Raw genomic sequence first — 107,493 nt, 5'->3', positions numbered from 1 at the left:
ACAATTTTTGTTTAGACCCCCTTTTCCTTGTTGCCTTCAAAGTCCTTATCACTTACCTGGGGGATATTTGCTCCTTTACATATTGAATTTGGGATTGGCAACCTCCAGCCCCCTTTTTTGGTGGATCTATATAGCAACCCAACATCCCTTCCCTTGCATCCTTTCTTTGACCCTTCCTTTCACTTCAGTCCCTTTCTTCATTTTTCCCTTTCCTACTTGCCTTCCTTCTTTCTGCCATCCCTTCTCCTGCTTCCTTTCTTTGAAACTTTTTGCAACTTCAATTCTTTTCTTCCTTTTTCTTTATCTTCCCCTCCCTTCTCTTCATTTCCTGACCCCCTTCCTAAAGGGGAACATTATATTGTCTCTTAGTTAACAACTCTGAATCAGCTCGGCTTACTGACACCTCATCCAAGATAGCGGTTCCCAGCAGCAGCCTCAGAACTTTTGAATGCCTACACGCAGGGCTTTTTTTCTCAAACAATAGGTGCTGGAACTTAACCACGGCCCTACAAAACCCCTCCCCCTACACACACCCTCCGAATCACATCAAATAGTGAGTGTGTTCAAATTTCACAAAAACAGAAGGAGGGTCTTAAAGGGGCATTAAGTACCAGGATTGCATTACATACAGAGTGCAGAGCTGTCACTTGTAAACACAGAAACCCGACTTCTGTGTTTACAAGTGATTGTGGTGAGCAGGCACCAAAGGGTCTAAACCAGAGGTGGTGGAACTGAGTTCCACCAAGTTCCCCCTGAAAAAAAGCCCTGCCTACACTAATAAACAGCATAAACAGCATACATAAAATATGCTAAATGCACATATAATCTTATAGAAAGATGGTTGCTGAAATGAATGGTCTGTTGACAGGGTCTCTTTCAGCAAATCACGATTGCATACAAAGACAATTTGCTAGTTGTACAAACTTCAAGGGTGAAAGGTAATGGTCTCTAGGGAATAAATTGGCACATGGCCTGGTAAAGAAATTGCTGATATTAAAGGAAATAGTGCAAAAATACAAATGAGAAAGAGCATGTGATAAAGATCAGTGATGGGACGATGTAGCACGGTACGGTGGTGTTAAAGGAAGTTACTGAGAAGTAGCATAGAGGTGGGAGCTGTAGAGAAGATATGTGCTGATATATATGTTTAGATTATAGGAGGAGGAGAGCTCTGAGTGTGGTTTACACTGAACACCATGCTGCTGTTTCTTCTACCTCTGATGCTTTTCTATACTCATTCCCTAAATCTGGATATACACAACCCACAGATCTTTTATGGACCTAAAGGAAGCTACTTTGGATTTTCCATTGACTTCTACCAAACTGCAGATAAACGGTATGTATATCAAATGAGAATAGCTCTACATGCTTTACAATAGAGAGTGGTGGCTTTCCTTTAGCAGTCATTCCATCCAACATATATATTTCAGGTAAACGATAAGCTGCCATTGAGCGATATAAGGGTCCAGCTCCACCCAGCTACCAAGGTTATTTCAATTAGTGTCATATTAGGTTTTTCATTTATGTTTTAGTTACTAAGACTGCATCAGAAGAACTACTCCCATCATCGCTAACATCCCCCTTATAACCCTAGACAATCAATCTCAAACCCCTCCATCACTAACACCCTCTTGTAACTCAGGACTACTCCCTCCATCACTAACATTGCCCTTTAAAACCCTGGTCATTCGCTGTCAGTTCCTGTCATCACTAACCCCCGTCATATCCAGGATCAATCCTTATAATCACTTACATAATCCCCCTATAATCTGGTACAACCCTTGTCATACCCCCCCCCCCCCCCACCACCACCACCATCACTGACACATAACCCCTTTTAGCTCAGGACAACCCCCATCATCATCACTAATAGCTCCGTCACTTATAACCTGGTCAGGACAACTCCTCCATCACTAACACCCCCTTGTAACTCAAGACTGCTCCCTTCATCACTAACACCCCCTTGTAACTCAGGACTACTCCCTCCATCACTAACATTGCCCCTTCAAACCCAAGTCATCACTAAGCTCCCCCCCATATCTAGGAGCAAACCCCCTATAACCTGGTACAACCCTTGTCACCCCCTTCTATCACTAACACATAACCCCTCTTAATTTGGGACAACACTCGTCATCACTAATACCTCCGTCACTTATAACCAGGCCAGGACAACCCCCTCCATCATTAACACCCCCTTGTAACTACTCCCTCCATCACTAACATTTCCCCTTAAAACCCTAGTCATCACTAATCCCCCCCCCTCCCATATCCAGAAGGAACAAACTCCCTTATAAGCTGGTAAAACCCTTGTCAACCCTCTCTATCACTAACCCCCTTTAACTCAGGACAACCCCTGTCAGTAATACCTCTGCCCAGTGGTGTATTTTGGTTTTGTGCTGCCCTAGGCAAGACTAAGATCGGACGCCCCCCCCTCTTCCATCAGACGCCCCCCTCATCTACATTTGTCCCACTACTTCCTATCACATGAGCAGTCCAATTTGATCTGCCTGTCTGTTTTTCAGGCAAACCCAATTGGACGCCACGTTCCTTTCCTGTCCCATTTGAATGACGTCACCTCAGAGGCCGGGACTAGAAGTCACCTGTCAGGTGGGATCTCACTCCGCCTGATAGAGAATGCAAAGTAGTTTAGACTGGTGCGAGGTGCAGGAGCGCACTCGGCACCCCGCTGCAGTACTGCTTTCTGTATCATGTATCGTCAGCTGGGAGACTTTAACCCAGGGCTGCCTGCGCACTGAACCGTACCTGCGTCCTCCTCCTCTTCCAGTTGTTACACCCAGAGCTTCTGCCCCTTCCGCACCCTATAGTCCCGGCCCTGCTGCCTGTCACCACTGTGCTGGATAAATGTGCGATCAGGCTGGGGGCAGCACCACCCCCCTGCCAAGTGCCGCCCTAGGCCTGGGCCTTGTCGGCCTAGGCCAAAATACAGCACTGTCTCTGCCCAGTTATAACCTGGTCAGGTCAACCCCCTTCATTATTATTATTATTATTATTATTATACGAGATTTATATAGCTCCAACAGTTTACGCAGCACTTTACAATGTATAAGGGGGACAACACAATTACAGTACAGTTCAATACAAAAGGTACAGGAGGGCCCTGCTCGTAGAGCTTACATTCTAAAGGGAGGGGGTGGTGGTACAAAAGGTAATAGCTGCAAAGAATGATTTGATGGGGGTGGCTCAGGGATAGTTATGTGGGTGTGGGATAGGCTTCCCTGAATAAATGAGTTTTCAGGGATCTCCTAAAGATGGACAGGGTAGGGGCTGATCGGACATACTGGGGCAGGGAATTCCAGAGGATGGGAGAGGCTCTGGAGAAGTCCTGAAGGCGAGCATGGGAGGAGGTAACAAGGAAGCTAGAGAGCAGGAGGTCCTGGGAGGAGCGGAGGGGGCGATTTGGGCGATATCTGCAGATGAGGTTGGTGATGTAGATGGGGGCGATGTTGTGAATGGCCTTGTATGTTATGGTTAGCATTTTGAATTTTACACGGTGGGGTAGGGGAAGCCAGTGAAGGGATTGGCAGAGAGGAGCAGCAGTCACAGATCGATTAGTGAGGTGTATTAGTCTAGCAGCAGCATTCATAATAGACTGAAGGGGGGATAGCCTGCTTAAGGGTAGGCCATTAAGGAGAAAGTTGCAGTAGTCGAGGCGGGAAATAATCAAGGAGTGAATAAGTTGCTTTGTGGTGTCATTAGCCAGGAAGGGTCGAATTCTGGAGATGTTGCGGAGGTTAAGGCGGCAGGATTTAGCCAGTGATTGGATATGGGGGCTGAAGGAGAGGTCAGAGTCAAGGATTACACCCAGGACCCTGGCATGTGTGGAGGGACCAATGGTTGTGTTGTTGATATTAATGGTGAAGTCACAGGAGGGGGACCGTGAAGGAGGAAATATAACAAGCTCAGTTTTAGAAAGATTACGTTTGAGGAAGTGGTGTGACATCCATACCGATATGTCATTCAGCAAGTTTGAGATCTGTGAGGAGATAGTGGGGGTGAGTTGAGGGGCGGAGAGATAGATCTGTGTGTCATTGGCATAGAGGTGGTATTGGAAGCCATGGGAGGTTATCAACTGGCCCAGGGAAGAGGTATAGAGTGAGAAAAGGAGAGGCCCAAGGACGGAGCCTTGGGGTACCCCAACAGAAAGAGGGAGGGGAGCGGAGGAGATGGAGTTGTAAGTGACACTGAAAGTGCGCTGAGATAGGTAGGAGGAGAACCAGGATAATGCAGACTCACGGAGGCCAAGGGAGTGTAATTTGCTGAGGAGCAGCAGGTGGTCAACTGTGTCAAAGGCAGCAGAGAGGTCTAAAAATATGAGTATGGAGTAGTGGCCATTGGTTTTGGCAGTTATTAGGTCATTGGTGAGTTTTAGTAGGGCAGTTTCAGTAGAATGTTGTAGGCGGAAGCCAGACTGTAGGGGGTCGAGAAGGTTGTTGTCCGTGAGGTAGCGACTCATTTGGTCATGAACAAGGCGTTCGATGAGCTTGGAGGCAAACGGGAGAAGGGAGATAGGTCTTAAGTTATTCAAACAGGTGGGGTCTAGTGAGGGATTTTTGAGTATGGGGGTAACCAGTGCATGTTTGAGCGGGGAAGGAAATGTGCCGGAGAAGAGGGAGAGGTTGAAGATGTGGGTTAGGGAGTTGAGGATAGAGTGGGAAGGTGGTCGCAGTAATTGAGAGGGGACAGGGTCCAGGGGACATGTAGTGAGGTGGGCCATGGAGAGGAGTTTATCAACTTCTTCTGTGGTAACTGGGCAAAAGGAGGAGAGTATTGAGTGTGGTGTTGGACCTGATATGTTGGGTAGGGGAGGATTTTGAATGCTGGATATCTCCTTGTGAATTGTGTTGATTTTGCTATTGAAGTGGTTGGCAATATGTTGAGCGGTAAGCAAGTTGGTGGGTGGGGGGCAGTGGGGGGTAAAGTAAGGAATTAATGGTAGAAAAGAGTTGACGAGGTTTGGATGAGAGGGTTTTGATGAGAGTGTTGTAATAGGTTTGTTTAGCAGTGTGGAGGCAGGAGTTGTATTTGAGAAGGACAGATTTGTAGAGGGTAAAATCTTGCAGGGATTTAGATTTACGCCATGCTCGGTCAAGAGCACAGCTGTGTCTCTTGAGACTTCTGGTGTCGTCTGTTTGCCAGGGTTGTGGCAGATGGGGCCTGGTTCTGCGTGCAGAAAGAGGAGCAAGTACGTCTAGGGAAGATGACAACGTGGTGTTGTAGATGGAAGTGGTTAGGTCTGGGCAGGCAAGGGGTGCGATTTTGTCATAAAGGCCATCAGTAGCAGAGTGAAGAAGGGAAGGTTTGAGGCTGCGAAGGTTCCTGCGGGTAGTGGTTTGTGGGTTGACAGCATGGGATATAGGAGACAAGGAGAGTGTGAAACGGATAAGGTTGTGATCAGAGAGAGGAAAGGGTGCGTTGGAGAGATTGCAGGGAGTGCAGCGATGGGAGAACACAAGGTTGAGAGTGTTGCCATTGGAGTGAGTGGTGGTTTGTGTCCATTGTGTTAGGTTAAAATAGAAGGTTAGGTTGAGTAGTTTAGAAGTGGTAGCATTATTAACATTGATTGGAATGTTAAAGTTACCTAGGATGATGTCACCTTCATCACTGATACCACCCCCCCCTCCTTATAACTCAGGACAACCCACATCATCACTAACTGCCCAATTCTTACTTGTGTGGTCTGATACGGCATGTTAACCATAGTTATGTTGCATGTTAATGTGCTCTGCACACAATGAGTTTTAATGCATTACTGTGTGTTGTCACGTGTTGCTGGTTTAGTGCATTGGGGTGCCATTCTAAAGGTGTTGCGGTGCATTGCAGTAGTGTGTGCGTTAGAATGTATGCGTTACTACAGTATATCAACAAGCTAATTTAATTTTTTGACCCAGTGATGTCATCACTGAGTCTCAGTGCTTTTCTATGCAATGTAGGTAGATCATGGGTGATGGGAGATGCCAGAAGGTTGCTGTGTTTAGCTTCCTAAAAATATCACAGCACCCTACCTCAGTACTCCTCTCAAGATACCTCAGCCATGATTCATACCTTCCAACTTTCTAAAATATGAAAGAGGGACACTTTATATCAAAAGGTGTGTCACAGTACACAGTACAAATAGAGAGGGTGAATATCCCCAATAGCAATACAAACACCAGTGAAAATTTTACAAAAAGTCTAACCCTTCCCCACTCAAAAACTAGAAATAAAAGTTTTTACCTTACAATACACTTTAATGTCTTTTTTATGTCCCTCAAAACCAGCCTTTCTCAACCATTTTACCCCAGGGGAACCCTTAAAATTATTTTCAGGTGTCGGGAAACCCCTGATAAAACCAATTCATTGGGGGTCAGTGGGAACAATGCCCCTTACTTTGGTGGTCAGTGAGAAGAATGCCATTTTTTACAGTGGTGGTAAGAATGACTCCTCTACAGAGAGCTATAAAGATCATTGGTGTCATACCACTGGCTCCTCCAAGTGGCATTGACTCAGAAGTATGTAGGCACCATTAAACAAGAGGTAAATTAGCCACAGCTCAAGGAACCCCTAGCCATCTCTGGAGGAACCCTGGTTGAGAATGGCTGCTCAAAACACTAGCCCGAGACTGCAGCAAACCAGGTTCTTCCCGCAATGCAATGCCAAGGTATCAGAGGCCTAGTCCTGGGATTATGAAGGGGAAGGTGGCGTGTCCCTCCTACATTTGCTGTAAGGGCACTGTAAAGGGCAGAACAGAAACAGATTTTAGCATTTTTTGAGATCAAGGAATTGATTTTAAGGATCCAGCTTGTGTTCCTGTTTTGTTTGATGAACTTTTTTTTCTATCTATTCTTGCATTTTCAATAGATTTTAAATGTTTAAAGCAGAACTAAACCCATGGACTTAACATTACAATAAGGGCATTCCATGAATGATAACATTCACAGTTGCTTGTGGTCTTAAATGAACTGTCAAGCCATGAAATAGCTGATGTTATACTGATCACATGTCCAGAAAACATCTCCCATGCTATACTGATCACATGTGCGAAAACATCTCCCTCGCTGCTAGAAGCCATTCCACCTAACAGGTACATGCTACAGATAGTCTGCTATTAAACTTCTGCTACTCTTGGTAGCTACATACACCATATTACCAAAAGTATTGGGACACCTGCCTTTACACGCACATGAACTTTAATGGGATCCCAGTCTTAGTCTGTAGGGTTCAATACTGAGTTGGCCCACCCTCTGCAGCTATAACAGCTTCAACTCTTCTGGGAAGGCTTTTCACAGGTTTTAGGAGTGTGTCTATGGGCATGTTTGACCATTCTTCCAGAAGCGCATTTGTGAGGTCAGGCACTGATGTGGACCAGAAGGCCTGGCTCACAATCTCCACCCTAATTCATTCCAAAGGTGTTCTATCGGGTTGAGGTCAGGACTCTGTGCAGGTCAGTCAAGTTCCTCCACCCCAAACCCGCTCATCCATGTCTTTTTGGACCTTGCTTTGTGCACTGGTCCAAATCATTTGGTGGAGGGGGGATTTTGGTGTGGGGTTGTTTCAGGGGTTGGGCTTGGCCCCTTAGTTCCAGTGAAGGGAACTCCTAAGGCGTCAGCATACCAAGACATTTTGGACAATTTCATGCTCCCAAATTTGTGGGAACAGTTTGGAGATGGCCCCTTCCTGTTCCAACATGACTGCGCACCAGTGCACAAATCAAGGTCTATGAAGACATGAATGAGCAAGTTTGGGGTGGAGGAACTTGATTGGCCTGACCTCAACTCAATAGAACACCTTTGCGATGAATTAGAGTGGAGACTGCGAGCCAGGCCTTCTCATCCAACATCAGTGCCTGACCTCACAAATGCACTTCTGGAAGAATGGTCAAACATTCCCATAGACACACTCCTAAACCTTGTGGACAGCCTTCCCAGAAGAGTTGAAGCTGTTATAGCTGTAAAGGGTGGGGCCAACTCAACATTGAACCCTACGGACTAAGACTGGGATGCCATTAAAGTTCATGTGCGTGAAAAGGCACGCATCCCAATACTTTTGACAATATAGAGTACATTTTGGCCTAAATTTATGAAGAAATGTGATTTTATTGGATAATTTTTATAACCGAAAGTAGAAAATATTGGGGTTTTTTCCAAATTTTTGGTTTGCATTTATATAATAAAAAATGAAAAACCTAGTGGTGATCAAATCAAGAGGGAGATTAGGGAAGTAAACAAGTGGCTGAAGAGCTGGTGTAGTAAGGAGGGGTTTGGGTTCCTGGAGGACTGGGCCGACTTCTCAGTTGGTAACCGGTACTATAGAAGGGACGGACTGCACCTAAATGAGGAGGGTGCAGATCTGCTGGGAAGGAAGATGGCCAAAAAGTTAGAGGGGTTTTTAAACTAGGCGATGGGGGGGAGGGTCCAGAGGCAGAGATAGCCAGCGCGGAAGATATTCCAGAGGGTAGTATTGGGGGCATTAGTGGTAGGTTAACCAAAGCACAAAAACACAAGGTGAGTATAGTAGCAAGTCCTAGTTGCAATCTCGAAACACCCAATACGAGGACAATATGCGACCGGTCTAAACTATGTGGCATGTTCACCAATGCCAGGAGCATGGCGGACAAGATGGGTGAACTAGAGATACTGTTGTACGAGGAGGATTTGGATTTTGTGGGAATTTCAGAGACCTGGTTCAACAGCTCTCATGATTGGCTGGCAAACATTCAAGGGTATACCCTATACCGCAAGGATAGAGAGGGTAAAAAAGGGGGAGGGGTATGCCTATATATCAAGAATAATGTACAAGTGAATGTGAGAGATGACATCACTGAGGGAGCTAGAGAGGAGGTGGAATCCTTATGGGTAGAGCTCCAAAGGGATAAAGCTAAGGGGAAAATAATACTGGGAGTATGCTATAGGCCCCCAAACCTGAGGGAGGAAGTGGAGACGGATCTCCTATCACAAATTGGATTAGCAGCAAGGATGGGAAGTGTTATCATAATGGGGGATTTTAATTATCCAGACATAGACTGGGCGGAGGGAACCGCACATTCATTTAAGGCTCGCCAGTTCCTTAATGTCTTGCAGGACAATTTTATGGGTCAGATGGTAGACGCACCAACTAGAAATAAAAAATTACTGGATCTACTGATTACCAACAATACAGACCTGATCACGGATGTGGAAATGCGGGGCAATTTAGGTAACAGTGATCACAGGTCAATTAGTTTCAGTATAAATCACACAAATAGGAAACATAAAGGGAATACAAAGACACTGAATTTCAAAAGAGCCAACTTCCCTAAACTACAAACCTTGCTAAAAGGCATAAACTGGGATAAAATATTAGAAACAAAGAATACGGAGGAGAGATGGGTTTGCTTTAAGAGCATATTAAATAAGGGCATTAGCCAATGTATCCCATTGGGTAATAAATTTAAAAGAGCGAACAAAAGTCCTGGATGGCTTAACTCCAATGTAAAAATGCATATAAAAGCAAAGGAGAAGGCCTTCAAAAAATACAAGGTTGAGGGATCATCCTCAGCATTCAGACTTTATAAAGAATGCAACAGGATATGTAAAGGTGCAATTAGGACAGCTAAGATAGAACATGAAAGACACATAGCAGAGGAGAGCAAAAAAAATCCCAAGAAATTCTTTAAGTATGTAAACAGTAAAAAAGGGAGGACAGACCATATTGGCCCCATAAAGAATGAGGAAGGACATCTGGTTACAAAGGATGGGGAGATGGCGAAGGGAAGGTATTGAATTTATTCTTCTCCTCAGTCTTCACGAGTGAATCGGGGGGCTTCAGTAACCAAAACTGCAGTGTTTATCCTCATGACACAACACAGGAAGCACCTCCATGGTTAACAGAGGACGGAATTAAAATTAGACTTGAGAAACTTAACATTAATAAATCACCGGGACCAGATGGCTTGCATCCGAGGGTACTTAGGGAACTCAGTCAAGTGATTGCCAGACCGTTGTTCCTAATTTTTACAGATAGTCTACTGACTGGAATGGTACCAGCTGATTGGAGAAAAGCCAATGTAGCACCTATATTTAAAAAGGGCCCAAAATACATCCCTGGGAATTACAGACCAGTTAGCCTAACATCGATAGTATGTAAACTCTTGGAGGGGATGATAAGGGACTATATACAGGATTTTAGTAATACGAACAATATCATTAGCAGTAATCAGCATGGATTCATGAAGAATCGTTCTTGCCAAACCAATCTATTAACCTTCTATGAGGAGGTGAGTTGCCATCTAGATAAAGGAAGGCCTGTAGACGTGGTGTATCTGGATTTTGCATAAGCATTTGACACAGTTCCCCATAAACGTTTACTGTACAAAATAAGGTCTGTTGGCATGGACCATAGGGTGAGTACATGGATTGAAAACTGGCTACAAGGGCGAGTTCAGAGGGTGGTGATAAATGGGGAGTACTCAGAATGGTCAGGGGTGGGTAGTGGGGTGCCCCAGGGTTCTGTGCTGGGACCAATCCTATTTAATTTGTTCATAAACGATCTGGAGGATGGGATAAACAGTTCAATCTCTGTATTTGCAGACGATACTAAGCTAAGCAGGGCAATAACTTCTCCGCAGGACGTGGAAACCTTGCAAAAAGACCTGAACAAATTAATGGGGTGGGCGACTACATGGCAAATGAGGTTCAATGTAGAAAAATGTAAAATAATGCATTTGGGTGGCAAAAATATGAATGCAATCTATACACTGGGGGGAGAACCTCTGGGGGAATCTAGGATGGAAAAGGACCTGGGGGTCCTAGTGGATGATAGGCTCAGCAATGGCAGGCAATGCCAAGCTGCTGCTAACAAAGCAAACAGAATATTGGCATGCATTAAAAGGGGGATCAACTCCAGAGATAAAACGATAATTCTCCCGCTCTACAAGACTCTGGTCCGGCCGCACCTAGAGTATGCGGTCCAGTTCTGGGCACCAGTCCTCAGGAAGGATGTACTGGAAATGGAGCGAGTACAAAGAAGGGCAACAAAGCTAATAAAGGGTCTGGAGGATCTTAGTTATGAGGAAAGGTTGCGAGCACTGAACTTATTCTCTCTGGAGAAGAGACGCTTGAGAGGGGATATGATTTCAATTTACAAATACCGGACTGGTGACCCCTCAATAGGGATAAAACTTTTTCGCAGAAGAGAGTTTACCAAGACTCGTGGCCACTCATTAAAATTAGAAGAAAAGAGGTTTAATCTTAAACTACGTAGAGGGTTCTTTACTGTAAGAGCGGCAAGGATGTGGAATTCCCTTCCACAGGCGGTGGTCTCAGCGGGGAGCATTGATAGCTTCAAGAAACTATTAGATGAGCACCTGAATGACCACAACATACAGGGATATACAATGCAATACTGACACATAATCACACACATAGGTTGGACTTGATGGACTTGTGTCTTTTTTCAACCTCACCTACTATGTAACTATATGTAACTATGTAACTAAATACCACCAAAAGAAAGCTCTGTTTGTTTTTGTGTGAAATAAATTATAGAAATTTCATTTGCGTACAGTGTTGCATGACCGAGCAATTGCCAGTTAAAGTAGTACAGTGCTGAATAGCACAAAATGCCCTGGTCATGAAGGGGGTAAAACCTCTGGTGATCAAGTGGTTAACTTGTACCTATATAGTCTAAATAATTACACTGCACAGCATGGACTATACACCCTGGTCATTTTTATTTTAGGATGAACATTATTGTCGGGGCTCCCAGACTGAACTCATCAGAAGAGGATGTCCGTAATACCGGAGGCGTATTCCTGTGTCCATGGGGGTTAGAGGCCACAAATTGCTCCATGATACCATTTATTCAAACAGGTGACAACCCAATATTTCAGATATGTGTGTTTGCTGGCAAGCTGAATCACATGTTAACCTATTCTATTTCTTGAATACACCCCAGTAGCCTTATTTAGCATAATTTAGCCACACCCACGTTTTTCTGATGCCAAAGCCACTACCAGGGAGAGGTCACTCTCTCCTTGGTAGGGTCCCCAGTGCATTATTTTGCCTAAGGGCCCAAGATGGCTCTGCCCAGTTCTGAGATCCCCTGACAACAATTTTCATCTACACCTGCCTTCTGCGGCTATTACAAAGTCAAATGAGGGTGTCATGCAGCCCTGATGGATTCTGTAAATTGTCGAGTAAATTGAGGGACCACCCTTGTAAAAGCCACGGCAGAGCAAAACTGCAGATTCCAGAATGTCTAATGCCCCGTACACACGGTCGGATTTTCCGATGGAAAATGTCCGATCGGAGCGTGTTGTCGGAAATTCCGACCGTGTGTGGGCTCCATCGGACATTTTCCATCGGATATTCCGACACACAAAGTTGGAGAGCAGGAGGTAAAATTTTCCGACAACAAAATCCGTTGTCGGAAATTCCGATCGTGTGTACACAAATCCGACGGACAAAGTGCCACGCATGCTCAGAATAAATAAAGAGATGAAAGCTATTGGCCACTGCCCCGTTTATAGTCCCGACGTACATGTTTTACGTCACCGCGTTTAGAACGATCGGATTTTCCGACAACTTTGTGTGACCGTGTGTATGCAAGACAAGTTTAAGCCAACATCCGTCGGAAAAAATCCTAGGATTTTGTTGTCAGAATGTCTGAACAAAGTCCGACCGTGTGTACGCCCTATAAGTATTATTTAACCCCTCTATGTGTTCCTCCTTCTGTTTAGCTATATATGTCTAAACGGCATATCTTGATATTAAAATTGCCATTTTCATAGTTTGAATACAAATGTGCACAGGCACTGGCAATGAGTTTAACGTGGAACAGTAGGCTGCGTGTAGATGGGTGCAGCATGTTGCCCCGACAATAACACACACAGTCCAAGTGCAATTTGAAGAACTCGTATTGAAGTAAGGCAAAACAGTTCACAATAAACCCAGTTGGAAGACAGCCCAACTGGGGTCACTCAACTCCAACAGGGTATAGAGTGCAGTTTTCATCCGAGCTGACAGCGCCTGTTAAGAGGCGCAGAATGTGGCCTGGCCATATCGTGGCCAAACGGGAAGATGTCCAGAGAAGTTGATCATCAGGAACCTTTCCTGCTACTAGTACTGTCCCTGACATAAGGGGTACCTGTCAAAATGCTACCCACTCGCAAATGCACGTGAAGCCTGGAGGCCAGGGCCATAAATAGGCTCTGCCTCACCCAAGACGGCCATCAGAATAACATGGGGTGGCAGCATCCAATCGGATAGCTTCCCCAGTGATCAAGGAAATCATAGAGGAACCGTGTTCCTCTTAACTTCCTCTCCAACTACAATGCCGCTGCAGACCAGTGCTACCTACAGTGGAGAAAGTAGACCTCATCTGCCTACGTGCGCCACTTAATGCCAAGCAGCAACTACAAAAGCATACAAAATACTGGGGAAATTTGTAAAATTTGTAAAAGGTTTAAAGGTGGTAACTACATGAATAAAAAAAAATGTGAGAGGTTTAATTCATAGAGCAAGTTTGCAAAACTAGATTCTAGCTGTCAATGGCAGCCTGTCATGTCACTAATATGAATTAGCAAATTACTACAAGCATCTCATTGACTACTTTTCTTTTTACTCGGTTTTCATATATATAACCATGGGTTACAAGACTGAAACAAATAATAGTCTATCAAGTGTTTTCTTGTATAGGTGACCAGGCAGAAACTGAAGATGGGAAAATGAGCATTGATAGGTCTGATCAATGGCTTGGAGCAACTGTTAGAGCTTGGAACACCAGCATTGTGGTAGGTGTTATTTTAAGTCTATTAAGCTGGTCAAAGACTTTGAATGGTAAGTGGACGTTGCATTTGGCAAACTGTTGTTCATACAAACAGTTGTTCCATTAACATAGATGCTGGGATTACCTTGTCCTACAGAATACATGTTATGGAAAGAGGATTGTCCAGACACAGGTTTACTCTCATGGGAAGCAATAGCAATAGACCAAACACAAAAACACTGAGGCTGATTAGTTTCCCCAAAGATAGGCAGGGGTTTTGCTGCTAACCAGGCATGACCATCATCACCCTAATCAGCCAGCTATTTCAAATTTTTAAAATTTAGATGGCAACAATGTATTCAGCAGTGTTTTGCAGAGAATATAGATCTTTAACAGAAGCTCTCAAGAGCCATTTTGGTCAGAACCCAATCATTCTACGAACCAGAGGACACCACACAAACACAGAAAATACATACATTGTTGATACAAATAAAACCCTTTGTTGAAGTTGAGGCAAAGACCCCTAGGTGCATAGTAGGGGTAAAATTTAGCCATTGTGCTAACTGGGTCTTTTGTTAATTAAAGTAGAGCTGGCAAAGACTTTGTTTTTCTGGATAGAGTAAGGGAAGGATATAATCCCTGTCACATTTTTTTGCCATCTGTGTTGCATTAGCGGGATTTCCCTTACTGTCTATAAATAACTATAACAGAAAGTGAGAGAAAATCCCACCAATGTATGGGAATCCATGGTAGTCACCAGGGTTGCCATCAACTAGAGTCCCCATTAGAAGATTTCCCCTCTATTCTTGTTCTGATGATTACTCAAAATGTAGGATTTTCTTTCACTTCCCATTATAATGGTCACCAGGACAAATAGGTCCCAGGGCTGTGTCCCAGAAGGCAATACTGTTCCTTCAAGTAAGGTGTGAGAGGGTATGGCCAGAGGCCTCTCACTGGCTCCTAGAGTGTTGACTTGGCTCTTCCTGCTCTCTCTGTCTGAGGCTCAGCGGTGTCAGGTGAAGTGATGTCCTCCTTACGATCAAGCGGTGACACCAGGCTCAACAGTGGCGTTCCCACAAACCAGGAGATGTCCACTACTCAGCCTTTCTGCATCTCCAACACTGACCCAACACCAGCCTTTTACACAATGTGTTTTTTCCACCATATCCTCTCTGCGACTTCCTGAGTTCCAGAACTGTCCTTACTTTTTTCCCCCATAGAGCTGTAATCCCAGAGCCAATCTGTAATGCAGGCTTTATCTCCCTGGGGACCACATTCCCCACAAGTCATAGTTTCTCCCAGCAGGCTCTGTCCTTTCCAGAATCCACAACAGCTCAGTTTTCTCTTCCTCTCTGTGATCCTGGGTTATGGGCAGGGCTTTCCTCCAGCTCTCTCTGTGGCTACATACAGTCTTCCATACATATCAGCCTACTCAAAATGGCTGCCCCCAGGGTTGTAGACACTCCAAAGTCAAGTATCGTTAAAGGTCTTTCCCAAAATGTTCATTATAACTCAGTATTGTAGTTAATTAATCTAACCCCCCCCCCCCATGTCACAGGTAAGAAGCAAAGCTTCCAAACAGGGAACATTTTTGTAACCAATAGCAAACCTGGCTCCATACAAATCAATTTATGATATCAATAAATAGGAAGCATAGTTTTTTTTTTATTATAGTGGAAGAAGGTATCTTACAATACAGCTAAAGTTTTTTTTTTTTTAATTTTAGGTCCAGGTACTCAACCATAACATGAACTGATCAGATACTGTATATACCAAGTTTCGGTGAAACTTTTTTTTTGTAACTAATCCCTGTGTCTTATTTTCTGTGACTACTAATGTCCTAACCTTTGTTATCACCCCCAGGCCTGTGCTCCATTCCAGCGTTATAACTTTGTGAATCGCAATGATAATTCTGATGAATCAGGGAAAACACCCACTGGGGCCTGTTACTTCACTGGCAACCTGAAGAACTTCCGCGAATTTGCTCCTTGCCGTGACACTAAGACAGAAAGATATCACTTCTTTGAGGACTCAGGTCTGTATGTCACTACATGTGGTGTCTTTAGATCACTAATAGCCCAGGAGGCAGGGTCAATGGTACATTTCATGTGATGTTATTAAATCACCAGTAGTCCAGGAGATGGGGACATGGTAAACTCCATGTGATGTTATTAGATCATGTGGGGCAAGAGTACACTCCGTGTAATTTCATCAGATCTCTGGTAGTCCAAAAGGTGGGGCAATGGTATACTCCATGTGATGTCATTAGATCACTATTAGTTCAGGAAGTGGGCCATTGGTACACTTCATGTGATGTTATAAGATCACTAGCATTACAGATGACAGGACGATGGTACCCTCCATGTTATGTCAGATGACTAGCATTATTAGTGGCATGGCAATCGGAATGCTCTATGCCATGTAATTAGATTACTAGTATTCCAAGTAGCAGAGCAATGGCACCCTCCATGTGATGTCATTAGGCCACTAATATTCCATTTGGCAAGGCAATGGTACCTTCCATGTGACGTAATTCGATCACTAGTGTTCTAGGTGGCAGGGCAATGGTACCCCCATGTGATGTCATTAGATCACTAGTATTCCAGATGGCAGAGCAATGGTACTTTCCATGTGATATAATTTGATAACTAGTATTCCAGATGGCAGGGCAATGGTACCTTCCATGTGATGTCATTAGATCGGTAGTATTCCAAGTAGCAGGGCAATGGTTCTCTCCACATGATGTCATTAGATCACTAGTATTCCAGGTGGCAGGGCAATGGTAATTTCCATGTAATGTAATTTGATCGCTAGCAATCCAGGTGGCGCGGCAATGGTACTTTCCATGTGATGTCATTAGACCACTAATATTCCAGCTGGCAGAGCAATTGTACCCTCCATGTGATGTCATTAGACCACTAATATTCCAGGTGGCAGGGCAATGGTAACTTCTATTTGATGTCATTAGATCACTAGTATTCCAGGTGGAAGGGCAATGGTACCTTCCATGTGATGTCATTAGACCACTAATTTTCCAGCTGGCAGGGCAATGGTACCTTCCATGTGATGTCATTAGACCACTAATTTTCCAGCTGGCAGGGCAATGGTACCTTCCATGTGATGTTATTAGATCACTAGCATTCAAGGTGGCAGGAAAATGGTACCCTCTATGTGATGTCATTAGACCACTAATATTCCAGGTGGTAGGGCAATGGTACCTACCATGAAATGTCATTGAATTACTAGTACTCCAGGCAACAGGACAATGGTACACACTTTATTAATCATGCCAAAAAGGGCATAAAAACATAAATCAATGTAAAGTACAGTAACCCATAGCAAACAATTGCCAATCATCTTCCATCAGTTTGACCTGCAAACTCTCACAAAAATAAAGATTGAATGGCTATGCACGGGTATATCAGCAAACTCCCTCTGTACACTATAACATCATAAAAAAAAAACCTAATCATGCAGATACCCCTGATTGCCTCCCCTCCTCTCTTTCCCACCTGTCCCTGCTCTGTCCATTTTCCCTTATCCACTCCTTTTTTTTCTTTCTATCTCCATAAAACATAGTGCTCATTGGCATACTACTACTACTGGTGGCAGGCCTCAACCTTTTGCACAACCATTATAATCTATTACAACACTCAACTTAATTGTCTACAGATGATTTTTGTATGGGTGTTTAAGCTTCTGAGCCACCTTTTGAAATTATACTACCTGTTACAGTACACTTCAGTGACCATGGATGTAATCTTGTATGTTTCCAATGATCCTTCCTGAAGTGCCTTGCTGTACTTGTTTGTTTATGCAAAAAACAATAAAAATATTGAAAAAAACCCCAATGAAATCATCACTGTGCTAATACTAACAATATTGTTCTGCAAACTGCTAGGACAATATGCCTCTATTTTACAACAACTGAAAGCAGTTGAGCTCAGATTTCCCACAAACTTCCTTGTAGGTACATCATAGGAATGTTATTACCGAGCGAGTAACCAGGACCTAAAACAAACATTGTGTAATTGTATCCTATTTATTTTCCAGCGCAAGATAACCGGTTCTGTGAGATTGGATTCAGCACAGATATAAGCAAGGTGATTTTATAACAAGGATCAGATTGGGTTTGGGGGTGGTTGAAGATTTTTGGTCTTCAATCAAAGCTCTCAAGGAAGTCTGACCTTGCTGGTGGAGGATCTGGGTAAATCTGAGTGTAGGAACATCAAATGTACACAATCTGGCCAGAGGCTGTTTATAACTTCTTCCTTTTATTTGTTCTAAAATTTATAAAACATGCCAATGAGTAATGAGAACAGTGTTTCAGTTGGAGTTCTCTATGTCCAACTATGATACTACCAACCATAGGACTGCTCTGATAGATGCTTCATGAGATCTTCATGTAGACATACCAACAAACTGTTTCCACAAAGTAGTTCTTTGGAGCTCTCTAGACTTTTAAACCCTGAAAAAGTGGGCATGCTTGTAGGGAGGTGCAGCATGGTGCGGTGGCAGTAAGCAGTAAGTGCAGCTGCAGAGAACAGAACTTGCATTGATGCAGAATCCAGTAATTCACAACCCCAGCAGGAAGGCACCCGACCGGGAACACTCACGGCATATAACAAAAATGTGCAGTGGAGCAAGTCTCAGATGTGCCCACAAAGTCTGCCTAGATTGCGGCCTGGCCGGTCCACACCCAAATAGGGCAGTCTCCTGGTAGGATGGCATATTCCTATCCTTTCCCTACTCGTCTGGCACCTCCCCCTGCTGCTAATCACTGTCCCTGTCAGATGGGTGGCCTGTCCCTACACTACTCACATGTGAAATGCAGGCCTAGCCTGGAACCAGGGCCTTAAATAGGCTCTGCCTGACCCAAGATGGCTGTTGGATCACATGGGGCGGCAGCATCCAATCAGATAGCTTTCCCAGTAACCTAGGAAACCGTAGAGGAACTGTGTTCCTCTTGACTTCATCTCCCCCAGCAATGCCGCTGCAGTTGAGTGCCACCTGCAGTGGAGAAAGTAAACTGCACCCGCCTACACGCTATGACCCCCAAAAACACATAGGGGAGTTTTATGAATGTTTGAGCAAACAAAAGAAGACAACCTAAATATCTGGAATTCAGATTGTTTTTCTGGGAATCTTAGGTGGCTGTTGGATGTTGGCTGTTGGACGTGTGCCCACAACGTCTGTCTTGATTGTGGCCTGGCCGGTCCACACCCAAATAGGGCAGTCTCCAGGTAGGATGGCATATTCCTATCCTTTCCCTACTTGTCTGGCACCTCCCCCTGCCGCTAATCACTGTCCCTGTCAGATGGGTGACCTGTCCCTACACTACTCACACGTGAAATGCAGGCCTAGAATGGAACCAGGGCCTTAAATAGGCTCTGCCTGACCCAAGATGGCTGTTGGATCACATGGGGCGGCAGCATCCAATCAGATAGCTTTCCCAGTGACCTAGGAAACCGTAGAGGAACTGTGTTCCTCTTGACTTCATCTCCCCAGCAATGCCGCTGCAGTTGAGTGCCACCTGCAGTGGAGAAAGTAAACTGCACCCACCTACACGCTAAGACCCCCAAAAACACATAGGGGAGTTTTATGAATGTTTGAGCAAACAAAAAAAAAAAACCTAAATATCTGGAATTCAGATCTGGGAATCTTAGGTTTATATGCAGCAGGGGGCACCACTTCTTGTTTCCCATATACAGTATAACTTTTATTTCCCCTTTTTGGGACAGTTTAAACTATTGGATCAGTGGGTCTCAGGAGCCACTCAACTGTCAAAACAGTTAGAAAAGTTACAAAAGAAAACAAAATAATGAAGTGGACCAAAAACCATAAAAATGTCACTTGAATATAAGAATCAGTTTGTTTTATACATATATCCATATTTCTTTTACAGAAGGGTGTATTACTAGCAGGAGCACCTGGAGGCTACTATTTCGAAGGTAGGTATTCTGCAAGAGAATATAGCTGACTGAGTTTTATTATTCTTGTTGGTCTCTCTGGTAGTATAGAGGAGAAGTAAAAAGCCAGACCTTTTGTGTTTGCAATATGTATTTGATGTTTGTTAAATTCATATTCTGTGACTTTCCTGGATGTGCAGGATATTTTGCCATTATATAAGTAAGTACTTAGCAGCGTTGTTTTGTTTCAAATGGTGCTTTAGGCATCGACATACTTCCTCAGACCCAGTCTGTCACCTGCTGACTTGGCACTATCCACAGGCAGCTTAACTCTTCAATAAGACACAGAAGTTAAATCAAACACAACTTTTCCTAAGCCCTATCTCTGTGAAGTATGAACATTGTCTGGGAGAACATGGAAGAAACAGGGAAGGTTTCTCTAATCTCTAGGACTGAACTAACTAGCCCTAAACAGGAGGGAAGGGCAGAGGGAGATACCAATTCACATAACTACACAAGCTCTAGTGGCCAAAACCGCCACTAGATGTCAACATACTACAGAACTATAGTAACTTGATGCAGTTCAATACAACACAGAAAAAAAAAATACATTTAAAGAGGAAGTAAATCCCGTAACTTTTTTTCTTTTTTTAAAAAATATATAAATGCTGTAAATGATTGCTAAGCCACACACATTTAAATTTCTCAAAAAGGAGCTTTGCAAATACCTTATTTCTCATTTTTATTATTTAGTGTCTTCCGGGTATTGGCCGTGTCATTCATACTCTTGTATGTTGAATCGTTTGTGGACATCATTTGCACCCTTACTTCGTTTCCCTGTCCAAATCTCGCGCATGCGCCATAGCATCGAAACCAAGCCTCCAGCTCGATTGCCGTTACTACGGCAACAGAGCTAGGACAACGATGGCGGCAAATCACTTGCTAGGCGGTATCGCGAGGTTTCCCTCTGTGCCGTTCTCAGTGTAAGATAATGACCCGGCATGCAGAGGAGACAGAAACGGCACACTAAACGATATACGCAATGCGCAAGCCCAGCTGACGTCATTGCACATTGAAGGACGATTTCTATCGCAGCAAAAACAGTAAGTGAACTTTCACAGGCAGCGATCAGCTACGAAGAGCAAAAGTTGTAGTGGAGGGTTTACAACCACTTTAAGTAGGGCAAAAGGACCATAATACAAGTTTTATTTTTATAGCTGTTTAAATTATGCACTTACTGAAAGTAATGTGGAAATCTAAGAAAACAGTTCTATGCATAGCTGAAACACATATACGTTTGCGGTTTTACTTTCCAAAGGATCTGCAATTCTGTGCAGTCAGTGTTGTAAAACCTCTGCCAGGCAGCACAGCCAGGGAGATCACTCTACTACTTTTTGTTTTAGCTTTACTGCTTCCTGGATCACCTACCAGTTAATTAGACAGAGGTAAGAAAGGCATCTGTATAGCTAAAGCAGGAAATAAGAGTGTCACCTGCCTGGCAAGTGCCTATGTCTATGCCATGTGTGTAAATCACAAAACTTGCTGAACAGAATTATGAATCCTTTGGTGGGTAAACAGCACACATCTACCCTGTTTCCCCGAAAATAAGACCTAGCGTGATTGTCAGAGATGGCTGCAATATAAACCCTACCCCCCCCCAAATAAGTCCTACCCTGTTTCCCAGAAAATAAGCCCTACCCTGGAAACAAGACCTACAAGGACTTTAACTAGGGCTTATTTGGGGGGTAGGGCTTATATTGCAGCCATCTCCGACAATCACGCTAGGTCTTATTTTCGGGGAAACGCGGTATGTGTTCCAGCTATGTTTTTACCAGTTTGCCTGATGTTCAGGTTTAGGTCCCATGACCAGCACTTGCCTCTGGTTCTTTTTTTGTTCTTTCTTATTTTATCCTATCCTCCAGGACTATATGCAGCAATACCTCTCTCAAACATCCCACAAGCATCAGACTCCATAATACAGAAGTATCCCAGCTTGCGTATATCAAGAGAAGTATTTGTGAATGACTCGTATAAAGGTACATAGAGATAACGTCTTCTATGATCAGAAATGTAGGAATCATGTACTAGCCTCAAGAGTGATCTCGATTTTCTTCCTCTTTCAGGTTTCGCAGTAGCTTATGGTGAATTTACAGAGGATGGTATTCCAGGTGCAGTATGGAAACATGATTTTTGCATGCTGAAATCATCCTTTACATTGGACCATGGTCCTGGGACCCATAAATTAGCCCGACAAAGCTTGCATCAAAAGGGAATTCGTTATTCTTTTCACAACAAACATAACCCGACATTTAATTTCTGAATAGGCATTAGTAGGTTCATTCACCCGCTGGCTTGTCACATCTCTTGGAAAGAGAGTAGATTCCTCCAATGAACATGTAGCGGTACCCCCCGTAGGAGCTGTTCGGATATTTGTACCCAGGTCTCTCACTGATTAATCCACAGCCAGTTACACAATTATTTCACACAGCCAGGTGCACACACTCTTCCGCTTGTTGTCTCCAATAACCAGTCCAAGGGATGTATGTTTATGTTTTATTTGGAGAACTTGGATAGCAGAAGGGACTAGTAGGATACTCCAAATTAACTATGCACAAGCGAGGACAACTCTCTCTGTAGAACTGTGGAGCAGATTATTCTGCTGAACTATAAAGCATTTGTATGGAATGAACAAGCCACTTTGTAGCAGAAGGAACTCAGTGGACTTTGTTTCTTTAAGACACTAGCTAGTGTCCCCTTTAGCCCACACACCCAGTATGCTGACTTCTAAGACCAAGAGGGGGATTTCAACAACACACACACACAGTCTCAGGGATCCCTTCAGGGACATCAGATCAGATCCATAGACATCCTCCCTCAGTCAGCTTGCACAGGAACCCTGGGTTGTAGCTTTCAGGCGTCAGGCCCTCGGGTCAACCACCTGAGGCTGCATGGCATGCTGGGCAAAGGCAGCTGCCTCCTCCCCACCTAAACCTCTCTCTTTAGAGGCAGTCTGGACTGGAACCCCAAGCCCATGTGCTCCTCAGACTTAAATACAGGCACCCAACATCCGTTGGGGCACATCCCACTCTAATTGGCCAGGGCTGTATCTACATCCATGCTCTCACCTGCAAGGTTTCCTCCCACTGTCCAATATGCCTTCTTGCTATTGGATCAGTGTGAAACATCAAGACAGCATGAGCAGCACCAGAGCACACCGAGCAGAACTCACTAATCAATCACTGCTCTCTGTTAAGCAGGCAGCACCAAAATTTGCCTGTCTGCCTCTCTGTTAACCGCTTGCGGACCAGCCGCCGCAGTTTTACTGCAGAAGGTTGGCTCTGCTGCGCGAAATCACGTTATTGTACGTGATCTTGCTAGGCTTGCATAGCAGGCGCGCGAGCGTGCCCACCGCGGGCTTCGTGAGTCCGACCGTGGGTCCCGCGGACTTGATGTCCGCAGGGATACCCGCTATCTTCTCATGGAGAGGAAGAACGGGGAAATGCTAATGTAAACAAGCATTTCCCCATTCTGCCTAGTGACACTGTCACTGATCACCGCTCCCTGTAATCGGGAGCGGTGATCAGTTTCGTGTCACACACAGCCCATCCCCCCCACGTTAGAATCACTCCCTAGGACACACTTAACCCCTGCAGCAACCGCTTCACTGCCAGTCACATTTACACAGTAATCAGTGCATTTTTAATTGTGAATGGTCCCAAAATAGTGCCAAAAGTGTCCGATGTGTCCGCCATAATGTTGCAGTCACGATAAAAATCGCTGATCGCCGCCATTACAAGTAAAAAGAAAAAATATTAATACAAATGCCATAAAACTATCCCCTATTTTGTAGACGCTATAACTTTTGCGCAAACCAATCAATAAATGCTTATTGCGATTTTTTTTTACCAAAAATATGTAGAAGAATACGTATTGGCCTAAACTGAGAAAAAAAATGTTTTTTTATATCTTTTTTGGGGATATTTATTATAGTAAAAAGCAAAAAATAATGATTTTTTTTCAAAATTGTCGCTCTTTTTCTGTTTATAGCACAAAAAATTGAAACCGCAGAGGTGATCAAATACCACCAAAAGAAAGCTCTATTTGTGGGGAAAAAAGGACATCAATTTTGTTTGGGAGTCACGTTGCACGACCGTACAATTGTCAGTTAAAGTGACGCAGTGCCGAATCGCAAAAAGTGCTCTGGTCTTTGGCCAGCCAAATGCTCCGGGCTGAAGTGGTTAAGCAGAAAAGCCAAAAACTATATACACTCTCTAGCCCCTACTGTACCTAGGAGGGTGCTACAAACACAAGGCTCTTTTTTGTTCCACAAGCCTTAAATACCTTTATTCCCAAGGCATTGACTGCTCAGTGGTTCCAGGTTTAGTACATAGAGAATGATATCCAACATCTGAGGCCCATTAGAGGCCCAGATGATGAGTTTGTGCACCTGTGGGGAACCTTTCCGATCACCACCTCTGATCGACCCTCCGCCACTAAACCACCACTAACTCCTATCCCAAACAGGCTGCTAAGGTTCCTTCTCCCCATGTATTGGCTGTGCTTTGTGTCTCAGAGAGTCTCACTTCACATGCTATTTGTCTTCCCTAAACACATTTCTGAAACGTATCTTGCTTTTTATGTTTCATTATCGAACGCAAAAAGTTATTTTACAGTTAACCAGTACAATGAATGCCTGAGGTATGGTCCATAAACATGGTAGAAGTACATCCAAAAGTTATGGCAAAGTTTCAAAAGTATGGCTACTAACCCACTTGTCCCATTATTTGGGGATGATATGGTGCTGTACAGTAACAAATGTTGCTACCCTTGAAGAGGAACACCTCCTGGTGTCTTTACTACATGTCTTCTTCACTGGTAAGATCCTCTATTCAGCTCTACCTCCATCTTGAATATCATATGGGTGATCTTTTCATACAAGGCAGAGCCTACAATACATACCCGCTGGGGTGGGACCAACTAACAGGACATTAGCCTCCTGTTAATGGCCAAACCCTTCATTGGGCAGACTGGTAGTGCAAAGGAAGAGAGGGTTGTGTCTGACCAGAAAGAGAGGGGTGTCTGACCCAGGCTGCTAGATTACAGAGTAAAATAGGCAGTGTGGTCAATCTGTGGTGTCTATAAGTCGCTTCCTTCCACCCTAGGCGTTTCAGGACCTATTCTAGTGGAGGCTAAAATATAACAATATGGTTTTTATTTTACAGAAATCATCATCAGTGCTCCAAACTTTGAAAACAAAGGATTGGTTAGTACAGTAAATTATTGCTACTATGACTTCTTACAGGATAAAGCAATGTCGAAGACTTGAATGCTAAATGCAATAGGTCATGTATGAATTAAAGCTCAAACTTTTTTTTAGTTTTGTACCGAGAAGGTAAGGGTTAGAATCTCTCTGTTATTGTGGTGTGTGTCCCCATTGACAGAATTTTATCTCACTTCCTGTCCTTCCTGACAGCGCATGACAAGTACAGGCAACTATGAAATGTCCCTCGCTCTGGAACAGAGACAGCAACACCTTTCTATATTAATGTGGGCAAGGATTGGATTGTCAGGATTTTATTGCTCTCAGAGTCTTTCTGTTCCAATGCCAAATGCACCACAATCAATTTTTCTCATGGGATCACCGGGATAGGGATACAAATTGGGCATGAGTTCTGTCCCTTACTTACTCTGTTGAAAATTAAAGGAAAGGTTTTGACTGGAGTTATGTTTTTCATCTATTCATTTCTTTGCATCAATTTTTTTACTTGTTTTACAAGAACATATGAAACTTCTCTCACAAGATTATTAATGGTTTATCAATTCATCTGTCTGTGTTACTCATTTAGTGTCACCAAAATGATTGCTTTCCTAGCTGCCTTGTCTGTCATTCACTAAAATACTTTTTTTTTTTTTTTACAATTTTTGGCACAAAAGTCTCAAATCTTTTTTCAACTTGTGCACCATGTTGGTTATTTGGTAGACATGTGCGCCGTCAATATTCGTTTAGTTTAGTTCTAGAATTAATTTGTATTTTGTAATTCATTAATTTAAATTCGTACGAAATACGAATTTTCGTTAGGTTCGTTAACTTTTCGGAACAATTACGAATGTTCGTTATGATGAATTTATCATTTTGAGGGGCTCCCACCATCCCTGTGCTGACTTCCTGGGCTTTTAACTTTTAGGTTCGTTAACTTTTCGGAACAATTAAGAATGTTCGTTAGGAATTTGGATCCGAAATTCCTATACGAAATTTCATATTTCGTACAAATTTCGCATAGCAATTCTTATTTTGGATCCTCACGAATTTTCGATTCGTACAAAACTAATCGTACATGTCTATTATTTGGCACATGTCAAGTGTGCCAAAAAAGTGTGAGAAACACAATAGTTTATCGGGCCCTATGTCTTTATGGAGCAAATTAACAAAAGCAGTAAAGAAAAACTTTTTACAACCTGTTCATGCCTAATATTATACTGATGCAAAAAACTGCCTCTTCTCCTTGACACAATTCCTTCAACCTCAACTCAGTTCTTATCTCTTCCAGGTTGAAATATACAGTGGTCCAATTACACTTTTCAGAATCCTAGGAAATCAGGTGGGTTTATCTGTATCATTGTCAGGATAGGAAGTGACAGGAAACCTCTCCAATAGGGACAAGAGGGAAAGCTAAAACATTTTTAGTAGGGTGAGAAGGGTTAGAACTTCTGACAATAATAAATAAAAGGAGTAAATGGCAGGACTTTATATAAGCACACGGGAGCAGTAATAATTGAAGAAAAATGAGCTTTTAATGAATTCAGATTATCATAAAGTTTTTATATTCAAATAATTCAATGCATTTTGCTATATATAACCATTTGTATAACTTTACAATTCATTGAAGCCAGAAAAATATACATAAATACATATTCCATCAAGGAATCAATACATGATATGAAATGTAAAAAACATTTAGAACATGATTAGATTGATAAATATGCAGGATAGAAGATCAAAAATAAAATTTATAAATATATAGCAAAATGCATTGAATTATTTGAATATAAAAACTTTATGATAATCTGAATTCATTAAAAGCTAATTTTTCTTCAATTATTACTGCTCCCGTGTGCTTATATAAAGTCCCGCCGTTTGCTCCTTTTATTTATTATTTAATATTATCTAATTGGGATGGAGGGGGGGGACTTGAGCGGCCCCCCTATACCTCACTCAAAGTCCCACTAATGCTTTCTCCTTATACACAACTTCTGACAATGTTTTTATTGCTGTTCATGTCTTTAAAGCTGAACTGCGGGATTAGCAAATACTGTTGAAATACAAGAGCCATGTGTACTAAAATCTTGGTGTACTTTGTGTATTTCTTCCAGATCTGTGCAGTGACCCAGTGTGAAACTTTGCCTTTGTGTATTAACCACTTCATGCCCACGCTATAGCTGAAAAATGGCTGCAGCGTGGCTCTCTTGTTCTGGGAAGGCGCCCATGGACATCCTCCTAGAACTGCGCTCCCTGGATCACGCATCTGGCATGATATGTGATCAGCTGTGTCCAATCAAAGCTGATCACATGTAACCTTCTTGCCAGATATCGGCATTCCTTTCCTCACACGCTGTCCCAACGTGAGGAGAGGAGAACCGGTAACTGGCAAGTGTGAGAGGGGACATTTACATACCTCCCAATGTTTTCAGATGGGAATGAAGGACACCTATTAGCATTACCCTGCTATGCCCCCTTAAAGGAGAATTATACAAAAAAAAAGATTCATTAAACCCACAAGTGCTTTTTTTTTTATCACGTACCACTCCTTTATAATGGTTTTTGAAATTTACGAATGCAGAAATTTAGAAATCAGATGAAAGGTTTAGCACTGGGAAACACTTTTTGAAAGATAAAAAGTGCATTTTATATACAACTATACAGATCAGAAAAAAATGAGGGACAAATGAGGAGGAAAGAGGGACAGAGGGATTTTGTTCAAAATCAGGGACAGTCCCTCGAAATCAGGGACAATTGGGAGCTATGGACATTTACACACATAATCAAGGCACTGATCATCAGTGCTCTGACTGTCAGTGCAGCCTCATTAATGCCAATCAGTGCCCATCAGTGCTGCCTATTGGTGCCCATCAGTGCAGCCTCATCAGCACACATCAGTAAAGGAGAAAAATTACTTATTTGCAAAATGTTATAACAGAAACTAAGAAAAGCATTTTTTTTTTTTAATTTGCAGTGTTTTTCATTTGTTTAGCAAAAAATGAAAAACAACTAGTGGTGATTAAATGCCACCAAAAGAAATCTCTATCTGTTTAAAAAATTATAAAAATGTCATATATGCACAGTGTTGCATGACCGCTCAATTGTCATTCAAATTGCGACAGCACTGAAAGCTGTATTGAAGTGGTTAAAGAACACTCAGTGCTGCTCTCTCTCCTGGTGCAGGGTGACTGGTCTTGTCTTTGCCCCCTCCTGTAGTTTTCCGCAGGCAGCCTGTAGAAGGTGGGCCTGCTGGGCCCCTGTCACAGCCCTTCTCTTTGTAGGTGATGTACAGTACAATGATGATGTCACCACTACTTTTAAAAGGTAATAGCTGGGTTTTCAAAGGTATTTCAGTTCACACAAAGTGATTTTATATCCCTTTGTGGCTACTGAGGAATGTACTGATATTATATGGTTCAAACAAATATATTGTATTTCTATATTGAGGAATCTATTTGAATGCAAATCTTTGTACCTGGAGTTCAGATTTGCACCCTGCTCTTCTTGCACAGGTGTCACGGGGATAGGAAGTGGGGAAAAGTCTCTCCAATAGGGGTCATAAATAGAAATAAAACGCTGTCAGAAATAGTAATATTATTCTGCAAAAAAAATCAATAAGTAATTTGTGTACAGTAAATTCAGGAGCAGTAATACATAGGGAACTGGGAGAAAAAAAAAAACATTTTAAATTGTAAAAAGAAAAACTGTAAATGGCACATTGTAATGAACATCCTCTATGCATTATGCTTTTTCTGAATAGCATCGAATGTGTGTTTTCCTCTTTTTTTCAGATTGCTGCATATTTTGGTCACTCAGTGGCTGTTGCAGACATCAATGGTGATAAGTGAGTGTTCAAATCAAGAATATGGTTGTACTAATAGATTCTTCAGGTTAAATGAAGAGTCCTCTAGTGCTTGTTTTGGGGTACTGCAGTCATAGTATAATTATCTTTGTATTGTTACTGTATATGGTTGGCAATATTTGTAAAGGAAATCTGTTGGTGCAGTCACTGTTTTAGTTAGGATGGGTTTCACAGTGTATGTTACATGGACACACTGGCAGATTAGCAATGGGCATCTTTTTATAGGTGTTCTCGGCATTGGTATCAATTTTACAAGAGGCTACCTTTAATGTCTATTTCCCCTTAGCAATTCATACATCTGGTAGGCTGAAAGTAGTTAAAGTGCATGTGCAGCCAAAAAAGTATATTGTATGGGGAAAGATTAGACCCCCCTGTCAGGTTTTTACTCCTATCCAGGGCTTCATCATGAGGGATTTATCCTCATTTGCAGTCCTGCTGACAAAGTTTTACCATACAGGAGGAAAGAGAAAATCAGCAACAGCAACGCACACAGAAATAAAATTGGTTTGCTTTAAGAAGAGAAGGGGAGGGCTAGATCCCCTGTCAAATTTTTATTTTTGGGTACATGCATAAGAGGTGCTGGATCTCCTATTGATAATATCCAGATTTAAGAATGACTATTTCATTGATTAGCCACTTTGGTGAGGCTGCTCACATGTACCAGAGCACCCCCAACAAACGACTAGGGGGTTCTGAGGGAAATTTAAAGGTGTAATAAGCAGTAAGGGCATCACAACTGGTCATAGAGTCCAGAATAGGTTTTAATTAAAGAATTGATTAAAACAAAAACAAAAAAAAAGTAACCAATGAATTTCTCAGAATTTATATATGTGACCTCAAAATGTACTGAGCTCAATCGGATATTTATAATACCTTTAAATATAGAACTGGATAATGCCGCTTGCAGGTTGTTCAATACAGAGCTCTCTTTTTCTGCCAATTATTTGGTAAAAAAAAAATTCTGCCAGTAATACCTTATACAGCCCACTTCCTGTTTCTTGTCTGGTAAAAAGCCTAGGCTTACGACATCATGCACAGCTCTCTCTCACTCTCGTGAGAGTTTGCTAAGAAGGGATGGGGGATGAGTCATAAAAGGGCCAATGAGAGCTGCAGAGCTGGAGGTATGCCTCTGTATGTCTGTGTAAATCCAGAAGTGAACAGACAAAAGCTTCTGCTGCCCACAGTTAAAATGATTGCAGCCAAACTCAGTGGAGGGAGATTTCTGCAGCATATTTGGCAAGTACAGAATCACAGTATATGTAAAATAATATGCAAAGTGATTGGAGGGAAGCTTCCGAATGGCAAAAATGTTTTTATTACAAATTATGTGAGCAGACTGCAGTTCCTCTTTAGGGATTTAGATAAGATCTGCAAATAGTGGACCAAAGTCCGTCCTGAGATGTGTGCAAACCTTGTCACCAACTAAAAGAAACATCATACCTCTGTGCTTACCAACAACGTTTTTTCCACCAAGTACTAAGTCAGGTTTTGCTTGGGGATCAAATACTTATTTTACTCACTGAGCTGCAACTCCATTTATAACATTTTTATCATGTTTTTTTTCTAGATTTTTGGTTTATATTCTGTCTCTATCATTTAAAATACACCTATGATAAAAATGATAGACCCTTCATTTCTTTGTAAGTGGGCAAACGTACAAAATCTGCAGGGTATTAAATAATTATTTTCCCCACTGTATATTTACTAAAACTATTGCATTTCCATGTTCTGTGTACTGTGGGAGACCAGATATAATGAATGCAGGGTCCTGGGTTTAGTAAAATGATCAGGCTTCATGTTTGGCGTGCCTTTGCTATTTGTAAGTGAATGCGAACTAGAGACTAATTAGAGCTTAGTGTATCAAGAGATGCATAGTTTATAATTGGATAGTCACATTTGTATTACAGCCTTTATGTATATTTTATTCAGCCTTGATGATTTGCTGGTGGGAGCTCCTCTTTTCATTGAGCGCAAGGCAGGCGGAAAGCTCCTGGAAGTTGGACAAGTCTACGTTTATAAACAGAACGGCCTCACAATTCTTGACAAAGACCCTCAGATCCTTAGCGGGACATATGTATATGGGCAGTTTGGTGCATCCATTGCTCCACTGGGAGACCTGGATCAAGATGGATACAATGGTATGAGAGGAGGCATTTCCATGTGACTACCAAATCATCTAATTGCTATATACAATGTTTAGTAGTGTAACCATAGGAACAAGTCTGTGTAGTACCTTCATGATCTGATGTACTCAAAGAGGTCCCCATATCTTTAGTCCACTTTTCTTATGATAAATGATCTAACGCAATTGTAGCTCCTTTTATAATAATTTATAATAAATTTACCAACCTGGCTAGCCCAATGTAGTAGACTCCTCTACTTAGAAATACAGAAAAGAGTGCCAGATCAAAACCAGATAAAAGAGTTTAAGATAAAGTCAATTGTTGGTTAAAAAAAAAACAAGTTTCAGGTGGCAACACCACTCACCTTTATCAGGGCCCAAGAGTTGGAACCAGCATTGAACTCTGGAGTACATGGAGTAACAACCTGACAGCAGGTGCTGAGCAGCAATGGAGGCCCCATCTGAGTCCATCAAGGTTTTATCCTGCATTGAGCCCTGATGAAAATGGAAGTGATATTGCCCCTGAAACACGTTGACAATTTGTTTTATATAATTTTTTTTACCAACAATTAAAATTATTTTGGACTCTTTTATCTAGTTTTAGCCTGGCATTCCTTTCTGTATTTCTATGGTTTGAGCTACTGGGATCCCATCAAGAGAAGCCTTGCTGTGTGGAAGCCGCCTTGCCAGAGCTATTGAGCTTGTTTGAAGTTTTCCTTCATCTGATTACATGCGTAAATCTAAAAGTTCCCAGCACCTATTCAATTATGTTGTTCTCTAGACTCCTCTCCTGTCAGTCATAAAAATTATCTTATCAGAATCCTTTCTCTTTTCCTCATGAAAAGCCTGAAGCATTCCAGTGTCAAAGCTGAAGTTACAGGTTCTACGTTAATCTGTACATTTATTCTGCTGGTGGGCTACAAGATATTTCATTTTTGATTTCCCGTTTTGTGAAACATGATGTACTCAAATTCACTCACTAACAGATTGTCTTTTTCTAGATGTGGCTGTAGGCTCTCCTTTTGGAGGACAGTCTGGAGCAGGCTGTGTATACATATACAAGGGTGATAGGACCGGTTTGTCAACACAGCCATCGCAGATTCTGGAGGGCCAACCAGAGAACTCATTCAGATTTGGCTTTTCTCTGAGAGGAGGGGAGGACATTGATCAGAATGGATATCCAGGTAATAAGCTGTAGCTAAGCAGAAATACAACCCAATCCTGTCTTCTTTTATTCAAAAGGGTTCAGCTTTGTACTCTTAAATAACTATGTGATTGAAAATATAAAGTCATTTAGAGCCAATGGCTAAAGTTACCAGAGCGTGGGTTTATCTGGTGTTGTATATGTTCCCTGATTTCATTTCTTCTTAGTGGCACTTTCCATAGTCTACAAATGAGATTAGAAAAGGCAGGGTGTATGGTGGGCTAGATTTCATGGAATAATGTCAATCCCGATATGCATTATACCTCCTTGTATACCCACTGCAGATTAGTTGAGTGCATCACTAAGAAAAAAGTGTCATAGAATGCAAATAATGCCAGCTAGACCCTACACGTAAGCCAGTTTCTGCAAAAAAAAATTACTTCAGCTCAGGGGAGGACTGACTTGGGCCGGGGGGACGGGACGGGACAGGAGGACATTTTCAGAGAGCTGCAACCATCTTGTTTGGCTTCTTTTACAATGGACCCCTTACCATCCCCTTTTTTAGCATATATATGTGAAAAAGTGTGTTACAATGAACCATGTTCTCACAGTAAGCTCCCAGCTTTCATCGTGGCCCCAATCATTGTGGCACCATGAAATGTTAAGTTTGACGCACTTTCTTTAGCTCACATGGAAGCTGGACCTGGAGGAAATAAATTAACAGAGGAGCTACATGACTGAGGGAGGAATATTCCCAGGAAAGAGTGAAATGTAACGAGAAGGTGCAAACAAATAGATCATTAATTGGAGTTCCATGGTCACATGGGTAGGAACTGTTGATTGCTGGGATGTCATTGCAAAAAACTGAAAGAGAAGTTGGCGGGTGTTCCATCCTCATTTTCTTGTACTCCCTCATTTTTTTTACTAAAAGGACTAGGGATGCTCTTCTGAACCCATGTGGCTGAGCCCGCCAGGAAGCTGTCATCTGTATACAAGAAAAAGAACCGCTGCTCCAGGTGTATAGAGATATAGCTGATTGGAGTATCTTGCAGAGTGCTAGCCCCGGCCCGTCTCCGTGGGAAACTTGGAAAGAAGAAAGAAATGGCTGCACATCCAGAACTTCCAATTGCCTTTTATTTTGTTTCACAAAGATAACACCAAAGACACCAAACTGTGGTCACGTAGACGCGTTTCACACATACATGTTGTGCTTAATCATTACTCATGATTAAGCACAACATGTATGTGTAAAACGCGTCTACGTGACCACAGTTTGGTGTCTTTGGTGTTATCTTTGTGAAACAAAATAAAATGCAATTGGAAGTTATGGATGTGCAGCCATTTCTTTCTTCTTTCCAAGCTGTCATCTGTAATGGGCCAATCATCTGCATTCCTCGCCCCTCGTTTGCACATGTACAAGGGGTGCACAAACCTCCTCCTGGCAACATGGTATTTTTAAGACACAGTTTAATGCTGTCACTGGTATTTATGGAATTGTTAATTTTAGTAAATAAAAGGACTGTTGTGGTCAGTTAAAATCTATGTTGAACAGACCAAGGGTTTAGGCCTGGTTCACACCTATGCATTTTTTTGTGTGTTTCCAGTTTTGCAGAAACACACTACAGTCCATTTAACATGGTTTCCTATGGATGTAGTTCAGATCTGTGCATTTTATGAAAAGGGCCAGGGACTTTTTTCTGTTTTTTGGTTCCATAGACTTCAATGGATCAAAAGCGTGTATTGAAAAAAGCAAAATGCACCTGTAATATGCAAACTGCAACCTGCATAGGTGTCAATCAGGCCTTATAGGTCACACAAGGTAGGAATAAATTGACAAATCCATCAGGTGAGTATACTTATGATTAAATAGACAGTTGGTGGTATTTTAATTCAAATGTAAAGTTCTCAGTCGTCCTCTGCTTTAGCCCCACAAAGCTGTCTAAAAGTGTATGCATCCTTTTAAAAAAGCAAAAAATATTCCCAGCTCACTTAACAGCCAGCCTGCAACAAACCAAATTGTCCCTGTCTAACAGTTCACGTTAAAAACAAGGGGTTTAATTTGCACACATATGGAAATATATGCGTAAGCTGCAGTGGCCACATCACGGCACCCCAGAGCACTGCAGTCCTAACTGTATCATTTGGAGAGTCTCCAAAGTTGGAGCACTTATATAATAATGGATAGATTAAGTGAAGGTATGCCTGGAGGGAGCCCAGCCCTCCTTAAAGGTATAGGGATGCACTACGATGTATCCGTTCGTCCCTTTACTCTCATCGTGCTATTGCTGGGTGTCCAGTGCGTCCCTATATCTTTAACCGCCTTCCACCTGCCGTATAGACAAATGGCAGGAGGCCCAGTGTCACCACTGCGTGACCATGATCTTGGTAAAGAGGCGATGATGATGACGTCCTGATTATCAGTGCAACCCCAACAGTGCCCAGCAGTGATGCCAATCTGTGCCTATTAGTGACACCAGTCTGTGCCCATCAGTGATGCCAATTTGTGCCCATCAGTGAGGCTATTCTGTGCCCATCAGTGTTGCAAGTCATTGCTGCCTTTCAGTGCCCATCAGTGCCGCCCATCATTGCCCATAAGTGCCGCCTATCGGTGCCCATCAGTGCCACCTATCAGTGCCCATCCGTGCTGTCTATCAGTGCTCATCAGTGCTGCCTATCAGTGCCCATCAGTGCTACATAATAGTGCCTCCTCATCAGTGCCCTTCAGTGTCGCCTCATCAGTTCCCTTCAGTGCCGCCTCATCAGTGCACATCAGTGAAGGATAAAAATTACTAATTTACAAAATTTTCTGACAGAAACTAAGAAAAACGTTTGGTCTTTTTCATTTTTTTAGCAAAAAATAAAAAACCCAGCGGTGATTAAATACCACCAAAAGACAGCTCTATTTGTGGAATTGTCATTCAAAGTGTGAGATCGCTGAAAATTGGTCCGGGCAGGAAGGGGGTGAAAGTGCCCTGTAGGCAAGTGGTTGAGGGGTGGGCTCCCTCCAGGCATACCTGCCCTTAATCTATCCATTATTATATATGTGATCCAACTTGGGAGACTCTCCAAATTATAAAGTTAAGACTGCGGTACACTGGGGTGCTGTGATGTGGCTGCTGCAGCTTATTCATATATTTGCAAATGTGTGCAAACTAAACCCCTTGCTGATAGCCAGGGTCAATTAGATTTGTTGCATGTTGGCTGGTAAGTTGGAATGGAATTTTTGTTTTTTGACATGCGTCACCCTTACATGTGCTCGTTGTTGCAAAGGTCAGTTATAGGTTGGGGTGTACTATGCATCCTTTTCACCCTACAGCAGCACCCAGTCATCTTAACTGCTTTAACCTCAAAATTTGATTGACTTTTATGATGTTTATTATGTTCTATACCAGCCTAGAGGCAGATGAATTCATTAGCTATAATCCTAGCTATCACCAGCAGTCAGAGAGCTTGCAGGTCTTTGTGAGTCCCTCTGCAATGTAGTGCGAAAATAAAGAGTGTAGCTGCTGACTTTTAATAAACACACACTCACCTATCCCACGATCTAGTAATGTGAACCCTCGGTTCTCTCCCTCTCCTTTTCCCGATGCCGGCATTACAAGTGTGGGCACCCGGCTGTGACAGCTTGCGGCTTTACAGCCGGGTGTGCACTGCACATGCACGAGTCACGCTGCGCCTCCTCAATAGTTGGGCAATCTTCTGGGACCTGTGACATGTTCCAGAAGATTGCAGGGAGGGGGAGAGGAGAACTTCCGCTTGGATTGCCCTGGTGGTCCAAGCGGACATGGTAGCGGGTACCTGTCAAAACTAGGTACCTGCCCCCCCCCCCCCCCCCCAAAAAAAAATGACATGCCAAATGTGGCATAGGACGGGGGGGAGGAATGCTTAAAGCGTGACTTCCCCTTTTGGGTGAAGCTCCGCTTTAAGTAGAAAGGAGAGTCTGGTCCACATACCCCAAAATAATATGTGGTGGATCCAGGCAGATGTGGCTGAGATGAGCTCTCCATCTCTCACCCTTTTACTCTAGCCCTGAGCACAACCAAGCTAAGCATAACAAGGACAATAGTACAGCAAACAAGTACAAAAATATATACTTGCCTAAAGCAAGTAGGATATAATGGGTAACTGTACCGTGTACATATCATTGTATTTTACTTTTCCTTATTTCATAAGCTCATTTTGTTATTTATAGATCTAATTGTTGGAGCATTTGAAGCTGACGCAGTCTATGTGTACAGGTATGAGGACATAAATAGAACAGTAATGCATGACTAATGTGTATTCATTGTTTACTTGCCTAAAATAGAAGTATTATCCCCTATTCAATAGAATACACTATCCTTTAAAACTTTGTCCCGTGTTTCACTGTGGATGGCAGTACGTCCTATGTTTTGCTTGAATATGTACTAATTGGCATTGCTAGGTTTCCAAAAAAGCTGAGACTCTTGTAGATACTTTTGTGCTGGTAGAATACCATGATACAAAGTGGATGACATTGTTTCCTGGCAACCATTTTATGTATTCTCTTACTCTTGTCCTTCCTACTTTTCCTGTCTTTGGCCTCTTACTTGCTGCAATTTTCCTCCATTAGTTATCTGTCCCTTTGCTGAAAGTGTCCCCGAGCAAGAGAAGCAGGTCACTCAAAAGGACCGTGGAAAGTACACTTCCTTGTACCGTCACCACTTTCACCAAAGCTCATACTCCATATTCCTACCCTTACTGTAAAAGTAATCTAATGGTTAGAAATGCTTTTCACTGATATTAAAAGGCCATATTTGGGTCTAATTTACTAAATAAATGAATTGGTCTTGAACAATCCTAATAGGGCGTACACACGGTCGGACTTTGTTCGGACATTCCGACAACAAAATCCTAGGATTTTTTCCGACGGATGTTGGCTCAAACTTGTCTTGCATACACACGGTCACACAAAGTTGTTGGAAAATCCAATCATTCTGAACGCGGTGACGTAAAACACGTACGTCAGGACTATAAACGGGGCAGTGGCCAATAGCTTTCATCTCTTTATTTATTCTGAGCATGCGTGGCACTTTGTCCGTCGGATTTGTGTACACACGATCGGAATTTCCGACAATGGATTTTTGTTGTCGGAAAATTTTATCTTCTGCTCTCCAACTTTGTGTGTCGGAAAATCCGATGGAAAATGTCCGATGGAGCCCACACACGGTCGGAATTTCCGACAACACGCTCCGATCGGACATTTTCCATCGGAAAATCCGACCGTGTGTACGGGCCATAACTGTGGTTGCAGTAAACACTCAAGTTGCAGTAACAGAATTGAAGTTAAAGTTCAGTAAAGCACAACTACCCAGTGGGAAGACAATCCGACCTGGCGCACTCACAGAATGATGCAATGAAGAGTATAACAGCAAATCTAGAATGCACCAACATTGTCTGTCTTAAGGGGCTGAATGTGGCCTGGCCATATCCAACTGGGGAGGGTTCCGGGAAGGATAGCATGCCCCTGCTCTTTCCCTACTCATCTGGAACCTCTCTCTACCATTAATCACTGTCCCTGACAGACAGGTGACCTGTCTCTACATTACCCACACATGAAATGCATGCCAAGCCTGGGAGCCAGGGTCTTAAATAGAAACTGCCTGGCCACGAGATGGCCACCAGATTCACATGGGGTGCCAGCATCCAATCGAATAGCTCCCCCAGTAACCCAGGAAACCATAGAGGAACCATGTTCCTCTTGACTTCTTCTCAATGTCTCGGCTTCTATCCCTTCCCATTTTACTAGAAATGCAACTTTGTTTTGTCTGCTTCCCCATTGGTTAGTGTTCTCACCAATAGCTTATTGTATATACAATGTTTCATCTAATTGCTGCTAATCAATCGCCATTGATTTAAAACAGAAAAAGAAATATACATTTTTGCATGTCCTTTTTGTATCCTTGTTTCAGGGCCCAGCCGGTACTCCTTCTCCAAACTTCTATGAGATTTTTACCGGACTCCCTGAACCCAGATCTGACGCTCTGTGAACTGCCTCCTTTGGGTTATGTCACCTGGTGAGTATGTATGTGGCTACTAAATAAAGACCTAAAAAAGTTACATTAAAGTGGATGTAAACCCAAAATTTTTTTTTATATCATACTGTAGACTATAAGATTTCCTATCATTTGAGCCCAGTCTTACCACACAGAGTTAATCCATCTCTGAGCAATCCTCTTTTATTGTTCAGTGAGACAATTCTTGACAAACTGAGAAAAACTTTGTCAAATCCTCCCCCTTGCTGTGAGTGACAGGTGATTTACATCTCGTGCACTAGCCTAAGAGACATGCAGTATTTTTAAATTCCCTCCCACTCCTTTCTTCAGCAGCTCTGCAAGGATTGGCTGTTCCACACCTCAGCATGATTTGGCATGCTGAAGTCATGTGGTTACTTTCCTGTCTTTCACTGGATGTTAGAGAGCATAGCAGAAGTTCAGTGTTAGAAATACACAGAGAAAATGCATATTGACAAGGGGAGTGTAGAGGTGGGCGGGGAGACTACTGACATCACGACTCCACCCACCGAGCTCCAGACAACAGACCCACCCACAGAATATGCAGTTTTTCGGCTCTCGTAACAGACAGAGGGGAGACATTTGACAGGTAAAGATACATGCAGGAGGCATGTATATCCTTATAGATAACCCCTATGGCAGTAGTTTAGAAAGGAGGACATTGGGTTTACATCGACTTTAAAGAAAAGGGAAAATAAAAATGTAACCTTCTCACCCAGGTGTCTACTATCCTTTTTCCTGGTCGCCTCCTCATGCTTTGTTTATAGCCTCATTGCAGAAATCTTGTCTGGCGCTGTCTGTGCCCTCAATGGGGTTGAACTTGAAAGACCATTTGTTTAATTTGTTTGATTTGTATGTGCGCGGCCCAACAAAGTCAATTGCGAATAAAGAAAATTAATTTAGTTTAATAACATAACGCATTTGGATTTATTTGTTTTATTCGGGTGAGAGCGGCACAGTAGTCTTTGATAATCAGCCGAATATTTTTGCATGAACATTTTTCATTATTATAAAAAATGCACTACATATGAAATGGAAACATATTGCAATAAATACAGTAATGTATAAAAGTGAAATAGGATGACCCCTGCTTACTGTGTTTGGGTTGGATGGAGGTGGATCCATTAGAATCTCTGAATCATAACATAACAAATATATCCAAAATTAAGTTTGTTACATTCGTTACTTTCGGATGCACGTGACACCGGTCGATATCGTCCAATCAGCTACTTCCATTTCTCTTTGTGAGTTGGACTAGCAAGGATCATATAACCAACCTTGTGAAATAGTAAAAGAATAACAGAGCTTCTGAAAATATGAATTGATTCTTGACAATGATTTTAAAAAACCAATCCGAATATCCAAACAAATTCCGAAAAACCAATCATTATAACATGATTATGATGAAACAAAATTTATTTACTTAACGAATTAAACCGAATATATGTAAACATGGAGAGGAGGCTAGAGGGATTTTAACGGTGCAATTTTTTCTTTGTTAAAAAGCAGTTTATTGTTTACAAACAATTAAAAAGAGCATAAGTGTATATATTACAACAGACAAAATTTCTTTCTTTCTGTTCAGACAGTATAAAATACAATACACAGTATGGTCACCTTAGTGGCAGTGTTGGGGTGAAGCGGAGGGGCTATATTCGCCGTGGAAGGTGCTGTAGACATGATAGTGTGGGTGGCCGTCGGCTGTGGGCCACGTGAAATTTGTGACAAGGAGTGAAGTGTGCCGGAAGTGCGAGGTGGTGCCGCTTTAGAGTAATTGGGCTGTGATCGACGAGGTGCTGGGGTGTCCGCTTGGTTTTTAAGAGACTCCAAGGATGCAGTATCAGAATTGCTTTTACGTCTTTTTGGCAGTCTGTCTCCAGACAGATCGCGATATACCGTCGATTGGCTAGATGATAGGGAAGAAGAAGATGATAAGTTAGTTTCATTGTCATTTCTCGTATTGCGTTGGCTAGTAGACCTATATGATCTCGTATTAGTATTTCGTGTCCATTTATAGGCTGACCCATTTGAGTAGGCATTACTATCTCGTGCAAACTTGTTTTCCTTTGTACGGATAATGTCTAAAGTATATCTCTCCAAATGGATTTTCAAATCATTTTCTTTTTTCTTAAATTTAGCATTATTAAGTATGGATTTGTGATCAGTATACCATTGTGCAATAGATTCATCTAGGGTGATGAGTTCTTGTTCATATTGGATACACAATAGATTCATCATCCCAAAAGAACAAGTTTGCAAATTATCCTCCCATTTAGATTTTAATAAATCGTCAGCCTTACGTACATTGGGGAAGATTTGGATTCTTAAACCCCAAGGGACAATTTTATTGTCAATGTATTTATTGAAGTATTTCTTATGCCAAAAAATTCTGGCTTTGCGTTCCAAAAGACGTTGGAGTCTTAAAACAACTTGTTCAAGATCTTTCTCACTCATTTCTCCCGAACTGTGGGATTGCTGGATCTTATCCATAAGGCCCAACCAGGCCTCCCCACTGAAAGCTGCCATGGAGAAAGGAAGAGGGGGAAAAAAAAAAAAAAAAAAGTGAAAATTATCTCTCAAAAACAAATATAGATAATGAAGCAAAACATTGTTATGGTATGAATATACAGTAAATTATTTTTGTTGTGTTACCCACATCGGAACCTGACAAAGCTGTGTATTAAAACACTATAATTGGATGGATGTAAGTTTAGATTCCGAAAGTGGGAAAAACACCCTCACGTAAAGGCACCACATCCCTAAATCAAGATATATGTAAACATGGAGAGGAGGCTAGAGGGATTTTAACGGTGCAATTTTTTCTTTGTTAAAAAGCAGTTTATTGTTTACAAACAATTAAAAAGAGCATAAGTGTATATATTACAACAGACAAAATTTTACTGGGTCATTTTGGGGGTAAGCCATCTTTTGACTCTTCAGAGCGACAATGCGTTTTGCATATATCTTTATAGTCATTACAGTGATAACATCAAATATTATGTCTGTATGTATGTAAAAACTTTTTTCTCTTATTTTTGTAGAATTGCTAAAAGCATTGGATGATTCACTCAATAGTTGCATATCCCTTGAAAAAGCGACAATGCGAAACATGTCGGGTTAATATGCAACAACCACCACCTGTGAACTCGTAGTATAAATTCCCTTTATTCTGACCATACTGTGTATTGTATTTTATACTGTCTGAACAGAAAGAAAGAAATTTTGTCTGTTGTAATATATACACTTATGCTCTTTTTAATTGTTTGTAAACAATAAACTGCTTTTTAACAAAGAAAAAATTGCACCGTTAAAATCCCTCTAGCCTCCTCTCCATGTTTACATATATCTTGATTTAGGGATGTGGTGCCTTTACGTGAGGGTGTTTTTCCCACTTTCGGAATCTAAACTTACATCCATCGAATTAAACCGAACTGAAACTAAACACATTTTTCTATCATGCACATTTGTAACTCTATATAATTGTAGTTCAAGGTCACCAAAATTTTTGCTTTTTCTGTTCTCTCTAGTTTCACCGTGAGCATTTGCATCCAGGCCTTGGGGAAAAGTCTTCCTGAGACACTGCGTAAGAACAACTCAATTGTATGCCTGTTGGGTAGAATCACCCGCTGGATTTTTTTTTTACACCTGGAATTAGCAAAATACCTGGGCTTAAGTTCCCAGCTCCTCCCACATTCTGGGCGGATCTCAATCACTATTTATTTTACATTATGGGTGAAGGGACAGGAAACGTAAGAGTCTGAAAGGGTCTGGAAGCATTTTCCAATTCTTCAGAGACATATGAAATCAATGGGTGACTCATCCCATCAACATTTACTTGTAATTAAAATGTTAGTTTTGGATGGGCTAAAGCATTTATGTTGCTCTTATTTTTTTCTTTTTAGCTTTTTCCATGGAAATCCAACTGGACAGTCAGAAAAGCAGATTTCTGCGTAGATCCTTCTTTCCCTCACTCCAACCAAACAGTACAATCACTATGGATGTTAAAAGCAGCTCACAACTGACCTGCACTGACACCAAAGCGTTTCTAAAGGTGTGTGCCCCGCCACTATTGCAGATTCTACTTTATCTCTGTCAGACTGAACCTATTTTGTTATTTCCCATAGGATGACACTGAGTTTAAAGACAAGCTGAGCCCCATAGCTGTAACAGTGAACTTTAGCTTGGAGACTGAACAATCATCAAGTGTTTTACCGCCTCTGATACAAGGGAACACCTTCCTGCAACAACAGGTGAGATCTGATCAGGAGAGAAGCCCGGCTTGGTTAGATATGACCATCTCTAGGAGGACAAAAGGGCATTCTTTATTGGTACACCTTTAAACTGAAAATAAAACATCAGGCTTTAACCAGGAAGCAAAACCTATGTATAAAGTTTTTTGCTTTTCTTTCAAGTCTGCCGTGCGCAAAAACAAAACATCAAAAGTGAACCAAAAAAAGTATGTGAACACACAAAAAAAGTGCATCTAGCGTGTGTCATATGGTCCCCTCCCGAAGCGGAAGGACCCTTTCCTGACTCTCTGGGGTGCAAGATTACTGACAGGGGCAAATCTAGCCAAAAGGCCTGAGGGACCCTGCTCCTTATGATCAGCTGAAGCCAACCAACGAATACTAGGTAAGGGGCTCACCTCGAAGAGAGACCACCCAAGGCAGGAGAGGAAGGAAGCTAAGGGCAACACATCCTCCCCCTAGACTTCATTGTAGGCCTGAAGACCCACATTCTACAATCCAAGTGAAAAAAACACACATATAATTGCAAAGTGATATACATGTGAGGGAAATACTGTACAGATGAGAAAATTAAAAAGGTGCCAGTGCAGGTGTAATGGCTAGACCTTGCAGCCTGGCAACAACCTGAAGGGTCTGCCCTCCCATTCAGAGACCAATCAGAGAGAGGTCAGAGCAAAGAAAGAGAAAAAAGTTCTCTTTTTTTCATGCACATTATGAATCATCGCACCGTTTGATGCGGTTCACCGCAAGTTTTGGAGTTTGTGTCTTGCTACCGGGAACCTTTGGGGTACATGGGATGGGACCTATCCTGCTTACAGTGTCCTCCTGTGGTAGGTTTTGTTGAGGTTCATCCTCACCAATGCCTGTTTGACACACCTGCTATATAGTACGTGTGTCCATCGTCTCTGCTAAACGTGCCAACCTTATCACTTTCTACTGCACTTTTTGGATCAATATTTTATAAATTTCCCTGTACACATCAAGAGAGACTTTCTATGGTCGTTTATTCTTCAGATTAACTGCCTCTTGGTGTCTCCACATGAATTTGGACTTTTGAATGCTTGTTTTTATATAATTCACTCATGGTCACTGTTAAATTGACATTCACCATTTACATTTATTCATTTACTTTTATATTCACTATATTGAGCACTACACTAATTTGTTTACTGGCAACAAAAGTTGCCCCAATCTGGGACAAAAGGCCTAGCCAATGAGGCGTGGTGGAGAAAAAAGCTTGGGTGTCGTGGCCTAGTGCTGTTTCACACAGTGGCACATGATCCCAAACTCCTAGTGCTACTCTGACTCCCCAGGACGCCACTCCCAGCTGGTTTGTCCTGCACTTTTTAGCTTTGCAAATCTATGTACACTAAAAACTGTATGGCTGAATCGCTGTTTTACTAACCTGTCAGCTTATTATTCTAAATAGGAAACCTTAATTTTGTTTGCAAATATTACTGATTCGAACTACCAGCAAGATTAAGTCCTTACATTTAAAGAGCACCTGTCATTTCAGATTCATCATGGCAACGCCTGTTAGGGGGCATCCCCTCCCCTGTTGCCGCCACGTCCCTCACCTTGTTGTGTCACTGCCGCATCACAAGCCATCCCATTAAAGTGAATGAGACTGTCAGTGAGTCACTGCGGGACAGAGATGACGGTTGCTCTTTAAAAATTACCATTTAAATCGAGTTGAATTAAATCAAGCCTTTTTATTAGTGATTTAAATCATGATTTAAATCGTGACTTAAATCGACTTGATTTAAATCAAATCCACCCCTGACACCCTGTCTTGCTTAAAGTTCTGTTGGGTGGGCTGGTCCTATCATTCCACTCATACCTCCTTTTCCTGAGGGGTGAGTGTATTTATACATGGCTCACTAGACTACCAGGAATTTGATTTTGTGGTGGACACTGAGGGATGATATGTCATTCTATACTGTAGCCTGTTCTCTTTGAAGTGTATACTTGCCTTTGTTTATATCCCACCTCCATATAGTCATTAGGTGTTGCGGGCGGCGCTGGAATTTCAGTTGGGTCATCCTGATGTCCCGTTATATATCCTGGGTGACTTTAATTGTTACTTGGACCCCCAATTAGACAAACACCCCCCTGGTAACACCCGGGTAGAGAAGTATGCCGCACAGTCCTGAGAAAACTGGTTGAGGAGGTGCGTTGGACTAATCTGTGGAGAAGTAGGAATCCTGGGGAGAGGCAATTCTCATGCTTTTCAAAATCACATATGTCATTGTCACGCATTGATCTTTGCCTCTGTCCGGATACAGCTGTCCGATCGGTGGTGGAGATAAAATATGCCCTGAGGGGGATATCAGATCACTCTCCACTGGTTCTTAGCCTGAAGGTTTGTCCCCCATCGCCACTACATAGGGCCCTTGGAAGCGAAGCCTTCTGGCTTAATCTCCTCCCCTCCCAGGCCCAGATAGCACAAAAAATAACAGATTTTTGGTCTGTTTAGGGGTGGCACCCAGATGAGGGGGTGGTGTGGGACACATTTAAGGCCTTTCTTCGGGAACTGTTTATTAGAGAAATCAATGCATTCAAAATGGCTTCCAATGCACAGGGGGAGCGAGTGGAGCGATTAATGCATGATCTGGAGGTCGAGTTTGTCTCTAACCCCACGGAGGATCAGAGGGATGCATGGTTGTCTGCTCAGGATGCACGGCTCACCTCCTCGGCAGCAGAGCAGACACGCTTCGTCAGCAAACTTGCATTTTATGAGGAGGGTGAACATACTGGTCGCCTTTTAGCAAAACTTGCCCATTCACAGAAGATATCACCATCCATTGGTGCCTTGCAGGTACCTGATGGCACAGTAACCAATTCCCCAGACACTATTATGACGGCTCTTAGTTCATATTACTCTGACTTGGATAGTTCTCTACACGCATATCTTGGTGGGGTAGAGACACCTACTCTGTCAGACGCAGCTAGGCAATTACTCGATGCTCCTCTGACATTGAAGGAGCTGCAGATGGCGACCGGAATGTTCCCCAACTCAAAAGCGTCGGGAGAGGATGGAATTCCTGCCGAGGTGTATAAGCAGTACGGTAAAAACCCATTACCTAAATTGTTAGGGGTATTTAATGTTGCCAAAACAAACAGGTCTCTTCCTCCCTCTATGACCAAAGCCATTATAGTCTTACTATTGAAACCTGGAAAGGACCCCTTAGAACCTGGCTCTTATAGGCCAATATCCCTTCTGCAATCTGACGTAAAAATACTGGCTAAGGTGCTGGCCCTGAGATTGAACAAGGTAATATCATCCATAATTCACTCGGACCAAGCGGGGTTCATGCCTCAGAAATCTACAGCTATAAATGTATGTAGGCTATTTGTTAATTTACAATCCAAGTCCGATAATATGGGGGACAGATCGCTGCTCTCTCTTGACGCCCACAAGGCCTTCGACAGTATTGAATGTCCTTATCTATGGGCCATCTTGCATACATTTGGGTTTGGAAAAGAATTTATAGCCTGGGTCCAACTATTATATAGCTCCCCGAAGACAGCCATTAGAGAGGCAGGGAGGGTATCCCAGTACTTTAGTTTATTTAGGGGAAATAGACTGGGATGCCCCCTGTCCCCTTTACTATTCGCTCTGACCATAGAGCCGTTGGCAGCCTGTATTCACTCTAATTCTAAAATCAGGGGCTTTCAGTATGGAGAGCTTCATGAAAAATTGATGTTTATGCAGATGACACCATGCTCCTTTTGGGGGACACTTTGGAGGTGGTCCGAACGTTTGACCAACACTCAGGATTAGTGATTAAGTAAAAAAGTAATCTCTCATGCTATTAGATAAGAAGTCTGACCAACAGCTGACAACTCTACTAGATATCCCTGTATCTCTACGGAATTCAGGTACTTGGGAATACAGGTTACACCTAATCCTCTAGAGTATATTACCCCCTTACTTAATCGCTGCAGGGATCGGGTGAAAGTGTGGTCTAGAATGAAACTATCTCAGGTAGGCCAGATAAACTTGATCAAAATAATCTTGATGCCACAGATTTTATGCATACTTCACAACTCCTCTATGGTTGTCCAATTGAAGCAATTTTGAGTGATCAATTCCACTTTCAGGTCCCTTATTTGGCTTAACTCAACAGCCAGGGTAAAATTTGAACAGTTACAGCGCCCCAAGGAAGCAGGCGGGATGGCACTTCCAAACCCATGGTTGTACTATCTGGCCTCCCAGCTCCAGCACATAGCCAGGGTCTTGTGCCCTGCTGGTGTTTCGGTGTTGAACTTGATAGACACATCTTCTCTGGTTTAAGACAGGGGGGAGGGCCTAGAGGCATTACGGTTCTCTAAATCAAAAGCTGTATCTAACTTACAACCTGATGTAAAATGTGTGGAACAAGGCTAGAGCTTTACAACAGGTTGAGGGGTTCACCAGGTTTAGCCCCATATGGGGAAACAAGAGGTACTTGGAGATGGAGGAATTACAATATGGCACAAGATGGCAACAGTACGGGATTACTCATATGACCCAAATATTTAGGGATGGCAAACTACGTCCATTCCATGCTCTACAGATGGATTTTAAACTCCCTGCCTCCATGCTGTTTTATTACTTCCAACTCCAACATGCGGTCAAGGCCCAACCGGAAATGGATGCGTGGACTCAGAGTCCCACACCCTTTTTCAAATATATGAGGGAAGTGACCTGATACAAAGGCTTTATCTCGTGCAGCTACTCTATGCTGCTCAACAAGTTCCTGCCTGACAGCACTACAGGGGTCATTTCCTAATGGGAAGGGGATATTGGAGCTTTCGAGGAGGACCAATGGGAGGAGGCACTTGCAGCAGTTCCCCGATGCTCCTTAAATGTGGTCCAAAGGCTGTCCCAGTTGTATCTCCTCCTGCGTGTCCATTACACGCCAGCCTGACTGGTGAAAATGGGTGTGCGTGATGATCCTTCCTATAAAAGATGCATGAGGAACCATTGTGACCTGATCCATATGCTATGGTGCCCAAAATTGAAAATCTATTGGAAGGATGTGTTGGGAACTATTAACCAAGTATTTCAGGTCCATCTCACTGGACATCCTAAACTGTGTTTGTTGGGAATTATGGATGATATCCCTGAGGAGGAAGCCTCTAGTCTAGCGATCGCTAGGGCCCTTTTCCAAGCCAGGAAATTAATTTTAAGGCACTGGAAATCAACGGAACCCCCCACAGTGAAGGAGTGGCTGAATCAAATGGGCGATACTATCAGGCTGGAAAAATATATTTACCAGCACAGGGGTAGTGTGAAAAAATACAACAAAATCTGGACGCCTTGGCTGTGCGTTCCTGGTCTTGCTCCGGCTGATCTAGTTATGGACCGTCTACTATTGTAGGAGGGATATGATAGTCACTGGAATGCATATATCACCCAGGGTCTCCTTTCTTCACAGAACTCTACTGTTTGATTATTTTTTGTCTGATTTAAGTAGTATGCGGTTGTACTGAGTTTATGTGATTTAGTGTTACATAACAAAGGTTGAAGGCTTATGCCTAATATGTACAAGATCTTGTATACTGTGCTGCTTCTCATTTATTGCTCTTTCAATAAAGTTCTATTTGATTTAAAAAAAATCAAATCCACCCTGGTGATAACCTACAGTATCTCACAAAAGTGAGTGCACCCTTCACATTTTTGTAAATATTATATTATATCTTTTCATGTGACAACACTGAAGAAATGACACTTTGCTACAATGTAAAGTAGTGAGTGTACAGCTTGTAGAACAGTGTAAATTTGTTGCCCCCTCAAAATAACTTCACACACAGCCATTATTGTCTAAACCGCTGGCAACAAAAGTGAATATACACCTAGGTGAAAATGTCCAAATTGGGCCCAAAGTGTCAATATTTTGTGTGGCCACCATTATTTTCCAGCACTGCCCTAACCCTCTTGGGCATGGAGTTCACCAGAGCTTCACAGGTTGTCACTGGAGTCCTCTTCCACTCCTCCATGATGACATCACAGAGCTGGTGGATGTTAGAGACCTTGCGCTCCTCCACCTTCCGTTTGAGGATGCCCCACAGATGCTCAATAGGGTTTAAGTCAGCTTCTCCAGCAAGGCAGTGGTCATCCTGGAGGTGTGTTTGGGGTCGTTATGTTGGAATACTGCTCTGCGGCCCAGTCTCCAAAGGGAGGGGATCATGCTTTGATTTAGTATGTCACAGTACATGTTGGCATTCATGGTTCTCTTAATGAACTGCAGGTCCCCAGTGCCGGTAGCAATCATGCAGCCCCAGACCATGACACTCCCACCACCATGCTTAAATGTAGGCAAGACACACTTGTCTATGTACTCCTCACCTGGTAGCCGCCACACAAGCTTGCCACCATCTGAACCAAATAAGTTTATCTTGGTCTTATTAGATCACAGAACATGGTTCCAGTAATCCATGTCCTTAGTCTGCTTGTCTTCAGCAAACTATTTGTAGGCTTTCTTGAGCATCGTCTTCCGCAGAGGCTTCCTTCTGGGACGACAGCCATGCAGACCAATTTGATGCAGCGTGCAGCGTATGGTCTGAGTACTGACAGGCTGACCCCCCACCCCTTCAACCTCTGCAGCAATGCTGGCAGCACTCATATGTCTATTTCCCAAAGACAACCTCTGGATATGACGCTGAGCATGTGCACTCAACTTCTTTGGTCGACCATGGTGAAGCCTGTTCTGAGTGGAACCTGTCCTGTTAAACTGCTGTATGGTCTTGGCTACCATGCTGCAGCTCAGTTGCAGGGTCTTGGCAATCTTCTTATAGCCTAGGCCAGTGATGGCGAACCTTGGCACCCCAGATGTTTTGGAACTACATTTCCCATGATGCTCATGCACTCTGCAGTGTAGTTGAGCATCATGGGAAATGTAGTTCCAAAACATCTGGGGTGCTAAGGTTCGCCATCACTGGCCTAGGCCATCTTTATGTAGAGCAACAATTCTTTTTTTCAGATCCTCAGAGAGTTCTTTGCCATGAGGTGTCATGTTGAACTTCCAGTGACCAGTATGAGAGAGTGAGATTGATAACACCAAATTTAACACACCTCTTCCCCATTTACACCTGAGACCTTGTAACACTAACACGTCACATGACACCGGGGAGGGAAAACTGCTAATTGGGCCCAATTTGGACATTTTCACTTAGGGGTGTACTCACTTTTGTTGCCAGCGGTTTAGACATTAATGGCTGTGTGTTGAGTTATTTTGAGGGGACAGCAAATATACACTGTTATACAAGCTGTACACTCACTACTTTACATTGTAGCAAAGTGTAATTTCTTCAGTGTTGTCACATGAAAAGATATAATAAAATATTTACAAAAATGTGAGGGGTGTACTCAATTCTGTGAGATACTGTATATACACTATATTGTCAAAAGTATTGGGACACCAGCCTTTACACGCACATGAACTTTAATGGCATCCCAGTCTTTAGTCCGTAGGGTTCAATATTGAGTTGGCCTACCCTTTGCAGCTGTAACAGCTTCATCTCTTCTGGGAAGGCTGTCCACAAGGTTTAGGAATGTTTCTATGGGAATGTTTGACCATTCCTCCGGAAGTGCATTTGTGAAGTCAGACACTGATGTGGACAAGAAGGCCTCGCAGTCTCCGCTCTAATTCATCCCAAAGGTGTTCTATCGGGTTGAGGTCAGGACTCTTTACAGGCCATTCAAGTTCCTCCACCACAAACTCGCTCATCCATGTCTTTATGGACCTTGCTTTGTGCACTAGTGCAAATCATTTGGGGGAGGGGGGATTATGGTGTGGGGTTGTTTTCAGGGGTTGGGCTTAGCTCCTTAGTTCCAGCATACAAAGTCATTTTGGACAATTTCATGCTCCCAACTTTGAGGGAACAGTTTGGGGATGGCCCCCTCCTGTTCTGACATGACTGCGCACCAGTGTACAAAACAAGGTCCATAAAGACATGGATGATTGAGTTTTTGGGTGGAGCTGGGGGAAACCTGCTTCCAATTTGCAATAGTGTGAACCCAGCCTAAAACGACAAGGGGTGTAATTTTTGAAGTGAAGCTGAAGCAAAGCAAAAGCAAGGTGTAAACAGGACTGCAAGCTAACCAATTTATTTAGTGACAGGGGCTTTGATTAGTGTTCAGAGAGCTTTAACAAAGTGCGTTTGAAGCCTTGTTTTGAAGCAAGTGTAGACTAACCTTAAGGCACAGAGAACAATAATAAGGGTCTAACCCTTTCCACTCTATTAAACATTTATTTTTGTGTGTGTCCCCGTTGGGGAGATTCCCATCATTTCCTGCCTGGAAGTCTCCCTAGTATGGATGCAGACGAAAAAATTGTATTTCTGAGCAAAAAACATTTTCAGTACATCTTCGCATTACATTCACATTATTCCATGGGTACAGAAAAATGCCAGTTAATCTGCCAATAAATCAATGTGCTCCTTTTTTCCTAGTCAGCTGACAATACAGTGTTTCTCCTGCACTAAAATCCTAAGCAGTGATGTCAGTGCTGCCCAGTTTTCCCCTGTTGAACTACAGAACCTCTCCCCTTATGTTATGGAGGCGAGTAGAGTGGCTGGTGTTCTGTAATCTAACAAGGCAGAACTGGACAGTGCTTTCCAGCACCATGTCTCTTTTCTTCCAAATACCATAGCAGTTGTGTGCATGAATATAGTAGCACTAGGCCATAACATCCCCAGTATTTTGTATGACAACGTCTCCTTTCTCCTTCTTCTATGAGTTTAGATTCATATTTCGTTGGGTTGTGGAGAGGACAATATCTGTGTTCCTGACCTACAACTGATTGCCAGCTGGTGAGTCTATCTCCATTACCCCAACTGTGGGCCATTAATTCTTTGAGAAGGCATCTTTACCTTGAGCTAGCTAACAGTCTGTTTCCTTCGTAGTGAAGAAACGCTCATCATTGGCATTGATAATTATGTACAAGTTCAATTTAGTGCTATGAATTTTGGAGAACGGGCCTATGAAACCGAGCTGCATGCCTGGCTCCCATCTGGGGCTCATTACATGCACATCTTGGGAGAAAGTAAGGTATGTAGAAGTAGAGAAACTGCATTCACAGCAGGCCTTCAGCCACTCTTTAAAGTGGAAGTAAACCCTCCTATCGTTTTCAGCCAAGGAAGCTGCCATCTTTGCCTCTGTTTAATCTACAACTGCCATGATGCTGCACATGTGATCAGTTATGACACCAGCCATTGGATGGCTTGACAGTTTGGTTGAGAGCACAACCAATGGGAGTGTTACATTTCCGGCACGTGCCGGAAATGAAACAGTTTTATGGATGGGTTTACTTCCGCTTTAACCTATGTCAAGGTGAGCTTCTAAGCTGGTTTCTTCCCTTACCATCACAGTTCTCATTTTGTTACTGTGCTTTGGAGGAAGAGTTTATAATACTGCATGTACTGGCACACTTCCTATCATACTAAAGATTGTACAGAGCTTGGTGTGTTGTGAGGACACCATGAAGATCACTTACTGTCTTTGCTAACATGGTCTTCTCTACCAGGAGAAGATTCTGTGCAGTCCAAGAAAAGAAAACAACAGTGAGCATGTGGTGTGTGAACTTGGGAATCCCATGAAAAATGGAACACAGGTGAGTCTTTAGGTCAACTCCCCCAATTGTGCTTTGATTGAATCTTCCACCAACTTCTTATATCTCTCAGAGACGCTGATGGCTAAATTTCCTTTCAAGCAACCATTGGCTAATACATACAAAGTTGACGCTGGAGAGAAGAACATTGCTGTAATTAAACAGGGAAGGATTAGAACCCCTGTCAGTTTTTACTGCTAAACACAAGTAAACTTGAGGCACTAGATAGAGATTTTTCAATGGATCAATCGAAATATCACTGGACACACTAGCTCCAGTTCGGCAGGGCTCTGCAAAATGAGAACACCCCTTAAAAATGGCAGGAAAAACCAGAGTTGAGGATCTACCTATATACAGCCCAATGAGAGCACCAAACAGTCTAAATGTTCAAAGTTTTTAATGATAAATAGCAGAAGAAATCAAATTAATTTAAATGGCCAAAGAGACTCTTACTGCAACGAGGCTCAGGAACTTTGACTGTGCTTAGACTCAGATAAGCAAATACCATGAAAATCTGTACTGTGTTTTTTTACTTGTAACTGTTTCAGAAGGCAGGTTAACCACTTGCCAACTGCAATACGTATATATATGTTGCAGCTTTCAAGTGGGGTTATGGCTGAAGCATCAGCCATGTCCCTGGTATTTTTTTTTTTTTTCAGCCAGTGTTTCTCTTTCTCATGAAAGCAGTCTGAGCGGCTAATTAGCCATTGGATCGGTTTCAGAAGCAGCGGGAAGCTTTGCCCCCCACCCTTCCCGCCGCTCGCCGGTGTTTCTCAGGCTTACCATTCTTACAGGCGAGCCTGGGAAACGATCCGACAGTTCCCATGGCTGTTCACAGTGGTGAACAGTGACCAGATTGTCTCTGATCACCTCTATGATCTAGGAGCACCAGAGCGAGGTCATGACATCACTTCTGTTCTAGGGTGGAAATAAACAATTTTTCTTTTCTTTTTTTTTTTTTAAAGCAAAAGATACTTTTTTTTTTTCTTTTTTGGATCTTTTGCTTTCAAAGGTAGAGGAGAGATTTAAAATCTTATAGACCCCAGATCTCTCCATAAAGAGAACTTGTCATCCCTTATTTCTATTACAAGGGATGTTTAAATTCCTTGTAATAGGAATAAAAGTGATAAAAAAAAATTAAAGGGGCTCGTAAAAATAAAAAATAGAATAAATAAGAAAAAAAAATTTAAATCGCCCCCATCCCTCCAAGCTCACACGTAGAATCGAATGCATACGTAAGTCATATAGTGTGTTTCTTTGCATTAAAATTCATTAAAGTGTATTTTTTCCCAAAAAATTGCGTTTGAAAAACTGCTGAGCAAATACTGTGTGACAAAAAATTGCAACAAGTGCAGCAAAGAAGCACAGTCAGTATTCCTTTGCCCTGATGAAGTGGGAGTCTGGCTCCCCGAAACGTGTTGTCTTTTTTCTGCTATGAACCAATTTTATCATTGAAAACTCTGGACATTTGTTTTGAACTCTCATTGAACTGTGTATACATGGATTTTTACTGCTCTCTGGAACTCCATTACAGAGATTTCCTGTCAATTACTGTCCTTGTGGCAGCAGTTTCACCAAACAGGAAGTGAGGGACAATATCCAATAGAGAAACAGACAGCTCGACTAAATAAAGCTCACTTATTTCTGCTCGTGTTGCTGTTGGAGATTTTTCATTTTTTCTTGTCTGGTGAAATAGTTGTCACCATGACAACAATGAGAAAGGGAAAATCTCTCTAACATTGCCCCAAATATCAGTAACAACCCAACATGGGTTCTTATTCCTTCCCACTCAACCCAAAGCTAGAAAAGTTTGGCTTTTTATCGCTATGCATTGTAGTACTTTATTCACATAAGTGAATGCAGAGGTGACGTGACTCGGCTCTTTCATACATGAGTGCCATTACATCAATTTAGGGATAAAGTTTAGAGAAGGAAATATATTTTGCCTGCTGACTTCGATCGCTGCATATTGTTCTGTCATTTTCATCTAGATCCATGCAGGGCTACAGCTGAGCATCAGTTACCTGGAGGACAGCGAGGGCAACTTCTCCTTCCCCATGCAGATCCAAAGGTGAGACTGATCTATTCTAAGCCTCTTTGTAGCGCCAGAATTGTTCATTTAAGCACTTCAGCCCTGAAAGGATTTACCCCATTGATGACCAGGCCATTTTTTGCAATACGGCACTGCATCGCTTTAACTGACAATTGTGCGGTCATGCAATGATCTAACCCAAACAAAATGTATGTCCTTTTTTTCCCACAAATAGAGCTTTCTTTTGGTGGTATTTGATCACCTCTGCGGTTTTTATTTTTTGTGCTATAAACAAAAAAATGCGACAATTTTGAAAAAATGTCTCACTTTCTGCTATAAAACAATCCAAAGATAAAAAAGTTAAAACAATTTATTCATCAATTTAGGCCAATATTTATTCTGCTACATATTTTTGGTAAAAAAAACCCCCAATAAGCGTATAGTGATTGGTTTGCGTAAAAGTTATCACGTGTACAAAATAGGGGATAGCTTTATGGTATTTTTATTATTATTATTTTTGTTTTTACTAGTAAAGGTGGTGATCAGTGATTTTTAGCGGGACTGCGACATTGCGGTGGACAGATTGGACACCTAGCGGACATTTTTGGCACTTTTTTGGGAACCAGTGACATTACTACAGTAATCAGTGCTAAAAATATGCACTGACATTGTACTAATGACACTAGAAGGGGGACTGGGTAAGATCAGGGGCGATCAAGGTGTTAACTGTGTTCCCTCACTGTGTGTTCTAACTGTATGGGGGAAGGGCTCACTGGGACAACACACAGATCTGTCTTCCTGCATAGCAGAAAGACAGGATCTGTGTGATCTCCCCTGTCAGAACGGAAATCTGACTTGTTTACACAGGCAAACAGGCAGATCCCCGTTCTGTCACTGCGGGAAACAATCGCGGGTGGCCTGCGAACATCGAGTCCACCAAACCCGCTGATTGGCTCCCCCTGCTGGCCAATGGGAGCGCGGGCGTGCCTCCAGCTGCGCATGCATGGCCACTAAAGCGAGTACACTAATCGACGTACACTTACGGCAATTAGCAGAGCCAAGCCACCCTGCCGCAGTATAACTGCAGCGGGTGGTCGGCAAGTGGTTAAAGTAGAGTTGAACGCAAAACTTTTATTTTTATTTTGGATGATTATAACCCCTATCAGTTTTTTGCCATTTGTGTCCCAGAGAGATTTCGTTTCACTTCCTGTCCCACCATCACAAAAGGAAGTGAGAGGAAGTCACTGGTTACAACCAAAGTCACCATAACTAGTGTCCCTATTGGAAGGGTTTGGCATTGCTCTTGTAACCACTCGAAATTTGGGATTTTCTTTCATTCACAAGGACAAATAGGGTGAATCTCCCTAACAGGGACACATACAACAATACCTCTTCATTCTGTCTAAAACTAAAAAGAAATTTTGCCTAATGGGTCTACTTATAAAAAATAAGCTTTATAAATAATTGCCGTAATGTGCTCATTATGTGTATTTCCTCTGATTGTCAGCTTTATCTAATGGCCATGCTACAGTATCTTCCTGAATTACAGCAATCAGGAAATAACCGCATTATGGCCACTGGGTGAAGCTGATGCTCATAGGAAATTTACATATTGGATACATTTTGGTGATTGAATGCAACACATTCACACAACAAAATTTTATAAACATACAGGTGCATCTCATAAAATTTGAATATCATCAAAAAGTGAATTTATTTTAGTAATTCAATTCAAAAAGTGAAACTGATATATTTTATATAGATGTGTTACACACAGAGTGATATATGTCAAGCATTTCTTTATTTTAATTTTGTTAATTATGGCTTACAGCTAGTGAAAATCCAAACTTCAGTATCTCAGGAAATTAGAATATTACATAAAACCAATAAAAAAACAGGATTTTCAATACAGAAATGTTGGTTTACTGAAAAGTATGTCCATGTACAGTTTAGTATGCACTCAATACTTGGTCGGGGCTCCTTTTGCATGAATTACTGCATCAATTTGGCGAGGCATGGAGGCGATCAGCCTGTGGCACTGCAGAGGTGTTATGGAAGTCCAGGTTGCTTTGATAGCGGCTTTCAGCTCATCTGCATTGTTGGATCTGGTGTCTCTCATTTTCCGCTTGACAATACCCCACAGATTCTCTATGGGGTTTAGGTCATTCGAGTTTGCTGGCCAATCAAGCACAGTGATACCATGATCATTAAACCAGGTGTGTAAATCCAGGAAGTGAACGGCAGCTTCAGCTGCCCACAGTTAAAATGGATGCAGCCAGACTCAGTGGAGGTAGATTTCTGCAGCATATTTGGCAAGTACAGAATCACAGTATGTATAAACTAAATAGGCAAAGTTGTTTGAGGCAAGCTTCCGAATGGCAAAGATGTTTTTATTACAAATTATGTGAGCAGACTGCAGTTCCTCTTTAATGGAATCAGTGACCCAAAACCAGTATGCAGGTAAGAATGTTTCTCTGACTTTCCTGATCGTCATACTTGTTCAAGGTCATTGAAAATATTGAAGCCGTATGATTGAATCAATTGCCAGTTAAAGTAGCGCAATTGCCAGTTAAAGTAGCGCAGTGCTGAATAGTGAAAAATGTCCTGGTCATAAAAGGGATAAAACCTTCCGGTAGTCAAGTGGTTAATATGTATTTCTTTGGTATAGGTTTTCTGTTCAATTTGTGCAATTTGGCAAAATATAGAAAAAATAAATTTGATGAAAATCAAACAAATAGAAAAAGGAAAAAAAGTTATCATTTAATCTGTCAGTCCACCTCAAAATGATATTGGGTGGGCTGATCTGCTGCACCTCTTCCCATAGAGAATTCTGGCTAGCACCAGGCAAATCCCACCCTCCTAATAATGTTATTTTTTGGTAACGTGATCATGGAAAAATCATGTGTTATTTTTTTCTTTTGTTTAAGCCATAGCAGTCATAATTCCAGCAGTCCAATGGTCTGGATAAATTTGAATGTGTCTGTACAAGTGTCAGCAGAGCTCCATGGGTGAGTATATTGGACCTTTGTCTTGTTATATACTCTGCCCCACTTAACAGATTCATCAGAGAAGGATCTGTCTATTCTTAACCTGGCCCATGCAGTTAGAGCTTCACTCCCTTTTTTAAAGTCATGTTTACTATAGGGATGGGTCAATAACATAGACATGGGCATGAATGACAATGGGGCATGTTTATGGGGAAAAAAGGAAAATTGAAGGTGTTTCCAGATGTACAGGCTTAATTGATAACACAGGGCAAACAGCAATGGTGGACATTAATTCTTGGCCTCATATATTAGAGGAATAACTGGACAAACAATAACTGACTTTTTATTGGCTGCCATTTTTCCATTTTTTTTTTTTTTTACACTACTATTTTGTGCTATGGCCTTGCATGAGGCTGATATTGTAGGAAACATGGAAGTTGACATTGCTGGCTTCTTGTGAAAACTCTAATTGTGTGGCTGTCATTCTATTCCCCTAGCTTCAATACTTTGAGGTTATTGTCCCTCAGATAAGGACTTCTGACTTGCATTTGGCTTTCTCCAGCTGGATGTTTTGTGTGAGTAATTCAGAGTAGTATTGAAATCAGTGGGCCACCAAGTCAGTGAAACAGCATTTTCAGAAGGTGATCAGCAATGGTGGCCCCATATTTCTCTCATGACAGGTTTACTTTAAGATGTTACTGCTCTTCTTGCCATTCTCTAGGAGTGCCCAACCAGCTGAGGTCTTTCTTCCATTACCTAAGTGGAAACCACGAGAGGAGTCCAGTAAACCGGAGGACAAGGGGAAGATAGTGACTCATGTCTATGAGGTAATCCTGGTAATTTGCCCCCTATATCACACTTTCCAGAGTATCATTTGATTATATGTAATAAAGACACAAAAAAATATGATAAAATAGATTTAAAGATGATGAAATAAGGTCCATTCCCTGCCAAAGGAAACTATATTATCCAAGACAATGGTAAAATTTTTTCTAAAATAGAAACAAGGTTGTATATCATTAACAAATGATTTCAATATTATTTATAGCAGGATGGTCACATCACCCTTACATGTACTGTACTTCATTTTTGGTAAGAGTATATTTTGACCTTAAATCAAAAGAGTGTGTGCGTCAGCGTGCATTGGTGTGTATCCATGCTGCCTTGTGTACACACAAGTCAAGCAGGATATTTAAACTCCTTCCCTTTTGGTGGCCTATGCTTTGACTTCTTTCTTCCCAGCTACCTTACTCTTGTGATTTCTATTATTCTGCCTTGCTCGTTTCTGACTAGGATTGCCTGACTCTGCCGGTATCTCCTGTCCTTTTTGCCGACCCTGTTTGTTTCTTTTACTCTTGCCTGCCACCTGCCCCTAACTCTGCCTGGACTTTGGTTACTTCTGCCTGTCATCTGTGAGCAGGGCCCTGATTTGCCACCAGTGATGGTCACACTGGCCAAGGACATCAGCCACCATCCTCCTGCAACAGGACTAAGATGGGATACTAGACACCTATATTAATGGAGGAACTCCATCATCTTGGCTACTCACATACTCCCAGCCTGAGTCCCACCTCGTGAAATCAATGATTGCCCACACAATCAGCCATTGTAAATGTTTTATTATGAACATGAATAGGGAGCAAAGTTCTTTCCAGTAAAGATGTACAACACCTCCTTCTTTCCAAGAGACAATTGCAGCACTGTTCATTGCAAGTTCAAATTAAACATGAGGATGACGACCAGCTCTTTCACTAACCCTCTGCTGTAGGTTCCCTGAACTGGGCTCCCTTTATTCGCTTGCCCAGGCCTGCCTCTGAAGGGCACACTCTGACACTAGTCTGCAACCTACATGGTGGCTCGTTGCGGATTACCAATTCCCATCAACCTTCTGCTCCAAGCCACAATGCCACTGATTATTTATAAGGGAACAAGACAACCCAACCTACTTGACGCATCCAGGGGGGTGACCTCCCTTAAAGCGGTACTAACCCTTGCTTACATGTTTGCCCCAACCTCCGTCTGGATTTTGACTACTCTTGCCTACAGCTTGCCTTGACCGCTGCCTGGACACTGACTTCTCTTGCCTGCTGCCTGCTTTAACCTCAGCCTGAGCCTTGATCAGCTATAATGCCATTGCCTTTTACAATTGTAGCCACCCTGTTCATGTGATCCCCTTGGTAGGGCAACTCTGAGGGCTGAGGCCTGGTGACAACAAATTAGCCTCTGGGCCACTAGGGTCGCTAGCCTATCTTTCCTTGCTCTGGTGAAGGCCAAGGTGCCACTTAGATGCCCCATCACCTGCCAGGGATGTCACCTTTAAAGTGATTGTAAAGGCTGGTTTAATAATAAATAAACATGTCATACTTACCTCCTCTGTGCAGTTGGTTTTGCACAGAGCAGCCAAGATCCTCCTCTTCATGGGTCCCTCTTTGCTGCTCCTGGCTCCTCCCTCCTATCAAGTGCCCCCCATAGCCAGCAGCTTCCTCTGGGGGCACTGGAACCGAGTCACAGCTCCGTGTGTCCATTCATACAAGGAGCACCACCCCGGCCCCGCCCCCTCTCTCCCCTGATTGGCTGGCTGACTTTGATTGACAGCCACTGGAGCCAATGGCGCCACTACTGTGTCTCATCCAATCAGGAGGAGTGTCCCGGATGGTTTAGACATTCATGGACATCGCTGGAGAGAGATGGGGCTCAGGTAAGTAATTAGGGGGTTCTGGGGTGGCTGCTACAAACAAAAGGTTTTTGATCTTAATGCATTGAATGCATTAAGATCAAAAACCTTCTGCCTTTACAACTGGCAGATGTGGGCAAAGCACAACTGCTTTAATGGCATAAAATTAATGGTACAAACTATAAAGCAGAACACTAATTCAATTTTTTTTTTCAGCGTTTCTAAGGCCCCTTTCACACTTGTGTGACCTGAAAATCACACGATTTTGCCGCGACTTGAAGCAAGGCCTGTGTAATGTTGAGGTCTAGGCGCCTCAAAGTTGGACCAAAGTAGTGCAGGGAATACTTTGAAGTCGCACAGATTTGAATGGTACTCATTGAAAATCATGGAGTACGACTTGTCATGTGACTTTTCAGTCCCAAGTCGCACAAGTGTGAAAGGGGCCTAACAGCAGATTTGCAGATCTCTAAATATAACGTTCTGGGGATGGAGAGTGGCCACGCACAGCTCTTAATTTTTGTAGTTTTTGCACAAGTGTTCTGCATTGAATACCCCATAAAAACTAAAGTTTTTATATTCATAGAAAGGGTTGTTTTTCCAAAATGGCTTTGGGTCTGTTTTATGTTTCCAATTAGATGTAAATAGTGCTTACCTAAGTTAGTATCCATCTAATTGTGTTACACTAAGGTGGAAAAAATTGATGTAAGTTTGTCATTTAATTTGGTATCAAGAACTCCAGTTATGTTTAGTACGTTTATCTAAAGTTTTCTATTTGTGTTAAATCCCTTTCTGTTTTTTTTTAGCTATACAATGTTGGACCAGGCACACTCAATGCCAAGTTAGTTGTTCAAAGCCCGGAAAATTATGAGGGAGATGTCTTCCTGTACCCATTACGTGTGAAGAATGATAACATGATGCAATGTACTATGGTCTCCGACCTCAATTATTTACAGGTCAGAAGGTTGTCCCGTTTTTTTCTAGTTTAATATGTCCTGACTTATTTCTGCAAATTTGTTAAATGGAGAAAGGGTGAATGGCAGCAAGCATTGCAATAGGTGCTGGACCCTTTTAATGCTCATTATAATAATATAGTGGAGCAATGTAAAATAATGCACTTGGGGCCTAAGAACATTATTATTATTATTATTATAATACAGGATTTATATAGCGCCAACAGTTTACGCAGAGCTTTACAATATAAAAGGGAGACAATACAGTTATAATACAATAAAATACAAGAGGATTAAGAGGGCCCTGCTCAGAAGAGCTTACAATCTAACATAAACGCAAACGACTCACTGGGGGGAGAACTTCTGGGGGAGTCAAGGATGGAGAAAGATCTGGGGGTCCTAGTGGAAGACAGACTGAGCAATAGCATGCAATGTCAAGCTGCTGCTACCAAAGCCTGTAGAATATTAGCATGCATGAAAAAGCAGATATACTCCAGAGATAAAACTATAATCCTGCCACTTTATAAAACTCTGGTCTGGCCACATCTGGAGTATTCTGTCCAGTTCTGGTCACCAGTCCTCAGAATGTATGTTCTGGAACTGGAGAGAGTCCAAAGAAGGACAGCTAAATTACTAAGGGGACTGGTGGACCTCGAATACGAGGAGTGACTACAAGCACTAAGAATGTGGAACTCTCTTCCACAGTTGGTGTTGTCGGCGGGGAGTATTGATATTTTTAAAAGACTCTCTTGGATGTGCATCTTAAAGTACACAACATACAGGAATAAGGGAAATGCTTATCGATACTCACACAGGTACACCTACACAGGTTGAACTGGATGAACTATTGTCTTTATTCAACCTTACCTACTATGTAACTAAAGTTTTATGACTATTTTTAGTTTTCATTCTGTATTCTTGATACCACGAAAATACACAATATTTTGCAGATTTTGTAGAAAAAGGGGCATAAATATTTTTAAATGCCATTCATGTCACTGAATTCTGCACAACTCCAAAGTAATATCTGAAATTGCAGCTTATCAGTTGCTTACTTACTGTACAACACTTACAATCTTGTAATGGAACCTGAGCTATATACATATTCATTTAGTTGCATATTGTCTAGCTTATGCTAATGCTGCCTGGCTAAACCGGCATACAGCCAAGTTGTATATGGTCCCTGAGCTGCTGGACCCTATAACAGCCACCTTATCTGCTGTGGCTATAAATAAATAATATAAATAATTATAAACAATAATACTACTTCTTCTGTTCTGTGTTCCTTAGCTGGACATCATGGAGGCAACTAAACCACCTGTAAGCTTCAGCAAGTCAGATGGCCGTAGACTAAATAAACGGGAGGAACCAAATAAGGACCAGGATGTTGGTAACACCGGAAGTGACAACAGTACCAGCCCAGGAGATGGGTCTCAATACAATCAATCCATTACACTGGTAACACCATGATTCTTTAATCTGACCTTTGAAAATAAAATACTGTAGGTCTATTCAACAGAAAGGTGATACATTACCCTTCCAATATAAGTTATATTTTAGCACGGTGACAGTACTACCACAAATATTGGTAATTACAAGTTTGGCATTACATTAATTAAGGTGCAGAATAGGATGACCTCTCTTGCAATCTCTCTCTCTCTCTCTCTCTACATTGCTGCTAAAGTCCCCAAGCTACACTTCTATAAAGAGTCTTTCCCTTTCTTCTTTGCTGCAAGCAAATTCTTTCTAATGTCTATATTCTGTTCTTTTATGTCCTCTTGAATTCCACCTTCTCACCACAGTATGGGTGTTCCTTTTTGAAATCTCCCTCAAGGTTTAGACAATACAATTTTTTGCCAGTGCAGTTTTCATCCAGTTGTATGTCAAAGCCTGCCCACCTAAACCTACATAGGGGATTCTCTTGTTAAAAAAAACCTACATAAAGGATAAATTGAAACAATGTAATCCTAACGGTCTCCTCTGACTGGCACTATTCCCCCTTGTACTAATTTAGTATCAGTGGGCAACCTTGTTCAGGAGCTTAGGCCTACCCAGAGCCAAAGAAATTCTCTTCTTAGTGAGCAGGTCTTCTTCTTGTAGGATCGTGTGGTTCTGTGCATGCATGGCTCTTCTCCATAGGCCTTAATAAAGATGCTTCTACTTGCAAGCATGCAAGTAACTGTCTTTTGCGTTAGCCTCTGCTGAGAATAGGCCATGCATATATATGCAGTATCACATGGCCCTGCCACCTTCGAACAGGAAGGCCGCTGTCCTTTTGTGTTCATAAATGAGGTCACCCACTAGCCTTTTTTAAATTGTTATTTTTATTTTTAGTGTGACACTGGTGTTCTTCAGTTATTTTATATAGTGTTTTATAGGTGTGAAATACCCTTCAAAAATGTGCCCCATAAGGCATCATTACATTATGCTATAAGTAATTAGGGGCAGTTAAAAATCTCATCACATTTAGAGGCAATGCCATTACTCCTCAAATTTACTAATATACTGTGTATAATTTATTGCAGAACTGTGACAATGCTAACTGCTGGGAAATGGAATGCTGTATTCAGGGCATTGCTAAGGGACAAAGCGCAGTGGTGAAACTTGACTCCATTCTATGGGTGTCCAGCTTCATGAAAGTAAGAACATCCTTAATACTTCCATAACATATTTTTGCACCCTCTACAGGAGACAGAAAATGGAGATGAACTTCAGGACTAAATAGGTGCAGCTTGGTCAAATGTGAGCATGGTGTGGAATGTGGATCGACCTTTAGAGTGACATATAATGTGCCAAAATTTGGGTACCTGATTGTATCCATTATGGCCTTTTGTCTGCTATGTAGAGCAAGCCTTGGGACCTCCAGGCCCTAAGATCAGGCCTTAGTCCAGTGGAAGGTAGATAAAAGATAAAAAAATGTACCTATATTTTCTTGTTTACCCACTTCCAGAATCTCATAAAAAGTCTCACCTCTTGCTCTTTTTCTTTGTTTTGTAATAATGAAATAACTTGACATTCTTAACTGTTGGTTCCTTTACCAACAGGAGGTCTGTCATTGACTGGACAGTGAAGGCTGGATGAGATGAAAAGTACCACCATTACACTACAGAACTACAGTATCTCACAAAAGTCAGTACACCCCTCACATTTTTGTAAATATTTTATTATACCTTTTCATGTGACAACACTGAAGAAATGACACTTTGCTACAATGTAAAGTAGTGAGTGTACAGCTTGTATAACAGTGTAAATTTGCTGTCCCCTCAAAATAACTCAACACACAGCCATTAATGTCTAAACCGCTGGCAACAAAAGTGAGTACACCCCTAAGTGAAAATGTCTAAACTGGGCCCAAAGTGTCAATATTTTGTGTGGCCACCAATATTTTCCAGCACTGCCTTAACCCTCTTGGACATGGAATTCACCAGAGCTTCACAGGTTGCTGCTGGAGTCCTCTTCTACTCCTCCACGATGACATCACGGAGCTGGTGGATAGAGACCTTGCGCTCCTCCACCCTCTGTTTGAGGATGCCCCATAGATGCTCAATAGGGTTTAGGTCTGGAGAGATGCTTGGCCAGTCCATCACCTTTACCCTCAGCTTCTTTAGCAAGGCAGTGGTCATCTTGGAGGTGTGTTTGGGGTTGTTATCATGTTGGAATACTGCCCTGCAGCCCAGTCTCCGAAGGGACGGGATCATGCTCTGCTTCAGTATGTCACAGTATATGTTGGCATTCATGGTTCCCTCAATGAACTCCTCCCACCACCATGCTTGACTGCAGGCAAGACACACTTGTCTTTGTACTTCTCACCTGGTTGCTTCTACACACGCTTGACACCATCTGAACCAAATAAGTTTATCTTGGTCTCATCAGACCACAGGACATGGTCCCAGTCATATGTGTGCTCAGCCTATTGCATTAGGATGTGCACCCTAAAGCTTAAACACACATACTTGTGTGTGTGTGTGTGTGTGTATATATACATATATATATATATATATATATATATATATATAATCAGCTGGAACGCAGTTCCGGCACCTCCAGCACTGAATGTATGTAATAGCAATGGGTGCTGGAGGGTCTATTAATGCTGGGGAATCTACCACTTGCATGTGGGGGACCTATTGTGGCTGGCGGTGGGTCTTATGTTGTTGGGGGGTCATTTGTTGCGGGAAAGGAATCTACTGTTGATGGAGGGGTCTTTGTTGCTGACTGCTTAATGGTATATTGATGCTGGCTGCTGGGAAATCTATTGTGGCTGGTGGGGAACTATTTTTGCAGTGGGGTCTATTTTTGCTGGTGGAGGATCTATTGTTGCTGGGGTGGGTCTTAAGTTGCAGGGGTCAATCAGTGCTGGGAGGGATCTACTGCTGAATTTAGGGTCTAATGTTCCTGGCTGTTGGAGGGTAAATTGATGCTAATTTTTGGGAGCCCATTGTTGATAGGCTGGATCTATTGTCGCTGGGGTGTCCATTGTTGCTAGATTTATTTTACTGCATTTCTGTTTATCATTAACAAATTCCATACAAAATACTTAGCACCCCAAAATGATACTTGGTTCTGTATTCTTTAAAGGGGTAACGGGTGGACAAAGGAATAGCTGCTTGGAGGTGGGTAGGGAGCGGAGTCAATTGGTGACTCGGAAGGGAGGAGTTCCTGCACCTATTCTCTGAGAAAAAAAGGCCTGTGTGTGTATATATATATATATATATATATATATATATACATATACACACACTATATTGTCAAAAATATTGGGGCACCTGCGTTTACATGAACTTTAATGACATCCCAGTCTAATGCCCCGTACACACGGTCGGACATTGATCGGACACTCCGACAAAAAAATCCTAGGATTTTTTCCGACGGATGTTGGCTCAAACTTGTCTTGCATACACACGGTCACACAAAGTTGTCGGAAAATCCGATCATTCTGAACGCGGTGACGTAAAATACGTACGTCGGGACTATAAACGGGGCAGTAGCCAATAGCTTTCATCTCTTTATTTATTCTGAGCATGCGTGGCACTTTGTGCATCGGATTTATGTACACATGATCGGAAATTCCGACAACGGATTTTGTTGTCGGAAAATGTTATAGCCTGCTCTCAAACTTTGTGTGTCGGAAAATCCGATGGAAAATGTGTGATGGAGCCTACACACGGTCAGAATTTCCGACAACAAGGTCCTATCACACATTTTCCGTCGGAAAATCCGACCGTGAGTACGGGGCATTAGTCCATAGGGTTAAATATTAAGTTGGCCCACCCTTTGCAGCTAGAACAGCTTTAACTCTTCTGGGAAGGCTGTCCACATGGTTTATGAGTGTGTCTATTGGAATGTTTGACCATTCTTCCAGAAGCCCATTTGTGAGGTCAGACACTGATATTAGACAAGAAGGCCTGGCTCGCAGTCTCCGCTCTAATTGATCCCAAAGGTGTTCTAACGGGTTGAGGTCAGGACAGTCAAGTTCCTCCACCCCAAACTCGCTCACCCATGTCTTTATGGACCTTGATTTGTGCACTGGTCCATGATGTGGGGTTGTTCTTCAGGGCTTGGGCTTGACCGCTTAGTTTCAGTGAAGGGAACTCTTAAGTTGTCAGCATATCAAGACATTTTGGACAATTTCATGCTCCCAACTTTGTGGGAACAGTTTTTTTCAGATCCTCAGAGTTCTTTGCCATTAGATGCCATGTTGAACTTTCAGTGATCAGTATGAGAGAGTGAGAGCGATAACACCAAATGTGACACACCTGCTCCCCATTCACACCTGAGACCTTGTAACACTAACGAGTCACATGACACCGGGGAGGGAAAATGGCTAAATGGGCCCAATTTGGACATTTTCACTGAGGGGTGTACTCACTTTTGTTGCCAGCGGTTTAGACATTAATGGCTTTGTGTTGAGTTATTTTGAGAGGACAGCAAATTTACACTGTTATACAAGCTATACACTCAATACTTTACATTGTGGCAAAGTGTAATTTGTTTGGTGTTGTCACATGAAAAGATATAATAAATTTACAAAAATGTGAGGGGTGTACTCACCTTTGTGAGATACTGTATATATAGAAACAAAGAGAAAGTTCCATACCTTCCTCCATCTTACTTGAAGAAAACAAAATAAATAGTGCAACCCAGCCTGATGAGAAGCCAACTGGCTTTCGAAACACGTTCCGTGTCTACAATACATTTATCTACAGTGGCGTTGGGGATTCCAGTCCTGGATTGAACACCAATTGCAGTTGCAGTAGCTTCCTGGTGGTTCTCTGGCTGCCCCTCAAACTTTCCTGGGTCCCAAGTCACCTTTATAGCATGCGCACTTTTGTGAGTGCATTTCTATTTTTCAATCAATTGTCATATAGTTTAATTTAATGCTACACTATGGGGTTGCACTGTTGTTTTTTTTTTTTTTTTCCAGTGGTTGGAAAGTGAATGCAAACCTTTTAAGACTGTTGGTATACATCATCAGTATTGTCAGTTACCAATCTTTATGCACAATTTTCATCCCTTATTTTTTATTTGGTACTTTAAGTTTGTTACCCATTTTGAGCCTGGTTTATCAGACCACTCCTGAGCGCTGTAATTGTCTGGGCTTGATAAGCTCATTCATTCACATATTAATTTCTTCTTAACATATTTTGAGGTTAAGGTCAATGCTGTTGTCTGTAAAACTTGTCCTGGAGTGTGAGATGCCTGTGTCCCCTGCCTGCTGAGAAGTACCGTATATACTCGGGTATAAGTCGAATTTTTCAGCCCCTTTTTTGGGGCTGAAAGTGCCCCCTTCGACTTATACACGAGTCACCGCCGTCTGCCTACATGATCAGCGTGTCATGCAGGCAGACGGCCCTCACAGTTTAAAAGCCGCGCCTCCTTGTCTGTGATAGGCAGTCAGTGTACAGCCTATCACGGACATTCTCTCATCCTCGTCCGTGGTATGAGGATGAGAGAATGTCCGTGATTGGCTGACCGCTGACTGCTGGGAAATTGAGCTTTTTGGACGAGGAGGCGGCGCGGCTTTTGAACAGTGAATGGCCACCGAATATTACACGGTGATCGGTGCAGAGCGGCGCATGGAGGATGCACAGGACACAGGTAGGATACACACACACACAGACAGACACATGCACATGCACACAGGTACATATACACATGACAGATACACAGGTACATGCACATATACACAGGACACAGGTACATGACACAGGTACATATACACATGACACATATGCACAGGACACATGACACATATGCACAGGACACATGACACATGACACATATGCACAGGACACAGGGAGGTATACAGCTGCAGATGGACATTGTTGACCCTCTTTTTCCACTTACAGTAGCTGCTACATTTCTCACCCTCGTCTTATACTCGGGTCAATAAGTTTTTCCCATTTTTTTTGTGGTAAATTAGGGTCTCGACTTATACTCGGAAACGACTTATACTCGAGTATATACGGTAGTTGTTGGATAATGAACCCACAGCTTGCCGGTGGGGGCACAAGCATCTAATACCCCAGAAGTATTGAATGTTTAAAATTCTGATGGTAGTTCTAGTGCTTTATCTGAACAACGATAGGTGACTGGGACCATAAGAGATGTAAGTATAATATCTTTTGCATGCAGTTACTTTTTTTTTTACAACAGTATTCTTTAGGTGAGGTTTCAGGAATGAAAACAAAGATGAATTTAAAATTCATCCACATTCTGCTTTCTAAAGATGGCTTCTTGGAATCACGTGGGACAGGGAATATAGGTAGTGCTTAGTGTGGTCTATTTCTTTTGTGACTACACAGATGCAGTGCAGTATAGAAATAATCATTTTTGGTTCCCGGCTTTAGGAACATTGAATAAAACTGACTTCAAATAGGCTGAATGTAAAATAAAGAAAAAGCAATATTTACAATTGACTGGAGTTGTGATAACAGCTCTCAAAGCCAGGGCTGGATTAAAAACATCATGGGCCTGGTGCTGAGGATTTTGGGGGGGGCTTTTAAAAAAAAATAAATAAATAAAAATGCAAACAATTTTTTGTTATAACAAATTGAATTAAATAAAGAGAGGGAGGATGAGAGAGAGAAATGGGATGACAGAGGGGTGAGGGGGAAGGGAGGGAGGATGAAAGAGAGAGAGGATACGCATGAGCATGCGTGGGAGTGACGTCAACGCAGCCCAGCCAAGGCACAGAACCCGGAAGGAAGACCGGGTGAAGATGGAAGCACCCGGGACCCACCGCACTGATCACAGTGCAGCACTGGAGGGCTCAGTCTGACAGGTAAGTATACCCTAATGTGCTAATATGCTGTGCATACTAGTACACTATGGCATAACCAACCTCAGGTCCTCTAAAAAAGTAGTAATGTTAGCAGAGTTTACTACCGCTTTAATATCACATGATCCCAGGAGCCTCTCATGGGGCCCCCTACCGACCCAGTGGCCCTTGGGCAGTGCCCAAGATCATAGTTGCCAATATTTCTAAAATATTTTCAGGGACACTTTTTCACCAGTGATATATTTAGAGTAGCTGAGATCCCCTATGTTCCTCTATACATCACAATAGTAATCACAAAATTAAATGAGTACTAGTAATGGGCAGAACAAATATTAGGACTGAGAAGATTTCCTTTAGTTGAACTGACAAAAGTGTGCTCATTCTAGAGCTGGTAACATTGAGGATATTCAATTTAATTTTAACTGTTTTTGTGGGTAAGAGGCATAGGGGAGGAGTATGGATGGTATAAAAGTGGGAAGTATGTGCAGGTGAGGGAGAGGAATGTGGAGGGTATACCAGCGGGCACTATGTACAGGAGAGGAGTGTGGAGGTTGCCAGTGTGCACTATGTACAGGAAAGAAGTGTGGAGGTTATGCCAGTGGGCAGTATGCACAGAAGAAGAGTGTGGAGGGTATGATTGGGGCAGTATGTACAGGAGAGGAGTGTGGAGGGTTTTATGGAGGCAGTATGTACAGGAGAGGAGTGTGGAGAGAAAGACAGTTGGCAGTATGTACAGGAGAGGAGTGTGGAGGGTATGATGGGGCCGTATGTACAAGAGAGGAGTGTGGACGGTATGATAGTGGGCAGAATGCACAGGAGAGGAGTGTGGAGGGTATGACAGCCGACACTATGTACAGTAGAGGAGTTTATGAGAGTGGGCAGTATGTACAGGAGAGGAGTGTGAAGGATATGACAGTGGGCAGTATGTACAGGAGAGGATTGTGAAGGGTATGACAGTGGGCAGTATGTACCGGAGAGGAACGTGGAGGGTATGACAGTGAGCAGTATGTACAGGAGAGGAATGTGGAGGGTATGACAGTGAGCAGTATGTACAGGAGAAGAGTGTGGAGGGTATGACAGTGGGCAGTATGTACAGGAGGGGAGTGTGGAGGGTATGACAATGGGCAGTATGTACAGGAGAGGAGTGTATGACAGTGAGCAGTATGTACAGGAGAGGAATGTGGAGGGTATGACAGTGGGCAGTATGTACAGGAGAGGAATGTGGAGGGTATGACAGTGAGCAGTATGTACAGCAGAGGAGTGTGGAGGGTATGACAGTGAACAGTATGAACAGGAGAGGAATGTGGAGGGTATGACAGTGGGCACTATGTACAGGAAAGAAGTGTATGACAGTGGGCAGTATATACAGGAGAAGATTGTGGGGGGTATGACAGGGGGCACTAGGTATAGGAGAGAAGTGTGGAGGGTATGACAGTGGGCACTGTGTACAGGTGAGGAGGATGAAGGAATCTGGGAAGGAAAAATTTAAAGGTTTGTGGAAGGATGTTTAGGAACTGCGTAGTGGTTAAGGAGGCCATACATTGATTGAAATTAAGCCATTTAAGCAGAGACCAGCCATAGTCTATGTATGGGCTAGCTGGTTGTACACAAGTCAATTATTTGACTTGAGTAAAACCAGCCTGTCAGGTTTTTCCCAAAACAATCATTTTTTTCAATCAGCTCCCCACTGACAGAACACAATAACACTGTTGGAGTGATTCCCCCATCCACAGGTCAGCAGGTGAGAGGGTGTGTGGGGACAGGCTGGGGAGAGAGGTCTGTCAGCAGGGGTGTGTGAGGTGGTCATGGAGGGATATCAATCAGCTGGTGGGGGGAGTAACTAGGAGTGATATCTTTTGGAGTAGGGTCTGTCATCTGCAGGTTGGGAAATGGTCACCTGTGATTTAACCACTTGCTTACTGGGCACCTAAACCCCCCTCCTGCCCAGACCAACTTTCAGCTTTTAGCACTGTCACTCTTTGAATGACAATTGCGTGGTCGTATAACACTGTACCCAAATAACATTTTTATATTTTTTTCCCCACAGATAGAACTTTCTTTTGGTGGTATTTGATCACCTCTGGGTTTTTTATTTTTTGTTAAAAAAAAAATGTAAAAAGACCAACATTTGAAAAAAAAACAAAAAAACAAAACCGTTTTATATATTGTTAATAAATTTTGCAAACAGGTAATTTTTCTGCTTCATTGATGTACGCTGATGAGGCTATACTGATGGGCACTGATAGGCTGCATTGATGGGCACTGATAAGGTGGCACTGATAGGTTGCATTGGTGGGCAGAGAGGTGGCACTACTGGGCAGCACTGAAGGGCATTGATAGGTGGCACTGAAGGGCACTAATAGGTGGCACTGATGGGTGGCAGTGATGGGCACTGACCGGCACTGGTAGGTGAAACTGATGAGACACTGGTGGGCATTGATAGGTGGCACTGATTGCTGGCACTTTTATGTACTGGTGGGCACTGATTCGTGGCACTGTGGGCACTGGCAGGCGGTACTGGTGGGCACAGAATAGGCAGCTTCACCTCTTCCTCTTCGGGACCGATGTCCCTTCAACAGAAGCCAGTGATCGGCTTTTTTTTCTCCTCACACTGTCACGTGCACCCCCTTGGCCAACTCCCGCTGTGATTATACACACCAGGATTTTATTAACCAGTTTCAGCCAATGATTCATGGCTGAGACTTGCTGATCAGCTGTGTCCAATCACAGTCCAGAGCCCTGTGTTGACAAAACATACAGGGCTGTGTACAGAGGGAATGATCTGTTTGTTTCTTCTCCCTGCAAAGCAGGGAGAAGGAACAAGCAGAGATTTAGTAAAAAGCAGAACATATTACACGCATTAAAACTCCTTTGGCACACACTTAACCCCTTGATTACATTGAGATGTTAACCCCAGTGTCATTAGTACAGTGAGTGTATAATATTATCACTGATCACTGTATTAGTGTCACTGGGGAATTTTTCCTCATAAATGTACACACAGCACCCCATATTGACAGAAAAACACAGAATTGTTGACATTTTTGCAGATTTATTAAAAAAGAAAAACTGAAATATCACATGGTCCTAAGTATTCAGACCCTTTGCTGTGACACTCATATATTTAACTCAGGTACTGTCCATTTCTTCTGATCATCTTTGAGATGGTTCTACACCTTCATTTGAGTTCAGCTGTGTTTGATTATACTTTGGATTGGACTTGATTAGGAAAGCCACACACCTGTCTATACAAGACCTTATAGCTCACAGTGCATGTCTGAGCAAATGAGAATCATGAGGTCAAAGAAACTGCCTGAAGAGCTCAGAGACAGAATTTTGGCAAGGCACAGATCTGGCCAAGGTTACAAAAAAAATTTTGCTGCACTTAAGGTTCCTAGGAGCGCAGTGGCCCCCATAATTCTTAAATGGAAGACGTTTAGGATGACCAGAACCCTTCCTAGAGCTGGCCGTCTGGCCAAACTGAGCTATTGGGGGAGAAGAGCCTTGGTGAGAGGTAAAGAAGAATTCAAAGATCACTGTGGCTGAGCTCCAGAGATGCAGTCGGGAGATGGGAGAAAGTTGTAGGAAGTCAACCATCACTGCAGCCCTCCACCAGTCAGGGCTTTATGGCAGAGTGGCCCGACGGAAGCAAGGCACATGAAAGCCGCATGGAGTTTGCTAAAAAAAACACCTGAAGGACTCCAAGATGGTGAGAAATAAGATTCTTTGGTCTGCTGAGACCAAGATAGAACTTTTTGGCCTTAATTCTAAGTGGTATGTGTGGAGAAAACCAGGCACTGCTCATCACCTGTCCAATACAGTTCCAACAGTGAAGCATGGTGGTGGCAGCATCATGCTGTGGGGGTGTTTTTCAGCTGCAGGGACAGGACGACTGGTTGCAATCGAGGGAAAGATGAATGCGGCCAAGTACAGGGATATCCTGGAAGAAAACCTTCTCCAGAGTGCTCATTTTTATTTAAGCAAATGGTTGCAATATAACAAAAAGTGAAAAATTTAAGGGGGTCTGAATACTTTCCGTCCCCACTGTAAGTCGCTGATCGTCACCATTACTAGTATAAAAGATAAATAAAAATTCCAGTATATACTGTATACCATAGTTTGTAAACACTGTATCTTTCAAAAAAACCAATATACACTTATTGGGATATTTGTTTACCAAAGATATGTAGCATAAAACATTTTGGCCTGAATTTATGAAGAAATTAGATTTTTTTTATTTTATTGGATATGTTTTATAGCAGAAAGTAAAAAAAAAAAGTTTTTTTCCTCAGAATTTTCATAATAATAACATAAAAAAACAGTGGTGATCAAATACCACCAAAATAAGTCTAATTTTGTGTGGGGAAAAAAAAATATTACATTTTATTTGGGTACAGTGTTGCATGACTGCGCAGTTACCAGTTAAAGTAGCACAGTGCTAAATCACAAAAAATGGCCTGGTTATGAAGGGGATAAAACCTTCTTGTGGTTAATTTTTTTTACTATGTCCTCTCCTGACTTTTGTTTTCCCACCAGAGACCCCAGAAGCCGTTCATTTTGCGCTCCCGAGGTTACTTTCTTATGACTGACTCCCCCTACAGGATTCAACCTGCCACTTTGTTGGCTGCAGAAACATATGTAAGTTTCCTAGTAGCAGTTTATCAGTGGACTATTATGTTATGTGTATATAAACATATAGTGCAGCGCTGCTGAATATTTAATACTGTGAACTCCTAATCAATCACAAAAGACAATAATAATATATAAATAAACATAATAAACATATAGATGTGTAAACTAAAAGTCCTTTATAAATATATATTCCACTGCCGTGCTCAAATCTTTTTAAACAAATGAATTAGTGCCACTGCCACCAGGTGAATTGAACGCTCACCTCAATTTTGTAAATAACAGACCTATTTTACAACTCCCGCCAGTCTCTCTGAAGTGGATGGAAAACTTCCTTCCTTAGATCTAGTACTCCCGTCTGGGCCAATACTCCTCACACGGACCACATGTAACACAAAGGCAACTCTATAGTGTTCTCCATTTAAATCATTTAAGATGCCCCAATAAAAATACACTTACAAGAAATCAGATTAAAAATAGCATGTTTAAATCGCCAAACGATTATCACCACACAGGATCCTACTGAAGAAGCCAATCCAATGGCGATATGTTTATAGGAGGGAGGAGTTCAGTACGGGACGTCACACAGCTGCCGAAAACCGAACAGTGTGGTGAGCAGTCTGACGATCGTTTGGTGATTTATACATGCTATTTTTAATCTGATTGTATTTTTATTGGGGCATCTTAATAAATTATTTAAACAAAGAGTGCTATAGAGTTGCCTTTATGTTACATGTGGTCCGTGTGAGGAGTATTGGCCCAGACGGGAGTACTAGATCTAAGTGATGTTGTGAGGACACTACCACGCTACAACCGCGGTTCTTTTGAAAAGTTATCTCTTATACTCGATTTTACAAGTTGTTTGCGAGTACCCCTTTTTTAATAAATGGGCTTCACTATGCGCCTCTTTATTTCCTTCTTGGGGTGCATTCATCTTCCTTATTGAGACTGGAGTTGATGTGACATTCATTACCTGGTAGTGGAGGCTGCAGAGGATCCTTTACCCTGGGAGCTCCTGTACTGATTACGCTGTGTGAGAGTGGCGGACGCTGCGAGTTGGAGATATTGGACGTACCATATGCCTGCTTCATATGGCTGTCTGGTAAGAATAGATGTGAGCACGGTGTTGTGTTTGAATTTAAACCGAAGCTGGTGTGAGGGTCTTACCTCCTTTGTTTCATCTTTGCTCACCATTTCTTTTGGACTTTATTTACTTTCCATTTTTAGTGCTGCATATGGAATTTTGTATTTATTTATATTGCAATCAACAATATTTAAGTCAACTGCTGGTATCTCTTATGTGCCTTACAATCTGAGCATGGATATTACCCAACGTTATTTATTAGCTATCTTACAATTATTATTGTCTTTTGAAATTGACTAGTAGTTGTTCACAGTATTGAATATTCAGCAGCGCTGCACCATATGGTTTATATATTGATAATTCTTTAGTGTGGTGAAATCACTATTAGGTGTTCAGCAGCTACTGAACACAGATTTTATAATATAGTTATTTGTTTGATCACTTAGTGTAGGGGTTACAATAAAAAGTTAGGATTTTCTCTACAGCTTACCTGTAAAATCCTTTTCTTGGAGTACATCATGGGACACAGAGCAGCCATAATAACTAACTGGGTTATACGCCACCTATAGGTGAATGGACACTGGCAAACCAAAAAGACAGGAAGTCCTCCCCTATATAACCCCTTCTACACAGGAAATACCTCAGTTTTGTAGCAAGCAATAAACTTCCCAGACAAGAGGGGAGGGATCTCTGTGTCCCATGATGTACTCCAAGAAAAGGATTTTACAGGTAAGCTGTAGAAAAAATCCTAATTTCTTTATCATACATCACGGGACACAGAGCAGCCATAATAACTAAGCCAAGCAATGCTTTTGAGGGGAGGGAACCCATTATGACCAAAGAAATACCATTAGAACAACAGGATCTATATTGCTGCCTGCAGTACACTGCGTCCAAATGCAACATCCTCCTGAGTCCTAACATTCACTTTATAAAACCTAGTAAATGTATGCACCGAAGACCAAGTAGCAGCCTAGCAAATCTGAGCCATTGATGCTTGATGATGAACTGCCCATGAAGCACTCACTCTTCTGGTAGAGTGTGCCCTTACTGAAAAAGGTAGAGCCTTACCCCTTAATCCATACACCTGAACAATCACTTGGCGGATCCATTGAGAGATTGACTTAGATGTTGCCTGTCCCATCTTGGGACCTTCTGGCAATACAAACAGAACATCAGTCTTCTGCATCTGAGCCGACATTCTCAGATAGACCCTGATAGCCAGTACTACATCAAGAGAATGAAATAATTTCTCCTCTGCAGACCGTGGATTTGGAAAAAAGGAAGGTAGAATGATATCCTGATTTAGATGAAAACTGGACACTACCTTGGGCAAAAATTCTGGTTGTGGCTGCAAAACCAGCCTATCCTGGTGCAAGATCAAATAAGGTTCTTTACAGGACAGAGCCGCCAACTCCGACACCCTCCTGGCTGACGTCACTGCCACCAAGAAAACTAATTTTCTTGTCAAGAGGACCAGAGGAATCTGCGGAATAGGCTCAAAAGGCTGCCTCTGTAAAACCCCCAGGACTAAATTTAAATCCCAAGGGCACAGAGGCATCCTGACCGGTGGAAGCACACAAATCACCCCCTGTACAAACGTTCATACTAAGGAGTGAGAAGCAATAGGCCTCTGAAAAAAGAATGCTAAGGCTGAAATTTGACCCTTAATTGTACTTAAGGCCAGATTCATATCCACCCCTTTTTTGCAGAAAAGCCAAAACTCTCCTGATATCTGCGGGGGTGCCACCTCCTTGCCTCACACCAGACAATATAGGATCTCCAGACTCTATAGTAGGTACTTCTAGAGACTGGCATTCTAGCATTCAACATGGTAGACAATACTGACCCAGAAATGCCCCGGTCCTTTAAAGTGGATGTAAACCCGAAATTTTTTTTTTTTTTTATATCATACTGTAGAGTATAAGATTTTCTATCACTTGAGCCCAGTCTTGCCACAAAGAGTTAATCCATCTCTGAGCAATCCTCTTTTATTGTTCAGTGAGAAAATTCTTGACAAACAGAGAAAAACCTTGTCAAATACTCCCCCTTGCTGTGAGTGACAGCCTAAGACACAGGCATTATTTTTTTATTCCCTCCCCCACTCCTTTCTTCAGCAGCTCTGCAAGGATTGGCTGTTCCACATCTCAGCATGATTTGGCATGCTGAAGTCATGTGGTTACTTTCCTGTCTTTTAACTGGATGTTAGAGATCATAGCAGAAGTTCAGCAGAAGTTCAGTGTTAGAAATAAACAGGAGAAAATGCATATTGACAAGGGGAGTGTAGAGGTGGGCGGGGAGTCTACTGACATCACGACTCCACCCACCGAGCTTCAGACAACAGACCCACCCACAGAATCTACAGTTTTTCGGGTCTAATAATAGACAGAGGGGAGACATTTGACAGGTAAAGATACATGCAGGAGGCATGTATATCCTTATAGATAACCCCTATGGCAGTAGTAGAAAGGATGACATTGGGTACACATCCACTTTAAGATCCTGGTTTCAACAGCCAAACCATTAAATTTAGAGACCGTAAAGCAGGGTGGAATATTGGACCCTGTGAGAGCAGATCCGGACGGAGTGGAAGAACCCAGGGGTTTGCCACCACCAGTCTTACAATCTGTGTGTACCAAGTCCTTCTGGGCCAGGCTGGAGCTACTAGGATCACCGGCTTTCTCTCTTCCCAGATCCTGCGAAGTAGCCTTGGCAACAGCCAGATTGGAGGGAAGGCATATATCAGGGAAAACTGATCCCATGGAATTATCAAGGCATCTGCCCCTAATGAAAGTGGGTGCCTGGTTCTGGACACAAAACTGTCTAGTTTCCTGTTGAACCTGGACACCAGCAGGTCTACATCCGGAACCCCCCTATCAGCTGCAGATCGATGCAAAGATCTCAGAAATTGGGGACCACTCCCCTGGAAACATTTGCTGGTGACTCAAAGTCCGCTTACCAATTTTCCACTCCCGGAATAAACACCGCCGATAGAGATGGAACAAATCTTTCTGCCCAGGTCAGCATGCGATCCACTTCCTTCTGAGCTGTCTGACTCCTGGTGCCTCCCTGGTAATGTATGCCACAGCCGTGGCATTGTCCGACTGGACCCTCACAGGACATCCCTGTAGTCTGTGGAGGCCACAGAGATCATAAAGAAGAAAAGGAAACCTCGGGGACCTCTACAGGCGGAAATTTAAATCCTGATCAGACCATCTCCGTGAGGGACTGGATTAGCAGTCTCTGGGATTGAGAGGCTGAAAATGGTTCTTCAGAACCTGACTCCTCAGAAGTGGAGTCTGTGGCCTGATCTTCTTCCCGGTCATTTACTGCCACCTTCTACCTCTTCTGCCCAATCCTGTTCCAATGCAGGTGGGGGCTCTATCCCGTTTCCTTCCACCTTGGGAAACGGAAGCAATAATACCTGCTATTTTTCCCTCCAGCCCAGCTAAAGCTGATGCTAAGTCGTCCTTTGTAACGTGGGTTGAGGCAGAAGCATTAGCTGTTGCTACAATGCCTGACAACTGTAATGGCTCAGACTGGCCAGTTGCCTCAGGTCTTTCAGGAGAGTTAAACACAGCAGATGTAATAATAGCATCCTCCAATACCGATGGTGGTGCATATGCACCCCTTCCTGCTGTGCCTCCCCCACTCTTCCGGGAAGTCATGCCTGAGACAAAAACTTGAGGTAAATAAAAACCCCACTTTATGCACTTCAACTGCCCTGCAAATACTACACTTAGTCCTTGCAGTACACAGCTCTTACAGGACCTGTGGTGCCCTGGTTCATCCACCCACAGTGACTCACGTGCCCAGCTGACGCTGCTCTATGGGTCCCTTCCAGCCTGCTTACAGAAGCCTAGAGCTAGAACAGCTCCTAATATGGCCACTTCCGCCCCTACTGCGCATGTCATAGCGTCCTGTCCACCTATCACTTCCCTCCTACGTGCACGTCCCTCGTGCACGCTCATTCGTGCCATTCCTGCACATGCCCGCCCCCTACGACCGCATAAATAGCGGTGTGAAAAGGCCACCGAAGGGGCCAGTGTAGAGACTAGGTGTACAGGGGCGGGGGAATCCGAAGAGCGGCCCACCTCCTGTTAGAATCATCCTGGCTGTAAGCCTCCACAGAGAAGCGCCGCCGTACCGCAACACCATTGCCCCCAGTGGACAGAAAAAATGACACCTGGTCCTATAAAAAAGTAAGAGACTGCAAATACATTCTTCGGTTTAAACAAGTGCAAACATTTTTTTGCTTACCAAGGGTCCAGATCCCAGGGTCCAGTGCCCAAAGGGTCACATTATAGGCAATACCTCATAATCTTCTTGTGTAAACAAGGTTCAGGTACCATCCATTTTAGTGCATCACCGTCCGGATGGATCCAATTATATAGCCCTGTTCCAGAATCATTCTCTTAGCTAGATCATGGAGAGCTTCTCCAGCCATGACCATCACCTTACAAGACACTGGCGAAAAAAACGGAGGTACTTCCTGTGTAGGAGGGGTTATATAGGGGAGGACTTCCTGTCTTTTTGGTTTGCCAGTGTCCATTCACCTATAGGTGGCGTAAAACCTAATTAGTTATTATGGCTGCTCTGTGTCCCGTGATGTACGATAAAGAAAAGTAAATATTTATAGGTGGCTCTGATTGCACACATCTGATTTATTGTTATCTGGACATTTAAATTTCCAGCCTCAATACACCTCAAATAACTAGAACATACTAAACATCTCATGACACTAATACAACACGCAGGGAGGGAGCATACTAGGAAAGGTGCTATGGGTTGGATATCCAAATCTTTAATAGTGACTTTCTTAGTAATGTGTCAGCCAAATTTTTATAACTTTATTCTACATTCCACCACACTATCTTACCACCGGTCTAAATCCACCCATGACTTGTTTTTGTAATGGGCTGAGTTAGCTGGAGTCAGTTTCAGGTTTTGTACAGCTCATGACCCAATACAAGGAGTTCTCTTTTACTTTCAATAGGTTTTTATTGAAAAATTTTAAAGAACATTAACAGAGTCATAGAAAATTACACAATAATACACTTAACAGTCCGTTATCAAGATGGTAAGGTTGATATATAAATATAATAAAGGGCCATGTTTGAACTACCTGAGTGACGTCACCACCCACGTGACCCTGCTGGAACGCGGAAGTGTCTCCTCTGCCTACCGCACAACAGCCGGCGTCTCCGAGCGGAGGTCCGCGGCCATCCGCTCGGCTCTTATCCATCCACATATTTACCTGGATGTTTGACGATACTAGGATTAGTTCTTCTTGGAAGTTTTCATTCATCAGCTCATATGTAAGTGCTTTTATGTGATTTTTTATACTATAATAAACACTGATACTTAAGAGGCGCTTTCTCTTTGATTTTTTCATGTTTGTATTTATGGTACTAATTGACATAAAGGGAGTTCTCCTTCAAATCTCTGGTCCAACTGCAGGAGTGGATTTTTAATATATTCTGATAGACCAGCATTTCTGAATCAGGGTCCCATGGAACCCTAGGGTTTCTTCAAAAGGTTGCTAGAGGTTCCTTGAGGAAGGAGAAATTGCTGCCTCTCAGATATGTTCCCACAGACATCAAAGATCTTTTAATCTATCTGTAAGAGGGGGATTCTTCCCATTGACCACAAATGTAAAGAGCGTTGCTCCCAATGATCATCATGATAATGTGCTGTGAGCTGTAGCTAGAGTACTTACCAGCAAGAGTTTATTAAGACTGAAATTGATTGAGAAAGGTTGCACTAGATGGAAGGTGGCATAGAAATAGCGAAATATGCTATGGATGGACATAGATGGATGGAATTACCTGCTGCTCTGTTATAGCTGGAGCACGAGTCAAGCTGTGCTTTGTGAATGGTCCTGTCATCTTCTGGGATCTGTGTGTGTCCTAGAAGGCTGTGGGGGGGAGTAAGAGGGGCCAGACATACTCGTAGATCGCCGTGGCGATCTTACTGGGAAGTGGGAGTGGGTACCTGCTATAACCAGGTGACCCCTCCCCCCAAAAAAGTGCCAAATGTGGCAGCGGAGAGGGTGCAAACGAGTGGAGCTTCCCCTTTTGGGTGGAACTTCATTTGAAAGTGTTACTAAACCCACAACAGTAAAATCAGTCTGTATATGCAGAAAAGAATGCTTGTTATACTGTCTGTGGAATCTAAGGGGTTAATCCTGCGCATTATATAAACCGGTTATTTGATTCTGTCTTCTCTGATCCTCCCTTCTTCTACTGTCCCCAATCTATCTGCTGATAGTACAGAGCCACTCTGCACATGCTCAGTTTAGCGTGTATGGGTAGGTGCATATCAGCACAGGGACAATCAGCACTGTCCAGACAGAGGGTCATGGGCCATGCAGCCTCAAAGGACAGTCATAGGTGAAGGAAAACTCCTCCTACAAGCTTTAACCAGTGCTTGGCCGGACACCGATAAGTGTTATTTTTATTGGGGGGGGCGGCAAACAACCCCCCCCCCCCGGGCAGTACAGGAGCAGTAGCACAACCCCCCCAGGTGGCCGGTGGCGTGGCACTAACACCCCCAGGAAACCCCCACCCGCTGTCTGCCGGTTGGTCCTTACCCCGTCACGGTGGAGGGCTCCATTGTCCTCCAGCGTGTGGCAGGCAGGTGTCTCGATGCCGGCGAGACATGTAGTGAGGTCTGGGGGTGTTGTGAGAGCTGGATGCGGGTGTGCTCTGGGCAGCCAAGGAGCGGAGCTGATTCAGAGTGTGGCCATCTTACAGTGCGATCACCTCGGTCCGGTGTCCCTAAGCGTGGCAGGCTTGGGGAAAGCAGCTCCAGCGTCGTCTCCTGGAGCAGGTTCTGCCATGTGTCTCCTCTCTGCTCCTTTTGGCGCTAGGCGTGGGAGACCAGATATAGTGAGGGCAGGGTCCTGGGTTTAGTAACACTATAAGGCAGCACAGTGGCTTAGTGGTTAGCACCTTTGGCTTGCAGAACTCAATTTGAAGCTCATCATGGTAACACCTGCATGAACTTTGCATTATCGCCCTGCGTTTGTGTGAGTTTCCTCTATGTACTCCTCCTGCACTTGAAAGACACACTGGTAGGTTAATTGGCTCCTGTCTGAATTGGCCATAATATGTGTGTGCATGCAGATGAGATACGTACCTTAGATTGTAAGCTCCTTAAGGGCGGGGACTGATGCGAATGTACAGAACTGCATAAATTGTTGAGGCTTTATGAAAATACCTGTAATTAAAAAAAAAAAAAAACACACATTAAAAGGGGTTAAGAACATGCTTCAGTAGTTGATTGTTTAGAACGGGGGTCTACAAACTACCGCCCTCCAGTTGTTCAGGAACTACAATTCCCATCATGCCTAGTCATGTCTGTGAATGTCAGAGTTTTACAATGCCTCATGGGACGTGTAGTTCCGCAACAGCTGGAGGGCCGTAGTTTGAGGATCCCTGGTTTAGAATGTTCAACTGTTCAAGCCTAAGACCATCCATATCCTGCCAGGCTATTCCAAGCAGGGACCTGTTGAAACCCTCAAAATGTGTTGGTCTGTGTTTTTGACATTTTATGATAAATTTCTATGGTTGCTTGGAAAATAGTCTGGTCTGTTTTTACAGTACTTTTACATGAAGTGTTCCCTAAAGGCCTCTTCATGTTCATGAGCCTCCAGCAAAAACCCTTCTATGCTTCAATACGACCTCTATATTGACTTTGAAATTGATCTACATTGGGATCCAGTGCTTCTTATCTCCATCTCTAACCTAATAAATATATTCGGCAAGGCAATGATGTGCCGGGTAGCCCATTTAGCTGATGCGCCTGCAGTAAACTGGAATTTGATTTCTAGAATTTACCCATCATAATTATTTTGTACTGCTAGACCTAATCAGAATTGTACAGAGTACATTCTTTTTAGTTGCTACTGGTTACTGCCCTTGGCATGCTTTGTATCTTACAAAATGACCATGTATTCCTGGCTTCTGCTTACTGCAGCTGTCTGGCCCTGTGTATATTCCGTCCACTTGTAGAAAACAGTTGTCCTTTTCTTCCTCGTACATCTGTTCCTCTGTCTGACCCGACTTTCCCTTTAGATAGAATTCCACTCTCCCCAGCTGCTCAAGTTCCCTATTTGGGTGTCTACTATTTTCTTTCTGTGCTCCACTGCATATAGAATGTGTGTGAAAATTCTGACACTTGGGATCACCTATAGCAGGGTTCTCCAAACTTTCTAAGCAAAGGGTCAGTAAACTGTCCTTTAGGCTTTAGGTGGGGCCAGACTGTGGCCAGGGCGAGTAGAAAATGCCCCTGCATCAGTGCCCCATCGTGTCCCATTGATGGTGTCAGTAGATGGAATGGTGCTCCATCATTGGGGTCAATTGGTGGAATAGAGCCCCAAGGGCCAGATAAAGGCAAGCAAAGAGCCACATCCAGCCCCCTGGCCACAGTTTAGAGACCACTGACCTAAAGTATACATACTTTCGCAGCCTTGCTCAAACTTTTTAATACAGAGGAATCCTTGAAATTACTTTCAGGTCTCAGGGAACCCACCTACATCTCACAGTACATTAGTGTGAACAGTAAGTTGTAGATCTTTTATCATTAACATTTTTATTAAAGTGTTACTAAACCCAGGACCCTTCATTCACTATATCTGGTCTCCCACAGTACACAGAACATGGAAATGCATCTATTTTATTAAATATATAAACTGCTAAATACCTTTTCTCATCAGCAGTATATAGCAGTCTTGTGATTCCTATCAGTGTCTGGTTACCCACCTCAATACCAGGCACTTTCACCCCCTTGCTGCCCAGGCCATTTTTCAGCTTTCAGTGCTGTTGCACTTTGAATGACAATTACACGGTCATGCAACACTGTAACCAAATGTCATTTTTAATCATTTTCTTCACACAAATAGAGCTTTCTTGTGGTGGTATTTAAAGATTTTTTTTTTTTTTTAATAAAAAACCCAGCAGACTGACAATTTTGAAAAAAAAAAAAGTTTCTTAGTTTCTGTCAGTAAGTTTTGTAAAGAAGTAATTTTTCTCCTTCACTGATGTGTGCTGATGAACACTGATAAGGCGGCACTGATTAGGCAGCACTGATGAGGAGGCACTATTATGCTGCACTGGTAGGCATTGATAGGTGGCACTGGTGGGAATTGATGAGCAGCACTGATGAGCAGGCACTGATGGGCACTAAAAGGCAGCACTGACTGGCACCAGTAATGGGCATTTATTTGTGTCACTGATGGGCAATCATTGGCACTGAATGGTGGAACTGCTGCAGCTTACTGATGATCAGTGCCCTGATTACCTTCCCTGTTCTCCCCTGCGAGGAGATGCCGCTGATCGACTCTCCCTGCCACACACTGTCAGTGTGAGGTGAGGAGAGCCGATTTACAGCACTTCCGCGTTTACATGTGCCCGGCTGTTTTTGGACACAGCCGATCACATGGTTAAAGAGCCATGTCAGTGGCTCTTTACAGAGAGCAGGGTTGCCCTGTGTCCTTGCAACATGGCACAGTCACGATCGCGCCCCCGTGGGCTTTGGTGCACCATCATATGACATCCACCCAGAACGAGGGTGGGTGGGCAGCAAGTGGTTAAAGCTAGTAGGAGTTTTCATTCTCCTCTGTCTCTCCTATGAAGCTATAGGATCCCTGACCCTCTGTCTGGACAGTGCCGATTGGCCCTCTGTTGATCACATGCACTCTCCCAAGAAAAAAAAAGAACCTCTCTAGGATTGCACACCAAACTGAGCGTGTGCTGCTTGACCCTTAAGGCTCTGTACTATCAGGAGATGGATTGGAGACTGTGGAAGAAGGTGAGGATCAGAGAAAGCAGGATCAAGTAGCCTTTTTTACATAATGCGCAGGATTAACCCCTTAGGTTCCACAGTGAGTAAAAGAAGCATGCTTTACTCCAAATACAGACTGATTTTATTGTTGTGGGTTTAGTAACACTTTAAATATTTTAGAGAAAAGGATACAAACACAGTATAAAACACACATAGGTGTAGAATATAGAGCAATAAGTAATATAAGATCAAGTCACATGAACATCCAGAAAGATACACCGACATAGGCCTCCACTAACATCAGTTCAGAGTAGGTGGTCACATCTCGACAATTGAAGTGTGCTGACATATAATCAATATACTTCAGAATATAGCGCTCATTCCCATAGGTACCATAAACTACAATAAAGTGCTACTGTGTATTAATTACAACACATAATTGGATCACAAAGTGCATACACTATACTGTGATACCACGATGTACTCCAATAAATCACATCAATTATAATCTCATCAACTAAATTAAAGTGCTACAGTGCATAAATTGCAAAAAGTGCACCATTTAGGAGATATCTGCTTGTGAAGCTGCCGGTGACGTCACCGTGCCATTCCTTCAGAACCCTGTGCTGTGAACTGTGGCTCCCGTATGCATGTGTGGGAGTGACGTCATTGCGGCTCGGGCCGGGGCCCGCCAACCCGAAAGGAAGCCCAGGTGAAGATGGAAGCCCTGTCAGCGGTGACAGCGAGCTGCTGGAGGGCTTTGTTTTAAGGTTAGTTTCACATAATGTGCTAGTATGAGATGCATACTAGCTCATTATAACTTTGCATTGTAAAAAAAAAAAACGTGGCTTACTACCGGTTTATTGGTCCAAGGAAATCTGGTTGAGAAATACTTTATTTCCTAATTTTACTATACAGCTTTCTTTAAGTTTCCTATCACATACAGGAAAGTATTGGCTTAAATAAAAGTGGTATGTAATTTAACAATTAAAAAAAAAAAAAAAAAGCAGTTTATAAACTGCCCCCCAAAGAAAAACATTTATTCAAATTTGGTTCTGGCTATGTCAAAAAGTGCAGTCAAATTACCAAATAACAATACTATTTTTCTGCAGGCAGCAGAGGGCAAAGATTGTAGTAGAGATTACAGAGCATTCGAATGGAAATCAGGAATTTATAATGAGGAAAGTTATATTTAATTGTACAGCACTTATCAGTGAAAATTTGAGACAATACACAAAAATAACTGAACAACCGTTATTAGCTTATTGCCATAAATAATTCAGTGTGGTAGTTTAAAGAACCTCCCGCCAGGCGCTCTCTTTGACCACACATGACAACCCGTGTTTAGTTTAATGGGGGAATTTTTCTAGGCTCTCACATGCTTCTCACCTGTCTTTCATCTCGCTCCCCCCCCCCCCAGGCTGAGACGGTGGTTCAGTGGGTGACTCCGGACCGCCAGAAAGACATTCCTGTGTGGTGGATAATCCTGGGAGTCTTTGGGGGGCTGCTAATCTTGGCTTTGTTTGTATTTGTCATGTGGAAGGTGAGTTGCAAAATGGCCGCCATCACGTCAATTGGGTTACCATAGCAACCACTTAATAAAATAATGATTTATTCTCTTGAATCTAACATATAATTTTCTGATTTTGCAGCTCGGATTCTTCAGGAGAAGGCGACCACCGACAGACGAGGGGGAAGAGCTGACTGCGGACAAATAATGGATGACTTCTCTTCTAATTAACGTGTTAATTGTTTTTTTTTTTACTACTTTCCAATAAAACAATAAATATTTAGAACTTTAAAGAGAATTTCTCATGATTATTCTTTCAAAAGCTTTGCATTCTTTAAACAAGGCCTCACATTTCAGTTGCCAAAAGAAACCTGTAACATTCCAGCTGTCATTTTCCAGTTCGGATTAAGAAGTGAGGCATCAGAAGTGAGGTTCATGTGCGTTTTTTTTTTTTTGCCTGCAGGTAATAGAGCAAATGCTTGAAATGAACATGTGACCAGGCTATGGGCATTCAAGCATTTACATATTATTAATACTCATTGCATGAGCATTAAAACAATCCCTTAATATCCTTGGTGGCTGACAACACTCTGGAGCAATTCATTCTCAAATTCCACAGAAGATGCACTGAAGTCCTTCAAGTTGTTCCCTCAGCAGCCAGCTCAGTGAAAGGAAACTGCTCCAAAGTGAGGGAATCCCTGGTTGTCACCACTAGTGGTCCCTGTTGGAAGATTTCCCCGCTATTACTTTTCTGGGAACAACCTAAAATTTGGAAATTTAAAATAAAGGGTGAACCTCTCTAATGGAAGCACAGATAACAATAAATACCCGACAGGTATTCCAATCCCTCTTCACTCAATCCAAACCTAAAAAATGTTTTGCCCTCAGTTATACTGCCGACCAGGCTTTTTCTGGCACTTTTTGTTTAAGTATAAACCCCCCCAAACATTATAATTTTTTTTTAGCAGGGACCCTAGGGAATAAAATGGCGACCGTTGCAATTTTTTTATGACATGTGGTAATTGTGCAGCGGTTTTGCAAATGCAATTTTTTGAAAAGAAATATACTTTAATGAATAATAATAAAAAAACACAATATACTGTATACCCCATTTTTGTATAATGTGGAAGATGTTATGCCGAGTAAATAAATACGTAACACGTCACACTTTAAAATTGCGCATGAATGGCGACAAACAATGGTACTTAAAAATCTCCATAGGTGACGCTTTAAACGCCTTTACAGGTTACCCGTTTGGAGTTACAGAGAAGGTCTAGTGCTCGAATTTTTGCTCTTGCTCTAACGTACACGAATGAATACCACTTACATATGCATGCGCAACTTATGTATGAGTTCACTTTTGCACAGAGTTCAGTTTTGCACAGAGGAATGGGGGCGTTTTACTTTTTTTTTTTCTTATTTATTTTACTTTTTTATTTTTACACTGTCCCTTAATTTTTTAATTTTTTTATCACTTGTATGCCTATTACAAGGAATGTAAACATAGATACATAGAGAAGTGACCGCAGAAAAAGACAGAGTAGTCCATCGAGTGTGCCCTTGTTTTTTGTTTTTCTTTTGTTTTAAATTTTTTTTAAGTTTTCTTCCCTTAACTTTATTGTCGGACTATAGCTCTATGTTTGTTCCAAGCATGTTTGAAGCCATTTACTGCTGACTGTCTACCTCTGCTGGAAGTTTGATTAGTTTTGAACTTTCCGCCAGTTAGTTTGAGATCATGTCCCCGTGTTCTTGATTTTGGTTTCATATTGAAAAAACTACCCTCCTGAACCTTATTCACCCCCTTGATGTATTTTAAGGTTTCAATCATGTCTCCCCTTTCCCTTCTTTCCTCCAAACAGCATCCCTTGTAATAGAAATAAGGATGACAGGTTCTCTTTATGGAGAGATCTGGGGTCAAAAAGACCCTATCTCTTCTTTACCTTTAAAAGCAAAATATCTTTTGCTTAAAAATAAAAAAATTATTTACTTCCAGCCTGGACTGGAAGTGACATCATGGTGATGCTCCGGTCCTCCAAGGCCATAGAGGTGATCAAAAAGCATCTACTCTTCGATCACTTATGGGAAGCAGCTGGCCGCACCATCGTTTCTCAGGCGAACCGGCAAACATGGTAATCCCGAGAAACACCGGCGATCGGTGGGGGGGGGGGGGTACACATACCCTCCCGCCGCTTCTAAAAGTGTTCCAATGGCTTATGAGCCACTCGAAACAATTTCATGAGAAAGCCAGGCGCCGGCAGAAAAAAAAATGTACTGGAGGTTATGGCTGATATCTTCAGCCATAATCCTGGTAAACCACTTGCAAACCACAACATATATATATACACATACACACACACACACACACACATACAGTGCCTTGCAAAAGTATTTACCCCCCTTGGCATTTTTTCGTGTTTTGTAGCCTCACAACCTGGAATTAACATGGATTGTTTAAGGATTTGCATCATTTAATTTACAGAACATGCCCACAACTTTGAAGATGTTTTTTTTTTTATTGTGAAGCAAACAACAAATAGGACAAAATAACAGAAAAAGTGCATAACTATTCACCCCCCTAAAGTCAATACTTTGTAGAGCCACCTTTTGCGGCTATCACAGCTCCAAGTCTGTTTGGATAAGTCTCTATGAGCTTGCCACATCCTACTGGATTTTTGCCTATTCCTCCTTGCAAAACTGCTCCAGCTCCTTCAAGTTGGATGGTTGGCGCTTGTGACCAGCAATCTTTAAGTCTGACCACAGATTTTCTATTGAATTGAGGTCTGGGCTTTGACTAGGTCATTCCAACACATTTACATGTTTCCCCTTAAACCACTCAAGTGTTGCTTTAGCAGTGTGTTTGGGGTCATTGTTCTGCTGGAAGGTGAACCTCCGTCTTAGCCTCAAATCACACATAGAGCGGTACAGGTTTTGCTGAAGAATATCCCTGCATTTAGCACCATCTATCTTTCCCTCAACTCTGACCAGTTTCTCAGTCCCGACTGCTGAAAAACATCCCCACAGCATGAAGCTGCCACCACCATGTTTCAATGTGGAGATGGTGTTCTTTGGGTAATGTGATGTGTTGGGTTTGCGCCAGACATAGCGTTTTCTTTGATGGCCAAAAGGTTCAATTTTACTCTCATCAGACCAGAGCTCATTCCTCCATACAGTTTGGGAGTCTCCCACATGCCTTTTCACAAACTCAAAACGTGCCATTTTGTTTTTTGCTGAAAGTAATAGCCTTCTGGCCACACTGCCATAAAGCCCAACCCTATGGAGCGTATGGCTTATTGTTGTCCTATGTACAGATACTCCAGTCTCTGCTGTGGAACTCTGCAGCTCCTCCAGGGTTACCTTAGATCTCTGTACTGCCTCTCTGATTAATGCCCTCCTTGCCTGGTCTGTGGGTTTTGGTGTGCGGCCGTCTCTTGGCAGGTTTGCTGTTGTGCCATGTTCTTTCCATTTGGTTATGATAGATTTGATGGTGCTCCTCGGGATCATAAAAGATTTGGATATTTTTTTATAACCTAACCCTGACTTGTACTTCTCAACAATATTGTCCCTTACCTGTTTGGAGAGTTCCTTGGTCTTCATTGCAGTGTTTGGTTAGTGGTGCCTCTTGCTTAGGTGTTGCAGTCTATGGGGCTTTTCAAAAAGGTGTGTATATGTAATGACAGATCATGTGACACTTAGATTGCACACAAGTGGATATACTTTTACTAATATTGTGACTTCTGAAGGTAATTGGTTGCACCAGAGCTTTTTATGGGCTTCATAACAAAGGGGGTGAATACATACGCACATGCCAATTATCAGTTTTTTATTTCTGAAAAATAGTTTTATGTATATATATTTTTTTTCTGATCCATCACATATAATTCAGATGAAAAAAAACATTGAACTAAAGGCTGTAATTTAACAAAATAGGTGAAAAGCCAAGGGGGTGAATACTTTTGCAAGGCACTGTGTGTGTATATGTGTGTGTATGTATATATATATATGTATATATATATATATATATATATATATATATATATATATATATAATATATATCACATATATATATACATATATACATATATACATATATACATACATACATACATATACACACACATACATACATACACATACATATACACACACATACATAAATATGTATTGTGGTCGTCAAGTGGTTAAAATAGGAATATAGATTGCTTTAATGCTAATTCAGGGTATGTATGTTATATTGTAGCCCCGATGAAGGGGGGGTTCCCGAAATATCTTGGCTGTAAAAAAATTAAAAAGGGACATTAAACCAGAACTTCACCCAAAAGGGGAAATTCTGCTTTTCTGCCTCCTCTCCCCCTCACCTCTTCAACTTTTGCCACTTAATTTTTTTTTTTTTGGGGAGGTGTAAGCGTATACCTGGTTTTGACAGGTATCTGCTCCCCCTTTCGCCTGAATCTCCTAGCATGTCTCCAGACCTAAACCCTATTGAGCATCTGTGGGGCATCCACATACAGAAGGTGGAGGAACGCAAGGTCTCTAACATCCACCAGCTCCGTGATGTTGTCATGGAGGAGTGGAAGAGGACTCCAGTGTCAACCTGTGAAGCTCTGGTGAACTACATGGCCAAGAGGGTTAAATCAGTGCTGGAAAATAATGGTGGCCACACAAAATATTGATTGGGCCCAATTTGGACATTTTTACTTAGGGGTGTACTCACTTTTGTTTCCAGTGGTTTAGACATTAATGGCTGTGTGTTGAGTTATTTTGAGGGGACAACAAATTTACACTGTTATACAAGCTGTACACTCACTACTTTACATTGTAGCAAAAGTGTCATTTCTTCAGTGTTGTCACATGAAAAGATGTAATATTTACAAATATGTGAGGAGTGTACTCACTTTTTTGAGATGCTGTATGTACTATAGTTAGTAGACAATATAACTTTCACACAGACTAAATAATATACACTAATTTGGGGGTATTTTTACCAAAGAAATAGTAGCAGAATATATTTTGGCCTAAATTTATGAAGAAAGCTTATTTTTTACAAAATGTTATAACAGGAAAATGTTCAGTATTTTTCCATTTATATAGTAAAAATAGAGTTAGGTACCTAGTAACTCTTTTTCTAAGAAGTCTTCCAGTGCAGCATCCGAGAGATAGGCTCCTCCTCCCTGAATTTCACAGTCTTACCTGCGTGCCTCAGTTGTATAAAAGCACCAAAGGAAATCTCAGTAAGTTTAAAAGCTCCCCCGTTGTACCAGGTATTTGTCGTTTCAAGGGTGGGTGAATAGGGAGAACTGCCGCTCCAACTCCAGAAGCAGCCAACACTACAATTAGACTAATTGTGAGAAGTAAATAAAAAGCAATAAAGTGTAGCACTATAACAAAAACTCAGAAATCTATATGAATGTAGAATCACCGTGGTGACCAAGTGTATGAACAACCCCCTATAAGGTGTATGGCATCAAACAGACAATTACTGTGTCAAAGGAATACTGCATCCAATAGATGATCATAAACCATGTAAACATGTCTCACTGAATGTGATGTCAAGCAGGGTAAAAAAATATAGAAATCAGGAAAAAAATCAAAAATTAGAAAATCAACCAGAAGTACATGAGTAATCTGGGGGATTATGTTAGCATAGTGATACAAACATAAAAGGAGAATGATGGCACAAGTCTATCATGACAAAAAAATTGTACCAACAAATATGAAAACGAATTAACTGAGAATTGTAAGACATATAAACATAATGTGATAAAACAAGTCCATGTGTGTAGTGGAGATTCTTGGAGAAATAGAATGTTCCAGACTTGTACGAATGCTTTTCACAACGAAGTGTAAGGCATATCAACCTATGAAGCCAGATCTTCTTAAAACACACACTCCATCAGGGAAAAATATAATGCCCTTACCAGAAATGTTGGACTCACAGGCCGTTGGCGGTGAGTCATACAGGCTTGTACCGTCAAAGCGGTAAGGTTAGGTCCAGTTCCGGTCCAGAGGAAGTGTCTGGTAGACAGGAGAGACCTCACGGCTTTGGTTTCCAATCCTAGTAGGGGCTGGGATCATCCGCCAAGTTCGACTCGATCTCCGTCAATCCTCAAAGTATAAACGAGGAGAAAGCCAGGAAGGAAAGGAAAAAAGGCCTCCACATAGTGTAAGTCCAGTTGAGCAAGAAAAATTTATTTGTAAAAAATATTTCCAACAGATAAAAAAGGGTGGTAAAAATTCCGACTTGGCGGATGATCCCAGCCCCTACTAGGATTGGAAACCAAAGCCGTGAGGTCTCTCCTGTCTACCAGACACTTCCTCTGGACCGGAACCGGACCTAACCTTACCGCTTTGACGGTACAAGCCTGTATGACTCACCGCCAACGTTCCTGTAAGGGCATTCTGATCCAGTAGGTTCTGCAGAGATTCCAAAAAGGCCTTTGCTCGATCGTCGTCCCTTGGCAGCATGGTTACTAGGTACTTGGTTGGGGGACGGGTGGAGAATTCTATCGCGTAGCCATCCGTTATGGTGCGTATGATGAATTTGTTTTTTGTTGCTTCCATCCATTGGTGGGAAAAGGCTGCGAGTCTGCCCCCCACCTGCACACAGTCATTGTTTTTTGTTCTTTAGGTTAGGAGGCTTGAGGATGAATTCACCCTTGCCTTTTTAGTTTTGATGTCCCCAGCGCTTTTTTGTTCCCGGCTTGTTGAATTTTTTGAATTGCTGAAAGGGCGACTTCCCTTGTTTCTTTTTGGGGAAAGCCCTTGTTCTTTGCTGCGGTCCTGTCTAGGAGCGTTTCTAGTTCAGGCCCAAAAAGTAGGTCTCCAGTGAATGGAATCCCGTATAGTCTGTTCTTGGAAGAGATATCACCTCCCCAAGACTTCAGCCACAGGGCTCTTCGGGCTGAGTTGAGTAGTGCTGTGACCCTTGAAGATATCCTGACAGTTTCAGCTGAGGCATCTGCTAGAAAAGCTGCCACTCTGGTTAGTGTAGGGATGGTTTTTATTAATTCTTCCCTAGGTGTGTCACTCTCCAGTAGTTTTTGAAGCTGGGTTAACTAGATTAATAAAGTCCGGGCTGTGCAGGTGGAAGCTCTTGCCGGATTCAGTATCACGTGTAAAAAACTGCGCTTTAGGACAGGCCTATATGGCAAAAAGACAGGTTGCTGCCTCCCTTACGCACAGCACTCACGGTGGGTGCCCTGCTACTCATACATAAACTATCAAAAAATGGGTTTAATTGGCGCTACCTGGAAAACCTTAATGCTAGGCATGTACAGGAAAAAACCTTTGAACTGGTTTTGTATTGTTACAATCTTGCACATCAATATACATATCCCCTCAGTCAATATATGAGGGAGAGATATCTCAATAGTTAGTGACTGAAAAGGAGTAAGAGGCGTCCTAAAATCCCTTCACCCTGGACCCAGTATGTACTGCAGCAATTAAATCACAGTAGAGTGTAATAGTCCCATAAATGTATCACTATATCAGGTCAGGAACTCCCAGGGGGGTGACTTTGGTGCAGAGAATGTTGCCAGGTGACTTTTGTGCTCCCCCTTCTGATTTCCTACTCACCGACTCCTGGAACCCCTGCAGGGGTAATACGCCTGTGGTGTTTTTAGGTAGGACTCTCCGCTCCCTGTTTTCTGTTATGGATGCCTCTGATATATCCTGATTGGTGGAGGTATTGCAATACCCTTGTGCATCAAAAAATATAAAAAGCTTCCATAGCGTGATAAAGTAAAAAAACTTTTATTTTTCTTAAAACATGTATTTAAGACAAAAAATCCCAAAGACTTATGTATTCCTACCCAGTTAAGCACTAGCTATTGAGATATCTCTCCCTCATATATTGACTGAGGGGATATGTATATTGATGTGCAAGATTGTAACAATACAAAACCAGTTCAAAGGTTTTTTTCTGTACATGCCTAGCATTCAGGTTTTCCAGGTAGCGCCAATTAAACCCATTTTTTTGATAGTTTATTGCCGGATTCAGGTTCGCAGCCCCTGCTTCCCAGGCCCTCTTTAAAAGGGCTTTTCTTGTCCATGGGGTCGCTTAAGGTACCCGCGTCGTCAAAGGCTAATTTAGATTTATTTGTGACTTTTGCTAGAGAGGCATCCACTTTGGGACATTTAGCCCAGGTTTTGGTGTCTGTCTCTGCAAACGTGTATCTGCGTTTGACTGTGGCTGGTATGAAGAGTTTTTTCTCTGGGTCTTCCCAGTCTTTTTTGACGATATCTTTGAGAGTTTGCTGTACAGGGAAATTTCTAGGTTTCCTGGGTTGTAGCCCTTTATACATCTCGTCATGTATTGTGAGCTCTGCGTCTTTTTGTTCTTTAATACCTAGCATGTCCGCTATGGCTTTTCGAAGGCTATCCTCTGAGAGAAATAAGTTGCCCTCTGAAACCGCATGTTCCTCATCAGAGTCTGAGCAAAGTCCATCCTCCAATTCGGATTGTTCGGATTCATCCGAATCCTCTTGTTCTGTCTGTTCCCTGTTACCTGAAGAAATGCAAGTCCCACTGGTAGACGGGGTACTGGTCTGACTGGCACTTGATGGCACTTCCAACTTTTCAATAGCTGAGCGTAGTGGCGCCATGGTGCTCTGTATTTCTTTCTTGAAAGAGCTGAGCAGATCTTTCAGATACCCTTGCGATTCTTTGGCCACCATTTTGTCTATACATTTTTGACATAGGGGTTTTTTTCTATTTGTGAGAAAACCGGTGGCTGCATGAAGCATGTGTTTTGTTGCTTTTCACTTTCCTTTCTTCAGGGGTCTTTGCCTGAAATCAAGCATAAAAAGGTCCCCGTGAGGTAGGCGGTTAAAAGCTGCCTGTAAGTAGGCAGTTTTACAGTAAGGTTAAGACAGAGGTGACTCTGGAGTATTTTGTCTTACCTTGGAGCTGTCCTGGCTTGCAGGATCTGCAGGGCAGGGTGGAGAAGCATCAGACATGGTCAGCCACCAGGATCCTCTGCTTAGAGGGGCCTTTTAACTGCTTCCTGCTTAAGCTCCGGCCCCGCCCCCAGCTGACCCCGTGCAGGTTGGTGGATATACCTGCACATGCCGCTGCAGTTGGTGTCCTCCTTTCTGGGTGTCCAATAGGGAGGGGGACGCTGCTGCAATATACACATATATATTTTTTTAAATTCCTGTCCCCGGAAGTGATGAAATCGCAAGTGTCCCGCTCTGTATCTCCTGGAAGCAGACTCTGGAAAAATGGCCGCTTAACTGGAAATGACGATTTTCCGGCGCCTTCTTGGTACACCCCACAGAGCCTTCACGAGGAGAGGCTTGTTCTGCGGTGTGCGGAGGACGCCGATCGCAGCAAAAATAGCGGTAATCGGGCGGGCGGCGGGAGCGGACATCACCAGAGTAATGCCCCGTACACACGGTCGGATTTTACGATGGAAAATGTGTGATAGGACCTTGTTGTCTGAAATTCCGACCGTGTGTAGGCTCCATCACACATTTTCCATCAGATTTTCCGACACACAAAGTTTGAGAGCAGGATATAAAATTTTCGGACAACAAAATCCATTGTCGGAAATTCCGACCGTGTGTACACAAATCCGACGGACAAAGTGCCACGCATTCTCAGAATAAATAAAGAGATGAAAGCTATTGGCCACTGCCCCGTTTATAGTCCTGACGTACATGTTTTACATCACCGCGTTTAGAACGATCGGATTTTCCGACAACTTTGTGTGACCGTGTGTATGCAAGACAAGTTTGAGCCAACATCCGTCTGAAAAAATCCTAGGATTTTGTTGTCGGAATGTCCGAACAAAGTCCGACCGTGTGTACGGGGCATAAGAGAGGAAAAAAAATGAAAGCAGTGAGACACCTACCCATCTGGCGTGGCGGTGGCCTGTGGTCAGGGGGTAATATACATCCATTCCCCTCCTCTGTACACCCTTGATATCTGGAAGAGATTCCAGATGAAAAACTGCAGTAGGTCCCTTGATCAGCGGCATGGGGGAAATTTCAGTGCATTATTGCAGCTTGGGGGGATGACTGCAGACCCCTCTGTAGGGGTGAAATCTCAAGCAGAGCAATTCTGCTCAAATTTGTTGCTCCTGCTCGCCCTCCCAAGGCCCGCTGGGCTGGATGGGATGCTGGCACGGGGTCTCCTGCAACTATCACAGAGACAGAGGTAAAATAACAAACGTTTCTTTTGCAGCTCCTGTGGGTCCGGAGGAAACACAAACAAACTGAGGCACGCAGGTAAATCTGTGAAATTTATAATGGTGGACTAATGTGTTTCCTGTTTCAGGAGGAGGAGCCTATCTCTCGGATGCTGCCCTGGAAGACGATGTTTTGTTTGTTTGTGTTTCCTCCGGACACACAGGAGCTGCAAATTTATGAAGAAAGATTATTTTTTACAAAATGTTATAACAGGAAAATGTTCAGTATTTTTCAATTTATATAGCAAAAAATAAAAACCCAGTGGTGATTAACTACTTGAGCTCTGAAAGGTTTTACCCCCTTCATGACCAGGCCATTTTTTGCTATTTATTACTGCGCCACTTTAATCGTTCTTGTCAAACCAATCTATTAACCTTCTATGAGGAGGTGAGCTGTCATCTAGATAACGGAAGGCCCGTAGATGTGGTATATCTGGATTTTGCAAAAGCATTTGATACAGTTCCCCATAAACCTTTATTGTACAAAGTAATGTCAGTTGGCATGGACCATAGGGTGAGTACATGGATTGAAAACTGACTACAGAGGGTGGTGATAAATGGGGAGTACTCGGAATGGTCAGGGGTGGGTAGTGGGGTCCCCCAGGGTTCTGTCCTGGGACCAATCCTATTTAATTTGTTCATAAATTACCTGGAGGACGGGATAAAGAGTTCAATCTCTGTATTTGCAGATGATACTAAGCTAAGCAGGGCAATAACTTCTCCGCAGGATGTGGAAACCTTGCAAGAAGATCTGAACAAAATAATGGGGTGGGCAACTACATGGCAAATGAGGTTTAATGTAGAAAAATTTAAAATAATGCCTTTGGGTGGCAAAAATATGAATGCAATCTATACACAGGATGGAAAAGGACCTGGGGGTTCTAGTAGATGACAGGCTCAGCAATGGCATGCAATGCTAAGCTGCTGCAAGCAAAGAAAACAGAATATTGGCATGCATTAAAAAGGGGATCAACTCCAGAGATAAAACGATAATTCTCCGACTCTACAAGACTCTGGTCCGGCCTCACCTAGAGTATGCGCTGTCCAGTTCTGGGCACCAGTCCTCAGGAAGGATGTGCTGGAACTGGAGAGAGTCCAGAGAAGGGCAACAAAATGAATAAAGGGACTGGAGGATTTCAGTTATGAGGAAAGATTACGAGCACTGAACTTATTCTCTTTGGAGAAGAGACGATTGAGAAGGGGATATGATTTCAATGTACAAATACCGGACTGGTGACCCCACAATAGGGATAAAACTTTTCCGCTGAAGGGAGTTTAATAAGACACGCGGCCATTCACTAAAATTAGAACAAAAGAGGTTTAACCTTAATCCCTTGCCGACCGGCTCACGCAGATATACGTCGACAGAAGGGCACGTACAGGCATATTAACATACCTGTATGTTGCCCTTTAAGACGTGGCATTGTGGGCGCCGCGAGCTACATGATGGTGATCGCGGGTCCCATGGTCTGTGGGGATGCCCGCGATCGTCTCACGAAGAGGAAGAACGGGAAATGCTGATGTAAACAAACATTTCCCCATTCTTCCTAGTGACAGGACACTGATCACAGCTCCCTGTGATCGGAGTGGTGATCAGTGTTGTGTCACACGTAGCCCATCCCCCCCACAGTTAGAATCACTCCCTAGGACACACTTAACCCCAGCAGCGCCCCCTAGTCGTTAACCCCTTCACTGCCAGTCACATTTACACAGTAATCAGTGCATTTTTATAAATGTGAATGAGCCCAAAAATAGCGCCAAAAGTGTCCGATCTGTCCACCATAATGTCGCAGTCATGATAAAAATCGCAAATCACCGCCATTACTAGTAAAAAAAAAATATTAACAAAAATGCCATAAAACTATCCCCTATTTTGTAGACACTATAACTTTTGCGCAAACCAATCAATAAACGCTTATTGCGATTTTTTACCAAAAATATGTAGAAGAATACATATCGGCCTAAACTGAGGGATATTATAGCAAAAAGTAAAATATATTGCGTTTTTTTCAAAATTGTCGCTCTTTTTTTGTTTGTAGCACAATTGTCAGTTAAAGCGACGCAGTGCTGAATCGCAAAAAACGCTCTGGTCTTTGGCCAGCCAAATGGTCCAGGGCTGAAGTGGTTAAACTACGTAGAGGGTTCTTTACTGTAAGAGCGGTAAGGATGTGGTATCAGCGGGGAGCATCGATAATTTCAAAAAACTATTAGATAAGCACCTGAACGACCACAACATACAGGGATATACAATGTAATACTGACATATAATCACACACATAGGTTGGACTTGATGGACTTGTGTCTTTTTTCAACCTCACCTACTATGTAACTATGTAACTGCGTGGTCATGCAACACTGTACCCAAAGGAAATTTTTTTTTTTTTTTCACATAAATAGAGCTTTCTTTTGGTGGTATTTGATCACCACTGGGGTTTTTCTAAACAAAAAAAGACTGAATTTTTGGAACAAAAAAAACAAAACAATATTTTCAACTTTCTGCCATAAAACATATCCAATAAAAATGTTCGTAAATTTAGGCCAAAATGTATTCTGCTACATGTTCTTGGTGAAAAAAATTCCAGAGGAGATGAGGCACACAATACGGATGAGAAAAACAAAACTCCCAGCTGAACAGCAACACAGCAGGAAATGTTGTCAGGGAGCAGTGCAGACTGGGGTACCTGGGGTCCACCAGAGGAAATAGTAGCAAGAACTCCCCTTGTTGAATTATTGTAAGATGTTCTCTCTCTTGGGAGTAGCCAAGGAATCCAGGGGTTGACGCACCCCATCAAGATTTACCTTTAAAGTGTACCCAAGGCCAAAACTTTCTTTTTAGTTTTAAATAGATTGTGAAAGGACTCCAACTGCTGTTTTTGTGTCGGTTTTCTTGCCCTAAAGAAGGTGGAGATCTTTGAGGCCACCAAAACACGTTGGATTTTTTGTGTTCTCTCAATATTAAGGTTTTGTTTCAGGTTTTTATTGCTGTCTGTGAACCTGCTGGGTAGATTCACCCTCACTATTTGTCCTGGTGACCAATGTCACCTCGACTGAAATGGAAATCTAAAATTATTAATTGACACCAGAACAGGAACCAAGGAGAAATCTTCCAATGGGGACACCTTCTCTGCCGACAACTGCCAAGGAGGGGATTCTGCTCACCCTGGAGAGATTTCCTCTCACTATTGTGTCTACAGGACAGGAAGTGAAAGGAATCTGACGGATGGGGCAAAGTTTAGGCTTTTTGCGATGCGGCACTGCGTTATTTTAACTGACAATTGCGTGGTCATGCAAGGATGTACCCAAATAAAATTTATGTCCCTTTTCCCCACAAATAGAGCTTTCTTTTGGTGGTATTTCATTACCTCTGCGGTTTTTATTTTTTGTGCCATAAACAAAAAAGACCGACAACTTTAAAAAAGAAACAAACATTTTTTTACTTTCCTCTAAAACATATGCAATACATTTTAAAAAAAAAAATCTAATTTCGTTATACAATTTAGGCCAATATGTATTCTGCAATATATTTTTGGTAAAAAAAATCCCAATAAGCTTATACTGATTGGTTTGCGCAAAAGTTATAGCGTCTACAAACTATAGAAAATTTTTATTAATTTTTTTACTAGTAATGGCGTCGATCAGTGACTTATAGCGGGACTGCGATATTGCGGTGGACATTCTGACACTGACAGACACTTTTTGGGGACCAGTGACACTAATACAGTGATCAGTGCTAAAAATATGCACTGTCACTGTACTAATGTCTGGAAATGGGTTAACATCATAGGTGATCAAACGGTTAACTGTGTGCCTAGCTTGTGTTTCTGTGTACGGTCTCTTTTCTCTTAGGACATTGCACACCACACCTGGATTATGTTGCTAACATGTGGGATCACCAGAATTCGCCATTGGGGGGGTTTGCACGTATGTACCTTGGTTTTCCACGGGTCACTGCCACAGCTCCCGGGACAGACACATCCCTGGCAGCCCTCAATTTGCAACACTGCATGCAGAATCTGAAGAGGACTTATATACACCTTGCATCCGCTCCTGAAGTAGTGGAGTGAATTCCACAAAACGCACGTGTCAAGCTTTTTTAGATGCATTATAATCATACATTTACAGCTGAGATTAGTAGGAACTTTTTGCAATCATTATTGATTTTAATATTATTTTATGATATGGATTACAAGCCAGCCCTCAACAATTATACTTTATACTGCAATGTGTTATACATGACATCTGTGTATATATATGAATTATAATGATAAGAAACCATCATGATATCTGTATGTATATGAAAGAATAAATGTGCTATCTTGCATTTGACCACTTTACCATCTATGTGTCACGTGCTTCATTTAAAGTCCCAAAACCCCCCTCCTGCCCAGATCAATTTTCAGCTTTTAGCGCTGTCACTCTTTGAATGACAATTGAGCGGTCATACAACACTGTACCCATATGAAATGTTTCTAATTTTTTTCCCGCAAATAGAGCTTTCTTTTGGTGGTATTTGGTCACCTCTGCATTTTTTATTGTTTGTTAAAAAAAATTAAAAAAGACAGAATTTTTTAAAAAAAACAATACAAAACCGTTTTATATTTAGTTAGAAATTTTGCAAACAGGTATTTTTTCTCCTTCATTGATGTACGCTGATGAGGCTGCACTGATGGGCACTAATAGGCGGCACTGGTGGGTGGCACTGATAGCTGGCAGTGATGGGCACTGGCAGGTGACACTGATAGGCAGCACTGCTAGGTGGCACTGATTGGCACCATTGGTGGGCATTGATAGGTGGCATTTGTGGGCACTGATAGGTGGCACTGATTGCTGGCACTCACTGTGGGCACTGACTGCTGGCACTGGCAGGCGGTACTGGTGGGCACAGAGGCTCTTCCTCTTTGGGACCGATGTCCCTTCAAACAGAAGCCGGTGATCGGCTTTTTTTCTCCTCGCGCTCTTAGCATGAGAAGAGAAAAAAAACTATTACCGATCCTCTGTTTACATCACGTGATCAGCTGTCATTGGCTGACAGCTGATCATGTGGTAAGGGGCCGGGAGCAGCCCCTTACTCGGATCTGTGATCACCTGAGTCTCATTGACTCGGCCGATCACAGAGCGCGCCACGCGCCCTTCAGGGGGGCGTGGCGAGCCTGCAAAGGGGAGGATGTCAATAGACATACTCCTGGCAAAACAGATCCACACTGTAGCCGTCATTCGCTATAGCGCGGATGTGAAGCAGTTAAAGTCCCAAGATCCCCCTAATACCCACTTTGGGGGAGGTGCTTTTACTAGGTTAAGGCATGGGATCCATGTCACTGCTTTGCAGGAACACATGATCCATGCCTTCCCTACTGACAGAACGGTGATCTGCCTTGTTTACATAGACAGATCACCAGTCTGTCTCTGTACCGAATGATCGGCGGGTGCCGGCGAACATCAAGTTACAGCGGGAGCAAGCCGCTAGCAAGTAGCAACGCGCATTCAGGCCCACTAATCGGAAGAGCCGAATCACATATATTGTAAAGAGTCTGCCTGGGTTAGGTTAAGAGAGGGTTAATGGAAGAGGTACTTCCCTTTCAGGCCTGCTTATTAGGCAGCTGGTCAGAGAGGCTGGGGGGGGGGGGGAATGGCTGTTTTGCTATCAGTTCTGAGAAGACTTAAGCTGGCCATACACTATACAATTTTCCTGTTCAACTTTCCTTTAGATTTACCAAAACCATATAATATGAGGTCAAACCTAAACCCTTTCAATTTGTATGCAATCAGACAGGCCCTTGCACTACATAGTTGAAGGTAAATCTAAAGGAAATTGAATCAGAAAATTGTATAGTGTATGGCCAGCCTTAAAGTGGTTATATAGTGTTTTTTTTAACTTTTACCTACAGGTAAGCCTATAATAAGGCTTACCTGTAGGTAAAAAAAATATCTCCTAAACCTTTACGGTTTAATCGATATTCTCCTTGCTATGCGCCGCTGACTGCAGCGGCGCATGCGCACAGGGGATTCTTGGCTGAAGGCCCGGCAACTGCCGGACCTTGCCGGGTAAGAAATCTCCCGTGCGCATGCAAAAAAAAAAACATTTCAGCGGGTATACATCCTCTTTAAATGCTGGATGGAAGTCTTGAACCTGCTGGGAGAGCTGGCCTGTAACTGGGACTTTGCAATGTTTGTTTGGCTGGGATGCCAACATGATATAAAAGATTGTTATACTGATGAGCAGAGCACCTTGTGTTGTGTTGAGCTGCCCATGAAGACAAAGTCTGTCATTATTTTGTCTGTTTTTGCTGAATAAAGCTGTTTTTTACTGAACTGTCTCCCAGCTGCCTGTTAACCCCTCAGATCCTGACAATATATACATGTGATCCGGTTAGGGTTGCCACCTCATCCCTTTAACCACTTCAATACCAGGCACTTAGACACCTTCCCGCCCAGGCCAATTTTCAGCTTTCAGCGCTGTCGCAATTTAAATGACAATTGCGCGGTCATACAACACTGTACCCAAACAATTTTTTAATAATTTTGTTCCCACATATAGAGCTTTCTTTTGGTGGTATTTGATCACCTCTGCGTTTTTTATTTTTTGCGCAACAAATAAAAAAAGACCGAAAATTTTGAAAAAAAACAAGTTTTCTTTGTTTCTGTTAAAAATGTTTGAAAATAAGTACGTTTTCTTCTTCAATGACGGGCACTGATATGGCTGCACTGATGGACACCGATGAGGTGGCACCAATGAGGTGGCACTGACAGGCACTGAGGATGAGCACTGATAGGCGGCACTGATGAGCACTGATAGGTGGCACTGATGGGCACTGATAGGTGGCACTGGTATGCGGCACCAATGTGCACTCATAGGCGGCACTGATGGGCATTTGTAGGTGGCATTGATGGGTACTTATGGGTGGCACTGATGGGTACTTATTGGTGGCACTGATAGGTGGCACGGATGGGCACTGATGGCCACTGATAGGTGGGCACTGATGGGCACTGACAGGTGGCACCAATGGGCACTGATGGGTGGCACTGATGCCCCTAAGGGTGGCATTGCTGGGCATTAGTGCTATATAATGGTGCCAATCAGTGCCCATTTGTGGGCACTGATTGGCACAGATTGGGCACTGACTGGGCACATTGGGTACATGTGGATGGCCATGGGGTACATACCTGGCCATCTACATGTTGCCCCCTTCCCTGGTGGTCCTAGTGGCGATCCCTGGTGGTCCAGTGTGGTGATCTGAGGGGGGGCTGCGCTGATAAAAAATCAGCGTAGACCCCCCCTGTCAGGAGGGCCGCCGATCGGCTCTCCTCGACTTGCGTCTGTCAGACGCGAGTGAGGAAAAGCCGATCAACGGCTCTTCCTATTGACATCACGGCTGATCACGTGGTAAAGAGCCTCCGCCAGAGGCTCTTTACCAAGATCAGTGTAGCGGTGTGTCAGACTGACACACCGATCCACCGATCGCCGCGATGCGTGCCCCCGCGGGCGCGCGGTGGCATGTTATCCTGCTGGACATCATATGACGCCCAGTCAGGATAACTGAACCACCGCCCGGCCGTCATCTGCTATGGGCCGGGCGGGATGTGGTTAAACCCGAACACATATGAATTACACAGGACGTTACAAGATGCCCCCACTACCCTCATAGAAAACAAACACTGTCATTTCTTCACATTCCACATGAAAACAAAACTGAACCTCTGATTGGTTGCTATTGGCAACATGTATGTATACTTGTTCTAGAGAACATAGGGAACTATACATGAGATATCTGCCAAAAAGGTAAACAACCTTGTTGCCATAGCAACCATTTTGTTTCCTTGTTTACAAACCTGAGCTGTACAAAAAGAGCCCCCCGCTGTCTATATTACAGCTCAGGATTGTAAACAAACTGGTCGCTATGGCAAACAGGTTGTTTACCTCTTTAGCAGATATTTCATATATAGGGCTATGGTTACTATGGGCAACAAGCAATTTTTACCAATCTTTTTCCTTTACCAATAACACGCTTCATGTAACAAGCCTATAAAGTCGAATAATTCAAAGCTCTCCAAACACCACCATTTTTTTCACGTTTTATTTTAGCAAAATGACCCTCTGATTGGTTGCTATTGGCGACATGTTGGTAAACTTGGAAGGAAACATAGGGGTTTATTTACTAAAAGCAAATCCACTTTGCACTACAAGTGCACTGCAAGTGAAAGTGGAACTGCAGTCACTGTAGATCTGAGGGGGACATGCAAGGAAAATAAAAAAACAGCATTTTTGCTTGCACATGATTGGATGATAAAATCAGCAGAGCTTCCCCTCATTTCAGATCTTCCCCTCAGATCTACAGCGACTGCACTTTCAAGTACACTTGTAGTGCAAAGTGGATTTGCCTTTAGTAAATCATCTCCATAGGGTCTAATAATATGAAATGTCTGATAAGGATACAACAGCCCTGATGACTATGGAAACCAATCAGCTTCCTTATGTCTTTTCAATCCTGGCTATAAAATAGACAACTGGAGGCTCAGTGGTTGCTATGGGCAACACAAAATTGTGCCATTAACACAAATTAGGTGACAAGCCCATTAAGTACTGAACTGACATCAGATTAATTATAGAGCAGAACAGAGCTTTATGGAGGGAAGAGGTTGAAGTAATTCCATGTAACCAGCAAGACAAGCAGTTCCCCAGACACCATACTGCCCCTCCCCCACCAGCACCAAATATATAAAGCAGAACTCCAAAGAAATAAAGAGCCCATTGAAATATATGTGTCAGAAATATCTTGCCTGCCAAAAGATGGGGAATTCGGTTCAGCCAGTTTTCTGATCCAGACACCACCATAGATGGCACAATCAGCTCCCCGATTGTCCATGGCAGTTACAGGACACAGCCAGGAGAGGGCACACCTCCAGCCTGCTGATTGGTCAGTCCTGTGTTTTCCCTCCTGTAAGAATATTCAGTGTTAAGAGGAAAGTTCTGTGCAAGTCAACAGAGCCAACTCTTCCAGCCTGTGCCGTGATTACAGAAAGATTACATAATGTTACAAGGCTCAAATCACAAAAGGTTCTTATTTTATTTTTTTTTTTTCAAATTAAAAAAAAAGTCAACTCTAAAAAACAAAACAAACAAAAAAATGTTATTTTAGTCATATGACTTTAAACATTTTTTAAAGTAGCGCAGTGCTGAATATAAAAAAAATCTCCCCGTCATGGAGGGGCTAAAAAAACTGACATTTTTGTAATGTTATTGCAAGGTTTCAAGGCTCAAATCATAAGGTCTTAAGGTTTTTTGTTTTCTTTTTTAAGTGTTCTTGCATAGCAACACTACTTACTGTTATCTCATATATACCGTATATACTCGAGTATAAGTCGTTCCGAATATAAGTGGAGGCCCTAATTTACCACAAAAAAATGGGAAAAACGTATTGACCCGAGTATAAGACGAGGTGAGAAATGCAGCAGCTACTGTAAGTGGAAAAAGAGGGTCAACAATGTCCATCTGCAGCTGTATACCTCCCTGTGTCCTGTGCATGTGTCATGTGTCCTGTGTATATGTGTCATGTGTCCTGTGCATGTGTCCTGTGTATATGTGCATGTGTCCTGTGTCCTGTGCATGTGTCATGTGTATATGTACCTGTGTGCGTGTGTCTGTGTGCATGTGTGTGTGCATCCTACCTGTGTCCTGTGCATGCCTCCGTGCGGCGCTCTGCACCGATCAGCGTGTAATATTCGGCGGCCATTCACTGTTCAAAAGCCGCGTCCATGATAGGCAGAAAACTCCATTTCCCAGCAGTCAACGGTCAGCCTATCATGGACATTCTCTCATCCTCATACCAAGGACAAGGATGAGAGAATGTCCGTGATAGGCTGTACACTGACTGCCTATCACAGACGAGGAGGCGCGGCTTTTGAACAGTGAGAGCCGCTGCCAAATGCTATGTAGCACACGCTGGGGGCCGTCTGCCTGCATGACACGCTGATCATGTAGGCAGACGGCGGTGACTCGTGTATAAGTCGAGGGGGGCACTTTCAGCCCCCAAAAATTTGACTTATACACGAGTATATACGGTATATTATCATTATTATTGCCAAATTTACCACCCTAACTCCTCCCACAGCTTTTACACTATATAGACAGTAATATACCGAAACGTGCGGATTGTTCCTGATTGGTGTGCTATTACTTTGTGGAAAGTTTCGTCGTTTTTGCGGCGAAAATTGGTCCCATAGGAATGAATGGCGAAATGTTCAAAACTAGAGTGGGAGGTGACAAAAGCTGCCAAAATATTATGACCACCCCATGATCAGCCAAAACATTATGACCACCCCATGAAAAAAAAAAATATATATATTTTTTTTAAATCATTTTTGAAAAAAAAATAAATAAATAAATTATTTTTGAAAAAATAAAATTATTTTTGAAAAAAAAAATCATTTTTGAAAAAAAAAATCATTTTTGAAAAAAAAAATAAATCATTTTTGAAAAAAAAAAATCATTTTTGAAAAAAATGTTCAGCTCTTTCAGCTAATGATGGGACTTCAACTGTTTTACTACTATTTATACTTTTTAAAATATTAAGCTTTTTAACACTTGAAAATAAAAATTTTTTTGAAAAAAAAAATCTATTTTGAAAAAAATAAATAAATAATTTTTGAAAAAAAAATCATTTTTGAAAAAAAAAAAGAAATAATTTTTGAAAAAAAAAAATATTTTTGAAAAAAAAAAGAAATCATTTTTGAAAAAAAAAAAAATTATTTTTGAAAAAAAAAAAAAAATTATTTTTGAAAAAAAAATCATTTTTGAAAAAAAAAAAGAAATCATTTTTGGAAAAAAAATCTACTATTTATACTTTTTAAAATATTAAGCTTTTTAACACTTGAAAAAAAATTTTTTTTGAAAAAAAAAATCATTTTTGAAAAAAAAAAAAAGAAATCATTTTTGAAAAAAAAAAAAAGAAATCATTTTTGAAAAAAAAATCATTTTTGAAAAAAAAAATCATTTTTGAAAAAAAAACAAGAAATCATTTTTGAAAAAAAAATCATTTTTGAAAAAAAACAAGAAATCATTTTTGAAAAAAAAAATAATAATTTTTGGAAAAAAAATCATTTTTGAAAAAAAAAAGAAATCATTTTTGGAAAAGTTTAGCTCTTTCAGCTAATGATGGGACTTCAACTGTTTTACTACTATTTATACTTTTTAAAATATTAAGCTTTTTAACAATTTTCACAGTTACTCCAGCCACTCCAACCACACAACAGTTACTCAAGCCACACTCCAGTTGTAGAGGCAAGAACACTTTTCACATTTTCCCCAGAAATTGTAGCTTTTCTATTTTTTTTTGTCGTGTGACTTCAAATGTTTTTGAAACTAGTCACATGTTTTGCCATGTGACTTCAGATGTTTTTGAAAAAAAAATAACTGTCACTTTGATCATGTGACTTCAATCCTCAAATCTCATTGGACACTGGAACA

The 107,493-nt window shown here is 42.4% G+C and overlaps 1 protein-coding gene across 1 annotated transcript; it reads left to right on the top strand.

Annotated features, from left to right (window-relative positions):
• Positions 1 to 1,106: 1,106 nt before the first annotated feature.
• LOC141114175 (integrin alpha-IIb-like) lies at positions 1,107 to 86,084 on the top strand. The gene is made up of 30 exons (XM_073607708.1): positions 1,107 to 1,336; positions 11,716 to 11,846; positions 13,674 to 13,768; positions 15,607 to 15,778; positions 17,797 to 17,846; positions 19,649 to 19,694; positions 21,575 to 21,688; positions 21,776 to 21,820; positions 24,875 to 24,915; positions 26,201 to 26,251; positions 28,701 to 28,753; positions 30,701 to 30,909; positions 31,895 to 32,077; positions 36,230 to 36,275; positions 37,968 to 38,072; positions 41,597 to 41,652; positions 41,972 to 42,120; positions 42,194 to 42,319; positions 51,048 to 51,115; positions 51,209 to 51,353; positions 51,829 to 51,915; positions 53,904 to 53,983; positions 56,872 to 56,952; positions 57,653 to 57,758; positions 60,409 to 60,558; positions 61,846 to 62,013; positions 63,081 to 63,194; positions 73,373 to 73,474; positions 85,756 to 85,878; positions 85,988 to 86,084. Exons 1-30 carry the CDS (start codon positions 1,197 to 1,199, stop codon positions 86,051 to 86,053), a joined length of 3,102 nt encoding a protein of 1,033 aa, XP_073463809.1. The 5' UTR covers positions 1,107 to 1,196; the 3' UTR covers positions 86,054 to 86,084.
• Positions 86,085 to 107,493: the final 21,409 nt, after the last annotated feature.

Source organism: Aquarana catesbeiana, linkage group LG12 (genome assembly GCF_042186555.1).
Source record: "Aquarana catesbeiana isolate 2022-GZ linkage group LG12, ASM4218655v1, whole genome shotgun sequence".
NCBI lineage: Eukaryota > Metazoa > Chordata > Amphibia > Anura > Ranidae > Aquarana > Aquarana catesbeiana.
Note: the sequence above shows the minus strand (reverse complement) of the source record. Positions and strands in the feature narration are given on the sequence as shown.

Excerpts from the sequence above, each read along its gene's own strand:
- LOC141114175 (XM_073607708.1), top strand. The coding sequence starts at position 1,197 with ATGCTGCTGTTTCTTCTACCTCTGATGCTTTTCTATACTCATTCCCTA. Across the intron at positions 11,847-13,673 it reads GATACCATTTATTCAAACAG|GTGACCAGGCAGAAACTGAA; the intron begins GTGACAACCCAA and ends TTTCTTGTATAG. Across the intron at positions 85,879-85,987 it reads TTGTATTTGTCATGTGGAAG|CTCGGATTCTTCAGGAGAAG; the intron begins GTGAGTTGCAAA and ends CTGATTTTGCAG.